The sequence below is a fragment of the Mobula hypostoma genome, chromosome 13, assembly GCF_963921235.1.
Source record: "Mobula hypostoma chromosome 13, sMobHyp1.1, whole genome shotgun sequence".
Taxonomy (NCBI): domain Eukaryota; kingdom Metazoa; phylum Chordata; class Chondrichthyes; order Myliobatiformes; family Myliobatidae; genus Mobula; species Mobula hypostoma.
This window is the reverse complement of record NC_086109.1, coordinates 67,029,154-67,173,332: the sequence shown is the minus strand read 5'-3', so window position 1 is coordinate 67,173,332 and position 144,179 is coordinate 67,029,154. Positions and strand designations below refer to the sequence as shown.

The 144,179-nt window shown below is 41.8% G+C and overlaps 1 protein-coding gene across 2 annotated transcripts; it reads left to right on the top strand.

Annotated features, from left to right (window-relative positions):
- The first annotated feature begins 39,166 nt into the window (after positions 1-39,166).
- znf710a (zinc finger protein 710a) lies at positions 39,167-97,119 on the top strand. 2 transcript variants are annotated; one of them, XM_063066524.1, is made up of 5 exons: positions 39,228-39,751; positions 71,073-72,517; positions 83,583-83,774; positions 87,536-87,710; positions 96,402-97,119. In XM_063066524.1, exons 2-5 carry the CDS (start codon positions 71,111-71,113, stop codon positions 96,614-96,616), a joined length of 1,989 nt encoding a protein of 662 aa, XP_062922594.1. In that variant the 5' UTR covers positions 39,228-39,751; positions 71,073-71,110; the 3' UTR covers positions 96,617-97,119. The 2 variants fall into 2 exon arrangements, with proteins under 2 accessions (XP_062922595.1, XP_062922594.1); XM_063066525.1 differs by lacking the exon at positions 96,402-97,119 and having other exon boundaries at positions 39,167-39,751; positions 83,583-83,769; positions 87,536-87,664.
- Positions 97,120-144,179: the final 47,060 nt, after the last annotated feature.

Below are 144,179 nucleotides of genomic sequence, written 5' to 3'. Positions count from 1 at the left end.
ATGGTTGGTAAATACATTAAAATCTTCAAGAAATGATTGGGAAGATCAAAAACAAATCCTGATTCACAATCAGAGCAGGGGGAGGAAGAGAGAAACTCTAGGAATTCTGTCTTATTTTGTTAGACTATATGAACATAACTAATGAACCTTCCAGCTAAGTAGCCAAGATTTACAGATGTACATATTTCCATTATGAAGAACATGGTTTTTATTACAAACTTCATTTGTTCTCATTTGGCCAGGTCCACACAATGAGCCTCAGTCCCAGAACAGATCCCTGAGGCACACCACTGGTCACTGACCTCCATGCAGAATATGAGCCGTCTACAACCACTCTTTGCCTTCTGTGGGCAAGCCAGCTCTGGATCCACAAAGCAATGTCCCCTTGGATCTCATGCCTCTTTACTTTCTCAATAAGCCTTGCATGGAGTACCTTGTCAAATGCCTTGATGAAATCCAAATACACTACATCTACTGCTCTACATTCATCGATGTGTTTAGTCACATCCTCAAAAAATTCACTCAGGTTCGTAAGGCACGACCTGCCTTTGACAAAGCCATGCTGTCTATTCCTAATCATATTATGTCTCTCCAAATGTTCATAAATCCTGCCTCTCAGGATCTTCTCCATCAATTTACCAACCACTGAAATAAGACATAGAAACATAGAAAATAGGTGCAGGAGTAGGCCATTTGGCCCTTCGAGCCTGCACTGCCATTCAGTATGATCACGGCTGATCATCCAACTCAGAACCCTGTACCAGCCTTCCCCCCCCCGATACCCCCCTGATCCCTTTAGCCACAAGAGCCATATCTAACTCCCTCTTAAATATAGCCAATGAACTGGCCTCAACTGTTTCCTGTGGCAGAGAATTCCACAGATTCACCACTCTCTGTGTGAAGAAGTTTTTCCTAATCTCCATCCTAAAAGGCTTCCCCTTTATCCTCAAACTGTGACCCCTCGTTCTGGACTTCCCCAACATCGGGAACAATCTTCCTGCATTTAGCCTGTCCAATCCCTTTAGGATTTTATATGTTTCAATAAGATCACCCCTCAATCTTCTAAATTCCAACGAGTATAAGCCTAGTTGATCCAGTCTTTCATCATATGAAAGTCCTGCCATCCCAGGAATCAATCTGGTGAACCTTCTTTGTACTCCCTCTATGGCAAGGATTGGCCTCCACTGCCTTCTGAGGCAGAGCATTCCACAGAACCACAACCCTCTGTGTGAAAAAATTTTTCCTCAACTCCGTTCTAAATTGTCTACCCCTTCTTCTTAAAGTGTGGCCTCTGGTTCTAGACTCCCCCAACATTGGGAACATGTTTCCTGCCTCTAGCATGTCCAATCCCTTAATAATCTTATATGTTTCAATCAGATCCCCTCTCATCCTTCTAAATTCCAGTGTATACAAGCCCAGTTGCTCCAATCTTTCCACATATGACAGTCCCGCCATCCCGGGAATTAACCTTGTGAACCTACGCTGTACTCTCTCAATAGCTAGAATGTCCTTCCTCAAATTTGGAGACCAAAACTGCATACAATACTTCAGATGTGGTCTCACCAGGGCCCTGTACAACTGCAGAAGGACCTCTTTGCTCCTATACTCAACTCCCCTTGTTATGAAGGCCAACATGCCATTAGCTTTCTTCACTGCCTGCTGTACCTGCATGCTTACTTTCAGTGACTGATGAACAAGGACACCTAGATCTCGTTGTACTTCCCCTTTTCCTAACTTGACACCATTCAGATAGTAATCTGCCTTCCTGTTCTTGCCACCAAAGTGGATAATCTCACATTTATGCACATTAAACTGCATCTGCCATGCATCTGCCCACTAACCCAACCTGTCCAAGTCACCCTGCATTCTCATAACATCCTCCTCACATTTCACACTGCCACCCAGCTTTGTGTCATCTGCAAATTTGCTAATGTTACTTTTAATCCCTTCATCTAAATCATTAATGTATATTGTAAATAGCTGTGGTCCCAGCACCGAGCCTTGCGGTACCCCACTAGTCACTGCCTGCCATTCTGAGAAGGACCCATTAATCCCTACTCTTTGTTTCCTGTCTGCCAACCAATTTTCTATCCATGTCAGTACCCTACCCCCAATACCATTTGCTTTAATTTTGCCCACTAACCTCCTATGTGGGACCTTATCAAAGGCTTTCTGAAAGTCCAGGTACACTACATCCACTGGCTCTCCCTTATCCATTTTCATAGTTACATTCTCAAAAAATTCCAGAAGATTAGTCAAGCATGATTTCCCCTTCGTAAATCCATACTGACTCGGACCTATCCTGCTACTGCTATCCATATATACCGCTATTTCATCTTTTATAATTGATTCCAGCATCTTCCCCACCACTGATGTCAGACTAACTGGTCTATAATTGCTTGTTTTCTCTCCCTCCTTTCTTAAAAAGTGGGATAACATTAGCTACCCTCCAATCTGCAGGAACTGATCCTGAATCTACAGAACATTGGAAAATGATTACCAATGCGTCCACAATTTCTAGAGCCACCTCTTTAAGTACCCTGGGATGCAGACCATCAGGCCCTGGGGATTTATCAGCCTTCAGTCCCATCAGTTTACCTAAAACCATTTTGTGCCTGATGCAAATTTCCTTCAGTTCCTCTGTTACCCGAGGTCCTCTGGCCACGATTACATCTGGGAGATTGTTTGTGTCTTCCCTAGTGAAGACAGATCCAAAGTACCTGTTCAGCTCGTCTGCCATTTCCTTGTTCCCCATAATAATTTCACCTGTTTCTGTCTTCAAGGGCCCAACTTTGGTCTTAACTAATTTTTTCCTCTTCACATACCTAAAGAAGCTTTTACTATCCTCCTTTATATTCTTGGCTAGCTTACCTTCGTACCTCATCTTTTTCCTCCGTATTGCCTTTTTAGTTATCTTCTGTTGCTCCTTAAAAGTCTCCCAATCCTCTGGTTTCCCGCTCATCCTTGCTATGTTATACTTCCTCTCTTTTATTTTTATAATGTCCTTGACTTCCCTTGTCATCCATGGTCGCCCCTTACTCCCCTTAGAATCTTTCTTCCTCTTTGGAATGAACTGATCCTGCACCTTCTGTATTATTCCCAGAAATACCTGCCATTGTTGTTCCACTGTCATCCCTGCTAGGGTATCTTTCCAGTCAACATCGGCCAACTCCTCCCTCATGGGTCCATAGTCCCCTTTGTTCAACTGTAATACTGACACTTCCGATCTTCCCTTCTCCCTCTCAAATTGTAGATTAAGACTTATCATATTACGGTCACCACCTCCTAATGGCTCCTTTACCTCGAGTTCCATTTTGAATGCACTGTGTCAAATAGGAGGGAAAGGGCATTGAAAGTGTACCTGAGACTTTCTTCAAAAGGAAAGCTTTACTGTAGGATTATTTAAACTCTCACACCACATAATTTGGGAGAGGCCAAAGCTGGTTTCTTAGAAGTAAATTATTCTTAAAATTTATTCAGTTCACTTCACTGCTACAAAATTCTTATCTCAAACACTTTCTGTTCATATTTCAAGTTTGGTGAAATACACAGACCTGGAAATTCTTCTGCAGCTGCAAATTGTGTAAAACAGGTAATGCTCGACAAACTATAGGAAGGTTTCCCATGGTCCAACAGGTACAAAATTCATGCAAGCTCAAGTTAAAGAATCTACAGAGTGAGCTGCAGATATTAAATGTGGTTACAGATGAGTCAGAGAGCTAGGTGTGGGTCGCAGCACCGAAAGAGGCCCTTCAGCCCATCCTGTCTCTGCAGACCATCGAGGACCATTTATACTAATCCCAGTTACTAGCATTTAGTCCGTAGCCAAAATTGTCTTGGCACTCATCCAGACGATGTTTAAATTTTGTACATGTATCTCAGGCTGTGAGCTCTATTTTGCAACTATCCTCTGGGTGAAAAAAAATCTTCTTCAGATCTCCTCTAAACTTCTTACTCATTTCTTCAAACCAATGCCCTTTGGTTTTAGCTGTACCTGTAATGAAAAAAGGTTTAAATTTTGTACCTGTATCTCAAGCTGTGAGCTCTATTTTGCAACTATCCTCTGGGTGAAAAAAAAATCTTCTTCAGATCTCCTCTAAACTTCTTACTCATTTCTTCAAACCAATGCCCTCTGGTTTTAGATGTACCTGTAATGGAAAAAGGTTTCCCATTATCTACCCAATATTTGCCTTTCATAACAGTGTAAACCTCTAACAAGTCCTTCCTTGGCTTCTTCAGCTCCAGTCTCCTATCAAAGTTCAAAATACATTTATTATCAAAATATGCATACGTTGTACAACCTTGAAATTCATCTCCTTTCAGGCAGCCACAAAACAAAGAAACCCAAAAGAACCCATAAAAAATTGAAGACTGACAGACACCGGATAAGCAGAGAAAGAAAAACGAATTGTGCAAGCAATAAAAGTAGGTGAGTCTGCGTACACGAAGCCTGGAGCACCCGGAGCAGGCCACAGCCTCAGCCTCAGTTTACCACAAAATTTCGAGCCTCCGACCAGCCTTCCGACACCGAGCACCGAGCACCATCTCTGCCGAGCGCTTCGACCCTGCCCCGGCCGCCGAGCAACAAGCAAAGCCAAGGACTCGGGGCCTTCCCCTCCGGAGATTCTGGATCACACAGTAGCAGCAGCAGCAAAACAGGCATTTCAGAAGTTTCACCAGATGTTCCTCCGTGCTCTTACGTCTGCCTCCAACAAATCAGGATTGTGCACGGCACCCTATTTGACAGATAACAGATATTCATCACCGGAGTGGCCGCTGCAAGCTGCGTCGCGCCGCCATCTTCTCCTTCTCCTCAGATCAAGACCTGAGAGCTTGATCAGTATTATAAAAAGAAAGTGATTCTGTGATGTACTCTGGTTCCAGGCTATTTGGAGTTTTAAAAACTTTAAGATCAATTTTAAAAGATACAGGAAGCTAATGCAGAGCAGTTGCATGGGAATGATACGATTTGAAGTCTGTCAATAGATTGCTTTGGAAGGCCTGTAAAAAGTACATTGCTGTAATATGGATTATTCAATATAAAGACGTGAATTAGTCTTTCAGCATCCTTATATGACAGAAACGGATGTAACTTTGCAGTATTTCTTAATGGAGAAAATGCTGCTCTGGTCACTTCCTTTATGTGGGATTTAAAATTCAAATCTGAGTCAGGGATAACACATAGGCTTGTTATTTCTTGTTTTACAAGGGTCTCAGGAGAAGCTGGGATAAACTGCCTATTTGGCATGTGGTAACTTTAAATGAGCCATATAGAGACTAGACCTACACAGTAGATCTAACAGATCTTTATTCAGCACACAAGCAGACATGAGGTGGGAGACATGCTGGGAAAATCTCTTGGTAAAATCTCCTAGGAGAATCTCTCTAAACTCAAAGCACGTTCAGTTTTATACTCTTTAAGCATGGAGATAACAGCAGGGGACTAAGCACATTTCAATAATTCCATTTTGGTGTAGAAAAATGATATAGTAAAATTACATACTTACAATAGGAGCACATCTTACAAGACCAACTCTGAATATTTAATCATGGTTGCTGGAAATCCTAACACACAATACAGCCTTCTTTTACCACTGTATTGTGAGCGGTCTCTCTCTGGATACACAAATAATCTAAATATTGACTAGCAAATATGACTAGGACCATGTGTAACCCTCCCTGATCTCATTCTGGGCATTTCAATGTCGTCCGATTAACACGACCATTTATCTGTTGTGTTCTCCTGTGTGTTGCAAAGGGGCAAAATTAAAGATATCCCATGCCTAATGGCTGTCTGTTTTCAACGCCCTCACAATATTGATGGATGTCACCTTATTTAACAAAGTATCTTTATGCAAGTGTCTGTCAAGCAATTGTCTTGTCAATTTCCAAAGCATACCTATTGAGTTGCCTCCTGCTGTGACCGGGTAGCCTGCTTTCTTTGTTGACACAGTGTTTGTATATGCAGCTGTCTGTAATTGCAAGACCAATTACTGCTTGTTACGTTTAAAGATAGCTGGACGATGGCAGTGTCTCATTTGTATTAACAATTACAACCCCGCTGCGTGTCCACAACAGGGCATTTTGGCTAAATACAGTATCCTTACAAATGCTTCATCTTTTTCTTGGCAACACATGGCACCGGGCGTCATGGTAGCGTAGATTCTAGTACAGCTTGGGGCACTGGAGCTCAGTTCTGACACTGTCTGTAAGGAGTTTGAACGTCTTCCCTGTGAATCCATGGGTTAACTCTGGATGCTCTGGTTTCCTCCCACATTCGAAAGACATCGCGATTAGTAGGTCACTTGGTTGTGATAAATTGTCCTGTTATTAGGCTAGAGTTAATAGGTGGGTTGCTGGGCAGTGCAGGTTATTGGGCCGAAGTGTCCTGTTCAACGGTGTATCTCTAAATAAATGAATTAATGTTTGGTCCTGTCCATGTTGTGGATAAGAATGTTTTTTTGGAGCTTCCTCTACCCATAAGCTGTTGAATTTCCATCACCACTCGCAATTAAATATTGAAGGCCTGTGGAAATTTGATCTGATCTGTTGATTGTGAAGTTGTCTTTGGCATGCTGTTGAGCAACCATGTTGTCTTACGTTACAGCTTCATTAGTTTTGGCACCTCATCACTTTTAGGTATGCCTGGTGCTGCTCCCAGCTTGACCTCCGCACTCCTCAATCATCCAGAGCTGATAGTGTTGCTAGAAAGATGGAGATGTTGGACCATGAGGTTACAGTATATGGTGCTGCTGTTGCTGAAGGCCAATGGATTGAAAATTATGTAAGTAGTGTCTTGAGGTACTACGCATGTCTTAGAATATTACTGTGTATGTCAGGATATCTCCATGTGTTCACCTGTAAAATGTGTGGAGGACTTGGAAGATCCATTTGATGTGAGACATTCTAAATCTCGAATCATGGTAACACACCAGGGAAGCACAATAGATAAGTGGATGTGTTAACCAAACTATTGAAACCCTAGGATGAGATCTGGGAAGATTGCCTCTTAACACGTGAACTAGATCTTCTGGTTTCCTTAATGAGCATTTTAAATAGAATTTCAGTTGGTGTTGCACTTGGTGGATTTTCAGGCAAGAGTTTAGAGCCACGAATATGGCCACTCAGCTCAACTTGGCTACACCAATTTTACACTTCACATGACTTTTCTCTTTTGATTGAGTCCTGATAGCATAACTGTCCAATCCCTTTATTCCTTAGCTACTTTTACCTAGCTTCTCCTTAAAGCTATATTGCTCTTTGCAGCTACCCCATAGAGTAGAAGCTCGACAATCTAACCATACTCCGAGTTAAAGACATTCTGCTGAAGTCCCCTAAGTGCATAATTTTTTTGCACATTGACCTTCATTTTGCTTTTTCTATGCAGTTCCTTACTTTGATTCTCTGCAATGTTTCTTTCTCCTCAGATACTGCCTGACCTATTGTGTGATTCCATCATTTTTGTATTTGTATCTGATTTTCAGAATTTACAGTACTCCACTTTTGTAGTTTTTCATCTGGGCGTGACCTTTTATACATGGTCGATTCCCTGTTACCATTTTCATAATAACTTCCCTTTCTTTTGCCAATTTCAGTCAAAAATCATCTTAACATGTGTTCAATTTATTGTCATTTTCACCTCGATTGTGTTTTAGCTCTTCTCACTTGAATAAAGAGGACACCTGCTGCCCTGAAAGGAGGAAGGAGAGAATGTAAAAAGTACACAGTTGTCGCTTCTGTTGCCTAAAATCTAAAATTTGGTTTGCAGTTTCGTTGTATCAGCTTTCCATTTACTCTGTAAAATTTCTAAGGAGCCATCATCTTTCATCAGCACATTTCAGGTTGGATCTGTATGATTTTCATTGGGAATTTCTTGTTATTGTTACTTTGGGAGAGGTGCGATGATGGATTGCTGACAAAGAAGCCGGACATATTGCATCCATATTAGGCGCAGAGAAGCCTGGAGTGAATGCCAAGGGAAAACCACTTCCACTGAAGGAGCAAGCTGGCCCGTCTCAGACACATCTTTTCATGGCTTCCAAACCTCTTCATTACTGTCCAAAGAGAGATTAACTGGTTTGAAGAATGGTCAGTGAACTTATTGAGATGCATAAAATCCAGAGGTGGCATGTGAGAATAAATGTCATAATGGGGGGCATTGGGAACGGACCCAAATGCAAGACACAGACACAGACACAGACGAGGAACAGGACAAACTAAATGATGGGACAGGACGCAATCTAGGAGTAGAGATAGGAACACAGACTAGGCTAGGGAAGCAGGACCAGGATGAGGGACTGGGAACATGAAGCCTAGGCATGGACTCTGAGCCAGAGACTGGACAAGGACCCAGAACCTGGGTCTTGACTCGGGCTCGGACCCCAGAACCAGGCAAAGACGAGATGAGGCTTGGGTTCTTGGAGACCAGGCGAAGACGTGACCAGGCTCGGGTTCTTGGAGACCAGGCGAAGATGTGACCGGGCTCGGGTTCTTGGAGACCAGGCGAAGACGTGACCAGGCTCGGGTTCTTGAAGACCAGGCGAAGACGTGACCAGGCTCAGGTTCTTGGAGACCAGGTGAAGACGTGACGAGATTTGGGCTCTTGGAGACCAGGCGAAGACGTGATGAGGCTCGGGTTCTTGGAGACTAGATAAGGACATGATGGGGCAAGGGTACTTCGTGGCAACTCCTGGGCAGGACGCGGGACTCCACCTCACAGAGGCAAGGACAGGAAGGGATAGACCCAACCGCAGGGTAACGGCAAATGGCCTGGCTTACCCGAAGGAGGTAAGGGACAGGAAGGGACAGAGCTAACCGCAGGGTAATGGCAAACGGCCTGGCTTACCCGACAGAGGCAAGGGACAGAACCAACCGCAGGGTAACAGCAATCGGCCTGACTTACCCGAAGGAGGCAAGGGACAGGAAGGGACAGAACCAACCGCAGGGTAACGGCAAACAGCCTGGCTTGCCCGATGGAGGCAAGGGACAGGAAGGGAGCTAGGTCCAGGGTGGCTCCAAGACTCAAGGCAGCCAGTAACGTTGGCTGGCTACGGAACAGCCAAATCCATATTTTGAGACTGCACTAGCCTTCCACCAGTGGATGCTCCAAGGGGAGACTAACAAGACGAACCAGCACCCACACTCGATCCCGGGGCCACTTATATTCCCAGCCCCAAGATGAGTATCAGGTGCTTAAGGTTAAGTCCAACCGAAACGAGGAACAGCCGGAAGACACGGAGTCCGCGAACTGGACCGTGAACCGGAATGCGGACTTCGGACCGGACCATGACAATAAATCTTCAGATATCCCCACTACTGGGACAGTCTTGAATGAGACGACACAGTTTCAAGATCAGGGTCTGGATATTTAAAAACAGAACAACATACACACAGTGCTGGAGGAACTCAGCAGGTCAGGCAGCATCTATGGAAATGAATAAACAGTTGCCGTTATGGGCCAAGACCCTTCTTCAGGACTGAAAAGGAACGGGGAAGACGCCAGAATAAAAAGGTAGAGGGAAGAGAAGGAGGATAGCTAGAAGGTGATAGGTAAAGCCAGGTGGGTAGGAAAAATGAAGGACTGGAGAGGAAGGAATTGGATAGGAGAGGAGAGTGGACCATAAGAGAGAGGGAAGGAAGAGGGGACCCAAGGGAAGGTTATAGGCAGGTGAGAAGAGGTAAGAGGCCAGAGGGGAAATAGAAAAAGGAGGAAGGGGAGGGTTTTTTTTAACTGCAAGGTGAAATTGATATTCGTGCCATCAGATATGAGGCTACTCAGATGTGTTACGTAACCGGCAACAATGAATATCAATCGTCAGGTTATATAAAAACAACCTAACATTTATTAAACATGGATAAACAATAAAACACAAACGAAAACCTTAACCGGAAGTTAACCGCTATGCGGCTGTTCAACAAACCGTCACTCGGTACTGGTTCTTAAAGTGATAAATGCGAAAACAGTTCATAAAGCGGTAAAGTCAAACACAGTTCTTAAAATGGTAAATTCAAAAGTCCAACAGATTTATATATCCAATTGGGAGAGACTTCTCTGGAGAAGGATTTCTTCATTGACGTGACTTTCCTGCTGGTTCTGTCCAAAGGATTCACGAGGAAGGAAATAAACGACTTAAAACAACTGACCTTAATTTCTTCTAGAGAGCAAATCCTGCATGAACTTCCTTGCTCTTTCAGCAGGAGTTATCTTCGATGCAGGTCGTTACTTCTTCAACGAAGACACAATAAGGTCGATCCTTTATTAAGCTTCCGTAATTCCCGACTTCTCTTAATCCTTCATATCCTGTACTTCGATAAGGTCTTCACTCTCCAATACTGCTGGAAAAAGGTACATCAACACATCTAGCAAAAATTGCCGGTCCAGCGCTATTGTACCTTGCAACAGAACGTGACACTCCGTTTTAAAAATGAAACTGCGTCACAAAATAAATACGCAACAGAAACGGAGACACCGACGCACATTCTAGCTGGAAAATTAAAAACCAAAAACTAACTGTGTCATCTGAGGTCTTCCCTTATATACCCGTTGTGAACAGGTCATCACGTGACCTCACATCGACGGGAAAATTACAGCAGGTGACCTCCGAAAGACCATTACATCATCCTCACAAGAAAGTCACAAGATCTCCTTGAGGTATATAACAGATGGAATATAAAGTGTTCCTCCTCGACCCTGAAGATGACCTCATCTTGACACAAGAGGAGGCCATGGAGCGACTTGTTCAAATGGGAATGGGAATTGGAATTGGCATTAAAATGCTTGGCCACCGGGAGGTTCTGCCTTTGGTGGTTAGAATGGAGGTGCTCCATGAAATGCTTCCATAATTTACAATTGGTCTCACCAATATGGAGGAGGCCACATCAGGAGCATCAGATTCAATAGACAACTCCAGCAGATTCACAGATGAAGTGTTGTCTCACCTGGAAGGGCTGATGGGGGCCTCGAATGGAGGTGAGGGAGGAGGTGAATGGGCAGGTGTAGCACTTTGGCCACTTGCAGGGATAGTGCTGGGAAGGAGCTTAGTGGGGAGGGACAAAAGGACAAGGGGATTACATAGGGAGCGATCCCTTTGGAAAGCGGAGAGGGGGAGAGGTAAAGATATGTTTAGTGGTAGGGTCCCTTTGGAGATAACAGATGATGATGTGTTGGATACAGAGGCTCATAGGGTGGTAGGTAAGGACAAGAGGAACTCTATCACTGTTTAGGTGGCTGAGAGATTTTGTGAGCGTGGATGTCTGGGAAATGTAGGAGATGCGAGAGAGGGCAGCATCAATGGTGGAGGAAGGGAAAGCCTGTTTTTTGAAGAAAGAGGACATCTCTGATGTCCTGGAAAGGAAAGCTACATCCTGGGAACAGATGCAATGGAGATGAGAGAACTGCGAAAAGAGAATACTGTAGCATTTTTACAGGAGACCGAGTGGGAAGAGGTATAGTCAAAATAACCATGGAAGTCAGTAGGTTTATAAAAGATGTTCATCAGCAGTTTGTTTCCAGAGATGGAGACAGTGAGATTGAGAAAGGGGAGGCAGTGTTGTGCTCTTTACACCTACCGTGGGTTATTGAGAACAAACCATATTCTGGAAGAATTAAAACTAGAATGTTTATTTACAAAAGCAAACAGCAAGCATGTCTTTAACATACAGTTTCTATATCATTCTGTCATTTCTGCGCATGCTCCCGACTCTGTCCAATCACATTCTTACACGTGACACGTGATATCACCACATCTTCCTTTCCTTAAAAAGAAAAACAATTAGCAACATTGATCAGAACAAATACATAATTTAACATGTCTCTATCAGTCTCTCTGGGGGTTTACGAACACGAGTAGACCTCCTAAGTGGTTCACACAGTTCTTGTGTTTCATTGTTATTTCCTTGTTTTGTCTGGTCTGCATCAGTTAACTGAAACTCTGAAGTTGACTCTTTGGTAAGGTCTTTGAGAAGAAATCGCAATTCATTCATTAACTGTGTAATCTCTTTTTTATGCTGAGACTTCATCATTTCAATAAAACTTCTCAATTCCTTCACTTGTGCTTTCATTTCTTCAATTGGATCCTGATTCTTGACACTTTTTGGCTTCAGATCCGTATTGTACTGTTCCGGCAAGTTTGGTCTCTGTCCACTGTATTCTGACTCTGTATCACTGTCCAGGACTAAGGCTTTTTTTTTACCAAATTCAGTCTCTCACAGGCAGATAAACCCAGTATTGACAGTACATTCTTTGGCACGACCACAAATGAAAGCATGTGCACCATATTTTTGTGTGATACTTTTGCCACACGTTCTTTTAACTGGAATGTCTGCACCTGAATACCCAGTCACTTTTATATTTGTCTGATGTAACTTTGGTCTTGGCTTTAATGCATTAAACTCAGATTCTACAAGAACATTTACTTGTGCTCCAGTATCCAATTTAAACAGAATATTGTTTTGATTCACTTGCAATGGAATAATCCAGTCATTCTTACCTTGTTTGTTTTCACAAAGCACATCTATATAAAACTCCTCACTTTCATTTTCAAGCACTGCATTTACGTGTTTTATTTCCTTTCTACTTCTGCAACAGTGTGAAAAATTATTAGGATCGCTGCTTTCATTTTTTCCATTTTATTTTCTGCTCCGATCGCCGATAAATAAATTTCAAAATGCTGTTTAAATCTTTTCCAGTTTTCAGCTACATTTTCAGTCAGCTGAAGCATTGATGGGGGTTGCAAAACTTCCATTTTCAAAACTGTTAGCGAACAACGAAAAAGTTTGCGCTCTTTTTTTCCGATTATCTTTGCTTCTCCCGTGTTAGCGAAACGAATTATTCTTCCAGACCAACTTCTGACACCATGTTGTGTTCTTTACACCTACCGTGGGTTACTAAGAACAAACCATGGTAGAGTTAACTGGAAGAGTTAAAACTAGAACGTTTATTTACGACAGCAAACAGCAAGCACGTCTTTAGTGTACAGTTTCTAGATCATTCTGTCATTTCTGCACATGCTCCCGACTCTATCCAATCACGTTTTTACAGGTGACACGTGATGTCACCACATGGAGGTGTCAGAAATTTAAGGGCAGGGAATAAGTAAGAGGCAAAGTTGATGAAATTGACGATTTCAGCATGAGTACATGAAACACCAATGCAGTCATCAATGTAGCGAAGGAAGAGTTGGGGAGCATTATGAAGGAAGGCTTGGACAGAGCCCGTTCTAAATAACCAATGAAGAGACAAGCATTGCTGGGGGCCCAAGCGGGCACCCATGGCTACCCCTCAAGTCTCGAAAAAGTAGGAGAAACTGAAGGAAAATTTGTTGAGGGGAAAATTGTTAGAAACAGACGTAGGTAGGAATTTCTTAACAGACACCACAGAAGGAGATATCAATATCATCATTCAGTCCATTCTTGCACCAAAGTGATTGGTGCCCTGTTTGCTGACAGAAATATTTTCGTTATGCTTCCAATCACAATGGCAGCAGCAGGATGGGTTTAGGCATTTGTAGAAATTCTAGGATTGAAGCCTCCTACAAGGTGAATCCATCGTTTCCTGAATTGAAAACTTCTGTCTGACTTGACTGGCTGTATTACAGCCTGGTGTGGAAACACCAATGCCCTTGAATGGAATATCCTGTGAAGAGCAGAGTTTATGGCCCAGTCTATTCAGGCAAAGGCCTCCCCACTGTTGAGCGCATCGGCACAGAGCATTGTCGCAGGGAAGCAGCAACAGCATCATCCAGGACCCACACCACCCAGGCCGTGCTCTCTTCTCGCTGCTGCCATCTGGAAGAAGGCACAGCAGCCACAGGACTCACACCATCAGGTTCAGAAATAGTTATTACCCCTCAACCATCCAGCTCTTGACCAGTGGGGATAACTTCACTCAATTTCACTCGCCACTTCACTGAACTGTTCTCTCAACTTTATCGACTCACTTTCAAGGACTCTTCATCTCATGTTATTGCCTGCTTTTTATTTATTTATTTATTATCTCTATCTATTTATTTACTTACATGCTTATTTATTTATTTGTCCATTTATTTCTTTATTTATCTATTCATCATTGTTATTTATTTATCTATTTTATTTGTTTATTTTGTTTTTTCATCGTTTGTTGTCTTTTGCACATTGGTTGTTTGTCTTTCCCGGTGTTTGCAGCCTTTCATTTATTCTATTATGTTTCTTGGATAAACAGTCCTAGATGAGCTGCAGACTCTGGCTGATGTGACCCACCTGCGCGAAGCGACTGGTCTTAAGGCACCAGTAACTCACCTTTTCCCCTTCTCCTGTCAGTAGAAATGGTTCCACCAGGCTTAGTAGTTAAACCACGTGTGAAGGTCAGGGGTTGGACTTGGTTGTCAGATGCACAGCATTGGAACATTTAATAGGTAGTGGGAGATCAACCCTACTACCTCACCCAGCTATGACAAACTTAAGGAAATATTTTGAACATACATCTTTGACAAAATGCTTTTAGACTTCCTAAGTTTGTGGAAAATGCTATAAAAATACAAATTTGTTGTTCTTTTAAGGTGTCCTTTCCTGCTAATTGATTTCATGTTACAGTGCTAAAATTAACAGAGAAATGTATATCAGAAACCAGTGCTGATATCCTACCCTTCCAACATTCTGAACATTATTCGAGTCTATTGTTTTCAAATGCATCTCAAGCTGCCAGGTGCATAATGTCCGTTTGCTGAGTAACTGTTCAGATTATATTCATTGAATTCATAATAATTCAAAGCTCAAAGTAAGTTAATAATCAGGTTACATATATGTAACCATATACTACCCTGAGATCCAATTTCTTGCAGGCATTCACAGTAGAACAAATAAATACAACAGAATCAATGGAAAACTACACACAATCAATGACTGACAAGCAACCAATACGCAAAAGAAGATAAGCATTACAAATACAAAATAAATAAATATATATTACTGAGGACCTGAGTTGAAGAGTCATTGAAAGTGAATCCATAGCTTTTGTTCAGTGATCAGTTCAATGTTGAGGTGAATAAAGTTATCCGTGCTGGTTCAGGAGCCTGATGGTTGAGGAGTAGTAACTGTTCCTGAACCTGGCAGTGTGGGACCTGAGGTTCTTGTACCTCCTTCCACATGGCAGCAGCGATGAGAGAAGCATGGCCTGGATGGTGGGGGGGTCCTTGATGACAGGACCCAGGCTGTAAAAATAGGGGACAAGCTCTCCTCTACAATCACTCTGAGCACTGGTGCCCCACAAGGCTGTGTACTCAGCCCCCTGCTGTACTCACTGTACACCCATGATTGTGTAGCCAAGTTTCCATCAAACTCAATATATAAGTTTGCTGATGACACAACAATTGTAGGCCATATCTTGGGTAATGATGAGTTTGAGTACAGAGAGGAAATTAAGAACCTGGTGGCATGATGCGAAGACAATAACCTATCCCTCAACGTCAGCAAGACGAAGGAATTGATTGTTGACTTCAGAAGGAGTAGCGGACCGCATGACCCCATGTACATAGGTGGTGCGCAAGTGGAACAGGTCAAAAGCTTTAAGTTCCTTGGGGACAATATCACAAATGACCTGACTTGGTCCAACCAAGCAGAGTCCACTGCCAAGAAGGCCCACCAGCGCCTTTACTTCCTGAGAAAGCTAAAGAAATTTGGCCTGCCCCTAAAACCCTCACTAATTTTTATAGATGCACCATAGAAAGCATTCTTCTAGGGTGCATCACAACCTGGTATGGAAGTTGTCCTGTCCAAGACTGAAAGAAGCTGCAGAAGATCGTGAACACGGCGCAGCACATCACACAAACCAATCTTCCGTCCTTGGACTCACTTTACACTGCACGCTGTTGGAGCAGTGTTGCCAGGATAATAAAGGGCACGACCCACCCAACCAACACATTTTTCGTCCCTCTTCCCTCTGGGAGAAGGCTCAGGAGCTTGAAGACTCGTACGGCCAGATTTGGGAACAGCTCCTTTCCAACTGTGATAAGACTGCTGAACGGATCCTGACCCGTATCTGGGCCGTACCCTCCAAATATCTGGACCTGTCTCTCAGTTTTTTTGCACTACCTTACTTTCCCTTTTCTATTTTCTATTTATGATTTATAATTTAAATTTTTGATGTTTACTATTGATTTGTACTCCAGGGAGCACGAAGCGCAGAATCAAATATCACTGTGATGATTGTACATTCTAATATCAATTGTTTGGCAACAATAAAATAAAGTAAAGTAGATGTTGATTTCTTGTGGCAGCGCTCTGTGTAGATGTGTTCAATCGTGGGGAGGGCTTTTCCTGTGAAGGTCAATCAGGCAATGGAAAAATACAAGAAAAGTAGTGAGAAAATTCAGGTTAAATAAGAATGTGAGAGATGGCTGACAGAGGAAAAAGGAGTGAAGGAAAAGTCAAAAGATAATAGTGCTGAGATGAGATCTGCACACAGAAGAGATGAAAAGATCAGCAGAGAGAGTGCAGGGAGAGTCAGCATTTTCACAAAGGGACGTTTTAATCACTTTCAGCCCCAATTACGCATCTTACACTTAAAAAAGTCAAAGCATAATTGGCACCATATTCATTGCATGGAAATTGAAAAAGAAACACATTAAAGATATTTCATATAGATAGAGCAGAATCAAATAAGTCGAAGCTCCATTGGGCTAGATGACCTTTGCAGCTAATTCTACTATCGGGTTGAATGCTGCCATCAGGTAGAATTTTCAAGAGCCTCAGGAGCTGGAAACATCTTGAGCCAACAGGTTCAAATACAGTTACTACCCCTTAACCTTCATGCTCTTAAACAAAAGCTGATAACCACACTCACTAGCCCTTCCATTGAGATGTTCCCACAACCAGTTATCTCACTTTCAAGGACTCTCTATCTCATTATTTCATGTTCTCATTATTTACTGCTATTTATTTATATTTGCATTTGCACAGTTTGTTGTCTTCTGCACTCTGGCTGATCTTTCGTTAATCTTTCTATAGATACTATTCTATAGATTAGCTGAGTCTGCCTGCAGAAAAATGAATCTCAGGGTTATATATGGTGACATATATATACTTTGATCATAAATTTTACTCTGAATGAACTTTGTTGAGGTTGTGGATGAACCTTTGCAACAATTCCACTTTGCTGTATTTTTCCATATTCCTTAATTCCTCCTATGGTTAGAAATCTATGGAGCTCTCTTTTGCTTTTTTTTACAAAGCTAGGCTGACTGTCCCAAAGCATGCTATGCTTTTCCATATCTAGGTAAATCCTATCCTTCAGTGTCAATATTTGCATAGAATTACTATAGTATAATTAGTTCACCTAAAATAGTAATAGTAAGGTGAAAGAGCTGGTTGTGGACTGCTGGAAGGGTAAAATGAAGGAACACATACCAATCCTCATAGAGGGTTCAGAAGTGGAGAGGGTGAGCAGTTTCAAGTACCTGGGTGTCAAGATCTCTGAGGATCTAACCTGGTCCCAACATGTCGATGCAATTATAAAGAAGTCAAGACAGTGGCTATGCTTTATTAGGAGTTTGAAGAGATTTGGTATGTCAACTTCTATAGATATACCGTGGAGAGCATTCTGACAGGCTGCATCACTGTCTGGTATGGAGGGGCTACTGCACAGGACCGAAAGAAGCTGCAAAGGGTTGTAAATTTAATCAGCTTCATCTTGGGTACTAGCCTACAAAGTACCCAGGACATCTTCAAGGAGCGGTGTCTCAGAAAGGTGGTGTCCATTGTTAAGGACCTCCAGCACTCAGGGCATGCCCTTTTCTCACTGTTACCATCAGGCAGGAGGTACAGAAGCCTGAAGACACACACTCAGTGATTCAGGAACAGCTTCTTCCCCTCTGCCATCGGATTCCTAAATGGACATTGAACCCTTGGACACTACCTCACTTATTTTTAATATATAGTATTTCTGCTTTTTGCACAATTTTTAATCTATTCAATATACATATACTGTATAAAGTATACTGAATAAAATTTACTTATTTATTTGTAATTATTATTTTCTTCTATACCTGTATTATGAATTGCATTGAACTGCTGCTACTAAGTTAATAAATTTCACATCACATGCCGGTGATAATAAACCTGATTCTGGTTCTGATTCTGAATTCAGAAATATTGCCTGGTAATGACAAAGGGGAAGTTAGGATGGCATGTGAATCAGGGATGATTCTGAGTTCTTGACGGTAAAGTTATAGATGATCGATGTGGTATCGGACATGCTTGGAGATTCGATGAAGTATATCCCCTCGCTGATATGTTTAGCAGTTGGAGTATCCTTAAAGAAATCAAGTGACTACGTAACAAACAAGCACACTGCTGTATTCCGGATGGTGCCAAGGTTTTAAGTGATATTCCATCTGCACTTCTTAGCAAGTGATCACTGTCCCAACACATTTGTGGATGGACTGCTTTGTTACTGAAGCCTCTCGTTGAGCTAAGGTTCTGATACTTCCTATCCAATCAATGGTGATTGGTCATCCCTAAGAAAATACTATGGCTTGGTTTCATGTTTCATTTAAAAGTTTGCATCTCCAACAGTGCAGTATTCCCTCAGTTCTATAGTGGAATGTCAATCACAATCTGTAGATTACACCCAAAACTCTGGAGAGATCCTTGAATCTGTGATTCTTCAAGCTTAAAGGTCAATATTCTTCAGCTGAGACACAACTCACGATGTACAACTCAGGAATATGGGACTGGGAAGGTGTTGTGGAATGTAATCGTCGGTAGCATAATCTATGTGGGAACATAATTGTATACTAGATACTCCTAAAATATATTATAATATTTAGTGTACTTATTTAATTCTTCATGATATAATCCATTAGGGCTCTACAGTAGTGTAGCAGTTAGCATGACATTATTACACCTCGGGGAGTCAGAGTTTCTAATTCAACTCCAGCGTCCTCTATAAGGTGTTTGTACATCCTTCCTGTGGAATGTTTGGGTCTTCTCCGGGTGCTCAGGTTTTCTCCCATAGTCCAAAGACATACCAATTAATAAATTAATTGGTCACTGTAAATTGTCCCGTGATTAGGTTAGGGTTAAATCGGGGATTGAGTGCTGAGTGTTCCTTAAATTGGGGGTTGTTGGGCGGTGTGGCTCGAAAAGCCAGAAGGTCCTATTCCGTGCAGTACCTCTAAATAAATTAAAAAATGTGCGAAGGAAGTTACCTTTTTGTGATGAAGGCCTGTCACTGATTACGGACGGCATATGGCACACTCAGTAAAACACTCAAAGGGTCATCCACACACATTATTCCCCTCTGTTATTATGGTGAGTGCGCGCATCACAATAAATTAACAGTTACAATTTTACACTCATCCCCAGTGGTAATAGGTTTGTAAAAAAAGTCTTCTTTGCTTCTTCTCCTCCCCTCCTCCTCCTCTCCTCTTCTCCTCCCCTCCCCCTCCTTCTTCCCCTCCTCCTCCTCCTCTCCCCTCTCCTCCTTCTCCTTCTTCCTGTTTAGACGCATCAAGGCGTATTACAACCTTCCACAGGATGTATAATTAATTATAGAACTTCAAGGGACTCAAATTCTCAAATACAACCTAGTCTCACATATAAACTGAATGATAGACTCTTCAATCAGATGTTGATTCTCTTGATGGCCAAACAAAGATTTAATAGAAAATCAAAATAAATTTAAGCCAGATAGCTTCTTTCAATTTTGTATCAATTACAGCTCAGCAAAACATGCTGGACTGTCTCTGGACTACCACAGTCACATAATCCAGTAGGATGTTTTACTATTATCTTTAAATAATAATTTAGCCCACAATGCCCCAACCTAAGTCTTGTAAATTTCACCATATCTCTACGACTTAAAAGGTAACAGTCTGAGACCTTTTTAACTAGTGAGTGACTAGAAAAATAATGCCTGCCCCTTAATTCATTTTTCCAATCCTCCTGCCACTTCTTCTCTATACCTTTTATAATCCTACTTCTCAATTCTGCCCTGCCTAGGGGAATTCTAATTTCTACTTGCCTGCTCTGTAAGGAAGACTTTGCAATGCTATCCACAATTTCATTTCCCTCCACCCCAGCATGCCCTGGTATCCATGAAAATCTAACCGCACAACCCATCTTCCCTACTCTAAACAACACTAAGAGAATCTCAGTGACTATGTCAGGACGAGCTTTTGATTTACTCCCTTTTATAGACTCTAAGGCAGCAGCAGGATCCGAATAGGTGATAACCCTACGTGGTCGAGAGTCTTCTATCCACTATAAGGCCCAGAGGATTGCTAATAATTCTGTTACAAAGACAGAACCACCATCTGAAACCCGGTGACCAATCTTAACTCCAAGTTGAGACACATACATCCCAAATCCTGCCCTACTGCTCTCTGGGTCCACTGAGCCATCAGTAAAAATCTTCAGATAACATCCCCATTTATTATTTAAATATTCATTTGTGATCAACGCTGATGAAACTGCACTGCTTCCTTGAAGCTGAAAAAGGAGGAATAGGTCTAATTCTGGTTCTGGAAAGAGCCAAAAAGGGATGGGTGGCAAGCAAATTTGGTCAACTATGTCTTCTTCAGTCAGTTTCAATTTCACAGCCCAGTTATTAACCAAATCTAAAAATGAGTATCTTTTAATTTTACTTTGGCTCTCTGGCTTCCCCTGCAAAAGACACTTTGATGGACAGCTGTGATTGAATCCATTTAGTTTTACCCAATACTGCAGGCCCAACTGAATTCGTCTTAAATGTAGAGGCACTTCTCCCATCTCCACACATAATGCCGGGACGGATGTTGTTCTAAAAGCTCCACAACAAGTCTAAGTGCTTTGGACTGCACAGTGTCTAGTTTTCCAAGCACTGCTGTAGCAGCAGAACCATAAATAATACAACCATAACCAATAACTGATCTAATCATAGCTAGATATATTAAGTACACAGATTCCCGCCCTGCTCCCGAGTCACATCCAGCAATACTTCTCATGACATTTAAAACTTTCTCACACTTTCCAACTGTTTTATCTATATGAACCCTTCAAGTAAGTCTCTCATCAAACCAGACACCTAAAAACATGAATACCTTGACTCTTTCTAGTGGAAAATCATATAGACACAATTCACAATCAGGAATCTTTCTTCTAAAGCCAAATATCATGTATAGACACAACTCACAATCAGGAATCTTTCTTCTAAAGCCAAAAATCAAGAAGCAGAAATCCTGAAACCCCATTTATTAGCCCAGTTTTCAACTGATCTTAAAGCCTTTTGTACCTGCCTTAATATATACTTGATGTTTCTTCCTCTTTTCCAGATTGCACCATCGTCTGCAAACAATGATTTGCCAAATCCTGTCCCTACCTGATCAAAGATATCATTTATCATGTCATTAAAAAGAACTGGACTAATGACACTTCCTTGAGGGGTACCATTACCTATTTTAACTGACTTGGAGCTTGTTCTGCCTATTCTTACTTGAATTGACCTTTCCTTAAGGAAATCTTTGATCCAATTAAACATTCTACCTCTAATTCCCGCATCATAGAGTTTAATTAATAAGCCATCCTTCCATAGTGAGTCATATGCTCTTTCAATATCTAGAAATACACTTACCATTACTTCTCTATTTTGAAATGCTTTTTTTATCATGATCTAAAAGGGCAACAGATTCCATTGTTGATCTTCCAGTTCTAAAACCATTTTGATAGGCAGCAAAATGTCCCTCATTCTCCAAAAAATAAACAAGTCTGTTGGTGACCATTCGTTCCATAGTTTTACAAAGCACTGACGTTAAAGCTATAGGCCGATATGAACTAGGACTAGACGCGTCCTTACCTGGCTTTAAAACTGAAACTACCACCACATGCTTCCATTCTACTGGTAATTTTCCTTCTTTCCACACCGAATTAAACAATGCTAGAATTTCTATTAATACGGAGTCATCTAAATGCTTAAGCAATTCATAACACAGTCCATCCCTACGAGAAGTGTGTGAACCTGATTGGATAGCTTCCTGCAGTTCCTGAAGGGAGAAAAACAAATTTATGGAGCTATTATCATCCAAACTCCTGTCCAATTTCCAACTTTCCTTTAACATAATTTCCTTCTTCAAATCACCTAACTCTCTAGAACTGTGTAACGCTTGGAACACCTCTACAAACATATCAGCCTTTTCCTTATTGGTTACAGCTTCAATATCTCCTTCCAGCAAAGCTGGGATAGATGGTTTCCTATATATCCCTGACATTCTGTAAATGGTTATCCATAGCTGCTTTATAGGTGTCTCAGGGCCCAGGGTTCCACAAAACCTTCTCTAACTATCCCTCTTTGCATTTTTAATTACTCTCCTTGCTGCTGCTCTTTCCTTTTTATACTCCATAACATTATCTAACACTGGGTACTTTCTTAATTTCCTGTAAGCTCTGTTTCTTACTGCTATATAGGTGTCCCCCATTTTTCGAACGTTCGCTTTACGAAACCTCACTGTTATGAAAGACCTACTTCAGTATCCTGTTTTCGCTTTCAGAAGGTGTTTTCACTGTTACGAAGAAAGGCAGCGCACGATAAAAAAAGTGCGCGAAAAAATCAGTGCGCGATAAAAGGCAGCGCGCACCCCGAGCAGCCACCCTGCCCCAGATTCGGAATGGCATTGCTGAAACACATTGCATTGAACAGCCGTTAGCAAGATGAGTTCTAAGGTGTCGGAAAAGCCTGAAAGAGTAAGGGTGTTACACTTAGCGTAAAACTAGACATAATTAAGCATTTCGATCATGGTGAACGAAGCAAGGACAAAGTGAGTTTGGCTTGTGGAAGCTGACGAAGACGATGTTGAAGAGGTTTTGGCATCCCATGACCAGGAACTGACAGATGAAGAACTGGTGCAATTGGAAGAGGAAAGGATAACAATCGAAATCGAATGCAGAATGCAGAATGTGAAGCAACTGCGTGAGATTTTCGCTGCAATGATAAAATACGACTCTAATTTTGAAAGGGTATGTCAGTTTAGGGGATATTTGCAGAATGGTTTGAGTGCTTACAAACAACTGCATGATAGAAAAATGCGCGAGGCTTAGCAGTCAAGCAAGCCTTCCACATCGGCCACAGCAGACGACAAACCTCAACCTTCGACATCGAGGCGGGCAGTCATAGGAGAAGATGAGCTGCCTGCCCTGATCGACGATGAGATGACACCCCCGTGTCCCACCACCCCAACACCCGGGCCCTGGACAGATACTGTACCGATTCGCAAAGTACGCAGCGGTAGCTGGGAGGCACACAGCACATCTTGAAGAAAAAAGCCGAAATAAACATGCTAATTAATTAGGTGCCACCTAGTATGTAATTGTCGGTCCAGATCAGAGGCGATGCAATCGGCAATCGCCTCTGATCTGTGCCGACATTTACTTGCCGGGCAGCACCTAATTAATTAGCATGTTTATTTCGGCTTTTTTCTTAACGATGTGCTGTGTGCTTCCCGGCTACCGCTGCGTTCTTCGTGGCAATGTATCGGGTCGGCAGCCCGGAGGGTGGGGGCCACTGTACCACCCAGCCTGTGACGACTCAGTCTAACACACCATCATCAGTGTGCTCGGCGCTGTTTTCCCACTTCTGGCAAGTGATACTACACTGTACATACATTATTTCTACTTTATATAGGCTGTGTATTTTTATGTGTTATTTGGTAGATTTGGCAGCTTCATAGTTTAAAGGTTACTGGAGAGCGCGTTTATGCCAACAGCGCTTGCGTGAGATTTTCGCTACGGAGATCTGTGCAGGCAATCGTTGTAGAGAAGTATTTCTACTTTATATAGGCTGTGTATTTATCATATCATTCCTGCTTTTACTATATGTTTCTGTTATATTAGGTTTTGTGTTATTTGGCATGATTTGGTAGGTTATTTTTGGGTCTGCGAATGCTCGCAGAATTTTCCCATATAAATAAATGGTAATTGCTTCTTCGCTTTACAACATTTCGGCTTACAACCCGTTTCATAGGAATGCTCTACCTTCGGATGGCGGGGGAAACCTGTATCACAATTTTTATTCCACCACGGAACTAATGCTCAAGCCTCAAGTACATTCTGTAGCGGAATAGTCAACTGAGCAACTTTATGAATTATAGAACAGAAGGATTCATTCCAATCATCTATGGAGCCCTCGCTATTAATCTCTTCTATTATATCCACAGCTTTCTCCTGGTACTCATCCCAATGGGCCAAAGAAAAATTATACCTAGCAGACCTCTCCTCAACTTCTACTATCAAATTTCTACCAAATCGACATAATATAGGATGGTGATCACTTCCTAGTGTGTATCTGTCCATAACATCCCATTCCCCAACCCTAGCTAAGTTTGACGAAGTGATAGATAAGTCTAAGTGACTACAAGTATTCTTTACAATATTAAATCTTGTAGGCCTTCCGTCATTTAGCAGTACCATGTTGTATTTATCTAGAAACTCCTCTATCACCGCTCCATTACTCTCTTTACTTTCACTACCCCATATAGGATTATGAGCATTGAAATCTCCAACCCAGATTACTGGGAATCTTACCTTATTCATAATTTCATCCAAATCTGATAACATCGTATTACTGGATTATAAAAGTTTATCAAAGTTATTTGACCACGAGAGCTCCAAACCTCCACAGCCACAATTTCAAGGTTAGATTTAAAATCAAGTCTTCTAAACTGGAGTCCTGCTTTTATGAAAGTTGCATACCCTCCACCAGATTTACCTGTTCTGTCAGCTCTCAAACTATCATATCCAGGGATCACAAAATCTAAATGAGGCTTTAACCATGTCTCCTGTATACAGATCAAATCAGGCTTGTCTTTAGAAGTTCCAACAAATCTTTTTAATTCTTGACCATTTGCAGATAAACTTCTTGCATACCATTGTAATATTAAAATGGTATCCAAATACTAATTATTGGCCTCTTCATCCACATAAAGCTCCTCCATACTCTCTGATCCCGACAACTGGGAAGTATTCAGTGATTGTTTGTCTGTCATATACTTGTAATTTTTCCGGTGAAATCTGTTTTATATCAAGGAATCTCTCTGTAGCTCCAACAACTACTTTTATCATATCCGACCCCTTAGCTGTAGTTTTAGCCCCGACCAGTACATCAACAACAAAGGGCAAAAAAGACTCTTTAGTCATCAACAACATGCCTGAAGGAACCATAGTTGGAGAACTCGGAATGTGCTGACTCCCCATCGTTCCAATCTTTTCTTTACTTATCCTTTGCTCTCTATCAACTTTCTTTACTGCTTCAGCATATGATATTTTTTGTTGGATACTAACATCCTGAATCTGCTTTGCCTTACTAAAGTACTCACATCCTCTGAACGCCGCTATATGGTCCCCTCCACAGTTACTGCATTTAGGCACCGCTGCCTTACAATCTTTAATATCATGATCCTCTCCTCATTTCATACATCTTCTTTTACCTCGACATGAACCAGCAACATGTCCAAATCTCTGGCAATTATAACAGCGCAAGGGAGGCCTAATATATTCTCTAACTTGATAAGACATGCACCCAAGATAGACTCTAGTTGGAAGAACATCACCTGCAAAAACCAGAAGAACAGGGGAATCCCAAATACCACCTTCTCTCGATTTTAATCGTTTGGCTTCAATCACTCGACCACCTTTAATATTGTCCAAAATTTCCTTTTCAGTCGTGCCAGACCAAATACCATATACTACCCCCTTAACTCCCTTCCTTTCTTTCAGAGTAATACACTCCACTTTCACAACCAATTTTCCCTCCGTTTTAGCACTGTTATACATAGAACATAGAATAGTACAGCACAGTACAGGCCCTTCGGCCCACAATGTTGTGCCAACCCTCAAACCCTGCCTCCCATATAAGCCCCCACCTTAAATTCCTCCATATATTGGTCAATATCTCTGCAACAAATTTTCAGCAATCCATTAGACAAAATCTTGGCCTGGAATCCTTTACCTATTTGGTTCTCTAATGCTGCTGCCACTTTCAAAGGAGTAAGTGCTTTAAATCCTCCTTCTCCTTCCTTCTGACCTTTAATTTTATACAGAACTATAAATTCCTCCAATTCACCCTTTTTCCTCAATTTGTTATCCCCCATTACTTCAGGTCTTTCACCTGATGCACCCCCTTTTTGGCTACCCTTACTTCTGGAGTATTCCACAGTCTCCCACCCTCCCTTTTCAATCTCAACCCCCGCTCTCCCTTTTGTAGCCATAGGCTACAAACTAACCCTTTCCAAACAACTAGGCTCCTCAACGCCAAGGTCCCCACCCACTCAATCAACCACACCAGCCATGCTCCACTCTCAGTTAGCCAGCTCTCTTCAGCCCTGAAACAGAGCTGCTGCATAGAGTTGTGTGCTGATGGTGGAGGATACCACCTTTAACTGGGTCAAGGGTTATGTTACCTAATTACTCATCTTGTGGTAAAGTTTTGGGGTTTATTTAAGTTATTTAACTGGGTAATGGTGAATCCTATAATAAGGTATATGTGTTTATTGTGAGAACTGCCAGAAGAGTTTCAGATTGTGTGAAATGGAAGATAATTGAGTTAATTAGCTTTTGGTTGGTCTAGCAGGAAGGACTTAGCAGTTATAAGCCTCGGGTTACCAAGGCTTTGGGTTTTTTTTTGTTTAGTCTGAGGGTGGCTGTTAACCAGACAGGTGACAATTGCAAGCTGTATATATATTGCATTTTTTTTCTTTTTTTCTTCTTGTTTTGTTTTTGTTTTTGTTTTTGTAAATAAGAGCACCTTAATCTATTTTTGCAACTCAAGCCATCTTGTTATTTTTCTTAGACAGTTGACCCACAGTTTTTGTGACACTTTTCCATGTTAAGACAAGAAAATCTGCAGAAATCCAAGCAACACGTACACAAAATGCTGGAGGATCTCAGCAGGCCAGCCAGCATCTATGGAAAAGAGTTAGCAGTCAACATTGGAGACGGTGGAGGTTACAGAGAAATAGGATCCCTCCACCAAACATATCTTTCCCTCCTCTCCCCCTACCACCAATTTTCCGCTCGCTTCCTGCAGCAATCGCTCCATACACAACTCCCTTGTCCATTCATCCTCCCCCACTTTTCTCCCTCCAGGTACTTATCTTTGCAATGGGAACAAGTGCCATGCCCACCCTTATGCCTCCTCCCTCACTACCATTCTGGCCCCCAAATATTCCTTCCAGATAGGCGTCACTTCACCTGTGAGTCTGTTGGGATCATCTGCTGTATTCAGAGCTCCTAGTGTGGCTTCCTGTATATCCGTGAGACCCGGCACAGATTGGGAAACTGCTTTGTCAATCACCTACACTCTGTTTGCCAGAAAAAGCAGGATCTCGTGGTGACCACCCACTTCAATTCTACTTCCCATTCCCATTCCAACGTGTCAGCCCATGGCCACCTCTACTGCGATGAGGCCACACTCAGGTCGAAGGTGTAGCACCTTATATTCCGTCTGAATAGCCTCCAACCTGATGGCATGTACATCAACTTCTTGAACTTCCGGCAATTGTGCGCTCCCCTTGTCCCTCCGCCTTTCACCATTCCCCATTCCCTCTCTCACTTAATCTCCTTACCTGCCTATCACCTCCATCTGGCGCTCCTCCCCCTTCCCTTTCTTCCATGGCCTTCAGCCCTCTCCTATCAGATCCCCCCTTCTCCAGCCCTTTATCTCTTTCACCTATCAGCTTCCCAACTCTTTACTTTAGCCCTCGTCCCCTCCTGGTTTCACCTTGCACCTACCACCTTGTACTTCTTCCTCCTCTCCCCCCACCTTCTTGCTCTAACCTATCATCTTTTTTTTCCCAGTCCTGATGAAGGGTCTTGGCCTGAAATATCGACTGTTCACTCTTTTCCATTGAAGCTTCTATATGTTTGCCTGTTTTCAAGCATGGAAGCAAATGATGCAAAACAGCTATTTCAGATGTGATTGTTTAATTAGCTAGTAAAGATGTGTCACGGTGCATCCTGGGATGTATCTCAGCATCATTTAATTAACAAGTAAAGATGGCTGCATCTTAACGGAACATGTGTTAGTTTTTAAATCATTCTTAGGCAGTCTTCGAATGTATAGTATAATTTATGAAATTCTTTCCTTCCTCATCTGTTAAATATATCTGAAAGGGATTTTATGTAAGGTCATAGAGTGTACCTCATGGTATTCCACAGAATTTCAAGGCAGCTAATTTACAATTACAGATCAGTTAAAGTTCATGAAGAGGGAAATACATTTGTAATAAAAACTATGACATTGGTGCATTATGATTTGTCACATTGCTATAATTTTAATAGAACATAAAGTGAATTGCAGGGTTTTGATGTTGATTTCATTGAGGTTTGCAGAAAATAATACAAGTGGGACTTATAACTACAAAATATAAGATCAACTCTGCTTTACAGAAGCACGGGACTGGCTTATGTCGTTCCAACGATTTTTCCATTATGAACTCTTATGTCTCTATTTGTAATGGAATCTGCTATTGTTAGCAATGCAGAACCCCCCCCCCACCCATAACTACTGAATGTACCAAGGGACTGTATAATTACAAAGTGATCATAGGCAGTTTTTATCATAATCAAGAACATAGTAATTTATAAGTGATATATAAAAATATAAAACTGGGCTTGCAAGTTGAGAAAATATTGAATTACATTTATACCCAGTGATCCAAGTAGCCCTTGAACTTTAACCTCATTTTATATAAAATTTATAATTGGCTCAAACTCTCCGTGCACAATAAAAATACTGACCGATACATTCAATAAGTATATCTGTAAATACAACAAAAAGAACCATCTATCACAATTTCTTTGATTGTGAGAAAGTATCAGTAGAATGATACAGAATTTCTTCACAAAGAATTTCTTTATCTTTCAATGAATGGTGATAGAATTCATTTTACTGTCTCTCTGCCCTGTTTCCCTCTATCTCTGATACTGAAATTCCTCACAAGCAAATTCCTTAATGCTCCAGAGAATGGTGATAGTTCTACTTTGTATTTTGTCTGTCTATATCTCTCTGTCCCCTTTGCTTTTATCTCTCTCTGGCATAGTATTTCCTCACAGAGAAATTCCTTTATGCTCTAGAGAATGGAGACTGATTGCATTTTATTGCCTTTCTGTCTGTTTGACAGCATTTTCTCACAAAAAAAATCCTTTATGTTCTAGAGAATAATGATAGATCGCATTTTATTGTTTTTCTCTCCATTCCTCAATTCCTCTGACAAAGATTTTTTCACAAAGAAATTCTCTTAAGCTCCAGAAAATGACAGACTGTACTTTATTATCTCTTTTGTCTCTTTGTGATACAACACCGTCACAAAGAAGTACAATTATGCTCTAGAGAATTGTAATAGAATTGTTTTAGACCTCTCTTTCTCTTCCGCTCTCTCACTCTCTCGCTCTCTGTCCCTCTCCTCTCTCCCCTCTCACCTCTCCTCTCTCTCTTTCTTGATACAGATATCTTTATTCATAGTGTGTATGTTTAACCTTTGGACTAACATTTCAATCCTGAAGACTGAATAGGAGCTCTTTCAACTACCAACAAAATAAATCAAGCAGTGAGATAGTATTTTGTCTGTCTATCTCTCTCTATCCCCTTTGTGTTTATCTCTCTCTCTCACACAGTATTTCCTTTAGAGAGACATTCCTTTATGTTGTAGAGAACACTCCTCTCCCCAATTCTAACTTCACTCGCTCTGCATGCACTGTTCTCTACTCTCTCCGCACTAATCCCATCCTCACCATCAAAGCCGCAGATAGGGACGTGCTGCAGTAGTCTGGCAGACTGACTTCTACCTTGCTGAGGCCTGGTGGCAACTTTCAAACACCTCTCTTACCCCTTGATCAGGGCTCCATAAGGGATCAACAGGCCGTTGCCTCCTGCACCATCACTGACCTTATCGACTCGGGATCTCCCATCCATTCTTAACGACCTCATCGTTCCGTTTCTACCTTCTACCCAAGATCAACAGACCTGAGTGTCCAGGTAGAACCCTTGTTTCTGCCTGTTCCTGCCCCACTGAACTTGTGTCTGCATACCTCGACTCTGTTTTATCACTCCTGGTCCAGTCCCTTCCTACCTACATCCATGACACTTCACATGCACTACCATCCTATCAGGAGGATCCTGAAGCTCTCCGCTTCTTTCTGGACCACAGACCCAACCAGTTTCCCTCCATCACCAAACTGCTTCATCTGATGGAATTGAATTGAATTGACTTTATTTCTTACATCCTTCACATACATGAGGAGTAAAAATCTTTATGTTACGTCTCCATCTAAATGTGCAATGTGTAACCATAGTAATTTATAATAATTTATTATGAATAGAACAGTCAGTGTAATATAGAGTACACTCAAATCAGCGTGAGTTCATCAGTCTGATGGCCTGGTAGAAGAAGCTGTCCTGGAGCCTGTTGGGGGGGTCTTGCCTTTTATGCTGTTGTACCGCTTCCCGATGGTAGCAGCTGGAGTAGATTGTGGTTGGGATGACTTGGGTCCTCAGTGATCCTACAGGCCCTTTTTACACAACTGTCCTTGTAAATGTCCTGAATCATGGGAAATTCACAACTACAGATGTGCTGGGCTGTCCACACCACCCTCTGCAGAGTCCTGTGATTAAGGGAGCTACATTTCCCAGACCAGGCAGTGATGCAGCCAGTCAGGATGCTCTCAGTTGTGCCCCTGTAGAAAGTTCTTAGGATATGGGGGTCCATACCAAACTTCCTCAACCGTCTGAGGTGAAAGAGGTGCTGTTGTGCCTTTTTCACCGCACAGCTGGTGTGCACAGACCACGTGAGGTCCTCGGTGATGTGGATTCCGAGGAACTTAAAGCTGTTTACCCTCCCAACCCCAGATTCATTGATGTCAATAGGGGTTAGCCCATCTCCATTCCTCCTGTAATCCACAACCAGCTCCTTTGTTTTTGCAACATTGATGGAGAGGTTGTCTTCTTGACGCCACTGTGTCAGAGAGATGATCCTCACCCTCAATAATTTCACCTTCGGCTCCTCCCACTTCCCAGCTATGCCTGCCTTTTTGTCAGCTATGTGGAACAATCTATGTTCTAAGCCTACACCAGCATTACTCCCCAGCTCTTCTTACGCTGCATCAATGACTGCATTGGTGCTGCTTCCTGCGCCCGTTCTGAGCTCATCAATTTCATCAACTTTGCCTCCAACTTCCACCCTGCTCTCAAGTTTACTTGGTCCATTTCTGATTCCACTCTCCCCTTTCTCAATCTTTCTGCTTCTACCTCTGGAGAGAGTCTATCTGCTGGCATATTATATAAACCCACTGACTCTCACAGCTACCAGGACTATACCTCTTCCCACCCTATCACTTGTAAAAATGCCATCCTTGTTACTCAGTTCTATCTGGCTCTGCCGCATCTGCTCTTGGGATGAGGCTTTTCATCCCAGAACAAATGAGATGTCCTCCTTCTTCAAAGAAAGGGACTTCTTCCACCATCAATGCTGCCCTCACCCACATCTCTTTCATTTTGCACACATCTGCTGTCACCCAATCCTCCTGCTGCCACACTAGGGATAGGGTTCCTCTTGTCTTCATCCATCACCCCACCAGCCTCCGTGCCCAGCACATAATTCTCTATAACCTCCGCCATCTCCAACGGGATTCCACCACCAAGCAAATCTTTCCCTCTCCCCCACTTTCCTTTTTCAGTCTTTTTATGAATTTTCAAGATTATAAACATAACAATAATATTAATAAACAGAGAATGGGATTATATTATTGATAGCTAACATTTGCAAATATAAAATTGCTAATAGTACAAGTATGTTAGTTCTCCCCAACTCTAAATATAATTGAACATGGTAAAGGATAAATAAAAAAAACACTAAAAAAAACCCAAACTAGAAAAGAAAAAAAAACACACTAAATTAAGCTAAGCAAAACTAGACTAAACTAAACTAAAACAAAGTCGGACTAACATCTTACATTGGATACAATCATTAATGTCATTAACTCCACTCCTCTATCCGTATATTTTTAGTTAAAAAAAAGATTTGAAAAAGGTCAAACTACGTTATATGAAAATGTTGAATAAACGGTCTTGAAGTTTCTTCAAATTTAACCGAAGGATCAGAGGTGCCACTTCTGATTTTCTCTAAATTTAAGCAAGACATAGTTTGAGAAAACCATTGAATGTAGTAGGAGGATTGACCTCTTTCCAATTCAATAAGATAGATCTTCTAGCCATTAATGTAAGGAATGCAATCATCCGACAGGCTGAAGGGGATAAGTAAGTATCTTCCATCATTGGTAACCCAAAAATTGCAGTAATGGGGTGAGGTTGTAAATCAATACACAAAACTGTAGAAATAATATCAAAGATATATTCCAATATTTATCCAAAAAAGGGCAAGACCAGAACATACGAGTCAAGGAAGCAACTTCAGAATGACATCTCTCACAAATAGGGTTTACATGAGAATAAAAACGAGCTAACTTATCTTTAGATATATGAGCCCTATGTTCCACCTGAAATTGTATCAATATAAGTTTAGCACATAAAGAGGAGAGGTTAACTAATTGAAAATTTTTTTCCCATTTTTCTGTAGGTAAATGAAGTTGAAGTTCCCTTTCCCATTCAGTCTTAATTTTATCAGATATACCTGAATTTATTTTCATAATCAAATCATAAATGATTGCTATTAAACCCTTCTGATAAGGATTTAAACCTAAATTTTTTTCCATGATATCAAATGGATATGAAGTTGGAAACGTAGGTAGCTTAGTACTTTAAAAGTTACTAATTTGTAAATATCTGAAAAAATGAGATCTAGGCAATTTATATTTATTAGAAAACTGTTCAAAAGACATAAAACAGCTATCCAAAAATAAATCACGAAAGCTTAATATACCCTTCATTTTCCATACCAAAAAAAGCTTGATCTATAACAGATGGTTGAAAGAAAAAGTTAGATATAATAGGACTTGATAAAATAAATTGGTTCAAACCAAAAAATTTACAAAATTGAAACCATATTCGTCATGTATGTTTAATTATTGGATTAACTATTTGTTTATTTAATTGAGAAAGAACAAATGGAAGAGCAGTCCCTAAAATGGAAGTCAGAGGAAACCCTTGTACAGATTTATATTCCAGGTTTACCCATTGTGGGCTTAAAGTTATATCCAAATCTTGTGTCCAAAATATTAAATATGGAATATTAATTGCCCACTTTCTGCAGGGACCATTCCCTATGCAGCTACTTATTTGTAGAAATTGACAGAAAAAAAGAGAGGGAAGAAAGAAACTTTGATGAAAAGTTAAAAAGTTAATACATTAGATGAAATCGGGAAAAGGGGGAGGGAATTAACAAAAGAAAACAGTTCAAGGTCAGTGATAATTGCTGTGAATGAGGGAAGTAAAACAATTTAAATCAGTTTAGAAGAGCACAAACAACATTCAAGACTGGAAGTAATGGGAAAATGGGAAAATAGGTTGCTGGCGAAGCTCTGAAGAAAATAAACGGCATTTAAGTAAACAAAAGGGATAAATCAGAAGTTGGCAATTGTGATAAGCTAAAAAGAGGGAGATTGGATCAGGAGCCAGGGCAGGGGGTGTGGGGGAGACCAGTGAAAAGGAGGAGGGCTGAGAAACTCAGGGACTTAGATGTGGGACTAAGAATGTAAAATGAAGGGCATTGATAAAAATAGAGACCCCAGAGGGATGCTGGCTAGTAGCTGCTACACAACATTTCAAATCAAGTAAATGATTTCAGTACAATATATCAAGCAATGTGATGAGGAAGTATTTCAGCATATTAATAGGTGCATCCTTTATTTTTGATTAGTAGTAATAAAAGTGCATGATCTGTATCACAGTAACTTAATTTTGTATGATGAAATGAGAAGATGAAGTAGTGAGAAGGTGCATAAGAAATTCACCAAAATGATTCCAGAGACTTGGAAATCTGTTTGTGTGGATACACCAGAGAGTGGAAGATTTTCTCATCGGCACAGAGAGGATTACAAATATAATTTGATCAAGTTATCTGAAATTATTTAGATATACTATAAACTTAGTGGCGACTTTATGGCCACTTTATTAGGTACACCTGTTTGTTAATGCAAATAATTAATCAACCAATTATGTGGCAGCAACTCAATGCATAAAAACATGCAGGCATGGTCAAGAGGTTCAGTTGTTGTTCAAACATCAGAATGGGAAAAAAGTGATCTTTGACCATGGAAAGATTGTTGATGCCAAACGGGCTCTTTTGAGTATCTCAGAAACTGCTGGTCCGGGGTTTTCGCATACGTCTCCAGAGTTTACAGACAATGGTTTGAGAAACAAAGAAAACCCAGTGAGTGGCAGTTCTGTGAGCTAAAGCACCTTGTTATAAAGAGAGGTCAGAGGAGAATGGCCAGACTGCTTTAAGCTGACAGGAAGGCAGCACAGTAATTCGAATAACCGCATGTTAAACCATGGTGTGCAGAAGAGCATCTCTGAACACATAACACGTCAAACCTTGAAGTGGATGGGCTACAGCAGCAGGAGACTGTTGTGTATGTAATATTTCAGTAATACTTGAGTAATTTTGTATACATACATTGGTTAATTAAGCATTTTTGTTCATTTAAAGAATTCATTACAGGTTATATGCATAAATATGTGAACTGCATTCATTATCATGTTACCACATGATACGCACATGCTTTGCTTAAAGTAAAATGAAGATTCACATCTCACAGCTCTCTTGTTTACCTTTGAATTAGGTTAATGTTTTGCAACACACACAAAATGCTGGAGGAACTCAGCAGGTCAGGCAGCATCTATGGAAAAGAGTAAATAGTCGACATTTTGGGCTGAGACCCTTCTTCAGGACTGGAAAGTTAGGGGGAAGAGGCCAGAATAAAAAGATGGGGTGGGGTGAAGGAGGATAACTAGAAGGTGGTGGGTAGAAAAGGTAAAGGGTTGGAGGGGAAGGAATGTGATAGGAGAGGAGAGTGGACCACAGGAGAATGGGACCTGGGGGAGGTGATAGGAAGGTGAAAAGAAGTATGAGTCCAGGGTGGGGAATAGAAAAGGAGCGGAGGGGGAATTTATCATATTCATATTCATTCAGGTCGGAGGCTACCCAGAAAGAATATAAGGAGTTGATCCTCCACCCTGGGACCAGCCTCACCTTGGAGACCATGGACCAAGATGTTTGATGGAAATTGAAATTTTCAGCCACCAGGAAGTTCCGCTTTTGGCGGATGGAGCGGAAATGTCCAACGAACCAGTCCCCCAATTTACGATGGGTCTCACCAACGTAGAGGAGGCCGCATTGCGAGCACCGGACACAATACTAGAGAAAGAAAAACTGTACCTGTTGGAAAATAGAACAAAGGTGATCAGCAAAAGAATCTAAAGAGGCATGAGGAATTGTTTGTTACCCTGTGAGTAGTCAGAGCTTGGAAAGCATGGTCAGGGTAGTAGTGGAGGTCGAATCATTTATGACATTAAAGCGAGAAAAGAATCTGAAAGGTAAAAAAATTCCAGAGCCTTGGAAGAGGGAACAGGAGTGGAACTAACCAGATTACTTTTGCTACAGTCAGTACAGACTTAATGATTCAAAAATTCTCATTCCATACTATAACCATTCTGTGATTTGCAACTGTTATAATTTTGATTTAACTATTAATTAGACCAACAGTTTTTGTTATCCTCATCATTACTATTTGCTACCAGTACATTAAAATGTTTGTTCTTTCTCTAAATAACAGTTTGCCGCAACGTACACAAGAGCAAAACTCTTCCATTTCATTGAATGCATTTCTTGATCGGGTACTGAGTCCTCATGTGATGATGCAGTCTGACAGGAATCTCAAATTCGTTCCATTATAAAGTGAGCCCCTTTAAGGACAGAAATACGTGGCAGTACACTTATAGCATGTATATTTATCCTGTGAATAAATATATATAAACAATCATAGTTTATCCACTGCATAATTGTTTAATTATTTACCTAATATGTGCATATAGCTACATATAAGCATAAGCATTTATATAAATTACGTAGTAGACTGCATGATGTCCCCTGCAGCTTGGTAATTTGCACCACTATGTTAATGACTGAGCATTAATATGGGATACAACATAAAATACATAAAGCAATACACAAGCTTCAAAGCCTAGATGACCGGTCTCAAGAACTGCTTCTTCTCATTTGAAGAAACCAGGGAGCTGGGGATTGATTTTAGGAGGAAGGGGACTGTGACAAGTCCTGTATACATTCTCGGAGAAGCAGTTGCAGTGGTGGAGGAGCACAAATATGAGCTTTGTACTTGGGTGTTCACCTCAACAACAGACTTGACTGGAAAACCAACACCAAGGCTGTTTATGAGGAGGAGATGAGCAGTCTCTACTTTCAAAGGAAGCTGAGATCCTTCAATGTGTGCAGCAGGATGTTGGAGATCTTTTACCAGTCTGTTGCAGCGAGTGCAGTCTTCTTTGCGGCTTTATGTTGGGGGAGCAACACCGGTGCTGGTGAAGGAAAGAGACTAAATAAACTCATCAAAAAGGCTGGATCCGTCCTTGGCTACAACCCGGACTCTTGAGTTAGTGGCGGAGTGGAGGTCACTAAACAAACTGTTGTCCATTATGAACATTCTGGCATATCCTCTCCATGACCTACTGAATAAGCAGCGGAGCACCCTTTTGAACAGACTCACTCAGCTCCGCTGTCACCAGGAATGTTGCAGAAATCCTCTCCTACCAAATGCAATAAGCATATACAACCTTTCATCTCTGTGCGACAGGAGAACACCCATCATGGTGCTGTAGTCTCTGTTTTATTATTTCATTATTATTGCACATTGGTAAATTATTATTATGATATTATTATTCTGTACTTTATTATTAGTTAAGTCTGCACACTGCTAAGTGTGTTTTTCAATGTTGCTGCTGTAATGAAAGAATTTCCCACTTGGGATCAATAAAGTACTTATTATTATTAAGATGGCGCCAGTGAACAATGCAGCCAAGGTTAACATCCCCCAGACGATTCACAAAACTACTTCCTTTACTTCTTCTACGTCTTCTTTTTCTTTCAACTGTGGTTGAGCTACTGTTGGAGCCTATGATCTACATTTTGATGATGTGTTTTCTGATACTTTGCTGACTCTGAGGAAATTTGGTGAGGTTTCGATGGAAGTATGCAATTCTGAGGCCAAAAGGCTCATGACCAACTCCATTCCTTGCTGATCTCGCCGATTGAAGCATCAAGGAAGATTGAAATCATCAAGGCAAGAGCAGGAGGCAACCGGGCATTCAAGGCTGTCTACCAGCCTCTTGCTTGATACTCCCAGAGGAAGATCCCTGCGTTCGAATGATCTCTCTCTCCCCCTCGTTTGATGGTGTCAGAGGATGATGCTGGAGCCCTGGGTCTTGGGCAACGTTTAATCAATGCAGTTTGTGGATTGGATTCCGTAGTTCACGTTATGATGTATTTCTGGTCTCTGGTCGCTATCTTAAGCAATTTTGATCAGGGTGGCCTGCAGATATTGAACGACAAAGCACAAGATTGAACTGAACTGAAATTAATATGCCTGAACACTTTCGATTTTGTATTTTATATTCTGCATTTTTCGCTCTTTTTTTGTCCTTTGCTCGATTTGTTTTGTTTGTAGATGGGGGGGTGGAGGCTGATATTTTTCTTTGAATGGGTTCTATGGTTTTCTTTGTTTCTTGGCTGTCTTTGGGGAGACGAATTTCAGAGTTGTATACTGTATATATACGTTGATAATATATTTTCTTTTGAATCTTTGATATCTGATCACCACCACCCCCACTTCCTGGTGATGTTGCTACCTTTTCAACCCTTTAATTTTCCTCTGCTATTATTACTATTTCAGCATTTCTTTTTGCAATGCCTGAGTCTGCACTACGATATTTTGTTCCTGGCCATTGTTTTGCACTAAGTGTTGTATTTATTATTGCCATGTGCATTGCTTACTCTGTGAATGACAAGAAATGTCATTGCAGCCGGTGTATATGACAATAAACTGATCTGAATCTGAATGCTGTGGAGAAAATGAAAAGCGATCAATACCAGTCAGAATAAATAGGTGTTTGATGGTCAACACCGGCTATGTGGGCCGAAGGGCCTGTTTCCGTGCTGCATGACTCTCTATGTTCAAACTCTGCAGATAATTGAAAGTTAGCAGGAGATTCCAGAACGGAGAAGACAGCAAGAGATTCCAGAAAGGCAGATGAGGCAGATGCATAACCGATGACAGCCATTCGGGATGAGCCTGAAGACCCAGGGTCAACACAAGAGCAACTTCCTTCCCTCCGCCATCGGATTTTTGAATGGTCCATGAGCCCACGAACACTGTATCATACAATGTTTTTAATGACCTGCATTGTACGCCTGCCGCAAATCAACACACTTCACGACATACGTCTGTGGTAATAAACTATTCTGATATGAGTGTGAAACGATGCATTTGGAAAGGAAGTGAGATGACTTAATATACATTAAAGAGTGTGTACAGGGATTAATGTTCACAATTTACTGACCACGGCACGAGAACTTGACTTAATACGTGTCCCAGAATTATAAACAGAGAAAAAGCGAGTGAATAATGGTAAACCTTTATGAACTGGTTAGAACTCAGAGTATGATAGAAAATTGCGGGTACCCTTTACTTTGTAAAGTCTTCGGCACAGTTACGGAATATATTTATCAGAATATCAGACATAACGAAACACCATAATGTGAAGGGGCCGTTATTTCTTTTTAAATAGGGCGACGGGGAGATTTAATCGATCTCTTTCAAATAAGATCGTGCAGACAGAGTATATAGGGTTAACTATTTTAACTCGCAGCCCGGTCGGCAATCAGAGCTCACAGAAGGCGAATTAAACAATATTATGTAGGAAGGAGGTGAAACTCTTTTTTATTGCATTGCATGGTCTAAATAGTGGGGAAATGGATGCATACTCTCAAAAAGTAAAATGCAAAGACATGTAAAGTGCAAGGGAGAGGCAAAGAGTGAACGAAGAATGACCTCCCGTGCTGTATGATTCTACACGATATAGTGCTTGTCCAATGAATATTTATGGACGTATTCCTTGGGCTATAAATGGTTAGCGGACCCTCAGCATATCTCCCACTCCAGACAGCAACATCCGCAGTGCAAGCCTCTCCGTCAATCCAACTTCACTCCAATTAAAATCCCGCCCCCTCCGCAAGGTGATTGGCAGTCGACGTCACCACAGTCACGTCACCGCCCGGTCAGCGTTCCGGCGATTGGCTGCAAGCGGCTGCCACTCAGGACGGCCTGGTTGAGTTGTCTCTGGGGCTTGGCCCATTGACAGTCGTTGTGACGGGTGGTCAGTGGAGTCTGGTTCTGTCTATCAGTTACGGGCTCTGGGGCCGTCATGCGAACGGCCGGGGAGGACACGCGGTCCGCCGGCGTTGCCGCCCCCTTGTATTTACAGGCCTCAACGGCGCCCGGGCGGAGCTAAATTAGCAGGGTAGTGGGCCGCGGGCGGCGAGGCCTCGGGGACAGCTGCTAGGGTAAATCACCCGGGCCAAGCGAACGATTGGCAGGGGCCCCCGTGGGAGGCCAGCCCCGGCTTGGGCCCACAGGCCCCGGGCTAGGGGGCCGCCCGCTTGGGTGTCTGTATCTCTCCAACGTCACTCCCCCCACCTTCCTTCCGGCCGGCGCTGCGGATCCTTTAACCATTCATATTCAAAGCAACGACGACGAGTTGTCTGTTACTGCTCCACCATTGACCCAGGTTAGTGCCGTGAGTTGGTCTCTTCCCACCACCCACCCCCTTCACCTCTTTCCCCCTCCCCCTTCTGTGTGTTTGTCTGATGAGCAGCGGGGGCTTTAACTTGGGGGCATGTCTGTGTCTTTCACTTCCACATTCCCTCATGCCTTGAGAGAGTAAATGGCGTCTCTACTGAGCCGACAGAGGAGAGAACTCATCCTAGCTCAGACAGTTGTTTCTGGTTTCAGGAGACTAGGAGCTGGTATAGGAGCAGAAGGAGGCAACTTGTGAAAGCTCAGTAAATGATACATGGGAGCAAATATTGTGTGTGTCAAGATGATACTTTTTTTTAGTAAAGTGTTTTATTGTCGCAATTTCTTTGTTAGTTGCGTGCAGTTATGGGTAGTCTATGTGGTTATTTTTGAAGCAACCTGAATCTTTTTCTGAGGTGAAGGTTTTTATCTTCAGCATCTCTGCTTTCAGCTTTCTTTTGTATGGACTGTCTGCATTCTCTTTTCAAAGCTTCTCTTCTTTCATTCACTTCCTTTCTGCAGTTCTTTCTCTTTTGTTCCCTTTCTGTCTGTCTGTCTCTCTCTCTCTTTGTAGGCTTTTTTTATTTTGAATCATTTTGAGATGGGGGAAGTGCTCAAAAACTACAATAACAGCGTTCCTGCTTTAACACAAACGGGGAAACGTTGGTACTGAAGGAGAGATCTTAGAGTAAACTGTTTGCAAGTGCATTGGTTGTAATGTGAATGTCAGAGTACAGTACCTGTTGACAGTGGTTTTTGACTTGATTTAATGGCTGTCTCTTTAATTCCAGTCACAACATAGAAGGAAATCTTAAAATTTTGAACAACCTGGTCCCCAATGGAGTGAACCTAAGGCCTTTAAATTTTAGGAAGGAGCCAAGCCATGTAATTTAAATGACAGGGCCCTGCGATAGGATTACTTTTGAATATGATTGATATCCCTCTTCCTATTGAGTTAAGTTGCTTGAATTTTGGAGGTTATTTAGAGCAGATTTTTTAATACATAAAAATAAGAAATGGGTGAGTAGAATTGAGCTAATTGGTTAGAACCTGAGAAAAAGACAGCTCTAAAGTTTCCACTTGTCACAGTCTGAAGAAAAATGTATAATATGGGTGTGGAAATATCCAGAAACAAAGTAGTCTAGAATAATTGCTGCAATATTTTTTCCTGAGGAGAAATAATGTGCTTAAAATTTATTCATTAAGAGTTTAATAGTTCAGCTCAAACTGTTTCAATCATATCTGGTGCTAGGAATGAAAATGCCCACAGAGGAGTAGTGTAATTCTGTTCATCGAAGTAATAGTTTTGGTCAGTTATGTGACAACATTACTCAATTTTACTTGAGAGCTGCAGATCTGTTAAGATTTGAATAAAATTAGTTGTGGATGCTTGATGTAGGGTTAAGAAATAGTTCTAATTGATTATTCATGTTTATATTTTTGATTTTCTGTGAGGTACCTTGAGGTATTTGCTACATTATATTAATGAAAACAGCTAAATTTCTGAATATCCAGATGATGAATATTTGACACTAATTAGTTCAAATTAAAGGCAATCTTTGTTTCAAAATTGTTAATGGCTTTGCTTCAAAGTGTGTTTCTTTATCTACTTAGCCTCAATACACCACAATCTTGGCACTACATTTTATGGCCTTTGGCAATGCTATTTTTCATTGATTTACTGTTCATATGATGGAAGTTCCAAGCTCTGGAATAGTCTCCCCAAACCTTTCCAATTTACTAACATGTCCCTCACAAGGAGTTTGACATCTGTCCTAATTGCCTAAATACTGTGGATGCTCAAACTCTGAAATTTATTTAAAACAGGAATATGTGGGAAAATGGTCAGGCAACAGCTTTGGAAGGAGAAACTGAATGTTTTGGGGTAAATGATCATCATGAATAATCTTGAAAGTCAGTGATCTGAAATGTTAGCATTGCTCCTCTTTCCCATTGCTGCTTTTGATCTATTGTTATTTCTATTACTATATTTCTATTGTTGACTTGTGTTCTGCTGCTTTTAAATTTGTTTACTATTATGTGAGGATAAAAGCAGGAAGTGTTGGAAATACTTAGTAGTTCAGTCAGCACCTGTGCAGAGGGAAATGGCCATTGATATTTAGAACGAGCAAAAATTAGGAATGATCAAATTTAAAGTGCAGAGATGAGGGAGTGGAGAAGACAATGGAATGCCTGTGATAGGGTGAAAGCAGAGAATATGTAGGGTAGTAAAACCTTCTTTATCACAACTGATGTGGTTTTTTTCCTTGTATCTGCATTTCTTCCTCTAGATGCAGTAGGATATCTTTGTATGCTAAAGGCATTGTGTGAATGAAAATTTTTATCACTTTATTAATAGATACATTGAGCAGTAATGTAGGTATGCAATATTTGAATGAATTGTGAAAGTGAAATACGCTTGTAAATTGAAGGTTGAGCTCAAGTATCAATTCTCAAATTGTTTTAATACTTCACTCTGTAAATGTGTATTGGTTTTGGACTTTGTCATTGATAGAATAACTTTCTGAAAGATTCGCTTCAAATTAGAGCTGGCCTTGAGTCTTGATTAAGTATTTGTGTCATTGCCTGCCACTCAGGGATGCTGTGAAGCCTATCAAGACACCCTGAGTCAAGTAGTTCAATGGTATCCTTTGAAATTAGAATGCAGTATCACTTAAATAGTGGATCATTGCCTGTGCTTGCTAGAGATGTCAGGACAAGCGAGTAAACTGAAGAATGAGATTGCAAGTCTACTCAATTGGCTAGCTGTTGGATAGTTTTACTGATGAGGTCTTGCTTGCCTGTCAGTCTTTGCCAATGTATGAACTGCTTTGTTTTTCTTTTGTCCTCCCATCTTTCATAAGTTTCAACACTTCTACAGCTGTAGATGCCCAGTTTTGCCATTCATGCTTTGCCATCACTTAGACTATCCCTTTGTATTTGAATATAACCGAAGATTCGCCACTTATTAATAAAACAGTCCCCTTTCTGATTCTTGAGATACTTGCATATCTTCTCCTGTCTGAAGCAAAGCAACAGGTAATCTTCATACAAGTTTGCAGCACTGCAGCTCTGAAAGGGCTGCAAGGCAATTTGAGTTTCATTTGACTTGCATAACGATGGTGATCATCAGATTCTTTTTCATTTGGAAATCACTAATTATTACCATATAAACTGTTAATATAATTTAGTTTCCCTAAATAGTTTTAAGGAACTGTGGTTTTTGAGAGATTGAGGTTCTAGTTAATGAAGTATAAGCAGCAAAGAATAAATAAGTTACTTTAGTATAAGAAACACAAGAGAACACTGAAGAAGAAGATCAGGAGGGTTAAAAGAAGGCATGAGGTTGCTCTAGCAGACAAGGTGAAGGAGAATCCCAAGGGCTTCTACAGATAGTGAAAGGATAGCAAAGGATGAAATTGGTCTGTGGACATCAGTATGGCCATCTATGCATGGAGCCGAAAGAGAGGAGGGAGTTCTTAAATGTGTTTTTTTTTGCATCTTTGTTTACTTGGGACGTGACACATTCGATAGAAGTGAGGCAAAATGGCAGTGAGGTGATGATTACAGATAAAGTTCTTGCTGTCTTGAGGGAAATTAGGATGTCTAAATTCCCATGGCCTGACAAGGTGTTCCCTCGGACCTTATAAGTAGGCAGTGTGGAAATTGCAGGGGTCCTAGCAGAGGTACTTAAAACGTCCTTAGCTGTGGGTGAGGTTCTGCAGGATTGGAGTGTAGCTAATGTTCTGTTGTTTAAGAAAGGATCTAAGAATAAGCCAGGGAATTATACGCCAATGAGCTTGACATCAGTAGTGGTTAAGTTTTTGGAATGTATAGGGACTGGAGATACAAGTATAGAGGAGGACTGATTATGGATGGTCAACATGGCTTTGTGTATGGTAGGTTGTGGTTAACCAATCTTATTGAGTTTTTTGAGGAAGCTAGCAGGAAAGTTGAAGGAAAGACACTGGGTGATTAGCATGGCCTTTGACAGGATCCTGCATGGGATGTTGGTCACAGAGGTTTAGTTGCTTGGCATTCAGGATGAGGTAGTACTTTGGATTAGACATTGGCTTCGTAAGAGAAGCAGAATGGCAGGAAATTGTTGCCTCTTTGACTAGAGGCATGTGATTAGTTGTATGCTACAGGGATTTGTTGTCATTTGTCATCTATCTCAGTAATCTGGATGATACGCTAAACTGATCAGCAAATTTGCAGATGTTATCAAGATTGTGAAGATGGTAGACAGCAAAGAAAGCTATCAAAGCTTGCAGTAGGATGCACACCAGCTTGGCAAATTGGAATTGGTGGAATTTAATGCAGACAAGTATAAGGTGTTGCAATTGGGGTAAATGCAAGCAGGCTTTTTCCATTGAGGTTGGCTGAGATTGAAATAGAGGTCATGGATAAGGAGTGAAAGGTGAAATGTTTAAGGGCAGTATGAGGAGAACGTCACTAAGGGTGGTAAGTGTGGAATGAGCTGCCAGTACAGTAGTAGATGTGGGTTTGATTTTGACATTTAAGAGAAACTTGGACAGGTTCATGAATGGGAGGGGTATGGAGGGCAATGGTCATAGGCAGAATAATAGTGCAGCATGGACTATATGGGCTGAAGGGCCTGATTTAGTGCTGTAGTGTTCTATGACTCTTTTATGACTAATTATTTAATCATTACATGATAGACAGGGATCATTACCTTTCTCCTGTGAGCTTTTGCGATTTGATATTGTTAATTCTTGCTCTCACTGCTGTGCTGATGATGAGCCATTTTAGACAGTAAGACATGGGAGCAGAATTGGACCATTTGGCCCATCAAGTCTGCTCTGCCATTCATTCATGGCAGATCATTTCTTTTCCCATCCTGAGCCCCACTCCCTGGCTTTCTCCCCGTTACCTTTGCTGTGTCCAATCAAGAATCTATCAATTTCCACCTTAAATAAACCCAATGATCTGGCCTCCACAGCTGCCTGTGGTAACAAATTCCACAAATTCACCACCCTCTGGCTAAAGAAATTTCTCCGCATCTCTATCCTGTCCCTCTGTCTTGAGACTCTGGCCTCTTGTCCTAAAATCACCCACCAAACATCCTTTCCACATCTACTGTCTAGACAGCGGTTCCCAACCACCGGGCCACGGACTGGTACCGGGCCGCAAGGAAACGATACGAGTCAGCTGCACCTTATTCCCTGTCACGCACTGTTGAACTTGAACATAGGGTTGCCAACTGGCCCGTATTAGCCGGGACATCCTGTATATTGGGCTAAATTGGCTTGTCCCATACGGGACCTCCCTTGTCCCGTATTTTCTCCCGCTAAGGTAGAGCGTTCCTTTGAAATCTTTTGTGCCAAAATGGCGTAAAGTGAAGAAGCAATTACCATTAATTTATATAGGAAAAATTTTTCAGCGTTCCCAGACCCAAAAAATAACCTACCAAATCATACCAAATAACATACAAAACCTAAAATAACACTAACATATAGTAAAAGCAGGAATGATATGATAAATACACAGCCTATATAAAGTAAAAATAATGTTTTTACAGTGTAGTCAGGAAGATTAAGCCAAAACTGATTTGTGGAAAAAAATCGGCGCGTGCGCATGCAGGTGCCCGTGCAAGGCATCATGGTAGTCTTTCCCAGGGTAAACACAAGTGTCCCGTATTTGACTGCTACTTTTGTCCCTTATTTGGGAGTGAGAAAGTTGGCAACCCTAACTGTAAAAGACATGTTGAGGTGAGTTTAACCTGACTTGACCACCCCCCCCCCCCCCACCGGGGTCGGCAGTCCGCAAGAATATTAAATGGTCCATGGTGCAAAAAAGGTTGGGGACCCCAATCTAGACTTTCAGTATTCAAAAGATTTCAATAAGATCCTCCATCCTTCTAAATTCCAGTGAGTACAGACCCAGAGCCATCAAATGTTCCTCGTATGATGGCCCTTTCATTCACAGAATCATCCTTGTGAACCTCCTCCAAACCCTCTCCCATGCCAGCACATCTTTTCTTAGATGCGAAGCCTAAACTGTTCACAGTACTCAAGGTGAGGCTTCACCAGTGTGTTATATGGACTTAGCATCACCTGCTTTTATTGAATTGAACTGACTTTATTTCTTACATCCTTCACAGACATGAGTAAAACTCTTTGTTACATCTCCATCTAAATGTGCAATCATAGTAAGTCAATGTAACATAGAAAGACACTCGTGAGTGTGAGTTAATCAGTCTGATGGCCTGGTGAAAGAAGTTGTCCTGGAGCCTGTTGGTTTTGGCTTTTACGCTGCGCTACTGTTTCCCGGATGATAGCAGCTGGAATAGATTGTGGTTGGGATGACTTGGGTCCCCAATGATCCTTCGGGCCCTTTTTTCACACCTGTCTTTGTAAATATCCTGAATCATAGGAAGTTCACATCTACAGATGCACTGGGCTGTCCGCACCACTCTGCAGAGTCCTGTGATTAAAGGAAGTACAGTTCCCATACCAGCCAGTGACACAGCCAGTCAGGATGCTCTCAATTGTGCCCATGTAGAAAGTTCTTAGGATTTGGGGACCCATACCAAACTTCCTCAACCGTCTGAGGTGAAAGAGGTGCTGTTGTGCCTTTTTCACCCCACAGCTGGTATGTACAGACCACTTGAGGTCCTCGGTGATGTGGATGCCGAGGAATTTAAAGCTGCTTACCCTCTCAACCCCAGATCCATTGATGTTAATGGGGGTTAGCCTGTCTCCATTCCTCCTGTAATCAACAACTAGCTCTTTTGTTTTTGTGACATTGAGGGAGAGGTTGTTTTCTTGACACCACTGTGTCAGAGAGATGACTTCTTCCCTGTTGGCCATCTTGATATTGTTTGAGATAAGGCCAATCAATGTAGTGTTGTTGGCAAATTTAATTTGCAGATTAGAGCTGTGGGTTCCTCTTGAAATAAATACTATCATTGTATTTGCTGCTTTAAATTAACCCGGGTGTCTTGCTGAAGGACCCCCAAGTCCTTCTGCACCTCTGATGTTTGAATTTACTCCCCATTTAGATAATAGTCTGCACTATTGTTCCTTTTGCCAAAAATGCATTATCATACATTTCCCAACGCTGTATTCCATCTACCACTTTTTTGCTCATTCTTCTGATTTGTCTAAGTCCTGCTGCAATTGCAATGCTTCTTCAACACTACCGGCCCCTCCACTGACCTTCATATCTTCAAACTTACTCACAAAGCTATCAATTCCCTTAGCTAAATGTGAAAAGTAGCGGTCCCAGTACTGACCCCTGAAGAGCACCACCAGTCACGGGCAGCCAACCAGATAAGGCTCCCTTTATTCCCACTCCTGCCTGTCAGCCATTCCGCTATCCATGTGAGTATGTTTCCTGTAAAACCATTGGATTTTATCTTGTTCAGCAGCCTCGTGTGGTATGTTATCAAATGCTTTCTGAAAATCCAAGTAAATGATATCCACTGCCTCTCCTTTGTCCACCCTGCTTGTTACTTCGTCGAAGAACTCTTAACATATCTGTCAGGCAAGATTACCCTTTTACAGAAACCATGCTGATTTTGACTTATTTTATCATTAGTTTCCAAGTACCCCTAAACCTCATCTTTAATAATAGACTCCAACACTTTCCCAACCACTAAGGTTAGGCTAACTGGCCTATAATTTCAGTAGAGTGATATTTGCAATTTTCCTGTCCTCCAGGGCCATGCCAGAATCAAGTGATTCTTGAAAGATCATGAACAATGCACCTGTTATTTCTTTAGCAACTCCTTTTCGGACTCTGGGATGTAGTCCAGGTGGCTTGTCCACCTTAAGACCTTTGAGTTTGCCAAGCCTTTTTTCTTTGTAATAGCAATGACACTAATCCTGCTCCCTGACACTCATGGATGTCTGGCACACTGCTAGTGTCTTCCACGGTGAAGACTGAAAGTTCATCTTGCATATCTTGGTCTCGCATTACTACCTAACCAGCATCATTTTCCTGTGGCCCAATATCAACTCTCAGCTCCCTTTTACTCTATATAACTGAAAAAGCTGTTAGTATCCTGCTTTATATTAGTCCCCTAATCTGAGGAAAGACATCTTTGCCATAGAGGGAGTACAAAGAAGGTTCACCAGATTGATTCCTGGGATGGCAGGACTTTCATATGAAGAAAGACTAGATGAACTGGGCTTGTACTCGTTGGAATTTAGAAGATTGAGGGGGGATCTGATTGAACCGTATAAGATCCTAAAGGGATTGGACAGGCTAGGTGCAGGAAGATTGTTCCCGATGTTGGGGAAGTCCAGAATGAGGGGCCACAGTTTGAGGATAGAGGGGAAGCCTTTTAGGACCGAGATTAGGAAAAACTTCTTCACACAGAGAGTGGTGAATCTGTGGAATTCTCTGCCACAGGAAACAGTTGAGGCCTGTTCATTGGCTATATTTAAGAGGGAGTTAGATATGGCCCTTGTGGCTACGGGGGTCAGGGGGTATGGAGGGAAGGCTGGGGCAGGGTTCTGAGTTGGATGATCAGCCATGATCATAATAAATGGCGGTGCAGGCTCGAAGGGCCGAATGGCCTACTCCTGCACCTATTTTCTATGTTTCTATGTTTATTTTATTGGCTAGTTTGCCCTCATATTTCATCTTTTCCTATGTTGCTTTTTTAGTTTCTTTCGTTGGATTTTAAAAGTTTCCCAATCATCCAACTTTCCACTCACTTGCTACCTTGTATGCATTTTCCTTGGCTTTTACGCCATCCTTAACTTTCCTTGTCAACCACGGTTGCCATTTGTGAACTTCTGTGGGACATGGCTATCCTGTGCTTTGAAATATTCCCAGAAACCTCAGCCACCTCTGCTCTGTCGTCAACCACTGGTATCTTCCTCCAATCCACCTGGCAAGCTCCTGTCTCATGCCTCTGTAATTCTCTTTAATCCATTGTGATACTGATATGTGTGATTTGTGCTTCTCCCTCTCAAATTGCAGTGTGAATTCAATCATATTATGATTACTGCCTCCTAAGGGTTCCTTTATGCTAAGCTCCCTAGTAAAAATTTGGGTTGTTGCACAATACCCAATCTATGATGGCCTTTTCCCAAGTAGGCTGAAGCACAAGGTGCTCTTAAAAAGCCATTTCGTAGGCATTCAACAAATTCCCTCTCTTGTGATCCAACACCACTCTAGTTTTCCCAATCCCCTTGCATATTGAAGTCCCCCATTACAATTATGATATTACCCTATTAAATGCTTTTCCTAGCTCCCTTTGCAACCTCAACCCCACATCTTATTTGGAGGCCAATGATTCCCATAATGTGTTTCTTTTACCCTTGCAGTTTCTTAACTCCAGCCACAAAGATTCAACATTCTCAGACCCTATGTCACCTCTTTCTAAAGATGTAGTTCCATCTCTTACCAACAGAGCCACACCACCGCCTATGCCTTCCTGCCTGTCCTTCTGATACAAGATATATCCTTTGATGTTAAGCTCCCAACTATGGCCTCCTTTTGGCCACGACTCAGTGATGCACAGAATGTCATACTGACCAATCTCTAATTGTGCCATGAGTTTGTCCACCTTATTCCAAATTCTACTCACATTTAAATATAACACCTTCAGTCCTGCATTCTTCACCTTTTTGAATTTGCACTGTGTGGTACAGTTTAACTCTTTGCTCTGTCTACATTTGTACCCAGTCATTGGTTTGTCCTTTCTTATATCCATGTTACACCCATTATCCATTTGTAAACCTGCCGGCTGATCATCAGCTCTTATCATACTGGTTCTCATCCCCCTGCCATGTTAGTTTAAACCACTCCCAACAGCCCACAGGAATATTGGTCCCCCTCTGATTCGACCCTTTTGTACAGGTCACACCTACCCCAGAAGAGATCCATGATTGTCCAGAAATCTGAATCCCTGCCCCCGCTTCAGTGCTTCATTTATCTGCCACCTCATTCTATTCCTATCCTCACTGTTGCATGGCACAGGTAGCAATCCTGAGATTACTACCCATGAGGTCCTGCTTCTCAGCTTCCTTCCTAATTTCCTGTTTTCAGGACCTCCTCCCTTCTACCTATGTCAGTATGTATGTACCACAACTTCTGGCTACTCACCCTCCATTTTGGGATATTGTAAATGCGTTCAGAAACATTGTGGACCCTTGCACCTGGGAGGCAAACTACCATCTGTGTTTTTTTTCGTGTCCGCAGAATCAACTCTTTCCCTCTAATCATAGAGTCCCTTATTATTGCTGCCATCCTCTTCAGTCCCCTAACCTTCAGAATCAGGTTTATTATCACCGGCATGTGACGTGAAATTTGTTACCTTAGCAGCAGCAGTTCAATGCAATACATTATATAGGGGAAAATAATTAAATAAAAATAACAAGTAAATCAATTTCAGTATACATATAATAGATTTTTTTTAAAAACATGCAAAATAAGAAATACTGTATATTTTTTAAAAAGTGGGGTGGTGTCCAAGGGTTCAATGTCCATTTAGGAATAGGATTGCGGAAGGGAAGAAGCTGTTCCTGAATCACTGAGTGTGTGCCTTCAGGCTTCTGCACCTCCTACCTGATGGTAACAGTGAGAAAAGGGCATGCCCTGGGTGCTGGAGGTCCTTAATAATGAATGCTGCCTTTCTGAGACAGCACTCCCTGAAGATGTCCTGGGTACTTCATAGGTTAGTAACCAAGATGGAGATGACTAGATTTACAACTCTCTGCAGCCTCTTTCGGTCCTGTGCAGTAGCCCCTGCATACCAGACGGTGATGCAGCCTGTCAGAATGCTCTCCACGGTGCAACTATAGAAGTTTTTAAGTGTATTTGTTGACATGCATAATCTCTTCAAACGCCTAATGAAGTATAGTCACTGTCTTGCCTTCTTTGTAACTACATCAATATGTCGCAACCAAGTTGCATCCTCAGAGGTCTTGCCACCCAGGAGCTTGAAACTGCTCACTCTCTCCGTTTCTGATCCCTCTGAGGATTGATGTGTGTTCCTTTCCCTTGTCCTTCTTGAAGTCCACAATCAGCTCTTTCATCTTACCAATGTTAAGTGCCAGGTTGTTGCTGCGGCACCACTCCATTAGTTGGCATATCTCCTGTATGCCCTTTTGTCACCACCTGAGATTCTACCAACAATGGTTGTATTGTCAGGAAATTTATAGATGGTATTTGAGCTATGCCTAGCCACACAGTCATGTATATACAGAGAGTAGAGCAGTGGGCTAAGCACACACCCCTGAGGTGCGCCAGTGTTGATCATCAGCGAGGAGGGTGTGTTATCACCGATCCGCACAGATTGTGGTCTTACGGTTAGGAAGTTGAGGATCCAGTTGCAGAGGGAGGTAGAGAGGCCCATGTTCTGCAACTTCTCAATCAGGATTGTGGGAATGATGGTATTAAATGCTGAGCTATTGTCGATGAATATAGGTATTTGTGTTGTCCTGGTGCTCCAAAGCCATGTGGAGAGCCATTGAGATTGCGTCTGCCATTGACCTATTGTGGCGATAGGCAAATTGCAATGGGTCCAGTCCTTGCTGAGGCAGGAGTTCAGTCTAGTCATGACCAACCTCTCAAAGCATTTCATCACTGTGGATTCTGAACCATAGGGCCAGACTCAGTGCTCGGCTGCTGTTGCTTCCCCCAGGTAGGTCGTTCCCCCAGCAGTACTGAAAATGGCGTACATGTTGTTGTGGGGGTGCTCTCCACCATCTGAAGTTCTCCCTTCCCTCACCCATTTATCCATCTCCTTTAGCCTTGGACTCCTGTCTATCAGTGCTTTTTTAATATTCTATTTGCCTTGAAATATTCCCCTTAGAATCTGGAGACCATGCCAGAGTCCAATAATTTTTGAAAGATCATTGCTAATGCTTCCATAATCTCTGCCACTACCTCTTTCAGAACCCTAGGATACAATTCATCTGGTCCGAGTGACTTGTGTACCCTTGGGTTTTTCAGTTTTTTGAGCACCTTCTCCCTTGTAATAGTAACTGCACTCACACCCTTCAACATTTTCACAAGTCAAAGGAGCAGAAGTAGGCCATTCGGCCCATCAAGCCAAATTTTGCCCACTGCTAGTGTCTTCCGTGGTGAAAACTGATGCAAAATACTCATTTAGTTCACCTACCATCTCCTTGTCCCTTGTTATTACTTCTCCAGCCTGATTATCTACTCTCAACTCTTTTTGCATACTTGAAAAAGCCTTTACTATCCACTTTGATATTGTTTGCTAGTTTGCTTCCTGCTAATTTTTGCTTTGTTGTATGACCTTTTTTTTTACTTTTACATTAGCTTTGACTTCCCTTGTCAGCCATGGTTGTACTATTTTGCCATCTGAGAATTTCTTTGTTTCTGGAATACATCTATCTTGCACCTTTGTTATTTTCCCCCGAAACTCACGCTATTGCTGCTCTGCTGTCACCCCTGCTAGCACCTCCTTTCTATTTACTTTGGCTAACTTCTTTCTCATTCCACTGATTTTAGTGCTGATACTGCTCCACGGAGGCAGTGTCCTTTTCCTTGGGGGGAGGGGGGAAATGAATGCAAGTGTGGGGTGCTGTGATTTTTTTTGGTTGAATCTAATGTTATTTTTGTCTTGATAATGGAAGTTGTAGTATTGAGTGAATACGTGGAAAATTTTGGAATATTAGATCATTGAGATTGTGGCATTCATAATAAAGTCTCTTTTTTTTGTTTGACATCTAGCACCCAGATTTCCAAATAGAAGTCACTTCCTATAAAATGCAATTTGTTCTAAACCAACAGTTGAGCCTTCCTTAGCCCATTTGTCATTTTATTTTAGTAAAACAGAAATAAGCAAAGAATTGTTGTTGTGTATGTGGTCTGGTTACACAACAATGTTATTAATAAAAACGCTGGAGACGGGAGCTAAGTTTCATGGTTCTTAACTGGCATAATCCGAACTTGGTAGACACGTACAAATGCCTAATAGCGCATGCTCAATATGAGCCTAATAGCGCATTCAGTGACATGTACTAAAACATAAAGTAGTCCTTTATTATACTGTAGGCTATATGGTACAATTGTAGTGGTAGTTATTGCTACTCCTGTACCACTGAGTGGCTTAGTTAGCCACTCACACTTATGAGGAGTTCACATACTGTACAAGTAGGGTTGTCAGTAAAGTTCAGTTGAGTATCCTGCATGCTAGCGTCCTGGTGTGCTCTGCATCGTCCCTCAATAACGAGTACAACGTGGTATCACATGGTACCAGAAGTGGTTGATTGTCAAACTGGTCCTACAGACTAAGTAAGTTCCCCAACAAGAAAGAATTTACAGTAAAACAGTTCTTGTTTGCATATCTATGAAAAATATCTACAGAAAAATATCTACAGATCTATCAACCTAAGCTTTCTAGTTTGCTTTTGCAACATGACCTGAGAAACAATAATAGACAAAACCAGGAAAGTGGAGCAAATACCTACATCTGCTTATGCAATAAAGCCCCTAAGACATTTGATTTCTTTAAACCAGGGGTCTTTGAGAGATGGCTCAGATGCTTTGAGAGATTTGGGGTTGCAAGCAATCTCACTTAGTCTTCTGAAGAGCATCAAGTAAGCACACCGATATATTGCATGGGTGACCAAGCAGATTACATCATGAGTGGATTGGAACTGATAGATGCTCAGCAAAAGGAGTACGAAATAGTGCAAGACAAATTCAATCAATATTTCCTAGGAAAGCGAGGGCAAAGTTCAAATCCAGAAAACCAGAGCTGGATGAAAGTGTAAATGACTTCATCACAGCATTGTATGCCCTGTCAAACAACTGTGCATCTGGACATCTGAGAGATGGACTCATTAGAGACAGGTTTGTTGTCGGACTTCTAGACATCAAATTGTCAGAAAATTCAGTTGCAGGCAAATCCCACACTACAGCACTTTGGTTAGGCAGTGAGGATGTTCATCAGCAGCACACAGAACTTGGGCATGAAAATGATGCTGAGGTAAAGCTAGAAGCTGTACAAACAAGGTGCAGTCAGAAAGGCTACAGAAAGAGGTGAGAATAGAGCTCAGCTCAAACAAAACAGACAAGGAAAACAAAGACCAGATAAAATGACTAACTGCAAGAGATGTGGCAAGTCTCCATTCCATGTTTAGCAAAAGTGAAATGCCACCAATGCAGTAGAATTGGCCATTGGAGAAGGCAGAGTTACTCAAACAGGTCTTCAGGAAGTCAAAGAAGATGATTCAGATGAAGAGAGCTTTCCTTGGGGTTCCAGATTCAAATAGACCAGACTGGTGTACTGTGGCTCAGTTGCAAAATGAGGCAGTGACTTTCAAAATGTACACTGTGGCAGATGTCACAGCCATCCATGAATGTCTGTTCAAGAACCTAAACGCAACCAAGGAAGTGCTCATGGGGCCAGGGAAACGCAAGCTCACTGTGAAAAGGAATGTTTATTTCCATATGTAAAAATGAGGAAGTTAGGAGAGGATGTCTGTTCAGAATCTTCTCACCATTACTGGGACGATATGTCATTCAGAAGCTGAACCTCATTGTTCAGTGAATCAAGCCTTGCAATGTTCATTGGCAGGAGAAGTACCCAGAATTGTTCACAGACCTGGTGGTACTGAAAGAAGAGTACTTTATCTGACTGAGGCCAGGAGTGACAGCCTACTTTCTGAGCACAGTGAGGCATATATCTGTTCCATTGAGGAACAAAATCAACGATGAACTTGAGAGAATGGAGGTGCTTGACATAATAACTAGAGTGAATGGACCTGCGGACTCGTGTGTGGACACTGTACCCACGACCAAGCCAGATAACACGGTGAGGATCTGTGTTGATCTAACAAAATTGAATTATGCAGTGAGGCAGGAGAAGTTTGTTGCCCTCCGAGCACACATTGGGTATACTGGGTGGAGAAAATTTCTTACCAAGTAGATGCAAACTCAGGGTTCTGCCATATCTGTTTAGCTCCTGAGTTATAGAAGATCAGAACCTTTATCACACCATATGGATGCTGTGCTTTCAAGAGACTTCCTTTTGGCATCTCATCAGCTCCTGACCACGTTCAGATGATGATGAACTAAATCCTGAGGGGCTGGAAGGAGTAGTCTTTCATATGGATGATATACTCATCTTCAGAGGCTCAAGTGAGGAACATGACGAAAGAGTGGAAACTGCCTCCGAGAAACTGAAACAGGCTGGAATCAACCTGAACAAAAAGAAACGTGAATTTGCAAAGTTGGAAGTGAAGATCTTCGGCCACCAACTGTCCTCTGAGGGAGTGCAATCAGATTCAGGAAACTGGCAGGAGTTTAGAACATGGAATAATCTACAAATGTATCAAGATCTGCAGTTTCCTTGGCATGGTAAACTAGTTGGGAAAGTTCATTCCAGATTTGGCAGAGGGAAAGCAAGTCCCTGTGACCTCAAAGGTTTGGACTCGTGATGTACCACAGGAGAAGTCAGTCTCATCACTTAAAGCAACTCTTAATCTTTCTGCCAACATTGGTGTACTTTGATCTGAATAAAGCAACTAAGGTCTCAGCAGCCATGTCTTCCTTTGGCCAGAGGGAGTGCTCGTGCAATACTGCACTGGTGTATGGAAACCAGTGGCATAATGTGTCAGTATCTAGTGTTACACCAAAATTGAAATGGCATCGCTGGGTCTCTGTGGGGTTGTGAACATTTCAGCTGCTACTAAATAGGGACTAAATTTATACTTGAAACAGACCACAAGTCATTTGTCAGCCTCCTCAGCTTGAAACACTTGGATGACCTACCACCACATCTGCAAAGATTAAGAATGAGGCCTATATGATATTGTTATGACATTGAACAAATCTTTCATAACATGAGATGCTGTCGAGGATGCCATGCAAAAGTGAGTGGACAGATGTGGACTCCGCCCTCGAGGAAGATGCCAACATCTACTTGGCTTAGGTATATGAAAGCTTCCCTGCATTACACTAAACTGGTTGAAATTTGTGCTGAGTTGTAAAACAACCAAATCTGGTGCAAGGTCATGCGATACTGTGAGCATGGATGGCCAGCTATTCCAAAAAGAATTCATGAGCTCAAATCTTACTAGCTTGAAAGGGACAGAATCACCATTCTTGACGGTTTGTTGCCAAAGGGCTTTGGACTCGCCATTCCTACTTCTATGCACACCAAAATCATCCGTCATATCCACCAAGGACATCAAGGTGTCAAAAATGCCATCTTAAGAGCAAGGCAATCCGTGTGGTGGCCTGGTCTGAGTACACAGCAGGGAGACTGTATAAAGCAATATGAAGCATGCAGAAAACTGCACAAAAATTATGCTGAACCCACAGAATTCAGACTTTCCTTGGCAAATTGCAGGCAGAGACATTTTCGAGCTGAGAAGAGATAAATACCTTCTCACTGTGGATCATTACTTAATGTTGACATGTCTAAGCTGTCTTCTACATCCTCAGCAGCAGTTATACAGCAAGGTGAAACCTGAGAGAACAGGCCTGCGCTTGTGCATGAAAGACAGAAAGAAATAGTGGCCTGATCCTTATGAAGAGGACCACTCTCCTGAGGTGGACGTACCTGTTTAGGAATCTCCACTGGCTCCAACACTTCCAGAAACTTGTACCAGATTGGGTCATTTATCTGTCCCACCACAGATGTATTAGGGCAGGGGTCCACACCTTTTTTGCACCGCGGACCAGCTTAATATTGACAATATTCTTGCGGACCGGCCGACCGGGAGGGGGGTGTTCAAGTAGGGTTAAACTCACCTCAACATGTCTTTTACAGTTAGAGTTGCCAACTTTCTCACTCCCAAATAAGGGACAAAAGTAGCAGTCAAATCCCGGGACACTTTACCCCAGGAAAGACTACCATGACCATGAAGCCTTGCGCGGGCACCTGTGTGGGTGTGTGTGATGTGCGCGTACGTGCCAATTTTTTTTCTCTCCCCACAAATCAGTTTCGCTTTCATCTTCCCGACTATACTGTACATACATTATTTCTACTTTATATAGGCTGTGTATTTATCATATCATTCCTGCTTTTACTATATGTTAGTGTTATTTATTTTCGGTTTTGTGTTATTTGGTATGATTTGTTAGGTTATCTTTTGGGTCTGGGAACGCTCAAGAATTTTTCCCCATATAAATTAATGGGAATTGCTTCTTCGCTTCATGCCATTTCAGCATGAAAGGTTTCATAGGAACGCTCTACCTTAGCGGGGGAAATACGGGACAAACCAATTTAGCCCAATATACGGGATGTCCGGTCAAATATGGGACAGTTGGCAACCCTGTGTTCAAGTTCAACAGTGCGTGACAGGGAATGAGGAAAGGTGCAGCTGACTCATATCGTTTCCTTGCAGCCCAGTAGTTGGAGACTGCTGTATTAGGGCAAGTGACTGAAGAGGCAGAATAATCCTCTCACTTTGCTAGAATGTTTAGGTAGTCTACCCTGACCACCATTAGATTTCGTGTTTTTGTTTTGAGAGAACTCACGTTGAAAACATTTCACAAAATAAGTTTTTAAAAAAGGGAATTGGAAAAAAGGGGGAAAACAAAGACCATTAAAAACAGAAAGACTATTATAATGTTGGTAACTTTTATACAAAGAGTGAGACTTTTTAAAAACAAAGTTGTAGAGTTGGCAATTATTTTTTGTACAAAGAGATTGCTAAAAGCAGTTATAATGTTGGCAAACACGAGGAATTCTGCAGATGCTGGAAATTCAAGCAACACACATCAAAGTTGCTGGCAGCATCTCTAGGAAGAGGTACAGTCGATGTTTCAGGCCGAGACCCTTCGTCAGGACTCCTGACGAAGGGTCTTGGCCTGAAACGTCGACTGTTCCTCTTCCTAGAGATAATGCTGGCAATTCCTTTTTGTACAAAGAGTGAGAGGCTGTTTTTTTAAAAAAAAAGTCAATTTTGTTGGTAATTCTTTGTGTATGTAAGGAGCATAAGTTATGTTCTGTGTGTAAAGCAAACTGTATCACTCAACTTCAGTGACCATAATTTCAATGCATTTCTATAGACAAGTACTTAGTTTTTCTGTTTTTCAAGAAGGGGAAATGTGGGAATTAATATCATTCCTATGCCAATCAGTCATTCTCACATGGGAGGAGTTTACATACGGTACAAGCAGGGTTATCAATAAAGTTCAGTTGAGTACCAGGCATGCTGGCGTCCTGGTGTGCTCTATCTCCACTGTCCTTCCATAAGCACAGGAAGAATGATGCTTACATTAAAAAGTAAGCTTAATTTGTGGTATTTCATATTTAAACATAAATCGAACAATGGATTCAGTAGTGAAAAAATTATAATACTAAAATATACCTCGAGGCTATTTGTAATTGGTAATCCATGTTTGTTATTTTTTCTTATGACTGCCGTATCCCAGAGGCTGTATTACAAAAAATGAAGGTATTTGAATGTGTTCATGTTCACTTTTTAAATTTTACTTCTGATATTATCTTTAATTTTTGGAAGATTTTTCAAAGTAACACTTTAAAATCATTCAAATTGATTGTTGAGTGAATCTAGTGTCATAAAATAAGCACATCATTCCTAAGCAACAAATGTTGTGAAATCTTCAATGGGCTTGGCACTTTGGGCTTGATGTCTGTGGTTTTTTTTTGAAACTGAGTGTGTGAGAAAAATTAGGTACCAAACATAATAGTACCCTTCTAATAAAAAGTTGCCCTATATTTTTTTTAAGTAAATTGTGGAAATGCCATCTGTTTAAAATAGCTAATTGGTAAAATGCATGGGCTAAGTGAATTGGGTTGATGGCTGCCAGCATGTCCATTGGTTGGGTATACAACAGAGAAGGAATGAAATTAGCACGTTCTTCTTTAAGGGGGAACTGAAAAGAGAACGAAGAATGATGAAAGTGTTTCAAATTTTTTTTCCTTGGTAATTCTTAAACTGAAGGTGTATGAGAATATTCACCTTGGACCAAACTGTATGTCAGTAGGTATTTAAAGCACTATTGATATTTTTGTTTGGAATATATTAATATTAAAGCTTGAATGCCATCTTGACCCCCCCCCCACACACACTGCACACAGGCTTCGCAAACACACGTGTGCTACACACATGCTACACAAAATGAATGTGGGGGTGAGAGTGAAGAGTTTCTATAAATTGATAAATGTAGCTTTTCATTGAATAACATTGGTGACACATCAAACTTTAACTTGACATTCAAAGTAAAATCCCATGTGTTAACTATTGAAAAATACAACACTGGGGCAGGCTGAGGGGAAGGGGAACAAATTGCTGGAAACTGGCAACTGATCAGGCAGTGTCGAGAAAGTTGGGTTAATTTTTGAGTAACCAGGTTATTACCCTAATCTTCACCTTTGCTTCTGGTGTTACACAGTGGGATCATCATGAGAAATTGAGGCCTGCTGCACCATGTGAAAATAAATTTTGCTTGCTATCAACATAATCAAAATGTGTAATGATGGTGGGAACTGGAATCTTTGCATTTTTAAACAGGAAGCTGAGTTTAAATTTATTTTGGCTTTGGAATTCAGTTTTTAAGTGTTGCGGTGTCTGCTTTCATTAAAATAATGGAGGAAGCTCTACTCCATGCTGAACTGTTTTAACAAATCCTTGCAAAAACTTTAAATTTTAAATGTGATAGGTAGGCTTTCAATTAATGTCGACATCAGGCATACTTCATGCCATATTCAAACAACTGTTGTAATTGTATGAGATTTCAAAACTTCATCTATATGCAGTTGACTTTGGCAAAACAAATAATTGTCTTATTAAATTTACTAATTGAACATTAACCTTAAAATCTTTCGGTTTTTGCATTGATTTTCTAAATGTAGTCTCTAAAATTGCAAAGTGATTTTTCTACTTGAATTAGAAACTTGGTCCCAGAGCATTGCCAGGCCCAACTATGAAAATTATTATTGACTTTTTAAGCTTTACTTTTATGGTTTGAAGTTATTGTCTGCTCTTAGAATTATTTTGGAAATTTTAAGTACTTCAAGAAAGTTGTATCATATATACAGTACCTATCAAAAGTATTTACCCCTTGGAAGCTTTCATGTTTTATTGTTTTACAACATTTAGTCACAGAGGATTTAATTTGGCTTTTTAGACGGATCGACAGAAAAAGACTTTCATGTTGAAGTGAAAACATCTCTGCAAAGGGATCAAAATTAATTACAAATATAAAACACCATACAATTGATTACATAAGTATCCACCCCTCCACTTAAAATGACACACCAAATCATCACTGGTATAGCAAATTGGTTTTGGAAGTCATGTAATTAGTTAAATGGAGATCTGTTTTTAGAGACCTGTATGTAGTCAAGGTGTAAAATACACCTATATCTGGAAGGTCCAATGGCTGGTGAGTCAGTATCCTTGCAATAACTACACCATGAAGACAAAAGAACACTCCAAGAAACTGCGAAAAGGTGTTTGAAAAGCACAAGTCAGGAGATGGGTGCAAGAAAATTTCCAAGTCTCTGAATATCCTTTGGAGTACATCATCAAGAAATGGAAAGAGCATGGTACAGCTGTAAACCGGCCTAGAGCAGGCCATCCTCAAACTGAGTCCCTGTGCAAGATGGGGACTAGTGAGGGAGGCCACCAAGAGACCTATGATAACTCTGGAGGAGTTGCAAGCTTCAGTGGCTGTGATGGGAGCGGTGCATAAAACTGTTGCCTGGGTACTTTACTCAGTTGCGGCTTTATGAGAAAGTGGCAAAGAGGAAGCCATTGTTGGGGGAAAAAAAACTCTCGTAACATCTCGGCTAGAGTTTGCCAGATGGCATGTATGTGGGAGACTTTGTAGTCATCTGGAAGAAGGTTCTATGGTCTGATGAAACCAAAACTAAGCTTTTTGGCCATCAGACTAAATGCTATGTTTGGTGTAAGCCAAACACTACACATCAAAAACACACCACCCCTACTGTGAAGCATGGTGGTGAATGCATCATGCTGTGGGAATGCTTCACTGCAGCAGGCCCTGGAAGGCTTGTGAAGGTAGAGGGTAAAATGAATGCAGTAAAATACAGGGTGATCCTGGAGGAAAACCTGATGCAGTCTACAAGAGAACTGTGACTTGGAAGATGATTTGTTTTCCAGCAAGACAATGATCCCAAACATAAAGCCAAAGCTATGGAGGAAAGGCTTAAAACAGCAAAGCTGAAGTCCTGGAATGGCCAAGTCAGGGTCCAAACTGCAATCCAATTGAGAATTTGTAGCTGGACTTGAAAACGGCTGTTCACTCATGATCCCCATGCCATCTGACGGAGCTTGAGCAGTTTCGTAAAGAAGAATGGGGAAAAATTGCAGTGTCCAGATGTACAAAGCTGATAGAGACCTATCCACACAGACTTAAGGATGTAATTGCTGCCAAAGGTGCATCTACTAAATTTTGACTTGAAGGATTGCATACTTGTGCAATTAGTATGTATGTATATAAATATTAGTTAAATAAGTAGAGCAGAAACAAATATAGTGAGGTAGTGTTCATGGTTTTAACGTCCATTCAGAAATCGGATGGCAGAGGGGGAGAACCTATTCTCAAATGAGAATTAAAGCAGAATCAGTTATTATCAATGATGTGCTATGAAAATAGTTGTTTTGTAGCAGCAGTACATCGAAGGAGAAAAAGAATTTCTAAGTTACAATATAAAAAAAATTAGTGCAAATAGTAATACTGAGCTACTGTGTTCACAGACCATTCAAAAATCTTGTGGAGGGGAAGAAGCTGTTCCTAAAACTTTGAGGGTCTTCAGGCTCTTGTACTTCACTAGTAATGAGAAAGGACATGACCAGAGTGGTGGGTGTCTCTGATGGATTTGTTAAGTTAACCATAAACAATATTTTCAGTCTCAACTGCACCCTTTGGTAGTCTGTGTTTTTGTTCTTAATTCCTCCTTCCTATTTATATTGAATTTCCTTGTTTCCATTTAAAAATTATTTCTGATCACTGGTTCATCACAAGTGAGCAAAGCAAAATGCAGTAGATGGAAATATAACAAAAATAGAAACTGGCTGAAAATATGGAGAGGCGAGCAGTATTAATGTTTTAGACCACTTGCCTTTCATCACAATGAGGAGAACTGAAATGTTTGAAGTTACAGGCAAGGGGATGGTTTGGAGATAACAAGTGTCTGATAAGATGGAGACTGGTTGAAGGACAAGAACTGACTGAAAGTGTTATTTACAGATCTCTGGGAAAGATAAATAGCAAGAGAATGCGAGTGAAGGGGTGAGGAAGTGGAAAACAATTGTAGAACTTTGAAATATGAAACAAAGTTGCTGGAAATCTGGTGTTCTTTGGTATTGGGATCTCTATGTATTATGTTGGGTATTATGTACTTTGATTTACATCAGATTACAGTACAGGTGTCCCCTGCTTTTCGAACGTTCGCTTTTACGAAACCTCGCTGTTACGAAAGACCTACATTAGTTACCTGTTTTCGCTAACAGAAGGTGTTTTCACTGTTAGAAAAAAGCAGCACGCGATAAGAGGCAGCGGGCACCCCGAGCAGCCAAGCTGCTCCCCCGGTACTGCATTCTAGCCAGCATTGCTTAAACACGTGCCTGTGAGCATCTGTGCTTTATGTCGATTTATTTTGAGCATCCATTTGCAAGATGAGTTCTAAGGTATTGAAAAAGCCTAAAAGAGCTCGTAAGGGTGTTACACAGCGTAAAACTAGACATAATTAAGCATTTCGATCGTGGTGAACGAAGTAAGGACTAAATGAGTTTGGCTTGTGGAAGTTGACGAAGATGATGTTGGAGGTTTTGACATCCCATGACCAAGAACTGATAGATGAAGAGCTGATGCAATTGGAGGAGGAGAGGATAACAATTGAAACGAATGCAGTAGCGAACGGACTGAAAGTGAAGTCGTCCAGGAACTGAACGTGAAGCAACTGCATGAGATGATAGAAAAATGTGCGAGGCTAAGCAGTGAAGCATACTGTCATTTTTCAAGCCTTCCACAGCAGACGACAAACCTCGACTTTCGACATCGAGGCAGGCAGACATGGAAGAAGATGACCTGCCTGCGCTGATGGAAACAGACGACGATGAGATGACACCCCAGTGTCCCACCACCCCAACCTCGGGCCGCCGACCGATACATTGCCGTGGAGAATGCAGCGGTAGCCGGGACACACCCAGCACATCTTTAAGAAAAAAGCCAAAATAAACAAGCTAATTAATTAGGTGCAGCCCGGCACCTAATTAATTAGCTTGTTTATTTTGGCTTTTTTAAAAAGATGTTCTGGGTGCGTCCCGGCTACTGCTGCACCACCGCATGCTTCACAGATTGATATTGGTCCGCGGCCTGGCGGTTGGGGTCCACTGCACCACCCCAACCTCCGACTCAGCCTAACACACCATCATCAGTTTGCTCGGCGCTGTCTTCCCAACTCCGGTAAGTGATACTACACTGTACATACATTATTTCTACTTATGTAGGCAGTGTATTTTTAGGCGTTATTTGGTATGATTTGTCAGTTTCACAGCTTAAAGGTTACTGGAGGGAGTGTTTCTGCCGAGAGTGCTTGTGTGAGATTTTCGCTACGGAGAACAGTGCGGCAATGATTGTAGAAAAGTATTTCTACTTTATATAGGCTGTGTATTTATCATATATTCCTGCTTTTATTATATGTTAGTGTTATTTTAGGTTTTATGTGTTATTTGGCATGATTTGGTAGGTTATTTTTTGGGTCTGCGAATGCTCACAAATTTTTCCCATATAAATAAATGGTCATTGCTTCTTCGCTTTATGACATTCTGGCTTACAAACGCTTTCATAGGAACGCTCTACCTTCGGATGGTAGGGGAAACCTGTATAATCACAAAACTTGGTAAAATAGTACTCTATCCTTTTCTGCAGTTCCAAAAATGGCTAACATATGCTGAAGGAACAGCATCTCCCTGTTCAACTAGACCTATTACAATCCTCATGATTTTGCATCAGATGCAGGTTGCCAGCCTTTCTGGTTTCTATCAGAATTAATGCTGTCCAGTTTTGATTAAAGTTGTAACACCATTTCCTCTGCAGATGGTGCCTGATGTGCTGAGTATTGTGAAATTGACATCTACTTCTGATTTCCAGTGACTTCAGTGTTTTATCTTCGTTCCAGTGCTGATAATTTTTCCCCTTTTGTTCTTGTTTATTTCTGTTGACACCTTCAGACAGGTTAGCTGTGATCAGAAGGCTTTCAGCAGCCTCACTTAGCTGGCACCCACCACTCATCTCATTCAGGTTTGCATAGTTTCCACCATATCAGACACTACCTTTGTGTTTTTTCCACCTCCCTCTCGCATCTCAGTTTAACATTTCTTTGATTTCTAATTATCCCATTCTGCTGAAAGGTCAGTAACCTGAAATGTTAGTTTACTTTCTCCACAGATGCAGCCTGACTTAATGTTAAGTAAATATTTGGCAATGAATTCTGCAAATTTTAAGTGTGTAACTTTGAACTGACAATACCAATGCCGCTACTAAATATCTTCCAAAATGTAGAATTTCTCTTATAACATCTTTAGTAGCACACTTCCCTTATTCCATGAGACTGTTGATTGTTTTGAAGTAGAGGAAAATACAAAACTTTGAATAGATGTATGTTTTGTTGAAGATTCCTTCAGCAAAGCACAAATGATAACATTGTCAAGTGAACAACATAAATATTCTTGAGTGAGATACTCTTGCATTTGTATTGAATTCCTGATTTGTTTACTAAGTGTTGTATTCTGATGTTTTAATCCAAGTTTCTTTCAGAAATCAGGAGAGTGGCACAAAACTACACGAGAGGTCTGCTAAGTGCTGAGTGACAAAAGAATTAAGGTCTTGAGATGACGCTGTGTTGCGGTCAGCTATTTTTGTATCCATACACAAGGAAGATTCCATTCAAATTTATAGATAAGTTGACCAATGAGAGAGCTCTTATTCAAGTAATGCAGAACACAAGCTTCCAGAGCTTTTGAGAATTACGTATACCAGTGCAGCCACTAGGGGAACACAGACAATTACGTATACCTATTGTAACCACTAGTGAGCAAACTAAGCAGTTATTTGTACATAAGTAATTATAGAAAAATAAAAACAGACAGTTTATTGTTAAACTGCAAAAAGAATAACAGTTAAACAGTAATCTAAGAATTACAGTCAAATACAACATGTTGTAGTTTGCAAACTGCAGTGGATTCCAGTTAATTGGGACATACGTGACCTATACATTTTGGCCCAATTAAGCAGCTATCTAAATTAGCCAAAGTTTCATGAGAATGGATTAATGGGTATAAAAAAGACTGTGATTGTACATTAAAATGAATTATAGGACAAACTACCAATACCACCACAGTACTATAAAACTATTAGTTCTTAATAGTAATCAACAGAGGAATTCATTCAGTGTAAGCTGCTGTGTTCTTACCTGTGCAGAGACCTAGTGTGGATAACAGACTACCTTCATACAATACTTTCGACAATAGCATCCTCCAAAATTTCATTTTGATTGTGACATTGAAGATCCTTGCCGACACCTTCAAATTTTTCATAACTTGAAGTAGTAAAATACTTTCATTTTCACTCCCGGCTGCTTCTGGCAACTCCAAGCCTGAAATCAGTGAGCAAAACAGTTCTGATTTGTCTAGCTTATTTCTCACCAACTATCCGTGATAAAAATCACTGCTTTTTAAGCATCTATGCAACTGATGCTACTGAAAAACTGTTTGCTTTAAGCGCAGTGTAGTGTCTAATGGCCGCTGACATGCAAGTGACTGATGCTAGTTAGAAGCTGTTCAGCAACAGTCTCCTGTCCCAATTAAATGGCATAATGTCCCAAATAAACGAAGGGAATCTGGATATTTTCTCAATTAGTTTTGGTTCTTTAAGAGCTGTTCCAAATAAGCCACTGTCACAATTGACCAATGGCTTAATTAACCGGAATCCAGTATATATGGTATGTACTTTTCATACTAATAAACTGGTTCCTGTGTCAGCAATAATATATTAACTTGGGAGCATGTTAAATAAAATTTCAGAATTTGGCAGCTCATTCCACAGGCGTTTTTTAATGCTGCTCCAAGTTCAAGTTTATTATCATTTGTCTGTATATGTATACAACTAAATAAATCAATGTTCCTCCGGACCAAGGTGCACCCACGGAACATACTGCATTCAGCACAAAGCAAAAATATTACTGCAATAAGTTAATAACATATAATTCAGTGTGTAGTGTGCAGTGATAAGATCTCAGTGGCAGGGTGTTCATTAGTCTCAGCCTTGGGGAAGAAGCTGTTACGCAATCTGAAAGTCTTAGTCCTGAAGGTAGTGGGTCAAAGAGATTGTGGAATGGGTGGTAGGGATCCTCAACAATGCCTTGACTTCCTTGGATACAGTGCTTCTGGTAAATGTCACAAATGATGAGGGGGGAGAAGGGAGATTCCAGAGATCCCCTTGGTTGTTTTTATTATCCTCTATATAGAGTCTTGCAGTTTGTACCACACAATGGTGCAGCCAGACAAGACACCGATGGTATTCCTGTAGAAACTTAGAATGGGAGCAGAGAGCCTAGCACGCCTCTTTCTCCTCAGAAAGATAGATCTTGGATTCAAGTTTCAGTTAAATGTTTTCCCCTTTCACCTTAAATCTTTAGTTCTCTTTTTTTATTTCTACCAATCCTCAGGAAAAGGCTGTGTATTCTCCTTATCTGTACCTGCGTGATTTTTTATACTTTTATAAGAGCGCCGTTTCAGTCTCCTGTGCTCTGTGGAATAAAGTCCTACCAACATCTTTGCAAATCTTTTTTACTATAGGAAAAATGTTATTGAACTGGAAGTAGTGAAGAGAGATCAAAACTGAACAGTATTCCAGTGTGCTTCACAAGTGTCTTGTAGAACAATGCAATGACCTTCATATTGTTTTTATACCTATTGTTTTTATACTCATAACTTTGAAGGCAAAGAATCTCAATATGTTAAAATGGAGGATGGGTGATGAGCACTCTCAAACATTGCTCACAAAGAACCTAGGTTTTGAGAAGTTAGAAATCTGCTTGGATGGGGAAATGGATTGGGGGTGGGGCTTGAGTGGTGGTAAGGGTCCAATCACAGAATGCCCCACCTCCCCCTCGTACCCCATCTGTTACTTATTTTTATACACACATTCTTTCTCTCACTCTCCTTTTTCTCCCTCTGTCCCTCTGAATATACCCCTTGCCCATCCTCTGGGTCCCCCCCCCCCGTCTTTCTTCCCGGACCTCCTGTCCCATGATCCTCTCGTATCCCTTTTGCCAATCACCTGTCCAGCTCTTGGCTCCATCCCTCCCCCTCCTGCCTTCTCCTATCATTTTGGATCTCCCCCTCCCCCTCCCACTTTCAAATCTCTTACTCACTCTTCCTTCAGTTAGTCCTGACGAAGGGTCTCAGCCTGAAACGTCGACTGCACCTCTTCCTAGAGATGCTGCCTGGCCTGCTGCGTTCACCAGCAACTTCGATGTGTGTTGCTTGAATTTCCAGCATCTGCAGAATTCCTGTTGCAGACAGAATATAAGATGTTTTTCCTCCAACTTGAGTGTGGCTTCATCTCAACAGTAGAGGTGGCCATGGACTGACATTTTGGAATGGGAAGTGGAATTAAAATGGGTGGACACTGGGAGATCCCACTTCTTCTGGTGGGTGGTGTGTAGGTGCTTGGCAAAGCGGTATCCCAATCTACATCGGGTCTCACCAAAATTTAGGAGGCCACACCAGGAACCTCCTGGTGGTAGGATCCCATTGGAGATGGCGGAAGTTGCAGAGAATTATGTGCTGGACGTGGAGGCTGGTGGGGTGGTAGGTGAGGTCAAGAGGAACCCTATCCCTGGTACAGTTGTGGAAGGATGGGGTAAGAGCAGACATGAGTGAAATGGAAGAGATGTGGTTGGGCAGCGTTGATGGTGGAGGAAGGGGAAGTCCCTCTCTTTGAAAAAGGAGGTAATTTCCTTTGCTCTGGAGTGAAAAGCCTCATCCTGAGAGCAGATGCGACGGAGATGGAGAAATTGAAAGAAGGGGATGGCGTTTTTACAAGTTGCAGGGTGGGAAGGGCTTTAGTTCAGTTAGCTGCGAGAGTGTGGGTTTATAATAGACATCAGCAGATACGCTGTATCCAGAGATAGAGAGATCAATAAAGAGAAGAAATGGTGTTGGAAATGGAGCAGGTAAATTTGAGGGCAGGGTGGAAGTTAGAGGCAAAGTTGATGTTGACAAGCTCTGCATGTATGTAAGAAGCAGCACCGATGCAGTTGTCATTGTAGCATAGGAGAAATGGGGGACCAACACCAGTACAGGCTTGCAACATAGATTGTTCTACATAGCCAACAAACAGGCAGGCATAGCTGGGACCCATGCAAGTGCCCATGGCTACACTTTTTGAGGAAGTGGGAGGAGCCTAAAGAGAAGTTGTTGAGAGAGGACAAGTTCCATCAGCAGGAGGAGAGTGGTGGTGGAAGGGAACTGGTTGAGTCTGGTGTCTAAAAAGAAATGGAGAATTTTGAGGCTTTCTTAATGGGGGGATGGAGGTGTATAGGGACTGGATATCCATAGTGAAAATGTGATAGGGACCAGGGAACTTGAAATCATTGAAAAGAACCAGAGTGTGTGAAGTGTCATGGATGTAGGTAGGAAAGGACTAAACTTGGGGGGGGGGGGGGTGCGGATTAAGACAGTCGAGGTATGCAGATACGAGTTCAGTGGGACAGGAACAAGCTGAAACAACCGGTTTACCTGGACAAACGGGTTTGTAGATCTTGGTTAGGAGGTAGAAATGGGAGGTACCGGGTGCGGGAACTACGAGGTTGGTGTCAGTGGATGGGAGATCCCCAGAGCTAATGTCTGGTATGGGAATCAATGGCCTGAGAGTTATTGCTGGGCCTCAATAAGGTAGAGGCAGTCTGCCAGACTACTACAAGACCCTCTTTATCTGTGGGTTTGGTGGTGAGGTTAGGATTAGTACGAAGGGAGTGGGGAGTAGAGTGTTCAGAAGGGATGAGGTTGGAATTGGAGAGGAGTGTTGAAGCCGAGACAGTTGATGTCCCATCGGCAGTTAACAATGAAAAGGAGCAGGCAGAACACCAGGGTGAGGTGTCCAGGAAGAGGAGGAAGGTTGAAGACAGGAGAAGGGGTCATTGGTGCAGGATGGAGAGCCCTTGTCAAAGAAATAGGCTCGGAAACGGAGGCAGGGGAAGAAAAGCTAAGTGCCATGGTGGGTGTGGAACTTGCAGGGGGACAAAGGTGAGGCCCTTACCAAGCACAGAATGTTCTGCCTCAGAGGGAATGGTGAAGTCTCAGCACAGATGAGAGCTGGGATCAGAGGAAGAGGGTTGGCAGTAAGGGTGCTCTATTTCCTGCTTCACAACTCCTTTAAAAATACTTCATTGTTGGGATAAGTTGATATTTACAACAGTTTTGAGTTTATTTTGCTCCTCCATGCTGGTCTCTGCCCATGAATTCTTGTAAATATGATTTATCTGAGATGAAGTCTCAATAGAAAATTATTTTTCTTTTGGCGACTTGTATGGAAATTGAATAATTCACTTCTGAGTTTTCACTCATTTTCTAAAACTGCACATAATTTTATAAAGTTCTACAATTTCTTTTAATCATTCTCCAATCTCCTTTTCTTGATCCCCTATTAGTCTCATTAATTTGGCTTTCATCTATATTTAAGTATTTGGAAATACCAATTTTCAGATTTTTCTTTCATGACCCCAGAGGGCTAGTTTTCTGCAGTGCTGTATACTGACTGCAGTGGCACTTCACTTTGTCCATATTGTTTTGGTTGATCAGTTACAAGTAGTTTGCATGATTCTGACACATTTCCTCTTTTGTTTTTATACTGAAATATATCTTGATCTGTTTCCTCAATTTTACAATTGTGTTGCTATGTGAGTAAAGTTTGTCTTGCATATGAACTTTTGGCAATGTAGTATAGATTAGTAATCTAAATATTCCTCATCTAAATTTTGAAAAATTAGATTGCTACCTCTCATGAAGTGAGGAAGCAGCTTGCGGCAGTGAGGGGGGGGGAGTTTGGATTACAAGTAAGCTAATTACCACCAGTTTTTGCAGATTCAACCCAAATTCTCTCTGCTACAGCCCCACCTCCTTTCTCTAGTGTATTTTTAAGTTGCACAGCTTTATTCAGGATATGTTATATACCTTGTAGAAAACCTTAAATTAAAAATGCAGAAAGGATTCTCTGCCACAGATTTAGAAGTAACAAGAAGTATTCTGAGATACTTTTCAAAAATGGGACATCAAGGAAATATTCCAAGGAAAGAGTAAAAGAACCAAGCTAATCCAGATACAAGTGAATGCACAAGATTACCTTTCTAGCAAGAGAAATTCATTGTTTGTAATGGCCTTTGTGGCAATGTGTGCATCATTTTAAGTAGGATGCATGTAAGATTTTAACTTGATCTCCGAGCGGACGAATAAACAGCTATATTCAGTAAGAACCCTTGGGATAGCTTCAGGATTTCTTCTGAACATTGCAACAGAGGCATGAACTTGGAAACATAGGCCTGAGCCTACTGTTGTGGGAGACCAAGCTTGTTAGTCGCCTGCCTAATGAGCATACTGTTACTTTGTGGAGATACTTGGTTGCACATCAACTAAGTGCAGAACCCCTAATCTATAGACAGTTGTGTATGAAAATCCCAGGAGATCAGCTTTTTCTGAGACACAGGACTTAAACCATCTGTTTAACACCAACAATCATTCTATGGTCAAAGTTACTTTGATCACATTTTTCCCCATTCTGTTGTATGTGCTGAGCATCTGAACCTCTTGATCATGTCTGCATGCTTCTATGCATTGAGTTGCTGCCACATGATAGGCTGGTTGGATATCTGCATTAATCAGCCGATATATCTAATAAAGTGGCCACTAAATAATTGATGTAGATTGTACTTCTGTCCCTTGTAACCATTCTTTGAATGAGAATGCTAGATTCTAGGTTGGCCGGTACTTGTGTTGGAAATTCTAGGAAAAGTTCAGTACTCTGAACTTTGAGGTCAGAATGTAATTAGGAGGTCACAGGTCATCAGCGGTGTGGAACTTCAGGACTTGGGTGTTTGCATATGGTCTAGACTTTCAACATAATTACAGAGGTAAATAGCTAGAAAATTTTGAACGTATCTGGAAAATGTTATACTCATTTTTTGGCGGATATTTTGATTGAGATTTGTACTCGTGTTTAACTATTGGCTGTATAAGAATATGATTATGTGCATTTTAGAATGAATTTTTAAATTCTAGTTAATCAGTTAATTGTTAAATAGGACATTTTTTGTGTGTGTGTATATATATTGGATTTTTTTTGTCTTACAGGTATCTCTTGGAGAGCAGTTGGTAATGCATTGAAAGTCATGGATCACCTTGTAAATACTGGAACCCAAACAGATCCTGTTGTGATACTAAATTTTGCACAAGCAGTTACTTTGGGCCTTGTTGGTCAGAATGGTCTTTTGAATTTTCCATTCAAAGAGAATGGAATTTATCATATACCAGATGCATCAGTTAATGAGAGTACTGTACTTGAACATCTCACCCCAGAGCAAAGTCCTGGACTGGATGTGATTAATACTTCAGAATGTTATGAACAACACGAGGAGGAAAGTTTAGAAGTGGAGAATGGCTTTATACCTTTTGAAAGACAAGCTAGGAGAAGAAAAAGGCAGCCAGTGAAGTTAGTACATGCTGAAAAAAATGATGAGAATTGCAAAGAAGAAACTATTGAGGAGGAGTACAATGCAGGGAATCAATCCAATACTGTTCTATATAGAAATGGAATAAAAATGATTGACATTAGTAACTTCAAAAGGAAACATCTGCACCGTCCTCTTCGTGAAAGGACTCAAGAAGTTCAAGTTGTTGCCTTTCCTCCAGCTTTTAAGGAAAATCTCCACTGCAACTCTTCTGACCAACAGGAAAAGATTGGCACTGAAGGGGAAAAAATAATGAGCAGCTATTTTGAGACAAACAAATCGGCAAACTTAAGCCAAATGGTAGAACAATTTCCAGAGGAGTCAGTCACTCAGAATCGTAACTTTGTGTGGCAGGGCCAAGTACCGTACGAAGTAGAGGTGTCTGCTCCACAACCGGAGGATCGAAACAGAAGAGCACAGATAGATCGTTTGGATATTAATGTACAAATTGATGATTCGTATTGTATTGATGTTGGGGAAGGGCAGAAACGATGGCAGTGTCGATTGTGTGAAAAATCGTACACTTCTAAATATAACCTGGTTACTCACATACTGGGCCACAGTGGTATTAAACCTCATGAATGTCAACACTGTCACAAGCTTTTTAAGCAGCCAAGTCATTTACAGATGCATCTTCTCACTCATGAAGGCATACGGCCACACAAATGTGAGGTGTGTGACAAAGCCTTCACACAGACCAGCCATCTAAAAAGGCACATGTTACTGCACACTGACATCAAACCTTACAGCTGCAGAGTTTGTGGGCGTGGGTTTGCCTATCCAAGTGAGTTGAAAGCTCATGAAGCAAAGCATGAAAATGGCAGATGTCATGTTTGCATTGAATGTGGCTTAGATTTTGTGACACTCATTCAGCTAAAAAGGCACCTTGTTGCGCATCAAGGTCCCACACTATATGAATGCACAGAGTGCAACAAAACTTTCAGTTATCGGAGTCAACTCCAGAATCATATGATGAAACATCAGAACATCCGGCCGTATGTCTGCACTGAATGTGGTATGGAATTTACTCAACCTCATCATCTGAAGCAGCACTCGCTTACACACAAGGTAAAGCTGTTCGGTTTGCTATTCATCTGAGGATTTTCAAATTAAAAATTTAAATTCTCTCATTTGTATTCATTAATATTCAGTTGCAAGAAAGTTTGTGAACCCTTTGTAATTGCCTGGTTTTCTGTATTAATACTCATAAAATGTGGTGTGATCTTCATCTAAGTTATAGTAACAGACAAACACTATCTACATGAACTAATAACACACAAACAATTGTACTTTTCATGTCTTGAATACATTGGGAGAACTATGTGAACTCTTGTATTTAACTGGTAGAACCTCCATTAGCAGTAATAACCTCCACCAAATGTTTCCTGTAGCTGCTGATCAGACTTGCACAATAGACCATTCCTCCATACAAAACTGTTTCAGTTCATCAATATTTCTGGGATACCTTTCATGAGCAGCCCTCTTCAGGTCATGCCACAGCATCTCAATTAGGTTAGGGACTGGACTCTGACGTGTCCATTCCAAGACAATTTTTCTTTTTAAACATAGAAAACGTACAGCACAATACAGGCCATTCGGACCACAAAGCTGTGCGGTACATGTCCCTATCTTAGAATTACCTAGGCTTTACCCGTAGCCCTCTATTTTTGTAAGCTCCATGTAGCCATCCAGGAGTCTCTTTAAAGACCCTATCAGTTCCGCCTCCACCACCGCCGGCAGCCCATTCCACGCCTTCACCACTCTCTGTATTTTTTAAAAAAAAAACAACTTGCCTCTGACATCTCCTCTGCACCTACTTCCAAGCACTTTAAAGCTATGCCCTCTCATGCTACCTCTTCAGCCTTGGGGAAAAGCCTCTGACTATCCACACGATCAATGCCTCTTATTATCTTGTACACCTATCAGGTCACCTCTCATCTTCCATCGCTCTAAGGAGAAAAGGCCGAGTTCACTCAACCTATTCTCATAAGGCATGCTCCCCAATCAAGGCAACATCCTTGTAAATCTCCTCTGCACCCTTTCTGTTGATTTACTCTTGTTTTGGATCATTGTTTTGTTGCATCATCCAACTTCTGTTAATCTTCAGGTGACAGACCGCTACCTAGACATTCTCCTGTAAAATGTCTTGGTACAATTTTTGAATTCATTGTTCCCTCATTGATTGCAAGCTGTCCAGGCCCTGAGGCAGCTAAGTAGCCCCCAGCTATGATGCTGCTTCCACCATGCTTCACAGTTGAGATGAGGTTTTGGTGTTGGTGTGCAGTGCCCCTTTTCCTTCAAACATGGCACTGAGCATTTCTGCCAAGTAGTTCAACTTTCATATTGGCTATCCACAAACATTGTCGCAGAAGCCTTGTGGAACAATCAGAGGTGGTCTTTTGCAAACTTGAGGTGTGCAGCAATATGGTTTTTTTTGGAGAGCGTGGTTTCTTCTGTGGTGTCCTTCCATGAGCACCATTCTTGTCCAGTGTTTTTCTCATAGTGGACACGAACAGAGACTTTAGCAAGTTGTAGAGATTTCTACAGGTCTTTTGCTGTTACCCTTGGGCTCTTTTTCAACTCCTTCAGCATTGTACGTTGTGCTCTTGTTGTGATTTTTGCAGGAAGCCCACTCCTAGGGGGAGTAGCAACAGTACTGAGTTTCCTCCATTTGTAGACAATTTCTCTTACTGTAGACTGATGAACACGCGGGTCTTTAGAAATGCTTTTGTAGCCTTTTCCACCTTCATGCATCTCTACAATTCTTCTAAGGTCCTCTGAAAGTTGTCTTGATCGAGCCACAGTGTATTTGAAACATTATCTTGAGAGGAGCGGGCTTTTTCAGTAACCTGACTTTGTGTGTCTTTTTTCTATATAGGGCAGGGCACCTCTACAACCCACACCTCCAATATCATCTTAGTGTTTGGAACAGCTGACTCAAAATAGCTTTTGTGGAAGGCATTGCCCCTTCCACAAAGGGTAATTGTGATTGTTTAAATGGTGTACTCAGTATTGACGAGAACTACTATTGTTTGTGTTATTAATTTAGGCAGATTGTGTTTGTCTATTCTTGTGACTTAGATGAAGATCGGACCACATTTTGAGTAATTAAAGCAGAAAACCAGGTAATTGCAAAGCGTTTACAAATTGTATAGCAGTCATCTTTTGGAATTTAGTTGTACAAAACACTCTATGGTTCAAATTTGAATTGTTTTTACCAAAATGTAAATTTATTAGCTTATCAAGCTTATCTAATTTGATAACTGAATGTTACATCAAAACAATCAAATTAGACAAGGCACAAAATAAAAAATAGAGATTGCCACCAATAACACTGCTTAGATGTTGCATCTGTCAGTTAATGACATTTGGCAGTCGCATGTTGTAACAGCCAGTAGAAATAGAAATGGGTTAATTTGGTTATAATTTTACTTTCAGATTGCTTAATGGGCACAGCTAAATCTAGTATTTATATATGTACTGTGACCTGCGGCTAGGAGGGATACAACTGTATGAAGACTTTAATGGTTTGCTGTTATTACTGAGCAAAATAAAATCTTTATTGAGTTTGTGGATATTTTAGTTATTTTTCTGTTGTCCTTAGATAAGCAATGTTTTCCTTACCTGTAGGACTATTTTCCAACATAATTCAATAGAATTAAGGGCTTGAAGCAACAAGAGCTGCCTACATTTTTTCCTGTAGATTTCATAGAAAATGAAAGGATAAGATGGTACATGAAACAGTGTTGTGCAAGAACAAGCTATTCAGCTCACCATGTCTTTGATGCCAATCCCAACTAATCCCATCTGCCTGTTCATGGTTTATGACCTTCATTTTCTGTCTGTTCGTGTGTCCATCCAAACGCACTTTAAATGTTACTGTTGTATCTGCTTCCCCCACTTCCTCTGGCAGTATGTTCCATATATCAACTGGCCTTTCCTGTTGAATTCTTTAACCTATACTTTAAAGATGAATCAATTGGTGATCTCAATAAGACCTATTAGACCTACAATAATGAAAGGGATTGGCAGTGTACAAATAGAAAGGCTGTTTCTTTGTGCTGAGAATTCTGAATTCGAGAGATGGGCATAATGGCAAGATGAGGATTGGCTATCCTTAAGGCAAAGATTGGATCAATTGCTTTACCCTCAGGGCTGTAAAATTCTCTACCCCATAGGACGGTAGGTAGAGTATATCATGGCTAGAGCTATTAGATATTTGAAAACAGGACCTTGTGATATCGAAATTGGTCAGGATAATTGAGCAATTATCTAGTCTTAATATTGGGCATTCTCCAACACATGTTCAGGAATCACTAGGTTGTAAAATAACTGAAGTATCTTTCATTGGATTTTCATTTGTCTGTTCAGTTCTTAAAAAAAAACAGTGGAACAGTGTTTTGTAGGCTGGCCTTGTTTGAAATTATTTGAACAGTGTTCAAAATAAACTGTCTTAGTACAACTTAATTTGTGAAATCTACCAGCAGTTATTGATGGGACCTCAGCTCTTGGAATTATTCATAAAAGCAGGTACAGTGAGTAGAAATGTGAGCAGTCAGTTGTTTCTTTTCACGCTCCTTTCGCAAAGGATGTCTATGCTCTGAAATTAGTGTAGGAAGTCTGAAATAGAAAATGTTGAGCTGGGGTATCGTAATTGAAATATTTAGACTTTAGTGAAGGGTATTTCTTGAGGCTGAAAAAGGAAGTTTTGGATTCTTTTTGAAGCACTGACTAAAATAAGATTAAGGTAAAGGTTGTTGCTTAGTGATTTTGGCAGTCTCTGTATTGAAAGGGGAAAATTCTTGGGCATATACAAATCATCTACGGATGCAGAAGTCCAAGTTGTATTTTGCTACCTTCTGTTCAGGATTATTAAAATATAAAACAATTTGTTAAGTAAAGGAAATGATATGACTAAGGTGGGAAGTTGACAAAATCAGTCTCCATGATCTGGAGACTGTAGTGTCTCTAAAGCAGTGGTCCCCAACCACCGGGCCGCAAAGCATGTGCTACCGGGCCACGAGGAAACAATATGAGTCAGCTGCACCTTTCCTCATTCCTTGTCATGCACTGAATTTGAAATAACCTACCAAATAACATACAAAACCTAAAATAACACTAACATATAGTAAAAGCAGGAATGATATAAATACACAGCCTATATAAAGTAGTAGAAATAATGTATGTACAGTGTAGTTTCACTTAACAGAATCAGGAAGATTAAGCCAAAATGGATTTGTAGAAAAAAATCAACACGTACACGCATGCGCACGTCATGCATGCACACACAGGTGCCCGTGCAAGGCTTCATGGTCATGGTAGACTTTCTCAGGGTAAACAGCGTTCTGTATTTGACTGCTATTTATTTGGGAGTGAGAAAGTTGGCAACTCTACTTGAACACCCCCCCCCCCCCCCAGGGTCGGGGATGTCTCGGATCAGGTCCACAGCAGTTTGGAGGGGGAGGGAAGCCAGATGTTTTGGTACATATTGGTACCAATGACATAGGAAGGAAAAGCGAAGAGGTCCTGAAGAGAGAATTTAGAGAGTTAGGCAGAAAGCTGAGAAGCAGGACTTCCGGGTAGTAATTTCTGGATTGCGACCTGTGCCACGTGCTAGTGAGGGTAAAAACAGGATGGTTTGGTGGATAAATGCATAACTGAGAAGTTGGTGCAGGGGGCAGGGCTTCAGGTTCTTGTATCGTTGGGATCTCTTCTGGGGGGGGTATGACTTGTACAAAAGGGACTGGTTGCACCTGAACCTGAGGGGGATCAATATTCTCATGGGCAGATTTGTTAGAGCTGTTGGAAAGGGCTTAAACTAATTTGGCAGGCGGGTGGAAATGGAGTGAAAGGACTCAGGATGGAATGGATGGTAAAAAAGCAAAGATAGCGTGCAATCTGCATGTCAGGAAGGGCAGGCAGATGATAGGACAAAATTGCAGCCAGCAGGGTGAGTATCCGTGCAGGCATGTAGAATCAGAGGGCAGCAAGTACGGTACCCAAAGTGTTATATCTCAATGCACGCAAGAAATAAAATGGATGATCTTGTTGCACTCTTGCAGATTGTCAGGTATGGTGTGGCCATCACTGAATCATGGCTGAAGGATGGTTGTAGTTGGGAGCTGAATGTCGAAAGTTACACGTTGCACAGGAGGGATAGACCTTCACCAGGCAGAGGGCGTGGCATGGCTCTGCTGGTAAACAATGGCATCAAATCAATAGAAAGATGTGACATGGGATCGGAAGATGTTGCATCCTTCTGAGTTGAGTTAAGAAACTGCAAGGTAAAAGGACCTTGATGGCAGTTATATACAGGCCTCCCAACAATAGCTGGGATGTGGACCACTGGTTACAACAGGAAATAGAAAAGGCGTGTCAAAAGGGCAATGTTATTGTAGTCTGGGGAGATTTTCACGTGCTGGCCGATTGGGAAAATCGGGTTGGTAATGGCTCTCGATAGAGCTTGTTGAATGCCTACGAGATGGCTTTTTAGAACAGTTTGTCAAGCCTACTAGGGTATTATCTAACTGGATTGGGTGTAATGTAATAAACCTGAGGCGGTTAGGGAGTCTAAGGTAAAAGGAGGAATCAGTGGTCACAATATGATTGAGTTCAACTTGAAATTTGATGGGAAGAAAGTAAAGTCTGATGTAACAGTATTTCAGTGGAATAAAGGAAATTAGTGGTATGAGGGGAGATGGCCAAAGTAAACTGCAAGGAGATGCTGGCAAGGATGATAGCAGAGCAGCAATGATGTGAGTTTCTGAGGAAAAATGAGGAAGCTGCAATGATATACGAGGGCTGATCGATAAGTTCGTGGCCTAAGGTAGAAGGAGTCAATTTTAGAAAACCTAGCACGTTTATTTTTCAACATAGTCCCCTCCTACATGTACACACTTAGTCTAGCGGTCATGTAGCATACAGATCCCTTCTTTGTAGAAGTGGCCCACAGCAGGGATGATTGATAAGTTCGTGGCCTAAGGTAGAAGGCAATGATTATTAACTTCAAACTTTCTGCATTCACTCAGAGTTGAACTGCACATGCATGTAATGAGAGCATCTTGGACCCCAAGGTGGTCCACAGCAGGGGTGATTGATAAGTTCGTGACCTAAGATAGAAGGAGATGAGTTATACAGCTCTTGAACTGCACGTGCATGTAACAACTCTGAGTGATTTATGCAGAAAGTTTGAAGTTAATAACTCATTTCCTTCTACCTTAGGCCATGAACTTATCAATCACCCCTACTGTGGACCACTTTTGGAGGTTCAAGATGCCGACTTCTACAAAGAAGGGATCCGTATGCTCCACAACTGCTGGACTAAGTGTGTAAATGTAGGAAAAGTAAATGTGCTAGGTTTTCTAAAATTGACTGCTACTGCAGGCCACCAACTTATCAATCACCCCTCGTATGTAATTCAGAAATACTCAAATGGCAAAATAGTACATTGTGGTTGTCAAGGGAATTCAAAGCTAATGTAAAAGCAAGAGGGCATACAACAAAGCAAAAATTAGCGGGAAGATGGAGGATTCTGAAGCTTTTAAAAACCTACAGAGAGCAACCAAAAGAATCATTAGCCGGGAAAAGATAAAATAAAGCAAGCTAGCAAACAACATGAAAGTGGATCGTAAAAGATTTTTCAAGTATGTTGTATACTAAAAAAAAATGAGTTGAGAGTGGATATAGGACCACTAGAAAATGAGGCCGGAGTTAATAATGGGGGACAAGGAGAAGACAGATGAACTAAATGTGTAGTTTGCATCAGGCTTCACTGTGGAAGACACTGGCAGTATGCTAGATGTTGAAGGGTGTGAGGAAAGAGAAGTGAGTGCAATTACTAAGGTACTCAAAAAGCTGAAAGACCTAAACGTATACAAGTCAGCCAGACCAGGTGAATTACACCCTAGGGTTCTGAAAGAGGTAGATGTTGAGATTGTGGAGGCATTAGTAATAATCTTTCAAAAATCATTGGATTCTGGCATGGTGCCAGATTACTGGAAAATTGCAAATGCCACTCTACTCTAAGAAAGAGGAAGGCAGCGAAAAGGAAATTAGACCAGTTAGCCTGACCTTGGTGGTTGGGAAGATGTTGGAGTCGATTGTTAAGGATGAGGTTATGGAGTACTTTGTGACACAGGACAAGATAGGAGAAAGTCAGTATGGTTTCCTTAAGGGCAAATTTTACCTAACAAACCTGTTGGAATTATTTGAGGAGATTACATGTAGGATAGATAAAGGGGATGCAGTGGCCTTTGAAGAGATGCCACATATGAGGCTGCTTACAGGAAAGTTGGCATGGTTAGAACATTGGCTGATTGGTAGGAGGCAGCGAGAGGGAATAAAAGGATCTTTTTCTGGTTGGCTGCCAACGACTAGTGGTGTTCCTCGGGTTGGTGTTGGGACCGCATCTTTTTATGCTGTATATCAATGATTTAGATGATGGAATAGATGGCTTTGTTGCCAAGTTTGCAGATGATATGAAGATTGGTGGAGGGGCAGGTAGTGTTGAGGCCACGGGTAGGCAGCAGTAATCAGATTAGGAAAATAGGCAAGAGAGTGGCAAATGAAATACAATGTTGGAAAATGCGCGGTCATGCACATTGCTAGAAATATTCTAAACAGAAAATCCAAAAATCTAAAATGCAATCAGACTTGGGAGTCCTTGTGCAGAACAACCTAGAGATTAACTTGCAGGTAGAGTTGCTGTTGAGGAAGGCAAATGCAGTGTTAGAATTCATTTCAAGAGGTCTAGAATACAGGGATATGCTGAGGCTTTCTAAGGCACTGGTGAGGCCTCGCCTTGAGTATTGTGAACGGTTTTGGGCTCCTCATATAAGAAAAGATGTGCTGGCAATGGAGAGGGTTCAGAGGAGATTCACAAGGATGATTCTGGGAATGAAAGGGTTACTATACGAGGGACATTGGATGGCTCTGGGTCTGTACTCACTGGAATTTAGAAGGATGAGGGGGGAGTCTCATTGAAACCTTTTAAATGTTGAAAGGCAAACACGAAATCTGAAAATGCAGGAAATTCAAGCAACACACATCAAAGTTGCTGGTGAACGCAGCTGGCTAGGCAGCATCTCTAGGAAGAGGAATAGTCAACGTTTTGGGCTGAGACCCTTTGTCCTGACTAAAGGTCTCGGCCTGAAACGTCGACTGTACCTCTTACTAGAGATGCTACCTGGCCTGCGTTCACCAGCAACTTTGAAATATTGAAAGGCCTAGACAGAGTAGATGTGGCAAGGATGTTTTCCATGGTGGGTGAGTCTAGGACAAAAGGGCACAGCCTCAGAATAGAGGGGTATCCATTTAAAACAGATACAGAGAAATTTCTTTAGCTGGAGGGTGGTGAATTTGTTACCATAGACAGCTATGGGGCCAGGTTTGATGTATTTAAGGCAGAGATTGATAAGTTCTTGATTGGACACATTGTCAAAGGTTATGGGGAGAAGGTTGGGGACTGGGGCTGAGGAGGGGCAAGAAAGGATCATGATTGAATGGGGGAGCTGATTTGATGGGCCAATGGCCTAATTCTGCTCCTATGTCTCATGGTCTTGATGCCTTTTTGTAAGAAATACCTTGACTCCAAAATGAAAACCAGAAAATGGTAGTGAAGACAAGTAGATCAGGCACCATCAATGGAAATGATCTATGGATACTGCCTAACTTCATGGTATTAAGTGCTAGTTGTTTTTAAACTTGGATTTTTAACAACTGCATTTTTGCTGCATTTCAACATGTAATCTGGTTCTGAACATACAGGCATGATCCCTTATTCTTAACTTTGAAATTTATCAGCATGATCCCTGGTTGCATTTATAACTTAAATCAGACATTTTAACACTTTCTAAAGACTGCTATAAAGCCAGTCGTTGCTATAGCGGCATCTAGACTGGACTTCAAGGTGAGTGGTCCTGAGTTTGAATCCAGCGGGCTCCTTGCATGCTTTCCATCCGTGCTGGGTTGAACATCAAACTATAGCAACTCTGCCTTGTTAAAAATGCACACAAATACTATGGAAATGGCAAGTTTGCAGTCCGATGTGCCACAAGATGCAGATAAGAACAATTAAAGACAGCCATTGCTCCAAGCCTTTAACAGTAACAAAGTATGTCAATTAGTTATTAATCTAGTGGCCCTCTTCCAAATCTCTTCAGTCATCTATTTCACTGGAGTGTGGTTCAAAATGTGACAGAATTCTAAATGAGGCTTGACTAAGCATTTAGGGAGGAACATTATAGTGCTGCATTTAGTTTTTAATTAGATTGTCCTTTCAGCATTCTTTTAGAATTTGCTATAAACCCATGGCATTCAATATAATAATACCAAGTCTCTAGCTCTCATGTGTAGATCAATTTCCAGCCCAGCAGACTTTGTAAATGCTTGGTGTGAGGTATAGCACTATTTTAACTTAGTGGCTGGGTTTGTTTCTCCCGTGCATCCAGGTCTAATTTCTATTTTTCATCCTAGTAGGGTTCTGAAAGCACAGTGCACTCATTAATGTTCAAATTTTCACTAATTAATGTTTTATGTAACAATGTTTCCTTTTGTGCCGTTGAATTGACTTTATTTCTTACATCCTTCACATGGAGTAAAAATCTTTACATTACATCTGTCTAAATGTGCACTGTATTTTAAAGCATAACTTTGCATTTCTCAAAGCTTTTGCTCCAATCTTCAATATCTTTGAATTCACATTGATGTGCTGTGTCATCATCAATTTGTTTTTTGTGGTTTTCTTAGCAAAGTTACTAGGGTGGTAACATTGCAATCAGTGAGTGTTTTGTTGGTCTCCCCTCTTGCTGTGTGACACCTCGCTGCCCCTTTATTAGCAAGGGAGAGAGCCTGTGGCCTGTTGAATTGTTGGGTGAACAGTTGTTGTTGTTCTGCAGATCATGGCCTCCCTTTGGGGACTTTGCTGTTGTTTGGTGGGTGGTGGGTGCTGATGCTTTTTGCTGAAAAAGAGGGAGGGTTGATGGTGGGTTGCTTGTTTGTGGGGGAGGGAGGAGTAGGGGGTTTTAACTTTTTACTGTCACTCATTCTTTGGGGTACCCTTCTATTTTTGTGGATGTCCACGAAGAGCAAGAATTTTAGGCTGTATATTGTATACATTCACTGATTTTAAATACTATTGGAAACTTCCCTCTATTCCAATATTCTTTTGCAACCAAGGTAATTTTTTCTTGCACAGCGAGAAAACGTGACAAGCTTTCCATACTTTCTTGCTGCATTGAATAACTTAAATATTTGGTGTTATGGTTAATATTCTCATCTCACTGGAGGGGCAGTGGGGAAACAGAAAAGCTTCCAACAACTATGGGACCAAGGATTTAATCACCTTGGGATGAACTCAGGCCAAGCAGCACTGTAGAGACAAAGGGGTGGCCAACAATCAGGTTAAGACCCTTCATCAGCACTGAGTGTAGAGGGGAGGTGACTAGTATAAGTAGGGGGAGGGGTAAGGCAGGAGATGTTAGACCACAGGTAGGGCCTTGATTTTTAAGTATGAATAGCCTGCAGCCCCCAACCCCATGTTCATACCTGATCTACCTAGGTGCTGTTAATCCCTGTTTGCAATCTTCTGTTCCATCTGCCTATCACCCACCTAGTAGGTCCCCTATCTCCTCCCCCAAATGGTTTATCTACCCGTCATCCTTCCCTTGTATGGTTCCATCACGGTCTTGGATTCCAGAATCTGTAGTCTCTACTCTAGCGTCTGTCTCTATTCCGACTGCCCCCTTTTCTTTCCTTGTCGGTTTCTGCTCATCACTACCAGCTCCACCCCTTCACCATCTGGCTTCATATACCTATCCGAATCTTCCTCCAAGTCTGGTTTCCATGGAGTTCCCCTGACAGTTTTTTTTTGGCTGCTGTTTACAGTAAGTGCAGCCTGTCCCCGTTTAACCTCCTCTGCTGGTCCACTCCGCTTCCAAACGTGTTGCACTGTGTACCCACTTTGCCTCTTTCTGATCAGACTAATTGTAGTGTCCATTTTTGTAGCTCAACATTTTAGTTTTGGCTTCACTTCCAGGAACATCAAATTAATATTTTAAAAACTACTGTATTTGTGAACTGTGTCTAACAAATGAGGTGACAAATTATTCTAAGTCTTACCTTTCTCCCCCTCTAGGGAGTTAAAGAGTTCAAATGTGAAGTGTGTGGACGAGAATTCACCCTGCAAGCAAATCTGAAGAGGCACATGTTGATTCATACCAGTGTGCGAGCTTATCAATGCCACATCTGTTTTAAAACTTTTGTGCAGAAGCAGACTTTGAAGACCCACATGATTGTTCATTCACCTGTCAAACCATTTAAATGTAAGGTAAGAGTAAAGGATAACCTTCTGATCTCCTTGCACTTTTCATCCACTAATAGTACAGTGGGGAGGGCATAGAGCCAGCAACAGGTCATATGTAGTTACAGCTTTAGGAAAAAAAACAAACATCTAAATGAACTGGAAAATTACAAGCATTTACGGGTGTACAGAAAAGAATTATCTTCGAGAACTTAGAAATAAAACAAGCTTACTTAATAGATAATTGGAATTTAGACCTTTCCTTTCTTCACATCTGCACTTGTTTTAATGTGTTTTCCTTGTTTCTCTGGTTTGGAGACCAATTGTAGTGATTTTTATTGTCAGTTGAGAGCATGAAATTTAGGGTCATTAAGGTTATACCAATCAGTAAAGAGGATGTTTGAAAGCTAAGTAGCACTGAATTGAGAAGGAGGTAGAAAGATTTTTTGGGGGGAAATACAAGCTAAATGAAGGGCTAAGGTCATTATAGTTGCACAAATTTCATAAATTGATTGAACTTCTTTGATAACGTTGAGAGGCCTGACAGTTGATCTGAAATTGTATATAGTGGTATCAAGCACTCATTCAGCACTAATCACCGGGGGACTGAAAACTTGGAATTCTGTGAAGCGCTTACAGAGGAGCCTTTGATCAGTTCAGAGTTTATTTTGTGATTCATTTTTGGTGTTTCAGAATTGCAATTCATGGTGCACATTCACCATAAGGTATCTTAATATAAATGTGCAATTGAAACTAGGTAGTAAAGCAGTCCCAGTGATTCAGCAATGCTTGTGCATAGTCTCTTGGACCCTTTTATCCACTGGAAATATAAACAGGTTATGGTGTGCATGCATACACATTTAAGTATGTGTTAAAGCGTTGAGCAATAATGCTCATTAGTTGAGCATCTAAATAAGAAAAATGATGCTACAGTACCTGAAAATGTATCTGCAGGCAATAACAGGTTGATTATTATTTACCTATATTTTTCCTCCCTTAATTTAGCACCCAAGATCATCTAACGCTGCTGCTCACCTGGTCTGGATGCTGTGGGCAAAGCTTACTGGCCTTTTTTAAAAAATAAATAAATACTACTGAGTGATTTGGTTAATTAAATTTGTTGTTTGGTTTTGGAGAAAATGCATCTAATTTTGCAAAGGGCAAAAGTGAGCTTGAGGATTAAGGGAATTTTAGAAACCCATTAAAAGGATGAAATAGAATATAAAGGTAAAAGAGCAAGAAATGTGTTTTGTAATTCTAGCAGTACCTGATAAGAATAGCAAGAATATTGGTCCCCTAGTTCTAAGAGGAATTAATACAGAACGTTAAATATTTGACTTTGCACAAGAAAATATCAAAGTGCACCAAAGTGATATATCTTATGTCATGTTTAATATTCTTCAGACTTTTAGGATGCTTTTGATTTGATAAACTTAAATTTTCAAGACTTTGTAAGATACAAAAGGTTACTCTGTATGATGCTTAATGGAGGTGTTTAATGTACAGAAAACAGTGACGAAAGATCACTCAGGCTTCAAGAAGTGGAATGCCTTGGGAGTCATTGCTTGGGTTTGGTTAGCTGCAATCTATTAATTTTGGGTACAACATTCTTGATACCTTCATTTAAGTTTCCTGTTATTACAGTGGTATGTGGGAAGGTGCCATTGACCACAATCTCTAGTGCACTAGCCACAAACACTGGTTACAAGAGCAAATTGTATGTTGGGTGTCCTGCAGTATATGACTTGCTTTCTAACTCCGAGTCTTTTCAAAAGGCACAGCTCGGAAGTGGAATTGGATATTATCTGAATGTCCAGATACAAAGTTCAATTCCACTCTCATCAGAACAGTCCACTTAATTGATACCTCATCCACTACAGTGGAACAGAAGCTGTAATGGGCCACCTATGAAATGTACTAAAGTTAGTCATAGTAATATAATATAAAAATAGGCCTTTCAGTCCGAATTGTCTGTGCTGACCAAGGTGCCCACAGAAGATGGTCCCTTTTGGCTGTTTGGTTTGTTTTTAATCTATCTTATCCAATACTAATGCAAATGTCTTATGCCATTATTGTGCCTGCCTCAGCTACTTTTTCTGGAAAATTGCGCACACCATCTTCTGCATGAAGTAGTTGTCTCATGGGGCCTTTATTAAAATCTCCCCCCAACTTTAAACCTGTATCCTAGTGTTTGGTTCCTTTTCCCTGGAATAAGAGTATATCCAATTTATCTACAATCTCCCATAATTTTATATCCCTCTAATATCTTTTCCCCTCCCCCCCATTGCCTCTTAATAACTCTTCCACTCCCCCCATTCTCCCATGCTCCAAGGGATAAAGTCCTAACATGACCAGTCTCTCCTTATGACTGAGACCCTTGAATCCCAGCAACATCCTTGTAAATCTTTTTCTAGCTAATTACATCCTTTCTATAACAGTATCCAAAACTTTGCAATACTTCAAGTGTGACCTCTGTTTTATACAAATGCAACATAATGTCCCAACTCTTGTACTCAATGTCCTGAATAATGAACAACATGTCAAATGCAATCTTCACCACCCTGTCTACTTGTGACACTACTTTCAGTGAACCATATACCAGTACTCCTAGGTCCCTTTGTTTCAAGTGCTTTCAAGTGTGCTTCCATTGACTATACAGGTTGCACCATGATTTGATTTGAAAAATGCAACACCAGTTGTTTGCCTAAACTATGCTTAACATCTCCAAAACCTGATTTCTGTCACCGCAGAGGACAGTAAGTTCCTGGGAACACAATAATTGAAATATTTCTTTCCAGGTTGCACATAATCTTGGCTTGGAGATGTATTATTGGGTCTAAATCTTGAAACAGTTCTCAACAGCAATGTGATTGTACTGTTATTGAAAGGAATGCAGTAGATCAAGAAAGTAGCTCCCTAGCACCCACCCTTAGGGCAACGAGGAATGATCAATAATTTGTGGCTTTCACATCAATGCTGATATCTTCAAAAATGAATAACTTCTGTTTGCTATAATGTAAATCTGTTTGAGAGATGACAATATCTATTCGTTTAGATGGAACGCGGAAGAGAGCACTGGAAGTAACCAGATTACACAAAATCATCTTATCCTGTTTATTCCTTTGCATTTCTAGTGTTACTCTCCACCTTTACACTTGTTGACTTTTCTGCAGACTTGGAGGAATTTTTTTTTTGTGTAAGCTATCTGTACTGAAATTAGTGCCGAATGTTTATGCCTAGATCAGACTGGATGTTGAAATGGGAACCTGTGGTTTGTATTGCATTATAGGTCGTGAGAAATGACTAATTTTAACATTTCGTCTGTCTAATCCTTTTGTGCTCTTTATTGTCGCACATTGATGTTTAGCTATCTTAAATATGCAAACTCTACAGTGGAAGAAGTACACGGGATTTTTTGATCTGGTTCACTGGTTTTATGGTAGTATTTGTCATCTTGGAGGCTAACAGAAACTGATGCTAATGTCCTTCATTTTTGATGACTTTCTGTAATGTGTTCAAAGTTCAACTGCTAGGCATTATGTAGTGAATGATTAACATCACAATATGGCAATGTTTAACTGTGATTTACTGTGGTAGTTCACCTGTATCAATTGTTTAGTACAAATGTGTTACCGCACTGCCTCTGTCCTTTTACAGACAACTCAATAATATTTGGATAACAAAAAAATTACTGCATTCTATGCAAGAAAACACAATGACCCATCTTTAAGGTGTAACTTAAGAGATTTTGCCTTAAATGAGATTAATGTACTTCATGGGTTTTTCAGGTTTGTGGTAAAGAATTCAATCGGATGTACAATCTCCTGGGTCACATGCACCTCCATTCCGACAGCAAGCCTTTCAGATGTCCGTACTGTTCAAGCAAGTTTACCCTCAAAGGGAATCTAAGCCGGCACATGAAAGTCAAGCATGGTGTCATGGACATTGTTCTCGATGGACAAGGTACAGTATAGATGCTTGTACTGACTGCATGTATTAGATATGGATCAAACACAAAACTTGGCATTTCACTTGGTTTTTAATCAATTCACAAAAGTCTGTAGCAATTCTTGAAACGTGCAGTTAGTACAGTTGTAGTTAAGTGTTTTTGTACATATCGGTTTTGCACATCAATTTATGCATTAGAGCTGTTACCAGCAAGTGTTGGACACAGACTACAGACCAATACTCTGTAGTTCTCCAAATGACGTCTGTGTTGATAAAGGTGACCCCTTTATGGATAAGGAATTAAGTCCCTTTGAACTTTGCAATGTAAGGAGATCCCCATTATACCAGTTGTCTTGGTTCACTCTCCTGACACAGGTTGAAATGCATTGAGGTGGTAATGCTGTGTCCAAAATGGCTACCCTACTACTTCAATAGTTACAGGGTGTTGTGCAAATCTTTCCTTCCTACCCCTTGAGTTATCCTCACTTAATCCCATCCCATGTATCCCTTGATGCCAAGTTGCCTCTCACCTTTCAGAGGCAATACTTGACGCTGCCATAGAGAATTTCTGAGTCATAAATTCATTATAGCACAGAGGCAGGCTCTTCGGCTCATCTAGTCCGTGCCAAACTATTAATCTGCCTCATCCCAGCGATGTGTACCCAGACCATAGCCCTGCATACCGCTCCCATCCACGACCCAATACAAATTCTGGTTGTATTTTTTTCTGAACAAGCTAAACCAGACAGGCTAGTACTATTGGAGAGGAGCTGGTACTGCAATATTCCAATGTGACTGAGGAAAATGGGCCAGGAATTTTGTATATGCCAGCTGCCAAAAATTGTTTTCCGTGGAGTGTGTTCATTGCACTTGCAATGCTCAGCTCTATTGGCTCGTATATGTCTAGGGGAAATCCCGCCCGTCACCGGCCTGAACGCTTCCCACGGAGTCGGTTGCTGTACCACTGCCACCCAAGTCAATCCCAAACGTCAATCACCAGCCAGCACACACAGTACGTTGTACCAAGTACACTTTGTAGATATTACTAAGTCTATGAAATTAATGCAAGTTCCATACAGAAAAGGAAGTAATGGGGGGAAAAAAAAAGCACCAGACTTATCAAAGTCTAAGTTCTTTGTGCACAAGTTGGAGTTCAATCAATTCCTGACGACCACCCGGATCCTGTCGACTCACGGCTCGGGACCACCCGGAGTGATAGACCGGAGCCTTTCCGCACGTCCGCTGTCCTCCCCGTCTCCCCTCCGACTCCCCCCAAAAACCCCATCCACCATCCTCCCCGTCTCTCCTCCGACCCCCCCGCCAAAAACCCCCGCATGTCCACCGTCCTCCCCGTCTGTCCTCCGACCCCCCTGCCAAAAACCCCCGCACGTCCACCGTCCTCCCTGCCTCTCCTCCGACTCCCTGCCAAAACCCCATCTCCAGTCATAATGAGACAGCATTATCACCCGAAGAACGATACATGAACACCCACTGGCTAATAGCACCCTGCTGTCTGTATTAACCCAAGCAAATGTCTAGCTGGAGACTTTCTCAGCATTTAACATAACATAGAAGCCATTTTAATCCACATACATAGCAATTTAAAAGATTAACATAAAGAAGCCATTTTAAATTAAACATACAAAAAAAAGAAACCCCATACACATTCTAACTTGTGAGAACAAGTTTGGTTGGTGTAGAGGTTTGGGTGATAAAATGCACAATAGATTTCGTTCAGGCTCCTGACTTGTGTATAGTTGAAGGAACAAGTTGAGGGAACAGAAATTCTGGCCCAGCCTATTGAATCTGTCTTTAGAATAGAAGTAGAAGGGGAGTTGGGTGGAAGTACAGTATCTAGAAAATGTACTTCGATTTGGATATTTATAGCAGGACTTGTATTTGCGAGAATTTACTTGTGTGCCCCCTATGAATTATTGAGTTGGTTGTTTAAGTTGCTTCCTTTTGGAAACCTCAGTTTGTATTGTAATAGGCTATGATTGTGTGAGTGTCTGTATTTATGCAATGTGCAGCCAGGAAAGTTGTTGAAAAATTCAGACACAAGTTCTCTGCATCGATTGCTGAATAATCCCCACATAGCCAACTGCCATGACTCAGCTGTGCCTAAGTCCTTGTGCATGTACATTCACAGCCTTGAATGAATCTTCGGCACGTGAAAAGGAGCTGTACAATATGCACAAAAATAACAAGAGAAATCATATAGCACCTGACAGTTATGATGTAAAAATAACTCAAATGTTGAGTTATGGTTTGAAGAATAAAACTAAAGTTCACATTAATGCAGTACTTTGTCCCTAATGAGGCAAGGGAAAGTAACCACCAGCTGTCAGGGAGCAATTCTATTACTTTTAAAATGGTGATGGAACAGGATAGTGCAGGCCCATGGGTTAGCATCCTAAAACAGAAGGGCTAATTTTGGGGGAATTCAGTGGGATCTAGCAGAGGTTGACTGAGCTGGTTTGAAGAGTAAGGAACAAATAGCAAGCATGAGGCTTTTATGAGTATGACGTCAATATTTCTGGGGCAATGTGTTCCTGTTGGGGTAAGGGCAACTTTTGGGAACTTTTGCTAATAAAGTATATTGGAGGTTCTGTTACATACATTAAAAAGGAACCATACATTAGCTTTAGAAGGATGGGGATGAGTGAATCCCTTTAATTTTATATTTTAATAAAAGATAAGACTGAGGCTTAGGAAGATGAGTGGACCTCTGCATGTACTCCTCTTGTCTGGTTAGTTGCGGTAGGACAAAATTAAGGACCTCACTTGAGTTACAGAGAGAAAATATTTAAAGAGGATATAAAGGCTGCAAATATTCAACTGTGCAAACCTTGTAATTTGATCACATCTGAAAGAACACTGGGAAATTTTCCATCTTTATTCCTGCCAAGGCATTGTTTACAATCTTGTCAAGTCACTTTCATGTCTCCAAACATAAGACTTTGACTCTTATCAGTATAGCACTGAGCTCCAGTGTCTGTTGGGTCTTGAACCCACAGCTTTCTGGCCTGCTTGCATTTACCCTATATATAGTGGCATGCAAAAGTTTGGGCACCCCTGGTCAAAATTTCTGTTACTGTGAATAGTTAAGTGAGTAGAAGATGATCTGATCTCCAAAAGTCATAAAGATGAAACATTCTTTTCAACATTTTAAGCAAGATTAGTGTATTATTTTTCTTTTGTACAATTTTAGAGTGAAAAAACGGAAAGGAGCTCCTTGCAAAAGTTTGGGCACCCCAAGAGATTTGAGCTGTCAGATAACTTTTGCCAAGGTCTCAGACTTTAATTAGCTTCTTAGAGCTTGTTCACAGTCATTGTTGAAAGGCCAGGTGATGCAAATTTCAAAGCTTTATAAATACCCTGACTCCTCAAACCTTGTCCCAACAATCAGCAGCCATGGGCTCCTCTAAGCAGCTGCATAGCACTCTGAAAATTAAAATAAATGATGCCCACAAAGCAGGAGAAGGCTATAAGAAGATAGCAAAGTGTTTTCAGGTAGCTGTTTCCTCAGTTCGTAATGTAATTAAGAAATGGCAATTAACAGGAACGGTAGAGGTCGTGTTGAGGTCTGGAAGACCAAGAAAACTTTCTGAGAGAACTGCTCGGAGGATCGCTAGAAAGGCAAATCAAAACCCCCCGTTTGACTGCAAAAGACCTTCAGGAAGATTTAGCAAACTCTGGAGTGGTGGTGCACTGTTCTACTGTGCAGTGACACTTGCACAAATATGACCTTCATGGAAGAGTCATCAGAAGAAAACCTTTCTTGCGTCCTCACCGCAAAATTTAGTGTCTGAAGTTTGCAAAGGAACATCTAAACAAGCCTGATGCATTTTGGAAACAAGTCCTGTGGACTGATGAAGTTAAAATAGAACTTTTTGGCCGCAATGAGCAAAGGTATGTTTGGAGAAAAAAGGGTGCAGAATTTCATGAAAAGAACCCCTCTCCAATTGTTAAGCACGGGGGTGGATCGATCATGCTTTGGGCTTGTGTTGCAGCCAGCGGCACGGGGAACATTCCACTGGTAGAGGGAAGAGTGAATCCAATTCTGGAAACAATCATCACACCATCTGTTTTTAAAAAAAAGCTGAAGATGAAAAGAGGATGGCTTCTACAACAGGATAATGATCCTAAACACACCTCAAAATCCACAATGGACTACCTCAAGAAGCACAAACTGAAGGTTTTGCCATGGCCCTTAGTCCCCCGACCTAAATATCATGGAAAATCTGTGGATAGACGTCAAAAGAGCAGTGCATGCAAGACAGCCCAAGAATCTCTCAGAACTAGAAGCCTTTTGCAAGGAAGAATGGGTGAAAATCCCCCAAACAAGAATTGAAAGACTCTTAGCTGGCTACAGAAAGCATTTACAAGCTGTGATACTTGCCAAAGGGGGTGCCCAAACTTTTGCTTCAGGCCCTTTCCTTTTTTGTTATTTTGAAAGTGTAAAAGATGGAAATAAAAAAGTAATCTTGCTTAAAATATTAAAGGTATATGTCATCTTTAACTTTATGCCTTTTGGAAATCAGGTCTTCTTTTACTCGTTTAGCTATTCACAGTAACAGGAACTTTGACCAGGGGTGCCCAAACCTTTGCATGCCACTGTATACCCCTCTGTCAAATCTCCCCTCAAACCTCTCCAAACCAAGGAATAAAGTCATAACCTACTCAATCTTTCCTCATAACTCAGGTCCTCCGGTCCTACCAACATTCTTGTAAATTTTCTCTATACTCTTTCAACCTTATTTACCTCTTTCCTGTAAGTAGTGACCAAAACTGCACACAATACTCAAATTAATCCTCACCAATGTCTTAGCTGTTTGATCATGACACAGACAACTGGTCTGTGGGCCATCACGCCACAGAGTGATCTCAGGCAAGAGATTAAGATGAATATTACCACTAGCAGGGAATACTATTATCATTAATAATGAAGAGTGAAACCAGCTGGAGGGTCTGCATGGTGACGGGAGTCCTAAGTTTCTCGTGCCCAGTCCTCCTAACCTTTTACATGCATATACCCATCTAGAAGTTAATGTTCTTGTGTACCAGGAGCATAAGTGCAACATTCCTGGCCAAGTACCATCTTCCCCAGCCAACCAAAACTCAAGTGCTAGTTGATTTTATTTTTAAAAAGACCACTATACAGATTGCTAACATTTCAGCAGTAATGTTACTGATGGCCTTGTTCATATTATGTAGTGCTAAGGTGGTATCATTAGCCAGTTTCTCCAGCATTGAGGCCATCTTGGTGCTCTCATGAGCCAGTCTGGCAGGTCACCAGAACAGAGGTGCTATTATCTAGGAACGCTCAGTTTCACTAATGGTCCTTTGATGGCCCTATAAAGTGAAATGTAGAGAGCGTAAGCAGATGGTATTAGAGGTGTAACACTCTGCAGCTAGCACGATCTTCTGTACTTCAGGCACCTGTTGATGGAAACGTTAAAGGATTTGTGCAACATGCTTTCACTCATAATATGGGTGTCCATTTGTTTTACCAAAAAGGGAGAAGAGACTGGCAAGCACGTGGGATGTCCCAGTACTATCTCGTGTGCAGTTGGTTTGGAGTACAGCGCATTGTCATGAGGGCCATTCAAAGCGCCTCTGGCCACCTTGGCTCAGTCTCGTTGAACATATTACTCATCTTCGTTTCAGGACCCCGATTTATCATTTAGCTTAGCTGCCCCATTAGATTGTGGGTGGTAAAGGCAAGTGAAATGATGCTTACACTACAAGGCTTTTTAACTCTTAACTTTACCTGCAGAGTGAGAACTGTTGTTACTTGAGATTTTCTCAGGGATCCCAAACCTAGGAATAAATTCTCGTAATCAAAGACGTAGCAGGTTACACTGTAGCATCATTTTTATGAGGTTGAGCCTCTAGCCATGGAGATAACAAACAAGTGCATCATCACAACCTAATCATTTAGGTAACTGCATGAAGAAATGAAATCCAGGAGGAGGGTCCAGCTGCAGCAGACTCTGTTTGGGACTATGTCTCCAGCAAATTATGCAGTTGCGGCTACTTGCTGTGGTTGTGAATCTTTCATTTTTGATTATACTCATTATCCTTTTCATGGTCTGCACAAGTGTACTTTAGTTTCATAAAGTCTGTTCAGCCAGTGATGCATCATGCTGTAATTTTACTAGTTTATCAAAGAATTCAGAAAGTATTGGCATCCTGATAATATTGGGGTACTATGCGGCTATAAAGATCTACTCTGCTGCTGTGGGAAAGAAGTCAGCTTGTTTGTTCCCTCTTGTTTTTTTCATCATTCCGGTTAGTGTGAGCTGCATAGATTATACCAAGAATTGCAGTAGATTATAGAAGAGAACTATAAAAGATTATAGTAATATAGCAGTTAGAGTGCTACTACATCTTGGGGTATTTTAGAGTTCAGTTCCGGCTCTGCCTGTAAAGAGTTTGTACATTCTCCATGTGGGTTTCCTCAAGGTGCTCTGATTTTTCTCCCACACTGTAAAAGACATGCTGGTTAGGTTAATTGTTGGTTGTAAATTGTCCTGTGGTTAGGCTAGTTTTAATTGGTGAGTTGCTGGGTGGTGCAGCTTGATCGGCCGGAAGGGCCTTTCCCCCTAAATAGACCATTTCCTATTTCATATTTGCATTGAACAAGCACAGGCCATACTAGTCTTGTCACTTTCATTTCTCTTACAACACACTCACTTGGTCCATTCCACTCATACTAACATTCTTGGGATGGGGGTCTTTCATGCTACCATTCATGCACAATTAGTATGCACGTGCACACACATTTTGGAATTCCTTTTTTTTTTAAACCACAGACTTACTGTGCTCCCACAGTATCCAACCTAGATCAGGGCAAACTCTTCCTGTGCTCCTCCAGACTCTGATCCGGACTGGGTCACCCTCCTTTTCTTACACTGCAGCTTTCCTGTGTCGGCGATTAAGGTGATGGAGCACCTTGACTACTCCACACAGGAGGAAATGTGTGCTCCAGCAGCAGACTCAATCCCTTGCTCAGATGTGAGCTGCCTAGGATTTGGGCTGATCAGCTCTGGGACCAAATTCATTACTCCCATATAATGAAGTCAAGAGTTAGCCATCTTGCTGGAGGGGGAGGGAGGGAACATCGACTCAGACCATGAGAGGCCTGCGTCAGGCATTTTCATGCCTTACAGGGCGCAGATTGGAAGTCTATGTGGGGCGCCACTCCTCGCACAGACTAGAGCAATGTGTGATTAAGTGCCTTGCTCAAGGGCACTAACACGCTGCCACAGCTGAGGCTCGAACTAGCAACCTGGAGATCACTAGACGAACGCGAACGCCTTAACCACTTGGCCACGTGCCCATCTTGCTGGAACCTCCAAGTGACTTGTCTCTGATTAACTGGACCCTGAAAGCCTGCACTCATTCCTCAATCATACTTTATTTTACTCGTGCACAAGGAGAACAACATGGCCCCTATCACCCACACTGTTCTGAAGTCTAAATAGAGAAATACCATTTTTATACAGAATTGGCTAGCAGTTACAGATATTGGCCATTTGGTAAACTGCTTATTGTTGAATTCTTTACTTGCAAGATCAATCAACATACACAATATAGGTGCTAAAGATCAAGAGAAACTACAAGCTAACAACTGATGATACTTTGAAGTTGGTAAAGTGATTGCCCCTTAGTTCGGGTTTGTGTGTGTTTTGCATCTTTCCGTTATAATCTTCTCATCTGCAGCAAGTCAAAATATCTGCTCAGCAAAGGGAGGCTATGCTCTTAAAAGAATTTTCTTGCCCCTGCAGTCTGCACTCTATCTGCAATCTGTCCTTGCCTGGACATTGTTAACCCTAGCCTTGCCTCAATTTCCACACTTCCATGTGGGACCTTGTCAGAGGCCTTGCTAAAGTTCATGTAGACAAGATCTACTGCCTTCCTTCATCAACTTCCTTGGAAAAACTAAGATTGGTTAGACATCACTTACCACACACAAAGCCATGTTGACTATCCCTAATCAGTCCGTCTATCCAAATATTTATGTAACCAGTCCTTTAGAATACCTTCCAATAGCTTGTCCACAACTGACACCAGGCTCACCAGCCTAGGTCAAATAGAAACATCAAAACACAAAGACTTTTCTAAATAAAAACTTTGATTGTAAGCATTAATCAACAATAAGTGCATGTAGACAAATTAGTGTGAATTGGAAGAGTTGTAACAAATCACTATGTCAGTCAAATTTTTAAGGCATTGTTTTGCCACCTCCTCCCCTCTTAAATTTAGGAATCATCTATTTGTCAATAAAAGATGGATACTTTTTTTTGGACACAGCACAATAGTACACCCCTATAAAACCCCAAAACATTGAAGTGGAAGTTGGCTGTTCCAGACCACCACCCCTTCCACCCTCTGTTTTTCGTCTGTGTAGAGGCTTTCCAACATTCATTACCTGTGGGGAGTAAAAGCAACCAGTATGTTATTTTGTAAATAGTTATTTGGATCTGACCCCTCCCCAAGCTTGTTCCTCTGCATCAATTTCTTTCTGGTTCTTTTGAATACCATCTGATTATCTTTGTAATACTGTACTATGCAATAATGAAGCCTGTAGTTTTAATGTAATACTGTACTATGCAATAATGAAGCCTGTAGTTTTAATTCTGTAATTTGCTTAAAACTTGTGATTTAACCTTCCTTTGACAATTTTCCTCTACCTTACAGAAAGTTTATTGGACATTGGACATTCAGAACATATGGGAAGTCAGCAAGGAGATATTGATGATTATGAAGAAAATTCTTTTGATTACGCAGGTGGGAGAAAAGCTCCCGATGACACTTCAGATTCAATAAAAATGTCTGATGAAGAAAGTATAAAAGATATGTACTTTAATTTTGAAAAAGAAGCTGAACGATATGGAATGGACTTAAAACCATAACTGAAGTGAAGCCAAAAATTAAACTGATCCTGTGCTTTGACCATTGTTAATTGTGCATAGCTTTTTATTAATGCTGCAGTTGCAGATTTTGAATTACATTCCAATTTTAAGCCTATGTTCACAAAAACATTGTAATGTGAATCCATTTACACGTTACTAATCTCAGGGTTCTGTGATTTTTTTTTAAAGATGGTCTATTCTGGACCAAAGCAGATGACTACTACCAAAATTGTTGGTCTTTACTGTGTAAAATGTAACTTGGGTTCTGTACATATACATACAAACACAAATACAGATTCATTTATTTATCATGTACATCAAACCATACAGTGAAATGCACTGTTGCATTAACAACCAACACAACCTAAGGATTTGCTGGGGACAGCCCGCAATACACATTCACGTTTACACAGTAATTCATTGAATTACATTGTGGAGTGGCTTTTGTGGATTTATTTTCTTACTGGACTATATAATCATCTACAATAGCAATAAAATAACAAATCTGTTTAAAGTTGCTTGTGAAATGTTTATTTGCACAATGACGTAATCGTTGAATTTGATTGGATGTGAAGAGGAGGAAAATGTCAGCAAATATCAAAAGGGTGGACCTATATGATAGCATGGAGAGTGTGCAATAATGTGAGAGGAAAAAGTGAACTGCTAAGTATAGATCACTATATTTGCCAATCTTCACTATTCCAGAAGTATTCTGGATAGCATAGGTAATTGGTTTTAGTACATCCAGCCTTAAACGCCTTGTACCCTGTTTCATCCATTCTCATCTTTTATAAATGTGAAAAGTTTGTGACTTCATTTATCACTAAGTTTAAAGCAGCTGATGCTCTATACCATTATGTAAGACACCTGATAATTCCTTTATTCCTAGCTCTAAACTTGAATCTTTCTCATCCCTGTGCAAACGCATCCTTCCCTGGCCCATTATCTGTCCCCTCATCCCCATTTTCAACCTGCTGACTGTGCAACTATCTTGTTTAGCTCCTAGGTTAACTGTCTATAGCCTACTTACAATATCATTCAAATCTGCTGTCATAATCTCCTTAAGTACATAATACCCACTCTTGTAGGTAGAGATGGTTATGCATTTGAGCAAACAACAGGAATTCTGCAGATGCTGGAAATTCAAGCAACACACATCAAAGTTGCTGGTGAATGCAGCAGGCCAAGCAGCATCTGTAGGAAGAGGTGCAGTCGACGTTTCAGGCCGAGACCCTTCGTCAGGACTAACTGAAGGAAGAGTGAGTAAGGGATTTGAAAGTTGGAGGGGGAGATCCAAAATGATAGGAGAAGACAGGAGGGGGAGGGATAGAGCCAAGAGCTGGACAGGTGATAGGCAAAAGGAGATACGAGAGGATCATGGGACAGGAGGTCCGGGAAGAAAGACGGGGGGAGGGGGAACCCAGAGGATGGGCAAGAGGTATATTCAGAGGGACAGAGGGAGAAAAAGGAGAGTGAGAGAAAGAATGTGCATAAAAATGAGTAACAGATGGGGTACGAGGGGGAGGTGGGGCCTTAGCAGAAGTTAGAGAAGTCGATGTTCATGCCATCAGGTTGGAGGCTACCCAGACGGAATATAAGGTGTTGTTCCTCCAACCTGAGTGTGGCTTCATCTGACTGGGGTGATATACTGCGTCCGGTGCTCCCGATGTGGCCTTTTATATATTGGCGAGACCCGACGCAGACTGGGAGACTGCTTTGCTGAACATCTACGCTCTGTCCGCCAGAAAAAGCAGGATCTCCCAGTGGCCACACATTTTATTTCCACATCCCATTCCCATTCTGACAAGCCTATCCACGGCCTCCTCTACTGTAAAGATGAAGCCACACTCAGGTTGGAGGAACAACACCTTATATTCCGTCTGGGTAGCCTCCAACCTGATGGCATGAACATCGACTTCTCTAACTTCCGCTAAGGCCCCACCTCCCCTTTGTACCCCATCTGTTACTCATTTTTATGCACACATTCTTTCTCTCACTCTCCTTTTTCTCCCTCTGTCCCTCTGAATATACTTCTTACCCATCCTCTGGGTCCCCCCCCCCCCCCGTCTTTCTTCCCGGACCTCCTGTCCCATGATCCTCTCGTATCCCTTTTGCCAATCACCTGTCCAGCTCTTGGCTCTATCCCTCCCCCTCCTGTCTTCTCCTATCATTTTGGATCTCCCCCGCCCCCTCCAACTTTCAAATCCCTTACTCACTCTTCCTTCAGTTAGTCCTGACGAAGGGTCTCGGCCTGAAACGTCGACTGCACCTCTTCCTACAGATGCTGCTTGGCCTGCTGCGTTCACCAGCGACTTTGATGTGTGTTGCTATGCATTTGAGCAGATTGTTTCCATTTTTTTCAACTTTAAGGTGTTAGTAGTTTAAATTCCAAGAATTTCTATAATCTGATTACCTCCCTTGCCAAATGAATGACTTTGAGCGAAGCTGTTTTGGTATTCATGATGGCGCTGTTCCCCCAGCACTATCTCTCAGTTGTCAGCAATTGTTGACCTCCTCACCATCCTCTTTATCTTTCCTGAATTAAAGAATCCTTAGAATAGTCTGTTCCTTATTGGTTCTCCTGCTTATGGATTTAGTCAAGTACTGCACAAAAACAAGCCCTTTGGCCCATTTAGTCCAAGTCAAAACCATTAAACTGCCTACTTCCAACAATCTGCTCTGGGACCATATCCTTACTATCCATGTCTCTCCAAGCTATTCTTAAACATTGAAATCAAGCTTACATGGATGACTTTTGTTTGCAGCTCATTTCACACTCGCACAATCCTCTGAGTGAAGAAGTTTCCCCTTGTGTTCCCCTAAACTTGTCACTTTTTACCCCTGTGTTATAGAAACATAGAAAATAGGTGCAGGAGTAGGCCATTCGGCCCTTCGAGCCTGCACCGCCATTTATTATGATCATTGCTGATCATCCAACTCAGAACCCAGCCTTCCCTCCATACCCCCTGACCCCTGTAGCCACAAGGGCCATATCTAACTTCCTTTTAAACATAGCCAATGAACTGGCCTCAACAGTTTGCTGTGGCAGAGAATTCCACAGATTCACCACTCTCTGTGTGAAGAAGTTTTTCCTAATCTCGGTCCTAAAAGGCTTCCCCTCTATCCTCAAACTGTGACCCCTCGTTCTGGACCTCCCCAACATCGGGAACAATCTTCCCGCATCTAGCCTGTCCAATCCCTTTAGGATCTTGTAAGTTTCAATCAGATTCCCCCTCAATCTTCTAAATTCCAACGAGTACAAGCCCAGTTCATCCAGTCTTTCTTCATATGAAAGACCTGCCATCCCAGGAATCAATCTGGTGAACCTTCTTTGTACTCCCTCTATGGCAAAGATGTCTTTCCTCAGATTAGGGGACCAAAACTGCACACAATACTCCAGGTGTGGTCTCACCAAGGCCTTGTACAACTGCAGTAGTACCTCCCTGCTCCTGTACTCGAATCCTCTCGCTATAAATGCCAGCATACCGTTCGCCTTTTTCACCGCCTGCTGTACCTGCATGCCCACTTTCAATGACTGGTGTATAATGACACCCAGGTCTCGTTGCACCTCCCCTTTTCCTAATCGGCCACCATTCAGATAATAATCTGTTTTCCTATTTTTGCCACCAAAGTGGATAACTTCACATTTATCCACATTAAATTGCATCTGCCATGAGTTTGCCCACTCACCCAACCTATCCAAGTCACCCTGCATCCTCTTAGCATCCTCCTCACTGCTAACACTGCCACCCAGCTTCGTGTCATCCGCAAACTTGGAGATGCTGCATTTAATTCCCTCATCCAAGTCATTAATATATATTGTAAACAACTGGGGTCCCAGCACTGAGCCTTGCGGTACCCCACTAGTCACCGCCTGCCATTCTGAAAAGGTCCCGTTTACTCCCACTCTTTGCTTCCTGTCTGCTAACCAATTCTCCACCCACACCAATACCTTACCCCCAATACCGTGTGCTTTAAGTTTGCACACTAATCTCCTGTGTGGGACCTTGTCAAAAGCCTTTTGAAAATCCAAATATACCACATCCACTGGTTCTCCCCTATCCACTCTACTAGTTACATCCTCAAAAAATTCAATGAGATTCGTCAGACATGATTTTCCTTTCACAAATCCATGCTGACTTTGTCCGATCATTTCACCGCTTTCCAAATGTGCTGTTATCACATCCTTGATAACTGACTCCAGCAGTTTCCCCACCACCGATGTTAGGCTAACCGGCCTATAATTCCCCGGTTTCTCTCTCCCTCCTTTTTTAAAAAGTGGGGTTACATTAGCCACCCTCCAATCCTCAGGAACTAGTCCAGAATCTAACGAGTTATCCCACCCAACCTCAGTGGAAAAAGCCTGCTTGCATCTACTGTCTATACCCCTCATAATTTTGTGTACCTCTATCAAAAGTCCTCGCAGTCTTCTATGTTCTAAAGAAAGTCGTAAGGAAAGATTGAATAGCTTATAACTGTGGTTCTCCAGATCTAGCAAGATTCTTGTAAATTTTTTCTGCACTCTTTCAACCTTGTTTACATCTTTCTTGTAGGTGACCCAAACTGCGCACAATACTCCAAATTAGGTCTCACCAATGTCTTGTATAACTTCAACATAACATCCCATCTCCTGCACTCGTACATTAATTAATGAAGCCAATGTGCCAAAAATTTTCTTTACGACTCTATCTACCTGTGGTGCCACTTTTGCTGAATTGTGCACCTGTTATTCCCAGATCCATTTTGTTCTACTGCACTCCTCAGTAACCCACCATGCACTGTGTAAGACCTACTCTGGATGGTCACTTGTCTGCATCAAGTTCCATCTGCCATATTTCAGCCCATTTTTCCAACTGGTCCAGATCCTTCTGCAAGCCACGATGGCCTTCCTGGCTGTCCACTATACACCCAATTTTGGTGTCATCCACAAAATTGCATTTATAAGACGGTTGGACATAGGAGCAAAATTAGGCCATTCAGCCCATCGAGTCTGCTCATCAATTCCATCGTGGCTGATCCCAGATCCCACTCAACCCCATATACCTGCCTTGCCATATCCTTTGATGCCCTGATCAATCAGGAAACAATCAACTTCCACCTTAAGTATACCATAGACTTGGCCTCCACAGCAGTCTGTGGCAAAGCATTCCACAGATTCTCGATTCTATGGCTTAAAAAAAATCCTCTTTACCTCAGTTCTAAAAGGTTGCCCCTCAGTTTTGAGGCTGTGCCCTCTAATTCTGGATACCCCCACCATTGGAAACATCCTCTCTACATCCACCCTATTTGGTCCTTTCAATTTTCAGTGATGTGATCAAATGTTGGAAGATCTAGAGGCTGGCACCTATCTAAGCAGCACACACAAAACGCTGGAGGAACTCAGCAAGCCGGGTAGCATCTATAGAGGAAAAAAAAGTACAGTCAACAATTCAGGCTGAAACCCAAAAACAAGTCCTGCCAAAGGGTTTTGCCTTGGAACGCCAATGCTGCCTGGCCTGCTGAGTTCCTCCAGTATTTCGTGTATGTTGCCTGGATTTCCAGCATCTGCAGATTTTCTCTTGCTTGTGACTGGCCCCTATCGATCTTGCTCCCCCCTGCACCCCTCCTCTTGTCCTCCTGTCCATCTGGAATATAAAACAACACAGGAACAGGCCTTTCTGCCCTTATTGTGCCAAACCAGCTAGAAGGTAAATCAAAAACTAATCCTTCCTACCTATACAATGTCAAAAGCTTTCTATCTTCCTTATTCATGTGCCTATCTAAGTGTCTCTTAAAAGCCTCTAATTATCTCTGCCTCTTCCACCATACACTGGCAGCACATTCCAGGCATCCACCACTCAGAGGAAAAAAGACAAGGTTCACATCCCCTTTGAACCTACCCCGTCTCACCTTCAATGCATGCCTTCTGATATTAGCATCTCTACCCCGGGAAAAAGATACTCCCTGTCTACTCCGTCTGTCTTTCATAATCTTATAAACCTCTATCAGATCTCCACAGTTCCAAAAAGAAACAACCCAAGTTATTATGGGTCTCTGTTTCTGCTTCTATTTTCTGCATGTTGCTCTCTAGCAAATTATTCAATAACATGTTTATTTCTACATGTAAACTAATAACATCCAGTTTCTCTCGGATGCTGCCTGGCCTGCTGCGTTCACCAGCAACTTTGATGTGTGTTGCTTGAATTTCCAGCGTCTGCAGAATTCCTCGTGTTAACATCTAGTTTCATTTTACCATCTCTTTTGATCTGATCCCTCCACTATTCCTAATTGTCATCTCTCAAACTTAATGTCACATCATTTTTTGAGCAGAAGCTCGAGTACCTGGCACTGTGAACCAAATTGTCCACAATGTCAGTGATCCGAAATGTATTTTGAACTTTGGATCTCATACTTGTTCCTCGCTGAGATTGATTTCCACCTCATTAACATTGAATCTGTTCTGCCTCAACTCTCCTCACAGAATAAAAAAACATTATTAATCATTAGTTCTGTATTTTTAAAAATGCAAATACACACATCATGGGTTGTACTCATTCCACTTTTCATAGCCTAAAAGTCTGCTTGTAACCTAGCCAATATCATGTCCTTTGCTAACTTTTGTGCCCCCGCCCCACCATCCTGTAGTGTTTCCAGCTTTAAAATACCCATCCTTTGTTTTTAGCTTGTACTATCGGATGATAAGGCTTCATTCCCTCAGCATTTTGACACATTAAAATTTATTGATACTACTGCAGTTGTACAAGGCCTTGGTGAGACCACACCTGGAGTATTGTGTGCAGTTTTGGTCCCCTAATCTGAGGAAAGACATCTTTGCCATAGAGGGAGTACAAAGAAGGTTCACCAGATTGATTCCTGGGATGGCAGGTCTTTCATATGAAGAAAGACTGGATGAACTGGGCTTGTACTCGTTGGAATTTAGAAGATTGAGGGGGGATCTGATTGAAACGTATAAGATCCTAAAGGGATTGGACAGGCTAGATGCAGGAAGATTGTTCCCGATGTTGGGGAGGTCTAGAACGAGGGGTCACAGTTTGAGGATAGAGGGGAAGCCTTTTAGGACCGAGGTTAGGAAAAACTTCTTCACACAGAGAGTGGTGAATCTGTGGAATTCTCTGCCACAGCAAACTGTTGAGGCCAGTTCATTAGCTATGTTTAAAAGGAAGTTAGATATGGCCCTTGTGGCTACAGGGGTCAGGGGGTATGGAGGGAAGGCTGGGTTCTGAGTTGGATGATCAGCCATGATCATAATAAATGGCGGTGCAGGCTCGAAGGGCCGAATGGCCTACTCCTGCACCTATTTTCTATGTTTCTATGTTTCTATTACTGATCTTCACTAATATGGCTCTGCATGATTTGTGCGAAGTGCCTGGGGAAGTTCTGGTTGTAGATGGTTTCTTTTAAGGATGCTGTGCAAATGAAAATATATAAAAGGGAGAACATAGAAGGGTACAGCACAGGAACAGGCCCTTCAGTCCACAGTGTTGTGCTGACCCAACTAAAAAGCAAATCAAAACACCCAACACTAATCCCTCCTACCTACACCATATCCATATCCCTCCTTCCTTCCCTTCATTTGCTTACCTAAACATCTCTTAAAAGCCTCTGACGTATTTGCCTCTACCACCATACCAGGTAGCACATTCCAGGCATCCACACTCTCTAAATAAAAAAACCTTCCCCCTCAATCCTTTTTAAACTACCCTTCCTGACCTTCAATGCGTGGCCTCTGGTATTAGACATTTGGAAGATGAAACAGTGGGTGAGATGGTTAGTGTGGAAAGGTGATATTTGGATTTGTTAATCTAATAGGCACTAAGTTCTACATTATTACAGAATTTGATACGCCATCTGTGTACAAGCACAGCTTCCTGTAAATTCTTGTCTCAATGTTGGAAACCAGCTTCCTAAATTTTATTCGTAATTGCTCCACTCAAGCAATTGAGCATGACCCACCCTCAGACTACGTAATGTTTTCTGTGAGGAGTAGTGAGAATATATAAACACCCATAAGACTTAAGAAGAACACAGAGAACATGGAGGATCCAACAGCAGAGAAATGACAAAGCAAAAGAAAGGAATACAAAGAAAGAAATTTAAAAAATAATTTTTTTTAGGCATCCGTTAGTCTTGCGAGACCATGGATCTGTGCCTGGAAAGTCTTCACTCTGCAGGGCGCAGGCCTGGGCAAGGTTGTATGGAAGACCAGCAGTCGCCCATGCTGCAAGTCTCCCCTCTCCATGACACCGATATTGTCCAAGGGAAGGGCATTAGGACCCATACAGCTTAGCACCGGTGTTGTCACAGAGCAGTGTGTGATTAAGTGCCTTGCTCAAGGATGCAACGCGCTGCCTTGGCTGGGGCTCGAACTTACGACCTTCAGATCGCTAGTCGAATGCCTTAACCACTTGGCCACATGCCCACACTAAAAAAAAAGAATAAGATTGTGTAAAATACTGAAAACAAAAGTGACTGCAGATGCTATGATTTGGAACAAAATCAGAACACTAGAAAATCTTAGCTGGTTATGTAGAATCCATGGAGGCTAAAAGGTGTATGTCAGCCTTTTGGGTCATGATTAACAGGTGAATTGATTATGGGGAGCAAGGACGTGGCAGACCAATTGAATAATTACTTTGGTTCTGTCTTCACTAAGGAGGACACAAATAATCTTCCAGAAATAGTAAGGGACAGAGGGTCCAGTGAGATGGAGGAACTGAGTGAAATACATGTTAGTAGGGAAGTGGTGTTAGGTAAATTGAAGGGATTGAAGGCAGATAAATCCCCAGGGCCAGATGGTCTGCATTCGAGAGTGCTTAAGGAAGTAGCCCAAGAAATAGTGGATGCATTAGTGATAATTTTTCAAAACTCGTTAGATTCTGGACTAGTTCCTGAGGATTGGAGGGTGGCTAATGTAACCCCAATTTTTAAAAAAGGAGGGAGAGAGAAACAGGGAATTATAGACCGGTTAGCCTAACGTCGGTGGTGGGGAAACTGCTGGAGTCAGTTATCAAGGATGTGATAACAGCACATTTGGAAAGCGGAGAAATGATCGGATAAAGTCAGCATGGATTTGTGAAAGGAAAATCATGTCTGACGAATCTCATAGAATTTTTTGAGGATGTAACTAGTAGAGTGGATAGGGGAGAACCAGTGGATGTGGTATATTTGGATTTTCAAAAGGCTTTTGACAAGGTCCCACATAGGAGATTAGTGTGCAAACTTAAAGCACACGGTATTGGGGGTAAGGTATTGGTGTGGGTGGAGAATTGGTTAGCAGACAGGAAGCAAAGAGTGGGAATAAACGGGACCTTTTCAGAATGGCAGGCGGTGACTAGTGGGGTACTGCAAGGCTCAGTGCTGGGACCCCAGTTGTTTACAATATATATATTAATGACTTGGATGAGGGAATTAAATGCAGCATCTCCAAGTTTGCGGATGACACGAAGCTTGGCGGCAGTGTTAGCAGTGAGGAGGATGCTAAGAGGATGCAGGGTGACTTGGATAGGTTGGGTGAGTGGGCAAACTCATGGCAGATGCAATTTAATGTGGATAAATGTGAAGTTATCCACTTTGGTGGCAAAAATAGGAAAATAGATTATTATCTGAATGGTGGCCGATTAGGAAAAGGGGAGGTGCAACGAGACCTGGGTGTCATTATACACCAGTCATTGAAAGTGGGCATGCAGGTACAGCAGGCGGTGAAAAAGGCGAATGGTATGCTGGCATTTATAGTGACAGGATTCGAGTACAGGAGCAGGGAGGTACTACTGCAGTTGTACAAGGCCTTGGTGAGACCACACCTGGAGCATTGTGTGCAGTTTTGGTCTCCTAATCTGAGGAAAGACATCTTTGCCATAGAGGGAGTACAAAGAAGGTTCACTAGATTGATTCCTGGGATGGCAGGACTTTCATATGAAGAAAGACTGGATGAACTGGGCTTGTACTCGTTGGAATTTAGAAGATTGAGGGGGGATCTGATTGAAACGTATAAGATCCTAAAGGGATTGGACAGGCTAGATGCAGGAAGATTGTTCCCGATGTTGGGGAAGTCCAGAACGAGGGGTCACAGTTTGAGGATAGAGGGGAAGCCTTTTAGGACCGAGATTAGGAAAAACTTCTTCACACAGAGAGTGGTGAATCTGTGGAATTCTCTGCCACAGGAAACTGTTGAGGCCAGTTCATTGGCTATGTTTAAGAGGGAGTTAGATATGGCCCTTGTGGCTACGGGGGTCAGGGGGTATGGAGGGAAGGCTGGGGCGGGGTTCTGAGTTGGATGATCAGCCATGATCATAATAAATGGCGGTGCAGGCTCGAAGGGCCGAATGGCCTACTCCTGCACCTATTTTCTATGTTTCTATGTTTCTATGATTATGCAGGACTCAGAGGAAAGATTGCCAGTATTTAACAGTGTGGTGGATGGGGGTGGGGGCGTGGTGAGATCAAGTCTGATAGTCATAGGTTCAACAAAATTGGAAGAGGATGGTGGACAGAGAACCAGGTGAAGGAAGGGTATAGGAAAGGGGAAGAAAGGGAGTAGAAAATGAATAGGCAGGGGTGTGTGTGTGTCCGGGGGGGGGGGGCGGTTTGGGAGTGTGAGGGGAAGAGAGAGGGCACTGGGTGCATGGTTGCCCTGAAATTGCCATTTGCTCTGTTCATAACATTGAATGAAAAGGTGACTTTTATGAAGCACTTGAGTTCTGTCCACAACTTCCATATGTGCTTCTGGTTGCATGCCATTTTAACTCTCCTTATGACTCCCACAGTGACCTTTCTGCCCTTGGCCTTCTGCATTGCTATGGAGAAGCTAAATGCAAATTAGAAAAATAATCTCCGACTCTTTTGGGTGGTGTATGTATCGATGGTATCAGGATTAAATTTGTTTCCTGTTCTCTCTCAGTCCTGAGTAGCGTCTCAATCAGTTTTCACCTTCATCTTCACAGATGTTGCTTGAGCTACTGAGTTTTTCTATTTCATTCATCTTATATTTTATTTAATTTTTTCATATGAACAATATTTTGTAAGGAATCTCAATGGCATGACTAAAGCTTTGAACAAGTACATTAAGGGAGATGGTAGCAGAGGCTATTATAGACATCTTTTAAAAAACATGTAACTACTAATCTGAAATTACAGCCTTGTGAAATACCTTGTTTTGAGAGAGAAAAATAAAACATCAAAGGACCTGTGAAGAGAACTCATGCTAAGTACAGTACAAAATGAGACCTGATAATTTAGCTCCAGAAACTCAAGGTGAGAAGACTGTATTGTACTTGTTATTTTACAGTTTATCCTATTCAATTGGAATGTTGTCAATGTAAAATAGTTAAGAGAAAGAGAATCTAAGCATGTTATTGATAGAAATCTATTAATAAGATGAGAGTGACTTCAGTCACCTTCCTTAATAGTAACAGGAAAGTCAAAGGCAGCAAATAAATGGGAGTGCCAGTGATTACAGGTCACATGCCATCCTTGGAAATGCATCAATATGTTCAGGGTCACTGGGTCAAAATACTGGAACATCTTACTAAATGGAGTTTAGGGATTCTATTGCCACGAAGGCTGCAATGATTTAAGCCACCAGCTCACTGCCACCTGCCCTGGACAATCATGACTGCACCCAGAGAATGAACAAATAGGCAGTGATTTGAGAGCTAGCAGAGATGCAGATAAATCAGGTTAGTTGAATCTAACGAAAGTGCTGATTAAATGACCGTGGATGGAGACAGGAGAGATTGCAGATGCTGGAATCTGGAGCAACAAAGATGCAGGAAAACAAAGTAGGTTAGACAGCATCGATGAGAGGAAATGAACAATAGACATGTTTGGTCAAGGGCCTTCTCCTGGCTATAAATATAGTTCATGGACTTCCCAGAAGTGTTAAACTATATGGCATACAAAGTTCATTGAGTGGGTAAGGTATACAAAATATGGGAGCTACAATATTAACACTTGGTTAGATTTCACTGACATTCTACATTCATTTCTGAGTAGATGAGTCATTGTTCTCAGAGATACAACAGAGAAACCAGGACTGAAAGAATTATGAGTCAAGAGTACATTATATATGACCTTGGTTATAGAAGATTAAAAGATTATCTAACTGAGGCGCTTAACTAATGTTTTCCTTTGGCGAGGAAGTACAGAACGAAGGAGCAATACATTCTAAACTAAGCTTCGTTATTCAAAGCTAGTGTCAAGAGGTACCTCAATGGAAATCTAAACACTTATCTCAAAATGTGTCGAGGTTAGGTTAATTAGAATATTTAAAATACGTATTTTTGGATAATGTTAATGGTTACAAAATGAAAGAAAACGGTGAACAATTTGAATGATGGAAAGGACATGAAAAGCTGAATCATTCTATAGTGAAATAGGTTAACAATAAAACCCACTGATTTATGAAGCAAAGTTGTGCCATATAAACCCCAGGTAAGTCAGAGCCACTGTTCTTGGAAGAAAAATTCCCCTTTCACCCCCCCCCCCATATCTTTCTATCTCTCTCCCTATTTGTCTCTCAATATCTGTATCTCTATCTACCTCTCTATGCACGGCTTTACATCTCCCTCCCATGACCCATCCCCCAGTTGCTTTTTTTTGTATTTGCACAGATTGTCTTTTCGCATTGGTTGTTCATCTTTGTAGTTTTTCTTTGAGTCTATTATATTTCTATTGTTCTGCTGCGAATGACTGCAAGTAAATGAATGTCAGTATAGTACATGATACTCTTAGGCACATATTTAGAGCTAAGCTGCCTAAGACTTTTCACAGGACTGTATATTATGTCTTTGCAGTTACCAAATAGCACTTAATATTACTGAGCTAATACAAAGCTGAGTACATAGAGCTAGTACAGCACATGAACAGGTTCTTTGGCCCACAATTTTGTGCCAAGCCAACTGAAAAGCAAATCAAAAACACCCAAACACTAAACTCTCCTACCTACACAATATTCATATCCCCCCACCTTCCATGTGTCTATCCAAAAGTCTCTTAAAAGCCTCTAATGTCTTTGCCTCTACCACCATACCAGGCAGCACATTCCAGGCATCCACCGCTCTCTGAGTAAAAAAACTTACCCCTCATATCCCCTTTGAACCTACTCGCTCTCACCTTCAGTACAGACCCTCTGGTATTAGACATTTAAACAGATGTTCTCTGTTCACTCATAATCTTATAAATCTCTGTCAGATCTCCCCTCAGGCTCTGCTGCTCCACAGAAAACAACCCAAGTTTGCCCAGCCTCTCGTGATAGCACATGCCCTCTAAGCCAGGCAGCATCTTTGTAAACCTCTTCTGCACCCTGTCCAAAACCTCAACATCCCTCCTATAATGGGGCGACCAGAACTGTATGCAATACTCCAGATGTGGCCTAATGAAAATAAAGTTGCAACATAACCTGTTGATTTTTGGACTCAGTGCCCCGACTAATATGAGCAAGAAGTCCATAAGCCTTCTAACCACCGAATTGACCTGAATAGCCACTTTCAAGGAGCAATGAACTTGGATCCCAAGATCTCTCTGCTCAACAACACTGTTAAGGATCTTGCTCTCAGTGTACTGTTTCTTTACATTTGTCTTACCAAGGCGCAAAGTACTCTTATTCCTGTTTCCCAATCACCTAGCTATTTTAACCAATGTACAGTATCATGCAAAAGTCTTAGGGTCCCTAACTATATATTTATGTGCCCAAGACTTTTGTGCAGTACTATATGTACATTGATAATAAAGTTACTTTGAATTTTGCTCCTGTAACTATGAATGAAACGACAAGTTTATTTCCATCTCTGACCCCATTTGATTGGACAAAGAAGTACTATTCGTGGAGCTACTAAATCTGAATTAATCTTTATAAGACTGTAAGTGTTCATGCTTAATTATTGCTGGAGTGAAACCCACCTGCTATTGGGGATAGCTCAATAACTTTTCCCATTGATTCATCTTAGGTGAAGGTGTTTGATGTTTTCACACAAAGATCATAGTCATAGTCAATAAACTATGACTATGACTATGACTATGATCTTTGAGTGAAAACATCAAACACCTTCACCTAAGAGGACAAGTGACTAAATCACTGACACAGGAGAGAGGAGAAAGAAAAGACTGAGCTGAAAATAATACAATTGGTGTTGAGTGAAGTTTATGCCAATCAAATTGTCACAGGTGTAGAGTCATAGAAAAGTATAGCACAGGAGCAGGTCCTTTGGGCCATCTAGCCCATGCTGAACCATTTAACTTACCTACTCCCATCAACCTGTACCGGGACCATAGCCCTCCATACCCCTACCGTCAATGTACTGTAACTATCCAACTTCTCTTCCATGTTGTAAACAAAGGAAGGTCAGAGTAGCCCTTGGCAGAAAGTACGGAAGAAGTCGGGATAATCAATCTCCAGTACGCAAGACCAAACTCCTTCCAGTAGTTAAAAGTCAAAATCAAAGTTTATTGTCATCTCATATGTACACTAGGAGGAGTTACTTTTTAACTCATCCATAGCTGAAGTGCTCTGTATCTGAGCAAGGTTTAAAGTTAAAGACAGCTTGCAAGACAACTGTAAAGGGGCAACAGACTATACAGGTGGAAATGAGATAGTGTTGGAGTGAGTTACATTCAGTCATAATTATGGAGATGTACTGTACATATGAACTGAGAATTAAGCCTTCACAGAACTCGGAATATAATAGTGCATGGAGTTTTGTAGTTTATGCTAAATAATATTTCTTATTTCCTTGTAATATCTTACTTTTATTTGCAGTGCTTGAATTTATATTATTTTGTTTGTAACATTTACTCAATATAAAAATTATATTTAAAAGAGTTCTGGACTGTTCTATTCTGAGGCCCTGGATGGGTTGAGGACAAGATGACTATCTCCAGACTTAGTACTCAATGTGAAGTCTGACAGGGAAAAGGAATATAGGGTAGAGCAGTATTCTGGTGAGAAATTAAGTAGCCTCATGTGTGGCAAGTTGTCAAAGGCCTTCCAAAAGTCCAAATATACAATATACAACATTCGCTGCATCCCCTTTATCTATCCTACTTTTAATCTCAGAGAATTCCAACAGGTTCAACAGGCAAGATTTTCCCTTAAGGAAGCCATGCTGACTCTGTCCTACCTTGTCCTGTTTGTCCAAGTACTCCATAACCTCATCCTGAACAATTGACTCCAACATCTTCCCAACCATTGAGGTCAGGCTAACTGGTCTCTAATCTTCTTTCTGCTGCCTTTCTTCTTTCTTAAAGAGTGGAGTGAAATTTGCAGTTTTCCAGTCCACTGGCACCATGCCAGAGTCCAATGCTTTTTGAAAGATAATTATTAATTCCTCCATAATTTCTACCACTACCTCTTTCAGAACTCTAGGGTGCAGTTCATCTGGTCTGGGTGACTTATGTACCCTTATGTCTTTCAGCTTTTTGAGCACCTTCTCCCTAGTAATAATAACTACATTCACTTTAAACTAGAATGGTTGGGGGGTGGGAATCAAATTAAAGAGGCTAGGTGTGAGGAGGTTAGTTCACAACAGAGGGATGGGAACCAGTGCAGAGAGACAGAGGGGTGTAAAGTGAGCGTAGAAGCAAAAAGTACAAAGGGGAAAAGTAAAAGTGGCAGGCCGACAAATCCAGGGCAAGCATTAAAAAGGGCTAAGAGAGTTGTAAAAGAGCGCCTGAAGGCTTTATGTGTCAATGCAAGGAGCATTCGTAATAAGGTGGATGAATTGAAAGTGCAGATTGTTATTAATGATTATGATATAGTTGGGATCACAGAGACATGGCTCCAGGGTGACCAGGGATGGGAGCTCAACGTTCAGGGATATTCAATATTCAGGAGGGATAGACATGAAGGAAGGGGAGGTGGGGTGGCGTTGCTGGTTAAAAAAGAGATTAACGCAATAGAAAGGAAGGACATAAACCGGGAAGATGTGGAATCGATATGGGTAGAGCTGCGTAACACTAAGGGGCAGAAGACGCTGGTGGGAGTTGTGTACAGGCCACCTAACAGTAGTAGTGAGGTCGGAGATGGTATTAAACAGGAAATTAGAAATGTGTGCAATAAAGGAACAGCAGTTATAATGGGTGACTTCAATCTACATGTAGACTGGGTGAACCAAATTGGTAAAGGTGCTGAGGAAGAGGATTTCTTGGAATGTATGCGGGATGGTTTTTTGAACCAACATGTCGAGGAACCGACTAGAGAGCAGGCTATTCTGGACTGGGTTTTGAGCAATGAGGAAGGGTTAATTAGCGATCTTGTCGTGAGAGGCCCCTTGGGTAAGAGTGACCATAATATGGTGGAATTCTTCATTAACATGGAGAGTGACGTAGTTAATTCAGAAACAAAGGTTCTGAACTTAAAGAGGGGTAACTTTGAAGGTATGAGTCGTGAATTAGCTAAGATAGACTGGCAAATGACACTTAAAGGATTGACGGTGGATATGCAATGGCAGGCATTTAAAGGTTGCATGGATGAACTACAACAATTGTTCATCCCAGTTTGGCAAAAGAATAAATCAAGGAAGGTAGTGCACCCGTGGCTGACAAGAGAAATTAGGGATAGTATCAATTCCAAAGAAGTAGCATACAAATTAGCCAGAGAAAGTGGCTCACCTGAGGACTGGGAGAAATTCAGAGTTCAGCAGAGGAGGACAAAGGGCTTAATTAGGAAGGGGAAAAAAGATTATGAGAGAAAACTGGCAGAGAACATAAAAACGGACTGTAAAAGCTTTTATAGATATGTAAAAAGGAAAAGACTGATAAAGACAAATGTAGGTCCCCTGCAAACAGAAACAGGTGAATTGATTATGGGGAGCAAGGACATGGCAGACCAATTGAATAATTACTTTGGTTCTGTCTTCACTAAGGAGGACATAAATAATCTTCCAGAAATAGTAAGGGACAGAGGGTCCAGTGAGATGGAGGAACTGAGCGAAATACTTGTTAGTAGGGAAGTGGTGTTAGGTAAATTGAAGGGATTGAAGGCAGATAAATCCCCAGGGCCAGATGGTCTGCATCCCAGAGTGCTTAAGGAAGTAGCCCAAGAAATAGTGGATGCATTAGTGATAATTTTTCAAAACTCGTTAGATTCTGGACTAGTTCCTGAGGATTGGAGGGTGGCTAATGTAATCCCACTTTTTAAAAAAGGAGGGAGAGAGAAACCGGGGAATTATAGGCCCGTTAGCCTAACATCGGTGGTGGGGAAACTGCTGGAGTCAGTTATCAAGGATGTGATAACAGCACATTTGGAAAGCGGTGAAATGATCGGACAAAGTCAGCATGGATTTGTGAAAGGAAAATCATGTCTGACGAATCTCATAGAATTTTTTGAGGATGTAACTAGTAGAGTGGATAGGGGAGAACCAGTGGATGTGGTATATTTGGATTTTCAAAAGGCTTTTGACAAGGTCCCACACAGGAGATTAGTGTGCAAATTTAAAGCACACGGTATTGGGGGTAAGGTATTGGTGTGGGTGGAGAATTGGTTAGCAGACAGGAAGCAAAGAGTGGGAATAAACGGGACCTTTTCAGAATGGCAGGCGGTGACTAGTGGGGTACCGCAAGGCTCAGTGCTGGGACCCCAGTTGTTTACAATATATATTAATGACTTGGATGAGGGAATTAAATGCAGCATCTCCAAGTTTGCGGATGACACGAAGCTGGGTGGCAGTGTTAGCAGTGAGGAGGATGCTAAGAGGATGCAGGGTGACTTGGATAGGTTGGGTGAGTGGGCAAACTCATGGCAGATGCAATTTAATGTGGATAAATGTGCAGTTATCCACTTTGGTGGCAAAAATAGGAAAACAGATTATTATCTGAATGGTGGCCGATTAGGAAAAGGGGAGGTGCAACGAGACCTGGGTGTCATTATACACCAGTCATTGAAAGTGGGCATGCAGGTACAGCAGGCGGTGAAAAAGGCGAACGGTATGCTGGCATTTATAGCGAGAGGATTCGAGTACAGGAGCAGGGAGGTACTACTGCAGTTGTACAAGGCCTTGGTGAGACCACACCTGGAGTATTGTGTGCAGTTTTGGTCCCCTAATCTGAGGAAAGACATCTTTGCCATAGAGGGAGTACAAAGAAGGTTCACCAGATTGATTCCTGGGATGGCAGGTCTTTCATATGAAGAAAGACTGGATGAACTGGGCTTGTACTCGTTGGAATTTAGAAGATTGAGGGGGATCTGATTGAAACGTATAAGATCCTAAAGGGATTGGACAGGCTAGATGCGGGAAGATTGTTCCCGATGTTGGGGAAGTCCAGAACGAGGGGTCACAGTTTGAGGATAGAGGGGAGCCTTTTAGGACCGAGATTAGGAAAAACTTCTTCACACAGAGAGTGGTGAATCTGTGGAATTCTCTGCCACAGCAAACTGTTGAGGCCAGTTCATTAGCTATGTTTAAAAGGAAGTTAGATATGGCCCTTGTGGCTACAGGGGTCAGGGGGTATGGAGGGAAGGCTGGTTTCTGAGTTGGATGATCAGCCATGATCATAATAAATGGCGGTGCAGGCTCGAAGGGCCGAATGGCCTACTCCTGCACCTATTTTCTATGTTTCTATGTTTCTCTTCCCTCACACTCTTCAACACCTGGCGCACTGCTAGTGTTTTCCACAGTGAAGGCTAATGCAAACTGTGCATCTAGTTCATCTGCTATCTCCTTGGCCTCCGTTATTATTTCTGTGGCCTCATTTTCTAACGAACCTATATCCACTCTCGTCTCTTTTATTTCTTACATACTTGAAAAAGCTTTTATTACCCACTTTGATATTGTTTGCTAGCTTGCTTTCATATTTCATCTTTTCCCTCCTAATGATTCTTTTAGCTGCTCTCTGTAGGTTGTTAAAAGCTTTCCAATCCTTTATCTTCCCATTTTTTTTGCTTTGATCTATGCCCTCTCTTTTGTTTTTACATTAACTTTGACTTCCCTTGTCAGCCAGAGTTGTACTATTTTTCCATTTGAGTATTTCTTTGTTTTTGGAATACATCTACCCTGCACCTTCCTCATTTTCCCAGAAACTCAAGCCATTGCTGCTCTGCTGTCATCCCTGCCAGCATCTCCTTCCAATTTACTTAGGCCAACTCCTTTCTCATACCACTGAAATTTCCTTTACTCTGTCAAAATATTGCTACGTCGGACTTGACTTTCTCCCTATCGAATTTCAAGTTGAACTCAATCATATTGTGATCACTGCCTCCCAAGGGTTCTTTTACCTTAAGCTCCCTAATCACCTCTGGTTGATTACATTACACCCAGTCCAGTGTAGCTGATCCTCTAGCAGGCTCAATGACAAATTGCTCTAAAAAACCATCTCGTAGGCATTCAACAAGTTCACTCTCAAAATCTATTACCAACCTGATTTTCCCAATTGACCTGCATATTAAAATCTCCCATGTCTATCATAACATTGCCCTTTTGACACACCTTTTCTATTTCCTGTTGTAATCTGTGGTCCACATCCCAGCTACTGTTGGAAAGCCTGTATATAATTCAAAGGTACATTTAGTGTCAGAAGTGTATACAATATACATCCTGAAATACTTTTTCTTTGCAAACATCCATGAAAACAGAGGAGTTCCCCAATGACAATTAAAGGTTAGAATCCCAAAGCCCCCCCCCAGCTCCCCCTCCCATGCTTAAGCAACAGCAAAGCAATGATCCCCCCTCCCCCACCAGCAAAAAAGCATTGCCCCCCCCCCACCGAGCACTCAAACACGCAGCAAAGCATCAATAAAGACACAGACTTGCGGTACTCCAAAGACTACTCGTTCACCCGGTATTTGACATACCACAGGCTCTCTCTCTAATCAGGGAAAAAGAGGATTCTCCATTTCACAGTAGAGGGGAAACAAACAACTCGCTGATTTATGATGTTAAAAGTCCGTTGCGTTGCTTTTTCCTAGCTCTCTGCCCAAAGAACTCAGGTCTTTGGGCACACAGCCAGAGATCTTCTGTCTCCCACGACACATCGATTTTCTGCAGAGGCACCGACCTGAAGTCCATCCGCCTCCAGAGCCATGAAATCCCTGTGGCTATCATACTGGGCAGAGAGAGCAGTACTTGGCTGTACAGTTCTTGAGGGGTCGGATGGATTCTGAAAGAATCCTGCAAGCCTTAAGGTTCAAGATATGATTGCCCAACTCTCAGAAAAGTTGGTTAGTCAGGCTGCAGGGAATTGCAACTCCACTCATGGAGGAGATATGCTGAGGGAGGGGTAACGTTAGCTGAAATTCTCTACATTCTCGAAGCAATGATAAGACTCTAACACTCAAAATCCCAATCCCTGTATGATAGCCACAGTAGATTGACAATAGACCTGATTGTAGGAGGAAAAAGAGGGAAGGATCAAGAAGGTTCAGAGGCATTGCAATATGGTGATCTATTTCAGCTAAAATAAAACAAAACTAGGTGTTGGGAGGATTTATGAGATATACACTGTCTGAGAACCACTTTGGATAAATGTAAAGCCACTAGACAGCATGAAAGAGTTGTGATGGGGTCAGAGGGGTAAAAGCTTAAAGTATGAAAACAAATGACTTAAAAATAGATTTATTTGATCATTGCTTATGAAATCACAGCGTCAGTGAATCTATGTGGGGGAAAGATGTGTGGCCATTCCAGGAAAAGGAGCATTTTGTAAAAGGAGCCCAGAGGGGTGTTCAGGAGGAGACTGTTTGCCCGACACCAGCAGGAATGGGGGAGAATACTGGGAGAAGTAGAAATAGAAACCGTGAAAACCCTTAAAGAAACAGAAGGAGATTTAGTAGTAGTAAATTCACCTCAGGCAATTTTATCGGTTTGATCCATTGAGAAGCTGGTTGAATCATAGTGATTGGGAATTGCATTAAGTAGACAACAGTACACACAGCACTGGATATCTCCAATAGACTTAATTCAAGTACCACCAGAAAGGGAGATCAGGACGATTTTGCTTTTATCTTTATAAACTGCAGTGTGGTTTATTGGAGAAGCAAGAAAAGACAATTGGAGAAGCCCTGTGAACAAACTGCAAAGAAACATCACCCTATTGGCCAATAGGGTGATGCTAGAACCATGTAAGCCGTAAGCATGGGGCAAACGCGGAGATATGCTGGTGGAACTGTTTGGAGCACTCTGTAAGGGATCACAGAACATCACAGAAAATGATAAACCTATGGTTTATATTGTATAACAACCCATGAAAGTAAAATGGATTCGCCTCAACAGATAATGCTATAAACACTAGATAAGCAATAGGTTTCAAAGGAAGCCCATCAAATAATAAAAATGGTGGCCTAATGCAGATGTTGGATGGCAGTTCAAACAAGCTTTGTATTACTGGAGGGAGGGGCAGTGTTCCTAGAAAGCCATCCATTTGGCATTTTTGCATAATGGCCCCCCCATTTCTCATTGAATCCCATGTAATAAGTAAAGATGCATTTTTTACTGATGATTTTTATTCACATGGGTCCATGATCTCTAGGCAAGGGAAATCTGAAACTGGAAAGTTGTAATCACTCTTTTCCCCCTAGCCTGGAGGGAGGTTCAGTTTATTTATTATAGAAGAAGAGGGAAGGGGAGAGGAAATTTTTAAAAATTACCAGAAGGAGAAATCGATGTTCATGCTATCAGGTTGGAGGATACCCAGACAGTATTGCTCTGAGGTGATGCTCTTCCAACCTAAAAGTGGCCTCTTCATGCCAGAAGAGGAGGCCATGAACCAAATCCCCCTTCCCTCTTCTTCTAATCCCCAAACTGGCCTCTTATCTCTTCTCCTTACCTGCCTATCACCTCCCCTTGGTGCTCCTCCTCCTTCCCTTTTTCCCATGGTCCAGTCTCCTCTCCAGCCCTTTACCTTTTCCACTTATCATCTCCCAGCTTCTTTTATCATTCCCCCTCCTCCACCCACCTGGCTTCACCAATCACCTTCTAACCTGTACTCCTTCCCCTCCCCCCACCTTCCCACAATCTCCCTCCTTCCTTTCCAGTCTTCATGAAGGGTCTCAGCCAGAAACGTCTATAGTTGTACGGTGGAGAGCATTCTGACAGGCTGCATCACTGTCTGGTATGGAGGGGCTACTGCACAGGACAGTAAGAAGCTGCAGAAGGTTGTAAATCTAGTCAGCTCCATCTTGGGCACTAGCCTACAAAGTACCCAGGACATCTTCAGGGAGAGCGTCTTGTCTCAGAAAGGCAGCATCCATTATTAAGGACCTCCAGCACCCAGGGCATGCCCTTTTCTCACTGTTACCATCAGGCAGGAGGTACAGAAGCCTGAAGACACACACTCAGTGATTCAGTAACAGCTTCTTCCCCCTGCCATCCAATTCCCAAGTGGTCATGGAATCTTTGGACACCACCTCACCTTTTTTAAATATACAGTATTTCTGTTTTTGCATGCTTTTTAAAATCTATTCAATATACGTATACAGTAATTGATTTACTGATTTATTATTTATTTATTTATTTATTTTTCTCTCTGCTAGATTATGTATTGCATTGAACTGCTGCTAAGTAACAAACTTCACGTCACATGCTGATGATAATAAACCAGATTCTGACTTCCTGCCTGACCTGCTGAGTTCCTCCTGTATTTTGTGGGCGTTCCTCTGGATTTCCAGCATCTGCAGACTCTCTTGTGTTCAATTTATATTAAGTTTATTTTTCAATATACACTTTGATGTTTTTCTTTATATTAAAATAAAAATCAAATTTCCTGATCAGATGTAACCAAGCTGATTAAAATGATGTTATTAAAATATGAGACTTATCTAGATTGGTAAGTCAAAGCACAACATTTCCTAAAACCAGATTCACATAGACAAAAAATGGCAGACAACCGGCTGATACTGGATTAAAACGCATGGAATTCACATCTTTGCTTACAAACACAGGTTACCTCCACAATTTTCAAATGCCCTTAATAATGAGATGAATGGTTTGAACAATTCATAGGGAATCCAGATTCAATGTAGGCAGAGGAGGAGTGTTGTTTTAATTAACTAGAAATTATCAATAGAAGGGATTACCTTGTCAGTTCCAAAGCAAATCTCTTATGTGGCCCTCTTCCTCTGTGGTATTTGTAGACAAGTACATCACAGAAATGGACTTTTTGGCCCAACTAGTCCATGCCAAACCAATTAAACTGCCTAGTCCCATTGACCTGCGCCCAGCCCAGAGCCATCCATTCTTCCGCTATTTATGTACCTATCCAAATTTCTCTTAAAGATTGAAATCGAACTCACATGCACCACTTATGCTGGGAGCTCATTCCACACTCTCACAACCCTCTGAGTGAAGAAGTTTCCCCTCATATTCCCCTTAAACTTTTCACCTTTCACCTTTATCCCATGACCTCTAGTTGTAGACCCACCCAACCTCAGTGGAAAAAGCCTGCTTGCATTTACCCTATCTATACCCCTCATAATTTTGTATACCTCTATCAACTCTCCCCTGGATCTTTCACATTCCAAGGAATAATTCCTGGCCTATTCAGTCCTTCAGTCCCAGCAACATCCTTGTAAATTTTTTCTGTACTTTTTCAATCTCATTTGCATCATTCCTGTAGGTAGGTGACCAAAACGGCGCACAATTCCCCAAATAAGACCTCATCAACGTCTTATACAACTTCGACATAACATCCCATGTCCTGTACTCATTACTTTGACTTATGAAGGCCAAAGTGCCAAAAGCTTTATGACCATATCTACCTGTGACGCTGCTTTCAATTAATTATGGACCTGTATTTCTGGATCCCTTTGTTCCAGTGCAACCCTCAGTGCCCGACTGTTTACTGTATAAGACCTACCCTGGCTGGTCCTACTGAAGTGCAAAACCTATCAGTTGAATGCACTAAATTCCATCTGCATTTTCCAGCAGGTCCGGATCCCGCTACAAGCTCTGTTTGTCTTCCTCACTGTCCACTACACCCCTGATCTTGGGGTCATTCACAAATTTGCTGATCCAGTTAACCACATTATCATCCAGATCACTGATATAGATGACGAACAACAATGGGCCCAGCACCCATCCCTGAGGCACACCACTAGTTATAGGCCTCCAGTCAGAGAGGGAACCATCAGCTACCTCTGTCTGGCTTCTCCCACAAAGTCAATGCCTTATCCAATTTACTGCTGCATCTTGAATGCCGAGCGAGTGAACCTTCCTGACCAAAGTCCCACACGGGACCTTGTCAAATGCCTTGCTAAAGTCCAGCTAGACAACACATCTGCTGCTTGTCTTCATCAACTTTCCCAGTAACTTCATCGAAAAACTAAACTCTATAAAATTGGTCAGACATGACTAACCACATACAAAACCATGATGACTATCCCTAATCAGTCCCTGTCTGTCCAAATTCTCATATATCTGGTTCCCTAGAATACCTTCCAATAACTTTCCCACTACTGATGTCAGGCTCACTGTCTATAATTTCCAGGTTTATTTTTAAAGCCTTTCTTAAACAATGGAACAACATTAGCTATCCTCCAATCCTCTGGTACCTCACCTGTCACTAAGGATGATTTAAATATCTCTGCTACAGCCCCTGTAATTTCTGCATTTACTTTCCCAGGGTCCAAGGGAATACCTTGTCAGGCCCTGCGGTTTGTCCAGCCTAATTTTCCTCAAGACAGCAAACACCTCCTCCTCTGTAATCTATATAGGGTCCATGGCCTCATGCTGCTTTGCCTCACTTCTATAAACTCTGTCTGTCTCCCGAGTAAATACAGATGCAAAAAATCCACTTAAGATCTCCCTTCTCCAGCCTTGTATCCCTTTTGCCAATCAACTTTCCAGCTCTTAGCTCTATCCCTCCCCTCCTGTCTTCTCCTATCATTTCGGATCACCCCCCTCCCCCTCCCACTTTCAAATCTCTTACTATCTCTTCTTTCTGTTAGTCCTGACAAAGGGTTCCGGCCCGAAATGTCGACTGTATCTCTTCCTATAGATGTTGCCTGGCCTGCTGCGCTCCACCAGCATTTTGTGTGTGTTGCTTGAATTTCCAGCACCTGCAGATTTCCTCGTGTTTTAGATCTCCCCTATCTCTTTTGGGTCCAAGCATAGATTATCATTCTGATTTTCCAGAGAACCAATTTTGCCCCTTGCAGTCCTTTGCTCTTAACATATAGAATCCCTTAGGATTCTCCTTTACTTTGTCTGCTAGGGCAAACCCATACCTTCTTTTAGGCCTCCTGATTTCTTTCTGAAGGGTTCTTTTGCATTTCTTATACTCCACAAGTACCTCATTTGTTCCTACCTGCCTATACCTGCTATGCGCCCCCATTTCTTTTCTTAACCAGGGTCTCAATATGTCTTAAAATCCATGGTTCCTTAAACCTGTTAAATTTACCTTTTAATCTGACAGGCACTTTTAAGCTTTGTACTCTCAGAATTTCACTTTTAAAGGTCTCTGACTTACCAAGTACATCTTTGCCAGAAAACAGCCTGCCCCAAACTGCATTTATCAAATCCTTTCTCCAATTTAGAATCTCAACCCATGGACCAGACCTATCCTTTTCCATACTTACTTTGAAACTAATGGCATTGTGGTCACTGGATGCACATTTCTGTCACCTGCCCTGTCCCATTCCCTAGTAGCAGATCAAGAATCGCACATTCTCTTGTTGGGACTTCTGTGTACTGATTAAGGAAACTTTCCTGAACACATATGACAAACTCTAATCCTATCTTATCCTTTTATAGTATTGGAGTTCCTGTCAGTATCTTGAAAGTTAAAATCGCCTACTATAACAATAGTCCTGCCGAAGGGTCTCAGCCCAAAACATTGACTGTACTTTTTTCCATAAATGCTGCCTGGTCTGTTGAGTTCCTCCAGCATTTTGCGCGCGTTGCTTGGACTTCCAGCATCTGCAGATTTTCTCTTGTTTACCATAACAATCTTATGGTTTTTGCAACAATCTGTGATCTCTCTACAAATTTGTTTCTCTAAATCGCAAGGATTTTTGAATGGTCTATAAAATAGGCCCATTAATGTGGTCATACTTCTCTTATTCCTCAGTTCCACCCATAAAGCCTCACGAGATGAGTTCTCCAATCTGTCTTGATTGAGTGCTGCCATGACGTTTTCCCTGACTAGTAACGCCACCCCTCGCCCTTTAATCCCTGCTGCTTTGTTGCGCCTAAAACAATGGAACCCCGGAATATCGAGCAGCCAGTTCTGCCCCTTCTGCAACTAAGCTTCACTAATGGCTATATCATAATTCTCTGTGTTTATCCATGCCCTGAGTTCATCTGCCTTTCCTACAGTACTTCTTGCATTGAAACATGCACTGCTCAGAACATTAGTTGCACCTTGCTCAACCTTTTGATTTCTGACTTTGTCTGAGGGCTTACAACATCAGTCTCCACAACCTCTCCACTACCTGTTCTGACACCCTGGTTCCCACCCCCCCTGCAAGTCTAGTTTAACTACTCCCTCTGTGCAGCACTAGCAAATCTTCCCTTTGGGTATTAGACACCTCCACTTAGGTGCAAACTGTCTCTTCTGTACAGGTCACACCTTCCCCAGAAGAGAGTCCAGTGATCCAAAAATCTAACACTCTCCCTCCTACACCAACTCCTCAGCCACATGTTAAACTGTATGATCTTCCTTTTTTCAGGCCTCACTAGCATGCGGCACGAGTAGCAATCCTGAGATCACAATCCTAGCTAGAGGTCCTGTCCTTTAACTTAGCACCTAACTCCCTAATCACTTTGTAGAACCTCATCACTCTTCCTCCCTGTGTCATTGGTACCTACATGGACCACAACCTCTGGCTTCTCACCCTCTCACTTAAGAATGCTGAAGACTCGATCTGAGATGGTCCTGGCGCCCTGTGGGGGGGAATCATACCATCCGGGAATCTCGTTATTGTATACAAAACCTTCTTTCTGTTCCCTTAACTAACGAATCTCCTATCACCACTGACAGCCTCTTCTCCCCCATTCCCTTCTGAGTCACAATCAGACTCAGTGCCGGAGACCTGACTCCCCTGACTTCCCTCTGGTAGGTCATCCCCACTGTTAACAGTATCCAAAGCCCTGATGTTGAGGGGGATGGTCACAGGGGTACTCTGCGCTGGCTGTTTAAACTCTTTCCCCTTCCTGACTGTCACCCAGTTTCCTGTGTCCTGCACTTTGGCTGTAACTACCTCGCTATATGTCATGTCTATCACCCCCTCAGCCTTCCGAATGATCTGGAGTTCATCCGGTTTCAGTTTGAACTCCTCCACAGGGGGTGTTAGAAGCTGCATTTGGATATACTTCTTGCAGATGAAATTCTCAGGGACACTGGAGGCCTCTCTGCCATCCCACATCCCACATCCCACAAGAGGAGAATTCAATTATCCTGCCTGGCATCCAGACTGTTCGAACTGAGCAGATATGAAGAAGGGAACAATAATAAAACTGGGGGAAAAATCTACCTGCAGCTTTTTTGCCTTTTCTCACTCAAGCCTCTTCTTGCTGAAGCCTCAAATAATCACTCTAACACTGTCTGCTCCAACAATGGCCGCTCCGCTTGGCCCTGCCTTATTTATATTTATTCTTACCAATCACTCCCAATCGATAATTGGCAGCTGTTCAAACTGCCGTGAACCAATGCCTTATGTACTCAATTGGCAGACCTGAGTGAGTTACGTCTTCTCACGTTTCTGATTGCCGATTGGCCACTGCTCAAATTACTGCTGGGAAGTTGCAAGTCACAAAATATATTTTGTGTTTTCTTTTACACAAACATTCCATGAAAGTAATTTTTATTCCATACCTTGAATATGCTAAATACCTGTGTTAGCCCCACTCTCTCAGGGAATGGGCCAGAGACAGGCCACAGGGACTCATATAAATGGAACCAATATGGAGCAATTTTGGTTCCTTCCATTTGTATGGGGAATATAACATTCCTCTTACGAATAGTGTGGAGGGTGAAGGTGATGGTTGGAGCTAATTTGTTCTCATTACCTGAGGAGAGTGGCTTTTTCAGTCATCTCTCAATCTAGAGCTAGTGTCATTATCTCTGTTTGTTGTCCATTTTGCACATATATATTTTCAGTTATGCACAATTTATGCTAATTTAAGTTTATGTTGGCTTATTTTTGCCCTTGTCATGTAATGTACTGTGATGCTGCAGCAAAAAGCTAATTTTCATGGTATTTATACCCTAGAATGTATGCCCATGACAATAATAAATATGAACTTGAACTAAAAGGTTGTATGTCATATATCATTATAAGAATAACTGAGCTGCTTTTGGCAGACTGGAACAGGGAATCAAAAGTGCTCAATTTTTTTTGCATGGAGTTCATTATGCGGGCTTCAACCTGAAACAATGGCAATTCCTTCCCCTCCCTCCACTGATGTTGATTGACCCACAAGTTGTTTATTGCTGCTTTTTTAAAGATAAAGATAAACTTTATTTGTCCCATGTACATTGAAACATTGAAACACCGTGAAGTGCGTTTTATTCCTCTCAACCAACATTACAGAGAAATAAATAAGTTTGGAAATGGTCAAATTACATCAAATGAAAATGCTGAACGAATGGCCTCCAAGTTTTTTCAGATTTAATGGAAGTGTCATAAACCGCACTCCTAATTTTTTCCAAATTCAAACACACCATAGTTTGTGAAAACGAATGAAATAGAGTAGGAGGGTTAATCTCTTTCCAATTCAGCAAAATGGATCTTCTAGCCATTAAAGTAAGAAATGCAATCATCCTACATGCTGAAGAGGTTAAATAATTTGAATCTATCATTGGTAATCCAAAGATAGCAGTAATGGGATGAGGTTGTAGATCTATATTCAAAACCGCTGAAATAATGTCAAAAATTTCTTTCCAATATTTTTCCAACTAAGGACATGACCAAAACATGTGAGTTAAAGAAGCTATCTCGAAATTTCATCTATCACATATTGGATTAATATAAGAATAATAACGAGATAGTTTATCTTTGGACATATGAACCCTGTGCACTACTTTAACCTGTATCAACACATGTTTAGCACATATAGAGGATAAATTAACCAATTGAAGAATTTTTTCCCATTTTTCAATCGGTGCAATTGTTCAATCGTTTTAAGTTGTTTGAATTGACCAAGTCTTTTAGTTTAGTTGACTAATTCTGTTTAGTTTAGTTTTTATTTTGGGATGGGGTTTGTTTTTTTTTCTATTTTTTTTTCTTTTTCATGATTTTTCTTCAGTTTTTTTTGCTTTGTATTATTCACTGTTAATCCTACACGATTGGGAGCTTTGTCAATTTATACTATTTGCTCTTACAATTACTTATTTTGAGTGTAACAATGTATCTCCTACTATTTGTATTATTGTTATATTATGTTTTCATTCTATGAAATTAATAAAAAGATTGAAAAAGAAAGTGCGTTTTATGTCAACAAGCACCACAGTCCAACAGCTTCAAGTGTTGGCATGCTTCAAATGCTATCATGGCATTCCCACAACTCACTTATCTTAATTGAATGTCTTTGGAATTGATAATGTAAGATGCCGCAGACCTGTTTTCCTTGTTTGGTGGTGAGACAGGTGACAAGGCAGCAGCGTGGACTCAGTTATAATGAAGACTAGGCCTCAAGCCGCGGGCTTGCCTGCTGCTGCAGTCCCGGTGAGAAGATGCTGGAGGTGGTGTAGCATGACGTCCGTGCTCGGTTGGATGCTGGCCTCTCCCATTGGTGCTGCCCTCCAGGGTCCAATCAATGGAATGACAGGTTGGACTGCCAGGAGTTGTACCATCAATTTGCATCTCACCCTGGGTCTTGGACTATATATGTGCTTTCTTGTGTAACGATGTGTGTGTGTTTATTTTTCTCACTATTTTGAATGTATGTTATGCACCTTGGCCCCAGAGGAACACTGTCTCATTCGACTGCATCCACATATGGTTTGACTGATAATTAAACTTGATTTGATTTAATCTGTTATGATAAGGGAGGAAACCCACACATTCAAGAGGAGAAAGTACAAACTTCTTACAGATGGTGGTGGGACTAGAACCTCCGCTGGTGATCACTGGCACTGCAAAGCCTTTGTGCTAGCCGCTATGCTGCCATGCTGTCCTTTTAACAGTAATGTCAGCTCTAGAAAAGGGAAAACAAGTTATGAGGGAACTTAGCTTTAGTATAAGTGATGGAAGTGAAAGGAGGAAATTGATTTTTTTTAATAAAAACTGCGGTTTTATATTATACAGGGACGGCCAACAGCATGGATTCGCTTAATATTGAAATGCCGCAGATAAAATACCAATAAAGTTGCAAGTGGAACCAGCAGTATCTGTGAGATTGATTGAAACCAGTTCAAAGAGACAAATTTGTATTTTGTTGACTGGATAGAAGCAGGTGATGTGAAGGTAGATATGACTGTGGGCATGGTGCATTTGATACTGAGGTACCAGGAAAACAAAACATCAAACTAGGGCAACGTATCTGTTAGAAGTTACATCAAAGAAAGTGATTCTGGGTGATATGGTGGCACATCAAGCCTCACAGCTACATTGACCTGGGTGGTGCCTACGTGGAGTTTGCATGCTCTGCCTGTGATCACGCTCCGTTTTGCTCCTACCATCCTATGAAGTGCTGGGTGGAAGGTTATCCTCAGTAGGGTGGAGAAAGTGGAGGGCTGGGAGGGGCTCATGGGCATATGGGGAGAGGTTGTTACAGGAGAAGTAAGTGGGGGAATGTGATTGGAAGGAATGATCAGAGAGTTAGCACAGACTTGATGGAACTAACAGCCTCCAATTATCATCAGGCAATATGATAAATAAAATGCCCCTGGTGTGTAGGAGAAACTGGGAGAAGTTGAAGGGATTGTGGGGAGAATAGTTGGATCATTTTTAAGTGGGTGCTTGAAGTTCAATGCAGACATGGGCTGAAGAGCCACCTCCATGAATCTGAAAACTAACAAAATTCTTGATATTCTTCAAAACACGTACTTGGACCTTAAATGGCCTTGCGTAAATCCTAATCAATCAGACATTCTATTCAGAACGGCTTTATCTTGCAGTTCCATCTTAAATTTGGCTGTAACAAAATGGCTGAGCTGCTTCAAAAGACTTATATAGACATCAAAATGTGAAAAAAATTGGTTCAAGAATTTTGGGGAAACACATGAAATTCGTAGGAATTTAGAAATTTGGAAAATCGGTTTGAAGAAGTGGATAGATCATAAATTTCACCACCTGCTGTGGTCACAGACCAAAGCCTGTAAGGGAACAGGAAGTGAAGAAGTTTGAATAATGGTATATAGATGAGAGCGAGTATGGCAGGAATGGGTTAAAATGAAATAGATTGAGTAGCAACAAAAAGTGAACTAAAGAAAGCAAAGCAGCAGGTTAAAAGTACCATACCAAAGCAATAGTTTAACACAGCAGGCTTCATATGAAGACATTAAAATAGCCAACAATTTTACAAAGTTTACACATCCTATTTTGGACATGGCTAGGAAGTTGAACCATCATAATAACAAAGGTAGAGATACAGTTCTGGGTCATTTCGAAGTTCTAAGTTCAAAGTAAGTTTATTATCAAAGCAAGCAAATGTTACCATATACTACCGAGATTAATTTCTTGCAGGCATTTACAGAGAAACAGAAGGACAATAGAATTTTACGAAAAACTATACATGAAGAAGGACTGTCAAATGACCACTGTGCAAAAGAAGACAAACTGTGTAAATAAAAATCATACTGAGAACATGAGCTGTAAAGAGTCCTTGAAAGTCAGTTCAGAGCCATGGGGAATGAAGTTATCTGTGTCGGTTTAGGGGTCTGAAGTAACTGCTCATAAACCTGGTGGCAAGTGACCCAAAGATTCGGAGCCTCCTACTCGATAACGGTACTCAGATGAGGGCTTGGCCTGGTTGATGGGTGGACCGTGATGATATGTGCTGATTTCTTGTGGTAGCACTCCATTTAGACAGATAGATACTTTATTGATCCCAAAGGAAATTACAATGTCACAGCGGCATTACGAGTGCACAGGTATACAAATATTAGAAGAGAAGTAGGAACGAATAAAAAATAAGTTACCTCAAACAATCTAACACGAGGGGGTCATCACTTCCCCAGCTATAGGTTGACTCATTATAGACTCTGTTGTCCAAGGATAAGAATGGCCTCATTTAGTGCTCTTCGGTTCAGCGCAGTTGTCTCACCCTATTACTGAAAGTGCTCCTCTGTTCAGCCAAGGTGGCATGCAGAGGGTGAGAAACTTTGTCCAGAATTTTCAGAGTTTTCCGTAGGGTCCTTTGCTCTGCCACAGCCTCCAGTGTATCTAGTTTGACTCCTATAACAGAGCCAGCCTTTCTAATCAGTATATTGAGCCTGTTGACATCACCCCTGTTAATGCCATTGCCTCAGCACACCACTGCATAGTAGATTGTACTGGTGACAACACACTGGTAGAACATGTAAAGGGGAGGCCTGCATACTCCAAAGGACCTTGGTCTCCTCAGGAAGTAGGAGTGACTCTGGCCCTTCTCGTACACAGCCTCTATGTCGGTGCTTCACTCACGTCTGTCATCCAGGTGCACCCCCAGGTACTTGTAGGTCCTCACCACATCCACATCTTCACCATCAATAGTAACAGGGAGCAGTGCAGACTTAGTCTTCCTAAAGTCCATCGCCATCTCCTTTGTCTTCCTGATGTTGAGCTGCAGATGATTCAGCTTGCACCATATGACAAAGACCTCCACCAGGCCTTAAATTCATCCTCCCGTCCTTCCTTTTACACACCCAACTATTAACCATATAACATATAACCATATAACAATTACAGCACGGAAACAGGCCATCTCGGCCCTTCTAGTCCATGCCAATAGACAATAGACAATCGACAATAGGTGCAGGAGTAGGCCATTTGGCCCTTTGAGCCAGCACTACCATTCACTGTGATCATGGCTGATCATCCACAATCAGTATCCAGTTCCTGCCTTATCCCCATAAACTTTGATTCCGCTATCTTTAAGAGCTCTATCCATCTCCTTCTTGAAAGCATCCAGATACTTGGCCTCCACTGACTTCTGGGGCACAGCATTCCACATATCCACCACTCTCTGGGTGAAAAAGTTTTTCCTCAATTCCATTATAAATGGCCTACCCCTTATTCTTAAATTGTGGCCGCTGGTTCTGGAATCACCCATCAGCGGGAACATGCTTCCGCTTCCAGCGTGTCCAATCCCTTAATAATCTTATATGTTTCAATAAGATCTCCTTTCATCCTTCCAAATTCCAGAGTATACAAGCCCAGTCGCTCCAATCTCTCAACATATGACAGTCCCGCCATCCTAGGAATTAACCTTGTGAACCTACGCTGCACTCCCTCAATAGCAAGAATGTCCCTCCTCAAATTTGGAGACCAAAACTGCACACAATACTCCAGGTGTGGTCTCACCAGGGCCCTGTACAGCTGCAGAAGGACCTCTTTGCTCTTATACTCAATTCCCCTTGTTATGAAGGCCAGCATGCCATTAGCTTTCTTTACTGCCTGCTGTACCTGCATGCTTGCTTTCAGTGACTGATGTACATTTACACCTAGATCTCGTTGTACTTCCCCTTTTCCTAACTTTACTCCATTAAGATAATAATTTGCCTTCCTGTTCTTACCGCCAAAGTGGATAACCTCACATTTATCCACATTAAACTGCATCTGCCATGCATCTGCCCACTCACCCAGCCTGTCCAAGTTCCCCTGCATTCTCATAACATCCTCCTCACATTTCACACTGCCACCCAGCTTTGTGTCATCTGCAAATTTGCTAATGTTACTTTTAATCCCTTCATCTAAATCATTAATATATATTGTAAACAGTTGCGATCCCAGCACGGAACTCTGCGGTACCCCACTGGTCACCGCCTGCCATTTCAAAAGGGACCCGTTAATCACTACTCTTTGTTTCCTGTCAGCCAGCCAATTTTCAATCCATGTTAGTACTCTGCCCCCAATACCATGTGCCCTAATTTTGCCCACTAATCTCCTATGTGGGACTTTATCAAAGGCTTTCTGGAAGTCCAGGTGCACTACATCCACTGGCTCTCCTTTGTCCATTTTCATAGTTACATCCTCAAAAAATTCCAGAAGATTAGTCAAGCACGATTTCCCCTTTGTAAATCCAAGCTGACTCGGACCTATCCTGTTACTGCTATCCAAATGTGCCGAACTCTTATTGCTGAGTCATCAGAGAATTTCTGCAGATGACATGACTCCGCAGACTAATAACCATGGAGGATCTGTAGGCAAATTCTCTGGAAGGAAAGCAAATTTTATCTTGCAGTCTATATCAGGGAAATACCGAGTTGTTAGTTCAGCTTACAGGGAGACAGGAAGTACACTGTAACCACAACAGCAAAATACCTTATCTATGGAAGTAATCTTGACATGCTCAGTATACATCCAATATTTATAATGTGCCCACTCAGGTAATAGGACATAGAGTCTTACAGCCTGTTACAAAAGACGTGGATATTGATGTAATTGACTATTTTGAACCGAAGACAGTATTTGACAAATTTGAATAATTTACGGATCTTCTGGAATCTGGAGCCCAGGCCAAAGTGACCAAACTCCAGAATGACTTCAACGTCATCCAGCATGAGTTGTGAGAATTAAAAGAAAGACGAAGTTGCAAAAGCCAGCTTACGATATTTTGGCAACTACCATGTACTCAGAACACAATAGTTGAGAGAGAAGTTCCTGAATGAGAATATTTGTCTCATGTACTGGCTGGGATCCAAATGGTCGTTGTGAACTGTTTGGTATGTCCAGCTGTTACAATGTTGAAAAGATCAATGGAGGTCAGTGAGAGAGGACATGATTCAGTAAGAATAGGAGCAGTTCGATTAAACGTGACCAAGTTAGGACATCAGTCCCTTGAAAATAGATTCCTGTAACAAGGTTTCAAGTACAAAATTTATTCATGATAAAAAATTGACAATGTTTCATTTCCTTCCTTGCCATGAGGAAGTACAGGACTCATGAATAAATTTTCGAACAGACTGTGAGCCGAAGGTAATGAACTCTCTCTCTCTCTCTTCTGTGAACCATTCTGATCTGGTTGGCCACAAAACTTACAAATCTACACAGATAATTCAAGCAGGACTGTACTCATCCCCAAAGTCCATAAGATCGTAAGATAGAGGAACAGAAGTAGGCCATTCAGCCCATCGAGTCTGCTCTGCTATTCAATCATGGGCTGATCCAATTCTTCCAGTCATTCCCACTCCCCTGCCTTCTCCCCATACCCTTTGATGCCCTGACTAATCAGGACTCTATCTATCTCTGCCTTAAATGCACACAATGACTTGGCCTCCACAGCCACTCGTGGCAACAAATTCCACAGATTGACCACCCTCTTACTAAGGTCCTTGGAAATGCTTTTCTACCCAGAAAAATTCAGGTCGAGTTTATTTCTCCCTGCTTCGGATATTTTCTTCCAAACTATAGATGTTGTCACTTTGTGTGACAAAAGGCACCACAGTTTTACAGTATTTTACATCAAACAATCTTTGGCAGTTCATTAGAATATATTGTACTCATATTTGTATGTATTTATATTAGTTCACCTGTAGACTTCAGTTAGTCTCAATAAACTTTTTAAGAGTGTTTAGGGTTGTATGCTCTGTGAGACTTGACTAGTTACATTACACTGGATCAATTCAAACTCAGCCCAAAATTCAGTATCTATCATGCAGCTTCTCAGAAGTGCACTTACTAAAATTAGTAGCTGAGTCTACGGCTTTCATTTCCATGACAAGTCACTAAAAAATATGAATTTGGAACAGAAGCACACTCTCAGGAGTAAGATAAGCAGGGAGGGCTTTTGTAGACTTGTATACAGCTTTATGAGATGAGGGGTAGAAGTGAATGGAGAATTGATGATGATTTAAGATACAGCAGAGTGAGAGGTATCTTCACTTCTGAAGTGGTTCAGTGCAAACTTGTTGGCTGTGCAAGCTCAACAGGATGAGCAGAAACCTGCCGAACATTAGAAAGTATCTGTGAACGTAATCTTCTGCAGGAAGAAAGACAAGTAGATTTCATAAGATTCCCGTATCTAGTCAGAATCTCTTAGGACAGAGGAGTCAGTGGACCCCATGTTAGGAACCCTTTATTTTAAGAGCAATTTTATTAGAGGATCATTGACTGCTTCCTCTCCAGCCACCCAAGTGCTTTGAATTGAATTGAATTGACTTTCTTACATCCTTCACGTAGATGAGGAGTAAAAATCTTTACGTTATGTCTCCGTCTAGATGGGCAATGTGCAATTTATAGTAACCTGTAATAAATAGTATGCACAACAGGACAGTCAATATAGCATAGAAATACAATTGTATCAGAGTGAATTAATCAGTCTGATGGCCTGGTGGAAGAAGCTCTCCCAGAGCCTGTTGGTCCTGGCTATTATGCTGTGGTACTGTTTCCTGGATGATAGCAGCTGGAACAGTTTGTCATTGGGGGACTTGGGTCCCCAAAGATCCTTCGAGCCCTTTTTACACACCTGTCTCTGTAAACGTCCTGCATAATGAGAAATTCACAGCTACGGATGTGCTGGGCTGTCCACAACACTCTCTGCAGAGTCCTGCGGTTGAGAGAAGTAGTTTCCCTACCAGGCAATGATGCAGCCAGTCAGGATGCTCTCACTTGTGCCCCTGTAGAAAGTCCTTAGGATCTGGGGACTCATGCCAATCTTCTTCAACCTTCTGCGGTGGAAGAGGCGCTATTGTGCTCTTTTCATGACACAACCGGTATGTAAGACATTGTTGGCCATGGCAGATTTGAAATATGGAAGAAAATGTCGAACTCGAATGGGTCAAGGACAGTGGAAGCAGACAGATCAATTGTCTACTGACTCTCACAGCTATCTGGACTATTCCTCTTCTCACCCTGTCTCTTGCAAAAATGCCATCCCCTTCTCGCAATTCCTCCGTCTCCGCCACATCTGCTCTCAGGATGAGGCTTTTCATTCTAGGACGAGGGAGATGTCTTCATTTTTTAAAGAAAGGGGCTTCCCTTCCTCCACTATCAACTCTGCTCTTAAACGCATCTCCCCCATTTCACGTACATCTGCTCTCACTCCATCCTCCCACCACCCCACTAGGAATAGGGTTCCCCTGGTCCTCACCTACCACCCCACCAGCCTTCGGGTCCAACATATTATTCTCCGTAACTTCCGCCACCTCCAACGGGATCCCACCACTAAGCACATCTTTCCCTCCCCCTCTCACTCTGCATTCCGCAGGGATCGCTCCCTACACAACTCCCTAGTCCATTCGTCCCCCCCATCCCTCCCCACTGATCTCCCTCCTGGCACTTATCCGTGTAAGCGGAACAAGTGCTACACATGCCCTTACACTTCCTCTCTTACCACCATTCAGGGCCCCAAACAGTCCTTCCAGGTGAGGCATCACTTCACCTGTGAGTCGACTGGGGTGATATACTGCGTCCGGTGCTCCTGATGTGGTCTTTTATATATTGGTGAGACCCGACGCAGACTGGGAGACCGCTTTGCTGAACATCTACGCTCTGTCCACCAGAGAAAGCAGGATCTCCCAGTGGCCACACATTTTAATTCCACATCCCATTCCCATTCTGACATGTCTATCCACGGCCTCCTCTACTGTAAAGATGAAGCCACACTCAGGTTGAAGGAACAACACCTTATATTCCGTCTGGGTAGCCTCCAACCTGATGGCATGAACATTGACTTCTCTAACTTCCGCTAGGCCCCACCTCCCCCTCGTACCCCAGCTGTTACTCATTTTTATGCACACATTCTTTCTCTCACTCTCCTTTTTCTCCCTCTGTCCCTCTGAATATACCTCTTGCCCATCCTCTGGGTCACCCCCCCCCCCGTCTTTCTTCCAGACCTCCTGTCCCACGATCCTCTCGTATCCCCTTTTGCCTATCACCTGTCCAGCTCTCGGCTCTATCCCTCCCCCTCCTGTCTTCTCCTATCATTTTGCATCTCCCCCTCCCCCTCCAGCTTTCAAATCCCTTACTCACTCTTCCTTCAGTTAGTCCTGACGAAGGGTCTCGGCCTGAAACATCGACTGCGCCTCTTCCTATAGATGCTGCCTGGCCTGCTGCGTTCACCAGCAACTTTGATGTGTGTTGCTTGAATTTCCAGCATCTGCAGAATTCCTGTTGTCTTTGTTCTTGCTATGTGCTTAGAGCTGGAGACTGCCATTTTGTAGAACTGTTTTGCGTGCTCCATTTTGTGTGTTATTTCTTTGGCTTGATCAGTGTTTTAAAGAAGATACAATAATGATTCAGGAAATCTGCTGGACTAGAGATCATTTCCAAATAAGAAGTTATTTGTGAGATGTTCTTTGGTTGGATATAACATGCAGATTTTTGACAGCTGGAGTCAGTATCTGCTTTGCATGAATCAAGCTCATTGCTGATTGAGAACAAAGAGGTGTGAATTACTGATTGCCACTTGCTGGGAAGAGAGCATTAATGGATGCTGGCCTGAAGCAGGGCCAATAAGAAGGTGTTAAAGGTCAGACATGTGACCTACAGCCAATGACACTGGATTGCTACCTTTGAATTGATAAGAAATGAATATAAAAGCGGTCACTTTGATTGCACTATCAGCGATAACTCCGGAGAATCACCATCGTGAGGAAGAATCGCCATGCCAGGGGCTGGGAGAAGAAGGGATCGATCATCTGGCCAATGGAGATCCCCTATTTCAGTGTTATAAATTGGAAAAGTGGTTTGAGTGAGTGTTGGTTCAGAAGGAACAGTAGAATTCATGTACTAAGTTGTTGGCCTGACGTCAACATAGTTCCATTGTTGTTTGTGCAGAGACAATAAAGTGCGTGCTTCCATTAATTACAAGATGCATAGTGAGTTTCCTAACCTAGTTCCACTGACGAATGGTTAACAATGTGTCATTTCCTGGACTGGGAATGCACTAACCACTTTCACATTGCAGTCCACACCTTCCTGCTAGCTTTCTTGAAGTCTGGGCAATTGTCCAGAAACTGCCCAGCTAAGTATTCACATGTCTAACTCAACCCTACGTTGGTAGTGAAGTGAGAGATAGTAACCTCTCTCCTCCCCGATTGGTAGGCAAATTGCCTTTTAAGGTTCTTAAGTAACCAATATCCCGCCTGACCCATTTGTGGTGGTCAAAATTCCCTTCCTCCTAATTGCTTCCAATATTGTTCAAAGTCTTCTGGTAGAACTGTGGGATTAGTTTGCAAGTGCCCTCCATTGAAAAACAATGTGAACTTTTCGAACAGCAACACTACACTGAAGTTAACTTGCAACTTGCAGTTGGTATTGAAGAAAGGAAATGTAATGTTAACATTCATTTTGGGAGGACTAGAACATAAAATCAAGATGTACTGCTGAGGCATTGGATAGACCACATTTGGAATACTGTAGGTAATTTTGAAGCCTATTTGCTGGCACTGGAGAGGGCCCACAGAAGATTCACATGAATAATCCCAAGAAAGAAAGGCTTAATGTATGAGGAACATTTTGTATCTCTGGACCCATACTCGATGACGGGAGATCTCATTGAGATCCAAACCTATTGGATTTTAGAAGGACTGGATTGAGTTAATATGGAGAGAATGTTTTCATTGGTAGGAGAGTCTAGGATCCAAGAACACAGTTTCAGCATAAAGGGAAATCCCTTTGAAACTCAGATGATAAGGAATTTCTTCAGCCAGAGTTCAAAATTCAAAATAAATTTGTTATCAAAGTACATACTGTATATGTCACCAGCTATAATCCTGAGATTCATTTTCTTGCAGACATTTGCAGTAAATACAAGAAACACAAGAGAATCAATGAAAGACTGCACCCAACAGGACGGACAAACAATCAATATGCAAAAGACAACGAACTGTGCAAGAAATAAATAATAACAATAATAGTAATAATAAATAAATAAGCAAAAATATCGATAACATGAGATGAAGAGTCCTTGAAAGAAGTCCATAGGTTGTGGGGACATTCAGTGATGGGGCAAGTGAAGTTATCCTCTTTAGTTCAAGAGCCTGATGGTTGCGGGATAATAACTGTTCTGAACCTGGTGCTGTGGTCCTGAGGCTCCTGTATCTTCTTCCTGATGGCAGCAGTGAGAAGAAAGCATGACCTGGATGTTGGGGCATCCAGAAAATGGTTGCTGCTTTCCTGTGACAACACTTCACGTGGATGTGCTCAAAAGGTGGGGTGGTGAATCTGTGGATTTTGTTGTCACAGACGTCTGTGGAAGCCAAATGATTGGGTGTACTTAAGGCAGGGGTTAAGAGGTTCCTGACTGGTAAGGTGGTCAAGTTATAGGGAAAAGAAGGGAGAATGGAGTTAAAAAATATCAACAATGATTGACTGGTGGAGCAGATTCAGTGGACTGAATAGCCTAATTCTACTCACATCTTATGGCTTGAGATGTCTACTGTGTTGCAACTCTCTGGTAGATGATTAATGGTAGATGCCATTCTAATGACGATCAGATTCAAGTTGAAATGTTATATTTGCCTGTCATAATTTGCTCCAAAGCCTGTTACAGAGTTTGTTAGAGTACATCTGTTGTGTGAAGAGCTCCATCTGCTGGCTGTTACGTTTTAAACCTTCATTTCCAGGCATTACACAATTACTTGCTCAGGAACCTACCAGCCTTCTCCTTCCCACCCTCCCCCTACCTTCTTTATAGGGCCTCTGCCCCTTTCCTCTTCAGTCCTGGTGAAGGGTTCCGGCCCGAAACGTTGACTGATCGTTTCCACGGATGCTGCCCGACCTGCTGAGTTCCTCCAGCATGTTGTGAGTGCTACTTACTCAGGTGTAGTGGCATTGGTCTGTGACCAATCATGCGATTAGAGCAATAGGCATTTGGGTGTAGATGTTACAAAAAATATCTAGTTACTCGATAGTGTAACAAAGTCTATAAATGGCACAACACTGCATGTTCTTTTGCATATACTTGGCCCAAAACATAAACACAAGAAATTCTGCAGTTGTTGGAAATCTTCAAAGTTCAAAGTAAATACTTATGATCAAAGTACATATATGTCATCATATACAACTCTGAGATTCATTTACTTGTGGGTATATTCAATAAATCCATAATAGAATAATCATATTATAATCAATGAGAGACCCACCAACATGGGTGTTCAACCAGTGTGTAAAAGACAACAAACTGCAAAGACAGAAAGACAGAAATAATAATAATAACATTAAATAAATAAATAAACAATAAATATCAAAAACATGAGGTGAAGAGTCCTTGAAAGAGAGTCCATATATGTTGTGAGAACATTTCAATGATGGGGCAAGTGAAGTTGAGTGGTTCAATAGGTCAATAGGTTCAATTTAATGTCAGAGAAATGTGTACAATATACATCCTGAAATTCTTCTTCTTCACAAACATCCACAAAAACAGAGGAATGACTAACAGTTAAATGTTTGAACCCCAAAGACCCCAGCTCCTCCTCCCACGCATAAGCAGCAGCAAAGCGACAACCCCCCATCAGCAACAAAGCAGTTGCACCTCCACCAAGCACTCAAGCGTGCAGCAAAGCATCAGTAAAGACACAGACTTGCAGTACCCCAAAGACTACTCGTTCACCCAGTAATTTGACATACCACAGGCTCTCTCTGTCTCTCTCTAATAAGGGAAAAAGAGGTGTCCCCGTTTCACAGCAAGAGGGGACACATAGCAAAACATCTTGCTGATTTATGGTGTTAAAAGTCTGTTGTGTCGCTTTTTCCGAGCTCTGTGCCCAAAGAACTCGGGTCTCTGGGCACACACCCAGCAGCCAGCTCACTGCTTTTGATCTTCCGTCTCCCATGATGCTCCAGGCGGGAGCACCAACCAAATCCGCCTGCCCCCAGGGCCACCAAAATCCGGCACCCTGAAGGCGCGTAGTCTTCTAGGCCATGTCCTTGGCATATCGAAAAACGGTCAGTCGTAAGGCCCTGAGAGCGAGTCCCATTCCCGTAAAGAACCGAACTCAGCGGTCAGGGTCTTCAAAAGAACCCTGAAAAGGAAAAAAAGATCAGAAATAGTGTTGTTTCTGAAGATGCAAGCAAAGCAATTGCTGTTAGGTGCCATCATCCTACGCTCTTTGATTCAAGAGCCTGATGGTTGAGAGGTAATAACTGTTCCCAAACCAGACGGTGTGAGTCCTGAGGCTCTAACAGCTTCTTCCTGATGGCAGCAACGAGAAGACAGCATGTCCTGGGTGGCAGGGGTCCCTAATGGTGGATGCTGCTTTTCTGTAACAATACTGTGTGTAGATATATTCATTGGTGGGTGGGGTGGGGTGCTTTGCACGTGATGTATGCACTACTTCTTGTAGGATTTTCCATTCCACGGTATTGGTGTTTCCATTGGTGGTGCAGCTCTTCAACATACTCTCCACCACTCATCTATAGGAGTTTATCAAAGTTTTAGATCTCATGCCAAATCTTCTCAAATTCCTAAGGAAGTAGAGATTCTACGGTGCTTTCTTTATAATTGCACTTTTGTGCTCGGCCCAGGACAGGTCCTCCGAATGACATCACTGAAGAATTTAAAGTTGATAACCCTCTCCACCTCTGATGAGGACTGGCTCATGAACATCTGGTTTCCTGCTCCTGAGGTCAGTAATCAGCTCCTTGATCTTGCTGGCATTGAGTGAGAGGTTGTTGCTATGGCACCACTCAACCAGATTTTCAATCTCTCTCCTATATGTTTATTTGTCACCACCTTTGATTCGGCCTATGACAGAGGTGTCATCAGCAAGTTTGAATATGGCATTGGAGCTGTGCTTAACCACACAGTCTGAAGTGTAAAGTGAGTAGAGCAGAGGCTAAGCACACGGCCTTGTGGCGTATCTGTGCTGGTGGTGATCACGGAGGAGATGTTGAGCAACACACACAAAATTCTAGTGGAACTCAGCAAGCCAGGCAGCATCTATGGAGGGAAATAAACAGTCGATGTTTTGGGCGAGATCTTCCATCACGACAGCCCTGGTGAGGATTTCAACCTGAAACACCGACTATTTATTCTCCTCCACTAATGCTCTCAGGCTTGTTGAGCTCTTTCAGTATTTTGTGTCGTGCCCCACACCAGAGAGCTCTGTATGCGGAAGAATGCATTGAAGTATCATCCTTAGACTTTGTTACACTGTCAACTAACTAGATATTGTTTATGAGCATGAGCCACTGATTCACAGATCTAGCAAACTAGTTTCAAAACTGACATTGGGTGACCTCTGTGAGTGTATGGATTTCCCATTGTGCTGGTTAATGGTAATTTATGGTTGCCTATTCATCAAAGTGTGGATGGGTGACAGAATTAAGCTAGGGAACTTACTGAGCACTAGAGAGGGGTTACTGGGGAAAGAAGGCGAAATGGAACTGAAACCTGAAACAGTAACTCTTTCTCTTCCCACAGATGCTGCCTGGCCTGCAGGGTATTTTCAGTATTTTCTGTCCTTATTTTAGATTTTGAACATCTTCAGTTTTTTTTAAAATTTGCTACTGCTGAGCAAATGTCCAGGGATTTCCAGAACTTAGTGCATTGAAATTGTAATTGCAAGACTTCGACATTTACCAAAAAATGCAGTACAAATTTGGAGGAACTCAACAGGCCAGGTAGCATCTTTGGAGGGAAATAAATTGTTGTTTTGGTTTTGTCCCTTTATCTGGACTGAAAAACGTGGAGGGAAAGAATGGGGCAAGAGTTGGCAGGTGAGAGAGAGGTGGATCCAGCAGGTGGGAGAGGGTGTGATAAGAGAGGGAGAATGATCTCAGGAACTGGGAGGTGATAGGTGGAGGGGTGCAATATGAGTGGGTGAATGACGTCAGGAAATGGGAGGTAATAGGTGGATACAGGTGGGGGGTGATATTGGGGGTAAGGTATTGGTGTGGGTGGAGAATTGGTTAGCAGACAGGAAGCAAAGAGTGGGAATAAACGGGACCTTTTCAGAATGGCAGGCGGTGACTAGTGGGGTACCGCAAGGCTCAGTGCTGGGACCCCAGTTGTTTACAATATATATTAATGACTTGGATGAGGGAATTAAATGCAGCATCTCCAAGTTTGCGGATGACACGAAGCTGGGTGGCAGTGTTAGCAGTGAGGAGGATGCTAAGAGGATGCAGGGTGACTTGGATAGGTTGGGTGAGTGGGCAAACTCATGGCAGATGCAATTTAATGTGGATAAATGTGAAGTTATCCACTTTGGTGGCAAAAATAGGAAAACAGATTATTATCTGAATGGTGGCCGATTAGGAAAAGGGGAGGTGCAACGAGACCTGGGTGTCATTATACACCAGTCATTGAAAGTGGGCATGCAGGTACAGCAGGCGGTGAAAAAGGCGAACGGTATGCTGGCATTTATAGCGAGAGGATTCGAGTACAGGAGCAGGGAGGTACTACTGCAGTTGTACAAGGCCTTGGTGAGACCACACCTGGAGTATTGTGTGCAGTTTTGGTCCCCTAATCTGAGGAAAGACATCTTTGCCATAGAGGGAGTACAAAGAAGGTTCACCAGATTGATTCCTGGGATGGCAGGTCTTTCATATGAAGAAAGACTGGATGAACTGGGCTTGTACTCGTTGGAATTTAGAAGATTGAGGGGGGATCTGATTGAAACGTATAAGATCCTAAAGGGATTGGACAGGCTAGTTGCAGGAAGATTGTTCCCGATGTTGGGGAGGTCTAGAACGAGGGGTCACAGTTTGAGGATAGAGGGGAAGCCTTTTAGGACCGAGGTTAGGAAAAACTTCTTCACACAGAGAGTGGTGAATCTGTGGAATTCTCTGCCACAGCAAACTGTTGAGGCCAGTTCATTAGCTATGTTTAAAAGGAAGTTAGATATGGCCCTTGTGGCTACAGGGGTCAGGGGGTATGGAGGGAAGGCTGGGTTCTGAGTTGGATGATCAGCCATGATCATAATAAATGGCGGTGCAGGCTCGAAGGGCCGAATGGCCTACTCCTGCACCTATTTTCTATGTTTCTATGTTTCTATGATATGAGGTGGTGAATGATGTCACGGTCTGAGACATATGAGGGGTGAATGTGTTAAAGAGCTGAAGATGATGGAATGTGATACGATATTGTGCTGTAGGTTTTCTGTTTCTAAAACCTACAGCACAATACAGGCCTTTCGTCCCACAAAGCTGTGCCGAGCTTGTCCTTACCTTAGAACTACCTAGGCTTACCCATAGCCCTCTGATTTTCTAAGCTTCGAGTACTTATCCAGGAGTCAGAGGTCAGAGGTTGCATTGTTCAACAGGAGAAAGGAGAGAGAAAAAGGGATAAAGAGACAGAGGGAGAAGTGGTTACCATAAGCTTGAGAATTCAGTGCTCTTGCCACCCTTTTGAAGATGACTTAGGCATATTGTGGTATTGTTCCCTGAATTTATATTTGGTCTTAGGTGGGAGGCTATGGACAGATGTATCACTGTGGGAGTGAGAAGTGGAATTAAAATAGCAGACCACCAGGTGATCCCAGTCAGCTTGCTTGTGGGGCACACATATGCTTCGTGAAGCAGGAGCCTAATCTACATCCAGACTCCTTGACAGAGGCCACAACAGGAGCAGTGGCACTGCGAGATTCACGTGAAATACTGTCTCAATTAGAAGTGCTATTTAGGGCTCTGGATGGTAGTGAGGGAGGTGTAACACTTTTGCTGGTTACAGGAGAAAGTACCGGGGGCGGGGGGGAGGATAAATATTGAAAAATCAGTGCAAGATAGATTCAGAAATCAGAATAAAAGGAAACTTCAAGGATTTGAGGAAGAGACCAGTTAGAATGAGTTAAAACAATGGTGGATTAATTAGGAACAATGACATGGGATCATAAGATATAAGAGCAGAATTAGGCCATTCAGCCCATCAAGTCTGCTCTGCAATTGCATCATGGCTGATCCCAGATCTCACTCAACTCCATACTCGCCATATTTGATGCCCTGACCGTTCAGGAAATGATCAACCTCCACCTTAAATATACCCATGGAACTTGTCTCCACCACAGTCTGTGGCAGAGTGTTCCAGATTCACTACTCTCTGGCTAAAAAATTCCTCCTTAACTCTATTCCAAAAGGTCGCCCCTCAATTTTGAGGCTGCGTCCTCTAGCTCTGGATACCCCCACCATAGGAAATATCCTCTCCACATCCACCCTATTTAGTCCTTTCAACATTTGATCAATGAGATCCCCATGCATTCTTCTGAATTCCAGCAAGTACAGGCCCAAAGCTGCCAAATGCTCCTCATATGTTAACCCCTTTATTCCCAGAATCATCCTCGTGAGCATCTTCTGGACTCTCTCCAATGACAACACATCCTTTCTGAGACATGGGGCCCAAAAATGTTGACAATAGTCGAAGTGCGGCCTGACTAGTGTCGTTTAAAGGCTCAGCATAATCTCGCAAACACGAGGAATTCTGCAGATGCTGGAAATTCAAGCAACACACATCAAAGTTGCTGGTGAACACAGCAGGCCAGGCAGCATCTCTAGGAAGAGGTACAGTCGACGTTTCGGGCCGAGACTCTTCGTCAGGACTAATTGAAGGAAGAGCTAGTAAGAGATTTGAAAGTGGGAGGGGGAGGGGGAGATCCAAAATGATAAGAGAAGACAGGAGGGGGAGGGATGGAGCCAAGAGCTGGACAGGTGATTGGCAAAAGGGATATGAGAGGATCATGGGACAGGAGGCACAGGGAGAAGGAAAAGGGTCGGGGGGAGGGGGAACCAGAGGATGGGCAAGGGGTATAGTCAGAGGGACAGAGGGAGAAAAAGGAGAGAGAAGGAATGTGTGTATATAAATAAATAATGGATGGGGTACGAGGGGGAGGTGGGGCATTAGCGGAAGATAGAGAAATCAATGTTCATGCCATCAGGTTGGAGGCTACCCAAATGGAATATAAGGTGTTGTTCCTCCAACCTGAGTGTGGCTTCATCTTTACAGTAGAGGAGGTCGTGGATAGACATATCAGAATGGGAATGGGATGCGGAATGAAAATGTGTGGCCACTGGGAGACCCTGCTTTCTCTGGCGGATAGACTGTAGGTGTTCAGCAAAGCCATCTCCCAGTCTGCGTCGGGCCTCGCCAATACTACCTCAGCATTACTACCTCACCAGCATCATTTTTCTGTGGTCCAATATCAATTCCAACCTCTTTTTAACTCTTTATACAACTCTAAAACCTTTTGGTATCCTGATTTATTATTGGCTAGTTTCCCTTAATATTTAATCTTTTTCCTTCTTATAGCTTTTGCCTTTTGTTGGATTTTAAAAGCTTCCCAATCATCCAACTTCCCACTCACTTTTGTTACCTTATCTGCCCTTCCCTGGTTTTTATTCAGTCCTTAACTTCCCTTGTCAGCCACAGTTGGTTACCCCTGCCATTTGAGAACAACTTCCATGGGACACATCTATCCTGCTCCTTGTGAACTAATCCCAGAAATTTCAGCCATCTTTGCTCTGTCTTCATCCCCACCAGTATCCTCCTGCAATCCACCTGGCCAAGCTCCTCTCTCATGACTCTGTAACTTCCTTCATTCCATTGTGATACTGATACATGTGACTTACAGTATCATCACACCATTTGACCCCAAGTTGTTCATCATTCCAGACTGAAAGTTT

Excerpts from the sequence above, each read along its gene's own strand:
- znf710a (XM_063066524.1), top strand. The coding sequence starts at position 71,111 with ATGGATCACCTTGTAAATACTGGAACCCAAACAGATCCTGTTGTGATA. Across the intron at positions 83,775-87,535 it reads TCAAACCATTTAAATGTAAG|GTTTGTGGTAAAGAATTCAA; the intron begins GTAAGAGTAAAG and ends TGGGTTTTTCAG. Across the intron at positions 87,711-96,401 it reads CATTGTTCTCGATGGACAAG|AAAGTTTATTGGACATTGGA; the intron begins GTACAGTATAGA and ends TCTACCTTACAG.